The following is a 139,858-nucleotide window of genomic DNA, read 5'->3' as shown; positions in this document are numbered from 1 at the left end:
AGGCACCTCTCCGCAGTGCTTCCTGGAAGGCTTGTGAGGGTAAAATGAATACAGCAAAATACTGTACAAGGAAAACCCAGTGCAGTCTGTAAGGAAACCTATGCCGTGGGCAAAAATTTGTGTTCCAGCAAGACAATGATGCCAAGCATACAGCCAAATCTACACTGGAATGGCCTAAAACAATAATGTTAATGTGGCTGAGCCAGAGCAGAGATTCCAATCCATTGTGTATTTGTGGCTGTACTTGAAGAACTTGAAAAATTCCCAAGCATCCTGACAGAACTTGCAAAGTTTTACAAAGAAATAGAAAAAAATGGCAGTGTTCAGATGTATAACGCTGATAGAGAAATGTGCACACAGACCCAAGGCTGTCATGGTTGCCAAAGGTGCATCTGCTAAATACTAACTAGAAGGAAGTGATACTCATGCGATCTGTTATTCTGTTTTATATTTGTAATTCATTTACACCAATTTGCAGAAATCTGTTTTCACTTTGACATTAAAGAGTCATTTTCTGTTGATCGGTATCAGAAAAGCCAAATTAAATCCACTGTCATTCAGTGTTGTATAACAACAAAACGTGAACATTTACAAGGGGATTTATACTGTTTATAGGCATTGCATTTAAAACATTTGCATCATCTTTTTGTTAACGGTCTAAACTAAAAACATTCAACTACTTCAATCTTTTCCTATAGCCGCTACGCCACAGTCTGATTATATCTGATAGCTGCACATTTGTTTCTTTTTTTATAGCATTATTCAAATAAGCAGAATGTACCTGTATGCAGCTCTGGCCTCTCCAGTGCAGTACACATCTTAATTTTAACCTCTGTTGACACAGTCAGCACTATGAAACCCTCTTAAATTATTTTGCTTCACTGTCAGCATGTAAATTACCAGAAGAGAAACCTCTGCAGACATTACAAGCCACACAGATAGCAACCCGACACGGGATTGAAAACCAGACTACTGGAGTTGTGTGCTAACCACTGTGCCATCATACTGCCTCGGCCATAGAAAATCAGCTTGAGGATTTGGGTGCTCAGCACTGGCTGCTCCTTCAGCTTTGTGTGTTTGATTTTTATTGTAAAAGCTTTATTTTTCAAATATTTAAAAGTATAATAAGTCTGCTCCTCATTCTCAGACTGTTAATGTTCTGGGAAAATCTGTCACTTAATCAAGATGCTATATGCAGCATAACACGAATGAACTGTTCAACTCTTGTCTAAAAATTGCTGCATGGAAATCATCACTCCATTTTTATCAGCTAAACATTCATTGAGTAGTCACATAGTGCATCAGCTAAAATAAATGGCAAAAAAAGAAATTTGAGGCAACAGACAGTGGCTAGAGTTTATTCAATATGTCTTTCCGTATCAAGCTGAGCCTCTGTTAACCTTTCATAATCGTTCAGAGAAAACACCAAAATGGATTCACTGATTTGGTGTGTGCTGAAGCTGAATTTGCTATTATGTATTATGTGGTCACAAGTCTTGTATTATATTTAATGCAAGTCTTGCAAAGTGAATAAACAGGAGAATAAAACATGAAACTGAATGAACATTTATGCAAAGAAAATGATTTTGTATCTTTATTGAAATGTTTAATGTATTGTTGTATTGTATCTAAATTATCGACTCATCTATTTTGTTTATTTTTTGACTTTATAAATGACATTATAGTCATCGTGTCTCAATTCAGGAATACAAAGAGTACCACATCCCATACTTTTATGTTTAATATCACCCAACCTCCTCATTTTCGGAGAACTATGTGATCAATAGTTAATAATACAGTAGATACCGACACACCAAAAATCTCAGGTGCTGGAGTTTATTTTGGAACATCCATCCATTTATCCATTATACAGTATTATTAAATTCTTATCAAATTTAGAAAACGCTTTAGACGGTTCAAAAATTATTATTTTCCCCTGATTTTAATTAGATAAGACATTCTCCATGAGTTTTGAAGGATTCAAAGACAATAAGCACTTTATAAAATATCACAACAGATACTAAGTGAGAGAAGACTAACCTGTAAGTTGATTACAAGATTTGAAGTAACTGTAACTAAACATTTCTTACAAATAAGGAAAGATCCATCCATTTTCTGACTCACTTATCCTGCTTAGGGTCCTGGGAAGTCTATTCTTTCAACACTGGGAACCAGTTCATTGCCAGGCATACTCCCTCATATAGGGACAGTTTAGATTTTAGAACCCCTTGACACTGGAGCTGTCAGGTAACCATTGCACAAAACCCTCTAAATCTAATAAAAATAATTGTTGATGAAAATGATATTGTAGTGATGGGCTGACTGAATGGATTTTTGCTATTTGCATCTTTTATGCCAACATCTTTGTCAACTGATTGGAAGAGCGTTTCTTTTCTTCCTACCTGGGCTTTTTACCGAACATGCACAATAGATATATTGATGATTGTGTTGGTATTGCCTCTTGCTCCTGATCCAGATACATGTGTTAATTCATGATTTTACTAGTTTCTGTCCATCTCTTAGGTTTACAGTTGACTTTTTCATCACAGCTCTGCTATTTCCAGATTTCAGTCTTTCTAACAACTTTCTGGTACTTATGCATATTACAAGCCAATTGACTCACACAGTTAAACTCTCAACTAATAAAAACTAAAAACTCTCAACCTTCTTCACAGTTCCTTACACTATATCGCTTCTGCGGTGATGAGGTTGACTTCTATAATGAAGCACTCAGAATGAGGAGTTTCTTCTTTCATAGAGGACATCCTTCTCCTATTGTGGACAGGATCCTTAATCAATACAGGAGTAGACCTACATCTTGCTGGTTCTCCCATTCCAGCCTAATACTCCATCTCTTCCACAGGTAATCAAACACAAGCTCCAATTTAGTATACAACACCAAGGGGATGGCTGTAGGACATCTAAATCGCCTTATAAGTCAGTCATCATCACAAAAAAGGACACAAATACCATTACAGTGATCCCTCGCTATATCGCGCTTTGACTTTCGCGGCTTCACTCTATCGCAGATTTTAAATGTAAGCTACCCAATCAGAGCATGTATTACATATTAAATAAAACTCCTCAATGATATACAATATGCTTCCCGTGCGGTGCTTCGCATACTTGAAAGCCCAAACAGCCCGTATTGATTTTTGATTGTTTGCTTTACTCGCTCTCTCTCTCTGACATTCTCTGATCCTGACGCACTCCTTTGAAGAGGAATATATGTTTGTATTCTTTTAATTGTGAGACGAAACTGTCATCTCTGTCTTGTCATGGAGCACAGTTTAAAAATTTGACTAAAGGGTGTTATTTCATGTCTAAAGGGCTCTAATAATAGAAAATGTATTTAGAAGGTCGTAAACAGGTTTTCTATGCTCTAACTGCGAAAAAATTCAATTTATAAATAAAGAATCCTGCTTCGCGGAAATTCATTTATCGAGGCAGTCTGGAACGGATTAACCGCGATAAACGAGGGTTGACTGTAATGGTATTAAAATGCCCCGTGTTTGTGTGGATTTTCTCCGGGTACTCTGATTTCCTCCTACAATCCAAACAAATGCAGGTTAGGTGCATTGGCGATCCTAAATTGTTCCTAGTGTGTGCTTGGTGTGTGGGCGTGTGTGTGTGTGTGTGCCCTGCGGTGGGCTGGCGCCCTGCCCAGTGTTTGTTTCCTGTGTTGGCTGGGATTGGCTTCAGCAGACCCCCATGACCCTGTAGTTAGGATATAGCGGATTGGATAATGGATGGATGGATATTAAAATCAAAGGAAGCATTCTGTTTGTAAACTTGTTTGTTTATGTATTTTAATGGTGGTTTTGCTCATTTTAACTTGAGATGAGGAGACTATTTTCTCATTTGCCCTGTTGCTAGAGTGCATTCCCTTTTCTAAGCCTTTTATTGTTTTTTTTTCTAAAAAAATAACTGTTTTCTTTATTTTCCCAAGATTTCATTTGATGTTGAAATAAAAATAAGGGAGCTGAAAGTAGACCACGTACATCAGAGAGGAAGCTGTTGAAAGGGTAAGCAGCTTTAAACTTCTTGGTGTGGTCATTACTGATGAACTGAAGTGGGCACAATACATGTCAGCTATTCTCTAGAAGGCTGCTCAATGTCTTTGCTTCATCAGATGCCTCAGTAAAGGTCAGATTTCTCCATCAGTTCTCACAAAGTTCTACCACACTCTTAAAATAAGAAGCTGCCAGAGAGGAACAATTTTTGGTACCCAAAGACCACATGAATAGCCCCAGAAAGAACCTTAATTTATTTAAATATGTAACTGGCTCCTTATAGTAAACAACCAGGAATAGATGGTGACAGACTTGTGAAGTCATGGGTCATGATTTTAAAATGTCTTTTGCTACATACAATCGCCCAGGTTAAGTTCAGGTTTTCTTCATTTTTTAGTGTCCTGCTAGGTGGTCTAACATCTGTCTATTATAAAAAAAATATTGAGGGAGATGAGACGTGATTGTCTCAGAGACACTTTCCTGTCCCACGAGACGAGTCTTTGTGCCAAGTGATGTAACCACGCCCAGGGCTGGAAGCCCCGTAAGTCAAGAGCTTATGCAAAGAGTTTGGAAAAGTCCTGCGTGGTTATGTCACACACATTAATTGGAGAGACAAAGAAATGATATTCACTCACGGGCAGTTATACATTGCGTTGTAATGATGTAATTCCAAACACTGAATCAAAATTCAATGTGATATTGATGAAAAAGTAAAAGAGAAAAGAGGCCAAATATATGGACATAGGTGATATGACAGAAGTGCGCAGCGCGAAATGCAGATCACGCGTCACGGCAGCAGCAGCAAGCCAGCAGCTGATCGAGCAAAGAGGAGGTAAAAAAAAAACTATGTGTTACCCAATTTATCACTGTTTAATTTATCACTGATTACGTCTCCTTGGGGTGCGTTCAGCCCCCCTCTTCACAACGCGAGTGGCAGTGTAGCAAAGTGGTTGGCTTATAGCACAGACACGTGGGGAGTGAGCAAAGGTAGCAGAGAGCGAAGCCCTCTAGTATCTTAAAAATTTCATTTTTTTTCTGCTAATTAGGAAGTTTTTCAAAGTACAATAACCAACTTCAAATTCAAAGAAACCTGCCAAGAATTAAATGGTGTTTTGTCAAGCTATAGTTGCTTCAAAGAACCCCACTACCCAGTGAAGAACTACAAAGTGCCATTACAGAACCAGGATCTTTAAGAGTGCGGTATGCTCTGGAGTCCTTTCTTATTAGCTAAATTACATCTTGGTGTTGGCATTGCTAACAACCATCAGCCTTCTCTTCAGGACACATATAACACACAGTACTTTAGAAAGGCAAACCGTACTATTGAGGATGTCAGCCATTCTGCACAGTTGCTATTCTCACTTCTTCCATCTGCCAACAGACACAGGTTCATTCACACTTGCCCCAGTCAATTCAGAAAGAGTTTCTTTTTCAAGGCTGTAAGGTTACTGAACAAATACTGTATGTGTTTTTGGACACATATATTATTGCTGTAATGGCAGTACTGTGTACACATGAATGTAAAGTTGAACTTGAAGTACAAGCATGCAGGAAGTATTCACAACTCTGCCTGAAGCATTCTAAGTGCCAAGACATCACGCAAAGGCCCAAGACTTACAGTTTAATATGAGGAGAAGTAAGCCTGTTATACTCTTTTCCTATTTATAGTGTAATTTAAGACACAACTGAAGAATCCCTCATTCATTATCAGACAATTCCTGGCACCACTGCTGTACTTTGGCTGTGGCTAAAGATACACAACTTCACATTTTATGTTGTATCAGCAAAATTGATGGCACTTTAACGGATGTCTGGGGAACAATTTACAATATCAGTTCATGTCATTTTTAGAAACAGCCTTGAGGGATCTTCATATTTTTTTCAGATTTAGTAACCACACATTGCTTCTGTGATGCAAAAATAGGCAATGGCAGGGATTAGACACGTCACCATGATAGTATTGTGACCATAGGAATGTTCTGCCAAAGACAATGGCTAAAAAAGCCAGCAAGTGATGTTCTGAGGGAATTTATGAGGGACTGTCATCAGAAATATAGGCTGAAATCAAACCTAAAATAATACATGGAACATCAATAGCCAAAATGCCTAAAATCTTAGTCTCTCTCTTTGTTCATTCCCTATGTAATGTATATTTGTGAGAAGTTTATAGGGAACTTAATTATTAAATCCAAAGCTTGTATACAGGATAAAGGATCAGCCATTTTCAAAGTGAAAAATTCATGATGTCATTTTTTTTAAACATTGAGGATGCATAACAAGCAAATGGGACCTGTTTCTGTAAATAACATGGTGGTAACTGTGCTGCAAGTCAATTAAAATAGCAATGACATCACAAAATGGTCAGATGAGTAAATTACTGTCGAAAAAGTAAATATTAATAAGAACAGTCAATTAAATAATCATTGAAACATAAATATGAATCTTTGGAGGACAAAACTAAGATTCACAACAGACAGAAAGTGGAATACAAGGGGAAGTATGTGCAACAAGCAAGTAACTACTAAGGTGGAACAAAAATAATAGAATGGCTATTGGGGATAAAAAGGAAATTATGAGAAGTCTCCCACTCTCATCATTCAGATATGAACACGGTTTTGAGCCTCAACCAGTGGCTGAATTCTGAATCCTGTTTTAATAGTGTTATAAATGGGTCCATTATTAACTTTGTATTCATTTTTCTCCTCCATTTACAAAGCTGAGCACTTATTCCTGTGCCTTAGATCCCGAATCTTCCATTAGTTTTTTTAAAGTTATGATTTACTTTTGTTGTTATGAATTATTTTCTGCGGTTTCCAGGGCCATCTTGGTTATTTACAATCACTACTTCCAGTTGTTAGGGCAGCACCGGTGTTGTTAGGGGTGTGTCCTCTGAGGTCATGACCCGTGTTAATTATTTGACAGGTTTTCAAAGGTCATCCATGTCCCTATCTGAGTTTACGGCTTCCAAAAGACCTGTTTGACACTTGATTTTGTGGTTAGTTATCCTCTCTGATTATTATTATTATTATTATTATTTTGGTTTTGACTCTTGTCTATTTTTGGATTCAGTTTTGCTTCTTATTTTGGCTTTGACACTGTGTGGCCCTTTTCTGACCCTTTTCTTCAAAGAAAACCTCATACTGCTGCTATCTTGCGCTCAGTACATTTTTCATGTATTCAGCTATATTGCACCACATTTCTAATTATATGTTTACTGAATTTATTTATTTTTGTTTATAAACCACACTCATATCAACATATTGTATTGTCTAAGCCAGTGTTTTCCAACCTCGATCCTGTGGCTGCAGGTTTTTGTCCCAACCAGCTTCTGTTCTTAATTGGACTCCTGGGCTAATTAAATGACGTGTTACTTCCCAAGTTCTGTGTTTTGGGAACAATATAAAAATTAGAAAACTAAGTTTGGTAAATACAATATATATTGTGGTAAACCAGCCTGGACACCAACACATGTTTATTTTTAAAGTCCTGCACACAACACAATGCCCCTGCACCAAACACCCTTTCAAAGTCTGGGCCTCTTTCCGGTTCTTCTTCCACCACCTCTATTCCTCTTCTCTGAGCTTTGTCTTCTTCCTCCTGACTCCGGTTAATGATCTTTTAATCTTTTAAATCCACCTTGAGGTCCTCTGATGATGAAGTGCCGCATTAGCACCCTGAAGCATTCCGGGTGTTCCTGGTATTCCTTCTGGCAGCACTTCTGGGTGTGGTGGAAGTGCTGACATCCAGGGCTCCTCAATCCTCCGGGCGCCCCCTGGTGGTGGCCACGGGCTCCTTTAGGGTTGAGGTTCCGTGCTCAGTTCCCGTGGCCCCCATACAGACCAGGGTGGCTGCCTTCTTGTGGCCCAGGGAAGGTATAATCCCTCTCCCAGTCCTTCCAGGCATCCTGGCTGGGCATAAGCCCCCAGCCAACTGCCACAATATACACTGCTCACAAAAATTAAGTATGTTAAGTACTAGTATGTTTTTTTGTTGTTAATACCAAGTTTTGTGTTGTTTGATTGTTTTCTGTGCCTTTATTTTAGATTGTTTACTTTTCTGTACTTAGAGCAGTGGTTCTCAACCTGTGGGGTGGGCCCCCCTAGGGGGGCGCGAAGTAACAAAAAGGGGAGGGGGACGCAAAGATGTGAAGAATAGAAAACAAGAATCAAAAATATGAAAACAACATTTGTTGAAACTAAAACAAATTAACTTAAACTACATTCTGATACAGTACTAGAACAATAAATATAGAGTTAGATAAATTGTCGATCAAAGTTAAGTAGGTATAACAAAATATGCATCTACATTTCAAAAAAATGTTAGGAGGGGCGCGATTAAAATTGGGGTCGCAAATACTTAAAGGTTGAGAAACGCTGACTTAGAGCATTGGCCACAAATGACATTATTGGATGGGTGCCACTCCATTACGACTAATAGAGTGCTGATAACACATAACTTCACAGGTGCCATGTTGTATAAAAGTGTGTGGGTTTTTGTGTCTTCTTATTTAAACAAAGGGAAGATCCAAGGTTGAATTACAGTGTTTAGAAAGAAAAGCAAAAAAATCTGGTGTTAGCTGTGACTGATGAGAATATCCTTCTGACAAGAGAAGAATGCTGTTTTTTAATTTTCTGGCAGAACCAATATCTAAAAATAAGAATTGTAATGAAGAGTATACCTTAAAACAAAAATGTGAATTATTTTTTTTAAACATGTTTTGTTCTTTTGTGAGACTTTATTTTTAAGTAAAGATCAGGCATTGTCCACTGGCATCCAAAATGGATGAATGTGCACTGTCAGGCATGAAGCGAAACAGACGCCCATGTCAACAAGTGAGACACAAACAGACATGAAATGTAAATAAAAATGATTTGTAAAAGACCAGGAAAAGACACCAGTTCTAAATGCTAAAAAAAACATAATTTGTTGGAGATCATGACAGCAGCATTGGAAAACAAGAAACAAAAATTATGGGGCTTATTACTGATACTGACTAAGGCTTCCTTCAGTTTACAAGTGTGGTTCTTCCTTCGTTTAGACTTCTTGAAGTTTCTAATGCTTTATGCAATTTTACACACATTTTGTAATTTTATTTTCATTTTGATTATGTTTCAGTTTTGATTAATCAATTTCATTACACACATAAATACTTACTCTTATAAAATCATATTGTGTACCTTACACTAGATATACTGTAGATCAGTGTTTCTCAACCACTATAGTGACCTCAGTTTCTATTGTTTATAATTTTAGTGGGTCACAGTGGGTCATTCAGTGTGTCGCTGCTGTGAAGATAACAATGGAGCCCCCAGACGCCTCCCCATCACACACTATATTCACCAAGGGGGGACCAGAATTTCTCGACCATGCTCTGACAACCTTGCTTCATTCCACCTCCTGGTGGATTGTGAAGACACTGTGAGAGATGCCTGGCAGCTCTGCCCTGCCGGTATGCCCCTGTAATGGAAGGATGGGGGAAGGCAACGATTTTTGGACACTGCTTCCCCCAAAACACCAGATGGCTGCCCTCCTGGAGTGTAACAGTGCCCCAGATTCCCACAGGGTATCCTGGGACTTGGAGTTTGGTTTCTCAGCCCAGTTGGATGCCATGGGTGCTGCCAGGGGGTGCTGTGAAAGGATCTGGGGAGTCATGCTTCCCTTATAGCCCGGAAGTAGTAGGAAGTCACGAGGACGGAAGCCCCAAAGTACTTCCCAGTTGATTAAAGAACTTGGGCTCTCCATCTGACCCAGAAGTGCTAGCAAGTTACATGGGAGGAAGAACAGAAGCACTTCAGGGTCAAGGACTATTTAAAGGACTGTTGGGAAACCAGCAGAGAGCCTGAGGTGGGAGGAGGTGGACAATGCTAGCTGGGAGGTGTGGAGGAGAAAGGAGACAAGAATAGTGTGTATTGTGATTGATGTATTTGCCTGTGTATTGTGGCTGTGATGCTTGAAAGGCACTGTTAAAGAAGAAAATAATGAAAATATCTTCTTGGTAATTTTACCTAAGGTCCTGCATGTTTGTCTGTTGGGTTTAAAGGGGCAATGAGCCACCTAGCGTCCACAAGAATTACATGGGAAAAAGTGGGTCACAAAACCTAAAGAGTTGAGAAACACTGCAGTAGATAGTAATGTGTCTCTCTTACATAACTCCTTGAGTGGCTGCACACTTCTGCTTTAAAGTTTCATGCTGCACTGCTGACGTTAAACAGACTTTGCATTTCCATCTTGTGTATTTCTCTATAATTCTGATTTCAGTAGAAAGCTGTAATTTTCCATAAAAGGCAATACAGTTTTACTAGTTAACCACTGGTAGTTCTCTTTTACTGGCTTCATCTTATCTGATCTGAAATGACAAATGAAATGACAAAGGGGATTCTATGGAGTAAGAATCCCAGAAGCAAAAAATAGAAGGTGGGACAGCAACATCTCCACATGACTTGCAAAATGTTTTTTGTGCATATGGGATGGTAGAAGGGGTTTCCAGGGCTATAGGGATTATTATAGGTTTTAAAAAAAGTCAAACAGAGTATTATTAAATAAATCTTTAAGCTTTGTATAGCTAGATAGTTTACTTCACGTCATACACAACACACCGGCTAACTCTCTTCACATTATTGCCTCATTTTCACTTTCTTTTACTTTTGACTATCAGCCAGTCTTCCAGCCCATAGTTTAATGCTGAGTAACTGCTTTGTTGTGATATCTTGACACTTTTTTCAAGATGTTTCCTGTTCATCACATATAATGTAGTTTTATAAAGAACACATTTTGTTATTACTCAGTTTAACTTTATAGATCCCAAAATTAGCCAGTATTGGATTTATTTGTAAAGTAATTATTACACAAATGGGAAACTGAATATAATGAATGTTGAAAAACAAAAGGAGAAACATTTTATTCAGTGTTGGCTACGTCTGTGTGTCTTTATCAAAAAACAAGGCCTGTCTTGAAAATGTTTATCAAGCACGATAAAGACGTTAAAGAGAGTTATTAATGTTGGGCAGTAGGTGGCACTGCTGAAATGAACATATGAAGGATGGGTGCTGCTGTGAAGAAGCTAGTGCTGTGGTGTTGAATAACAACTTGGTTGAGACTTGTTATAATAAAGAACACAACAAATCCATGTGTTTTTTTAAATAAACTGAGGCGATACTACGAAGTAGAAATGAGCAGTCCTTTTCCTGAGGATGGATGTATCTTCTGTCAAACTGTTGGCGGCTTTTCTTTCTTACTCAGTAGAACTTACCCTCTGTTTGATACATGGGTGGAACTTTTAGAATGCGAGCTACTGGTACCAGTGAGGACAACTGGATGGAACTGAGGGGGCACAAATCTTTCTACACATTACACATTCTACACATTACCAACCTCAAGCAACACAAACACTGAGGTGGAAGGTGCATTTCCTGCACAAGTATATTGCGGTTGTTGAGTGCCAAACTTCATAGTAAACCCTCAGTGACTGGATGAAGCTCTACCTCAGTACATTTCTACATTATTTGTACTTGCTTATGCCTAAAAAAGTTCAAAGATAAAGCTGATGAAATGTTTGGGGACCACTAAGCAGAAAAATCTGTTTGCTCATGTGTCTGGATCAATTTGGACAAGAACACTCACTTGGTAAAGGGAGGCTGCTGAGATTCAGTTGGAGATTTTTGCTGATTCTTGCTTGGCTTTAAAAGTCCAAAAGATTGCATCATCTACATGACACGATACCCAGCAATACTGTCAATTCCAGGATGACTTGCACATGTTTTTTTTTTTTCTGTGTTCATTACATATCTTACAAATGCTCCTAAATGTCTTACCTTATCAGCCATGTAGAAAAGCTGTGGACAACCTGAACATTTTGCATATGTATGTGTGTGTCATTGTGCTACACAAGAACAAGACCAAAGGACTGCTATTGCAGAAACGGCAAGTATGTGCAACATCATAAAAATATTTGGAAACAAATGATGCCTGTTAATATTTCTTCTGTGACTCCTTGTGCTGTATCCATTGTACCCAGCAGATTATGTAGAACATATTTGGGCACTTTTACATTGTCTTCAATGTTTATGAACCTTTCATTCAAATACTTAAATTAAATGCCCTTCTTTAAACCTAAACCTATCACGGTGTCTGATACTTTATCATGCAAGCTGCTGCCCCCTAACTGAACATTGGCTTCTAATATTATTATTGAGCATCAAGAGCAACACAAAGCTTACTCTTCAGTCTTATCCACCACTCTCATTTCAAAAGAGGTTGAGGTACTTGCTAATTTCATTGAAGATGGCTGTTTTTCCTTAACTGTGCTGCTTACTTAACTTTGAATCTATGGATGCCTTTACTAGGTAAACCATGATTGTCACACAAACCTTCTGAAATCTCGTAATCTGTGGAACTTTCTCCATGTATGAGTTACTGCCTCAAACATGGGGCTGAGAATTTAAGTAGCATATTGCTCATTTCACTTCCTCTTATTTAGTCCTGATACACCATATGACTTAGGGCCAGACTTTGCCTACCTACTCTCATCAGTCACAAAGGAAGCAACTGCTGCAGATTTTGCAGCTGATTCTGCATTATGCCCAGAGCTGACTGCTTTACAGGATCTCATTCAGACAAGATGGTATATATCAAACTAGTCTCCTCTGTGTGTTTTTGCCTCATTCTGTAAGCAGGTGTAACCTATTTGTCAAAGATGAGTTTGTTTTCAAAGGTTAGGATCAAATAGTTGTGTCAGTTAAATTGAGATAGCTATAGTGGCCCAAGCACATGAGAGTCCCAAGGAAAAGAGAGACTTTTGGAGCCAGTACTGGTGGCCAAAAATAGATGACCTTATCATTGCCTAAATCAAGTCCTATCACCCTTATCAATCAAAAAATAAAATGGCAAAGGTACATACATCACCTTTAGAACTCATGTCATAGCCACACAGCCCATGTCAGAAAGTGGTGATTGAGGTGCAAAGGTTTTTTGAAATCATATCTGCAGGCAGCCACTTAGCCATTACACTCATAGACTGTTTTTCTTAATAGCCTGAAGTTTCTTTTGCGTTGTTATTTACCACTTCATCTGTTGTTGGCTTCTTAATAACTGAGTTCAGGCAACTGTCAGTACTTGCCATCTAATAATAGTTCCCAATCCACTTTCTCTGTGATAGTTACATTTCTGCAATAAAGAAATATTCATCATTGTCAGTTAATGCTAATGGAGTGATGTTTAAGAAAACATTTCAAACTGTTTATAGCCCCCTCCCTTTAATTCATCTGTGAAAGAATTCTTTCCAGATTTTAGGGCCATACTGGCATTTCACTGTTTCAGCTGGACTCATGATATGAACCATATGTTCCTTTTGCCAACAGCTGGCATATTAGATAATGAGAACCACCCTGGACTGCCTGTTGGTTTTCCCTCAGAGGTTCTGAGCCCCTCAAACCATTTTGTTTGCCCTCAAAGCTTTAGTACAATTCAAATAGATTTATTTTTCTTTATTTCCAGAGAAGTAAGTTGAAGTGATATATGTGAAATAGATTTATTAATGTTGGACAGTAGGTAGCTCTTCGTAAATCAACACAGTGTAGAAAGGTTTATGTCAGAAGAGGAGTTAGTGGCAAGTTGTTGATGGGACATTGGTTAAGAGCTATTGTAATATATGATTATGTGAAAACTCCTCAGGCATCTTCTCTCTTTCCAAGATTCCATTAAACAATCTGGTTAAAAACTGCACTGCCATCTCTCCTAGACACCTCCATGCTCCCATAGGTATGTCATCTGGACCAACAGCCTTTCAATTTTTCATCCTCTTCATAGCTGTCCTTACTTCCTCCTTGCTAATCCATTGCACTTTCTGATTCACTATCTCCACATCATCCAACTTCTTCTCTCTCTCGTTCTCTTTATTCATCAACCTCTCAAAATTACTCTTTTCATCTGCTCAACACACTCTCCTCGCTTGTGAGTACGTTTCCATCTATATCCTTTATCACCCTAACCTGCTGCACATCTTTCCCAGCTCGGTCCCTCTGTCTAGCCAATCAGTACAGGTCCTTTTCTCCCTCCTTAGTGTCCAAACTCTCATACAACTCATCATAAGCCTTTTCTTTAGCCTTCGCCACCTCTCTCTTCACTCTGTGCCTTATCTCCTTATACTCTTGTCTACTTTCTGCATCTCTCTGACCATCCCACTTCTTCTTTGCCATCCTCTAGCTCTGTACAGTATACTCTCCTGTATTTCCTCATTCCACCACCAGGTTTCCTTTTCCTCCTTCCTCTATCCAGATGTCATGCCAAATACTCTTCTTGCTGCCACTCTTACTACATCTGCTGTAGTCTCCCAGCTGTCTGGTAACTCTTCACTGCCACCCAGTGCCTGTCCCACCTCCTCCCTAAACTCAATTTTGCAGACTTCCTTTTTCAGCTTCTACCATTTGATCCTTGGCTCTGCCCTCACTCTCTTCCTTTTCTTGATCTCCAACGTTATCCTACAGACCACCATCCAATGCTGATTAACTACACTTTCCCCTGCCACCACTTTGCAGTCTTCAATCTTCTTCAGATCAACTCTTCTGCATAGGATGTAATCTACCTGTGTGCATTTTCCTCTATTGTTGTACACAACCCTATGTTCTCCCTCTTTTTAAAATACTGTACATATTCACCACAGCCATGTCCATCCTTTTGGTAAAATACACTATCCTTCTTCATTCCTCTCCTTGATGCCACACCTACCCATCACCTCCTCGTCTCCAGTGTTCCCTTCACCAACATGCCCATTGAAATCCATTCTAATCACCACTTTCTGCCCCTTGGGTACACTGTTCATCACTTCATCCAACTCACTCCAAAAATTTTCTTTCTCACCCATTGCACACCCAACCTGCGGGGCATGTGCACTAACAACATTCATCATCACACCTCCAGTTTCCAGCTTCATAATCATTACTCTGCCAGGCACTCTTTTCACCTCCAAAACACTCTTGACATACTGTTCCTTCAGAATAACTCCTACCCCATTTCTCCTCCCATCCACACCATGTTAGAACAATTTGAATCCACCTCCAATCCATCTGGCCTCACTCCCCTTCCATTTAGTCTCTTGCATGCACAATATATCATCCTTTCTTCTCTCCATCATATTTGCTAACTCTTTCCCCTTACTAGTCATACTGCCAACATTCAAAGTTCCTACCCTCAGTTCCACTCTCTTTACTTTCCTCCTCTTCTCCTGCCTCCGGACACGTCTCCCCCCTCTTCTTGTTCTTCTTCAGCCAACAGTAACCCAATTTCCACCAGCACCCTGTTGGCTAACAGTAATAGTGGAGGTCATTGTTAACCTGGGGCTCGACCGATCCGGTATGGAAATTTGTATTGTTGACCGCTTATTGATTTGGAAAAATTTTATACCGGATGTCCTTGCTGTTGTAACCCTGCCAATTTATCCAGGCTTGGGACTGGCATGAAGAAGCACACTGGTTTGTGCATCCCATGTGGCGGGGGATACATTGAATAGCCTGGAGAAAACCACACTTTTTGGTTGTGAACAACAGAGTTGTATGCATTGTGCTTCTGGCTGATTGCCCATTGGTTGATTAATTTTCCACACACCGGAGCCCATTACTCCGACAGCTGCTCTTTAGCACATATTCTTTGCCTTGGAGGCTAATCTTTGTGTTACTCAAACTTAGCCACAGTTGCGTTTAAATGTAATTTAAGCCAAGAATCTCATAATGAACAAGTCCAAGAGCTAGCCATATCACCCTCAACTTAATTGTGGCAAATATTAATGAGCAAAGGGATATGCATATGTATGTCATGTGGTCAAATAACATCCTATCCAAAACCATTTCCTGACTTTTAAGATACATAATGGAAATACTGTATATTGTCACACACAATCTCTTAGTCAGTATCTTTAGGGTTCCATTGAGATGAGCAATACCACACTGAGTGGAGAGGGGGCGCTATCACTAACAACCTCTCCTTTTACACCCACATTTAATAGGGATATTGACTGAAGGACAGCTAACATCACTTCTGTTTGCTCACGAAGTCCTACTCCTTCTTGGAGTCCACTATAAAGATCTGAAGGCTAGCAGAAGAACCGGTTTATTAAGATCCCATGATTGATGGCAACGGATCTCAGAGTCAGAAGCCACTTACTGCACTTTTTGTTTTTTCAAAGCAGAACCCTTTATTTAGCACCAGCGTATGCTCTTTTCTTTCTCTTTTTCAAATCCACCATCATAAAACATGGTTATCAAGCTGGTACACCAACCCTTCATTTTGATATCTCATCTATTTTGTTACAGTGCTCGAATAAATTTGTATTGCAAATGTCCTTTTTTAATGAAAGAACAGCATCATGAGTCAATCATAGGTTTGTCTGCATCTTCTTGACTTTTCTCTTACCAAGTTATGAAGATGCCATAAATATTTGTTTGCTAGCCATGTTTCATCTACTGAATGTCAAGTTTCTGTTCTCTTTGGTACTTTTGTTTTGGGAAAAAAATCACATTTTTTTCTGAGCTTTGTTAATTGTTTTATGGAACTATAATTTGTCGATATTTTTGTTTTGATTCTTCATTTGGACTTTGGCTTTTTAAAATTTAAATGTACTATTATTATTTTGTTAATTTTCATCACCAGTTGGCTTATTTCAACCAACAATTGATATAATACTAATATCCATCACTAACAACATACTTCCCAAAAATCGTGGTCTGTGACATCATAAAACAAGATGCTTTTTAGATTGGCATTGTGGCGTTTGTTATTTTTAAACAAATAAAAATAAAATCTAAAGAGTTTTCTCTTGCACTTTTCAAAATAGCTTTCTTATTTTGACTTTGATTTGGTTTCATGTATTAAGATTCCCTGTTTTGACTACTGCTAGAGTTCAGACTTATCTTCGTCTTCCCATCCTTATTACTTGCCCTTGTGTCCTGTCGAATTTCCAATTCAAAGTCGGAGAGGGAAATTCAAGGCTGTCTCCTGATGCATAGTTAAGAATATTTATGACATTGAGGTTTTTGGTTCAGAGATATATCTGCCCTTCAATGAATGTGCTCAAGCATATCGCTTCTGCTAACTGCTGTTCAAGTGCCTCATTAAAACGTGTACATAGACTGTTATCATAGTGTCTTTTCTTCTCAGCCTTCCCTGCTGTAGTGTGCATATTCTTCTTTACAGATTCATATATATGATAAAAGAATGTCACGGACTTTCTAACCCTGGAATAAAACTTCATTTGTCTGTAATAGAATAGCAGCACAAAAGAATTACCAGTCTTTTTCTACAAATGCAAAATCACAACTGTTAATAAACATCAATATTTCAAATCAAAGCAGGTAGTATACATTCAGATTCCATAGTTTAATCAGTTTAAATGAAAAAATAGAAAGACAAAATCCACAACAGTACTAACAAGAAAACAAAACCAATAAGGAACAATACTGCAAATGTAGCCTTTTACCACCCCATTAGCTTTCTGTGGATTATTTGATTTCATAAATCTATGATAGTAACTAACACTTTAAATAGCTTGAGCCCCTAATAACATTAACACATGTTTGATGAAATGCCTTTTCGTTCCGTTTTGGATAACAACATATGTCAAGGTAACATTTTTTCCGTAGTTCTGATAGTCCAATATCCCAAGACTCACTTAATAACTATTGTAACAAATAGCCAATAGATATCTAAAGAATTACATTTTACATTTTTAAAGAGCCGCACACGTCTCCTAAGGCACAACCTGAATAATATTATCACAGATACACTAAGGCAGCTGATCTGGAGCAATCAACTTACTACTACTTACTACTGTTTAATCAAAAAAGAAAGATTCACTTATACCAATAAGTCAGCAGAAGACCAGTTTAATGAACATTGTATCTATTGGACATTGTGATATTGTTTGATGAAACTGTCTCTCCTGTCAAGAAGCATTTTTAAACTTTTGAAAGTGACATATGTTTGTTTGTAGTGTTTGAATAAAGTTCCTGTCTCTACAACCTCCTCTGTTTCTGTGCAAATCTGTGACTCAAGTGTGACAAAGCATTACTTCAAAATAGAGTTATGATTGAAAACAGGGAGACTGTGACTCCACTTTACTGAAGCATCAGGTTATCTCATCTGCAGGAACGCTTTCGTAGTTTTGTTTTCACCATCGCACTGTGTTTCACTGCTAATAATATGTTTCCTTTGCAGCTTCTCAACTCATGACGACATCATGGTGCTTTTGGCATCAAATTCTGAGATTATTAGGGTAATGGCCTCATAAAAGACCATCATTGCTTAATCAGTTAAACAACTGTGTATTAATAAATATATATGTAAAAAGAAACACATTTTGTTGTTTACTTTTCTTAGTTTAGACAACTCTGTTTTCATCTTTTTGATTCTGGTAAAATGTAATAACATTCTGTGCTACTAAGAGTTCTTGTGTTCCTTTGTTTTCCCTAAGTAGGTTGGTTGATTTATTTCTGCTACTCTTCTAAATTACTGAATATCTGTCTACTCTGCCTTGGCCTATTTTAACCTAATATATCAGTGCAGAGGCTTGCTAAAATGTCTAATGTGTAGTGAGTTTAGCATTAGTCAACTTAACATTATCAGTTATGTTGTTACCTGTAAGGAATCTCACAGGGTATTGGACGTCTCTTTTTTCCATCTTATGGAGAGACTAGCCATAAACCCAGGACCTCTGCGTCAGAAGGACGAGTGCTTCTACTTTGGTTGTCTGAGCACCTTAGGCCTCTGACTACCTAACTGCAAGTGGCAGAGTATCTCTCTGTCTTTCTGCCTTCTCCCTACAGATGTCAATGAAAGTTTTAAGCTCCTGTGGACGGTGACTTAAATTAAACTGCTAATGGCAGAAGTATTACCAGTGGTACTTAATTTGAAATTTTTCGCTTGAAAAAACATCTGGCAATTTGGGGTGTGCTTGAGTAAATATATCTGTTAGTCTATACATCAAATGCATCTATGAGGTTTTTAAAGGTATTTTTTTTTTAGGTTTGGTTTTTTGGAGTTTACATGTCATGTAACAGAATGCATGTTAAATGATCCATTTTTGACTCATGGTTACAATGGTGCTTCAGTGCATCGCATTCCCCAATTGGTGGAATCTTTTGCGTTTCACGGGTCAACCCAGGGGTCAAGCTAATTACCTCTGGCGTTAAATGCCATTGTGCCAGCAACGTGGTGGATAAAACAAGCCTTTATTCCTTTATTTGTAGTCAGTTCAAATTAGAAAATCATGCAGTTAGGTGCTGATCAGTTCTTGTGTTTTTTAAACTCCCTTTTCATTTCCAATTTACAGCTCTCCATTTCCATTTTTTGTTTTGGTCAATGGGTATTCCACTGGCTTTTTGGCTTCTGATTTATTGCTCGTTCCTTTTGATGATTCGCTGGGAAAGCATTCTGAATCTTCCAGCAAAACTCACAATAATCCAGGGTGACAAAGCAAAATCTGATTAAGTCCCACTCTGCTCACAGTAGTTTCTTGAAAGTCTCTCCTTCCAACTTTTGTTCTGCAGTTCCCACACCTTGTTGTTATGACCTAGAGAGTTTCTAAACATGAAAATCCCAAAAATACACTAAATGCCCATTAGAGTGGGAAATACTAGCAAAAACCTGGCTAGTCACACAAAGGGCAATGTTGTTGTATGGAGTTCAAGTGCTATTTTTATTTTTATTTTATGGTTTAATTGTTTAATATGGTTTAATTGTGATTCCCTTGTTTATGTTAATTTTGCTTTTTATCTCTACCCATTCATGCCTTTGTTACACAGTATGTGTTATGTTTTATGAGTGGTCCCCCACGAGGCAGGGCCACCTGACCATCCACGCAAGAGAGCGCCATCTGCCCTATAAATGCGGGGCCAACCCACAGTTCCTTGCAGTTTGTTTGAATAGTATTTTGACTATTCTTGGATTTGTGATTTGGACTTGTTTGCCTTAGATTGCCTTTTCAGGCAATTCTTTTTTGCCTTTTGTGCTCCTCAGAGCTTCTTGTTGTTGCAGTGCATTTTTGTGAAGAATATTTTTTTTATTTATAAAGACAGCTGGGTTTGATGGTTTTAACCTCTAGTGTGCATTTTTGGAAGTATTTTGGGACTTTCTGTTTGAGAAGTACTGAAGTTCACAACAAATGTAGAATCTTTATAAATAAAATATTTATTTTAAGAAAAGGTTCTGTTAATAATGATGATGATGATAATAATAACTTTATTTATATAGCACCTTATCATACATTTACATGGAACTCAAGGTGCTTTCCACAGATTAACAAAAGCAGATATACCACATTTACTTGGATTATTATCATTAATTGGTACTATGATAATTTCTAATAAATGTAAGTATACTAAATATAAAGTCAACCAGATATTACTAAACAAAATGTAACCACCTTTACTCTTATCAGAAAAAGATTTTCTAATTAAAATATTTCTACATTTATACATTAAGGTTGACAAAAGAACAACCAGATCTAATTAATATATATTTATATATAAATAAATACATATAGTATGTACCTACATTTTACCTAGGCAACCCATTTAGTAGAAACAGTTTGATGTTATTAAAGTTTCAGTTGATTTAGGATGTAGATGAAGTTCTTTATTCCTGAATGTGAAGGTTAAGCAGTAAAGCTTTGAAGAGCACAGAAAATATAGTATGGAATACCTGAAAAGACAATGGCAATCCAAGGCAAACAAGTCCCAATCACAAATCCAGAATACAAAGTCAATATCACACCACCATCATGCGCATATTCAATGAACAGCAAGTGACTATGGGTTGTCCCCGCCTTTATAGGGTTGAGGGCAGTCCCTTAACAATGATTGGCAGGTGGCACAACCTTTGGAGAACCACCTATATCACACACAGAACTCAACAGGATACACCTGGACATAAAGAAATTAAATAATAATATTGTTAACTTGGAATATGAACAAAATAAACATAACAGCTTTTGTACCTCAGCTAGTGGGAAAATCCTGGCTGAAATATGACATTCATTAAACTGCTAGAATCATTTTCTATGGTAGTCGGTTGCCTGAACTGTTTCTGTTTTCAAAGATCACTTACAGTATATATGCAGTACTGTACACCTTATTTTACTATTTAAAAACACAGTATACCATTATAATGCTTTACACGGTTATCTGTCAGTTACCTGAAGCCATTTTTCTTATCAGTTGATACTGTATGTGTAAACAGAATCTCGACCTTCACTCTTGGCTTAGTCATTAAGTCTCTCATGGATTCAGAGTGGCATTTTGTAGTCTCAGCCTATTAATTACTGTTTTTATTGGCTTTTGCTACATTGCTCCACTATATGCTGCCTAATGTTTTTCTTTGATATAATTGTTTTTGACTTTAAATTCTGCTTGTTTACAGTTTTGCTAACTTTAATTGCTGAAGTTACATACCTTTTATTGACCATGTTTCCATGTCCTCTGGTCATAAATCTTACCAATCAGAATCCAACCTTTAATAGCAATGCCATTAGTTATCATTTTAGAAAGCAATCCAAAGTTCTTCAAAGTCAAGAAAAGGAAGGTCTTCATTATGAGTATCCAGAGAGTGTAGAAAAGGTTGAAATATCTATGCACACTAAAATCCACCATGTGCTTTTCACAGCCATTAAAGGCAATGTTTCTGTTGAATAATTGAAAATTTGGTAGTAATATGTCTTCTGTAACAGAACTTAAATAATGTTTGCTTTTGTGAATCTGAACATTTATATAGATATGATATAGTAAAAATAAAATAATGGGAAAATACCCAAATATGGACAATACCTATATAATAAAGATAATAATGCCAAGGAAGTCATCATGAGCTTAGCTAACATTCAGAAATTGTGTGTATTTACTGGATTAGGGCAAGTGTCTCGCGCAAAGACCTGATACGTTAACATTAAGTATATGCATGTTTGTACTAAATGATATCAGAGAAGAGTTGTAATTCACATTTTCAACAAATAAACTATGAATTGTTGGCTTTCTATTTAACTAAAAACCAATACACAGGACCCTATAGCATTTCCTGTGAAAATAAACCCTTCAAATTGGAATAGTAATAATATGCTTTATTGGTGTTAATTTGTGATGATTACAAACTGAGTGTAGCACACTTAGAAACCTTTGAGTGAATTGTAAGAATACACAATGTAGTGTAAACTAATGAACAGCAGTTTTGGATGGCATGGTAAAAAGCAGGTGGTGACATCATTGTCTTTTACAATTTTCTAGAACAGTGGTTCTGAACCTTTTAGGGACCCAATTTAATATACATAATACATATATATATTCCGGATAATTAGGCACAGGGCGCCGCTGGCGGTGGCCACGGGTCCCTACAGGGCTGGGCTTCCATGCCCTGTACCCGAGGCCCCTGCGTAACCAGGACGGACGCCCACTCTGTCTGGAGGAGGCACTCGCCTCCTCTTGTCCTCCATAGGCGCCCCGCCGGGCTCCAGCCCCAGCCGCTGACCGCGCGGGATAAACCGGCATCGAGCGCCGCCTGGCGGTGACCACGGGCCCCTACAGGAAGGGCTTCCATGCCCTCAACCCGTGGCCCCAACAGAACCAGGACGGACGCCTCGGGTCTGGAGGAGGCACAAGCCCTCCTCTCGCTCCTCCAGCGCCCCGCCGGGCTCCAGCCCGCCGGCGACTGCATGGGATCAACGGCATCGGGCGCCGCCTGGCGCAACCACGGCCCCTACAGGGTAGGGCTTCCATGCCCTCGACCCGTGGCTCCCAATAGGACCAGGACGACGCCTCAGGTCTGGAGGAGGCACAAGCCCTCCTCATATATATATATATATATATATATATATATATATATATATATATATATATATATATATATATATATACTAATAAAATGCAAAGCCCTCACTGACTCACTCACTCACTGACTGACTCACTCACTCATCACTAATTCTCCAACTTCCCGTCTAGGTAGAAGGCTGAAATTTGGCAGGCTCATTCCTTACAGCTTCCTTACAAAAGTTGTGCAGGTTTCATTTCGAAATTCTATGTGTAATGGTCATAACTGGAACATATTTTTGTCCATATACTGTAATGGACTGAGCTTGATGGCCGTGGGAGGCGGAGTTGCGTGTCGGGTCATCACGCCTCCTACGTAAGTACGTAGAGAACAAGGAAGAGCTCCAAAGAGCGCTGAACAAAAAACGCCATTTCACAATTGAGAAGGCAGCAAAAGATTAGGAAGCGAGTGATGCATACAAGCATATTTATACGTGCAGCTACTGCGGAAACAAAGCACGGTGTGAACCGTAAGTTTAAATTAAGTTTATAGACACACTCCCACTGCCGTTTGTCATGCCTACGACGAATATGGTATTCGCGAGATACAAGTTTAATGAGAAGACACGAGGTATAAACGAGACTTTGGATCACTTTGTAATGTAGTTAAAATTGCTGTAGCAAGAAACTTTTAAGTGCCGGGTCTTAGCTAACATTAAATAAAGCCGTTGACATCGCAAGATCGCACGAGCACAGCTGAGAAGCTTTGATGCATGTACTCCGAGTGGCTCCCATCAACTGACTTTGCAGGACTGGAAAAGATTAAATTAAGTTCATACACACACTACCGCTAAATATTCGCAGGCAATTTCCACAACTTACTACCGGGAATGCCTGTTGAACATCTTACATTCACGAGTTCCGATTTGGGTGGTGAACACTCCGATGATTGAAACCTGTTATCTTTACAACGGTTGACAAACACGGAATATAACTTGAACACAACACGTCCTCCAAATACAAACCTGATGGAAAGAAATAATCATAATCAAATCCTTGATGACAGCAACACTCATAACGGTCACAACACTATTACATTGACAATCATGTTACATTATTTTTAAAATGTTTCCTTTTTTTAGCACAAGCACAGCTGAGAAGCTTCGATGCATGTACTCCATAACGCGTTAAAAAAAAAAAACGCATTTAATCACACTTTGCATTCCAAGCAAAGGGTAACTTTTGTCAGTGCATGATTCCCTGGTACATCAATTACATTGATTCACATATCAGAACTACAAAAATGTAAGAGTCGGAATAAAGAGCGTTGCTAGGACTGATCGAAGGCAAATTTCATTTCAAAAGACTACCCGATGGAAGCCTTGATAAAAGCGTGGTTTTGTGCAAACTGTGCAAAAATGAGTTTGCATACCACAGAGGCACTTCAACCTTACGGTTCCATCTAAATGCAAAACATGTTACAGCGAGCACAGAAACTGTGTATGCTGTTAGCACTAGCGGTACACGTAGAGTACCAACAAAAGGTGTCGGCAGCCCAAACCTCATGAAATGACTGGCTTCAGGACCAAAATTAGTAAGTCAACATCGGTCAAACTTACAAATTCTCTCGCAAAATAGATTGCTTTGGACTGTAGACCACTAACAGTGGTGGCAGATAGGGGGTTAGAAAATGTGCTACAGTTAGTGTATTTCAAGTAAAATTCAACAGCTTTATGACATTGAAAAGCAAGCAAAATTAGATGCATTACAGAAAGCCGACTTTGTGGCAATTACTGGGGATCATTGGACTTCCGTGACCGTTTTAATAACATCTAATTACAAAATGTTCAATGATCACACTGTTTTAGCCTAATGTACAAAATAATTTTGGCTAAGGTTACTCAGAGTTTAAAGGTGAGGCTGGTCAAATTACCTTTTATGTTTCTGCCTGATTTTTTTAAGAAGAAAAACTGCACTTTATGTTGAAAGTTTTGTTATTATTATTTAAAGACAATACCATTCTGAAAATGTACTTAAAGTACTTAAACTACCACTTTATTTTTAAGTCTGCCCAATTTTAGCCAGGGATTATATTTTTGTTTCTGTTTTGAATCGAAATGCAGTTTAAATGCATTTTTTTTTTCAGAAATTAAAAGAGCTTGAGTTTACAATATTCATGACATGTCTATTATATTGATTCTGTCGCCCACTAATACCCTTTTAAATTAAAAAAAACCATTTGCGATTTGGGGCAAATTTTCATGTGTGATTACATTCGATTAATGAAGATTAATTAATTACACAGCCTCTAATTAATTAGATTAATTATATATATATAAAATTATATATATATATATATATATAATGAAAAAAGCTCAAGGAACAAATATAAAGATTTGGGGATGCCACCCCATATACTGTGGAAACAGCAGAAAAAGTTATCATTTAAGACTGAGACACAAACAGACTAAATAAGGGGCTTAAAATTTCTGGTTATATAGAGATGTGACATGAAGGGGTGGGATCACGGCAGGAAGTAAGGTCTCACAGGAGGTGGAAGTAGGCGGAGTGTTAGGCAGGCTTTCCTTCTGCTGGTCTGTTGAAGAGGGAGAAAAGGTATTAGCACCGTTTCACAACCCCAGTTTCTGTGTCTTTCTCCCAGTTAAGCCCTGAGACTGACTCCCAAGTGTGTGTGTGATAATATATACTGTATATATATATATACTGTATATATATATATATATATATATATATATATATATATATATATATATATATATATATATATATATATATACAGTGGGTACGTAAAGTATTCAGACCCTCTTCAGTTTTTCACTCTTTGTTATATTGCAGCCATTTGCTAAAATCATTTAAGTTAATTTAATTTAATTTAAGTTAATGTACACACAGCACCCCATATTGACAAACAAAAAAAAGAATTTTTGAAATTGTTGCAGATTTATTAAAAAAGAAAAACTGAAATATCACATGATCCTAAGCATTCAGACCCTTTGCTGTGACACTCATATATTTAACTCCGGTGCTTTCCATTTCTTCTGATCATCCTTGAGATCACCTTCATTTGAGTCCAGCTGTGTTTGATTATACTGATTGGACTTGATTAGGAAAGCCACACACCTGTCTATATAAGACCTTACAGCTCACAATGCATGTCAGAGCAAATGAGAATCATGAGGTCAAAGGAACTGCCTGAAGAACTCAGAGACAGAATTGTGGCAAGGCACAGATCTGGCCAAGGTTACAAAAAAATTTCTGCTGCACTTAAGGTTCCCAAGAGCACAGTAGCCTCCATAATCCTTAAATGGAAGACGTTTGGGATGACCAGAACCCTTCCTAGAGCTGGCCGTCTGCCCAAACTGAGCTACCGGGGGAGAAGAGCCTTGGTGAGAGAGGTAAAGAAGAACCCAAAGATCACTTTGGCTGAGCTCCAGAGATGCAGTCAGGAGATGGGAGAAAGTTGTAGAAAGTCAACCATCACTGCAGCCCTCCACCAGTCAAGGCTTTATGGCAGAGTGGCCTGTCGGAAGCCTCTCCTCAGTGCAAGACACATGACAGCTCGCATGGAGTTTGCTAAAAGACAACTGAAGGACTCTGGGATGGTGAGAAATAAGATTCTCTGGTCTTATGAGACCAAGATAGAACTTTTTGGCCTTAATTCTAAGCGGTATGTGTGGAGACAACCAGGCACTGCTCATCACTTGTCCAATACAGTCCCCACAGTGAAGCATGGCAGGCAAGGACAAGACGACTGGTTGCAATCGAGGGAAAGATGAATGCAGCCAAGTCCAGGGATATCCTGGACAAAAACCTTCTCCAGAGTGCTAAGGACCTCAGACTGGGCCGAAGGTTTACCTTCCAACAAGACAATGACCCTCAGCACACAGCTAAAATAATGAAGGAGTGGCTTCACAACAACTCTGTGACTGTTCTTGAATGGCCCAGCCAGAGCCCTGACTTAAACCCAATTGAGCATCTCTGGAGAGACCTAAAAATGGCTGTCCACCAACGTTTACCATCCAACCTGACAGAACTGGAGAGGATCTGCAAGGAACAATGGCAGAGGATCCCCATATCCAGGTGTGAAAAACTTGTTCCATCTTTCCCAAGAAGACTCATGGTTGTATTAGCTCAAAAGGGTGCTTCTACTAAATACTGAGAAAAAGGGTCTGAATACTTGGGACCATGTGATATTTCAGTTTTTCTTTTTTAATAAATCTGCAACAATTTCAAAAATTATTTTTTTTGTCTGTCAATATGGGGTGCTGTGTGTACATTAATGAGGGAAAAAATTAATTTAAATGATTTTAGCAAATGGCTGCAATATAACAAAGAGTGAAAAATTGAAGGGGGTCTGAATACTTTATAAGTGTGAATATATATAAGTGATGATTCCTTGTAAGCAATATAATTTACATGTGAATTAGCCAGCATTTCTCCAGAATGGCACATATTAACAAAATAAAATTATATACATATTTAAAATGAAAATGTATTTAGGATATAATATGCATGATATTTATCCAAATATAACTTTATACATGTGTGCATAATGCTGAATGAAATTTAGTGTCCTTTTGAATTTAATTGGTGACCTGGACTTGTTTGATTTTCACCAGTTTATTGTAATTAAGCATTAATGATTGCCGAAAGCAATGTGTTTTAGTTTGCAGGCAGCTGACTCATCTAGAATCTATTGCACAAGGCAAGATGAGCTGTGCTTTAATTGCTTGTATTTTCATATATTTGGAAATTCAATGTAAAATGAGATGATTCTCAGAGTGCCAGTTGGTTTGCTGTGCAAACCTGCTAGAATGTTTCTTGTGAAGCCTCAACATTTGAATTTTTCATTTAAAAAACTGGAACAATTTATTTCTGCAAGTAGAACACTTTTTTCCTAAATATCTTTAGAGTTTAGAAAGCTTCATTCTTTCCCCTTCCACACTGCAGATATTGCACAATGGCTGCTGCTCTTCATGCTCCATAGTAAAAGTAAATCTATACCTCAGAAAATCTGAGTCGTATGTTCTTTTAACATTCTTGTTTGGTTCAGTTTTTTGGGTTGAATATTGTGAGGTTGTTATGGAATTGGAGGATTTTGGAGTAGGTGATGTTATGGGGCATTTGAGGAACTTGTCTATGTTTGTTATCTTTTTTAATGAACCATGCAGTGGGTACTGGGTACTCATCCATGCATGTGGTATATATAGGTTGTCAACTGCTCATACCTGAACTATTATACCAGTTGCTTCAGTTCCTCAGTGTTCATTATCATCCCTTTGGGTGCAGAACTGAAATCTTCTACTAGTGGCCCCATTAAAACATTCAAGTTCTTTTTAACTTAAGCTGATGACCCATCTAGGGCATCCAATGACACACAGCTAGAGAAACACTAACTTCAGAACACATACTGCATGTCTAAATTTATGTTATTACTGTATATTTTTTATTATTTGAATTAATTGAAGCACTAGGATTTCACTGCAATAATTTCAGTCTAGCTCTGATATTAAGGCCAACAACAAACTTCCACAGTGAGACAAATTTGAAGTCCCACTGAATGCTAAAACAAATAGTGTCAGGATTTGGAATTATATTGCATCATCTAACACTTGAATTGGGAGTTCAATGATTCTGTTTCTGTCATTTTTTTACTCAGAATTTTTTGCGGTTTACATGTTTTTCTTTGTTTCTGCAATGTCTTGGATGCCATTGTAGGTCCTTATTGGCACCATTTTGAATTTCTGTCTATATTTTCCCTGCATTTTAGAGATGTGGCCTGAAACGATGTGACCAGTTCATAATTGGCGACAGAATAAAAGGACAGCTAAGGGTTCATTTCCTTATCCAATCTGCAGATACCAAAATTCTATCAAGAAGACTTGCTCTGAATATGCTTGTTTGATTCATTTTGACCAATTGCTTGTTCTTTTGACTTTGATTATGTCTCACGTATTGGCTTCATCTTCTAATTGTGATTTTCAGGTGCTACTCAAAATGTTTATCTGTCAATTCACTGTCAGGACAGATTGATTCCTTATCACTGATGATGTATAATTTATGTTACATAGATGGCAAATATTAAAGGAAGATGTTTTTGCTGTGTTGGTATCTCATCTGCCTCATGCCTGGCTTCACCATTTTGTTATGTGTATTTTAATTTTCTTTCATCTTTTTGTCCTTTTGTGTGTTATGTTTTAAATATTGCTTTGTTTATTTATGTGTTATGCTTTAGTGTTTTTTGTGTTTTAGTGCAGAATTTTAAGGGGCATGGCCACCATGCCTCTCGGTCCGCCCTCTGCTTTTTAACTCCATTTGCAAGTTCAGGCCTCCAAGATCAGCATTAAGTTGGATATTCTTTACATCACTTTATAAGTAATTGATTTTTCTGCCTTTTCTGACTATTTTGCTGTGTTTTGAGGATTAAGGATCTGAATAATGGACTGGTTTGTATTTGCTTTGGGTTGCCTTTTAGGCATATTCTTTTGCAATTCAGCTTCATGATTTCCATATATATTTATTCATTTTTTGAACCAGAGGTTATTATGGTTTTTTCTCTTACTTTTGAATATTCATTGAGGATTGTTTTAAGTTTGAAATGTCCCCTTTGTGTGTCTTCTGATCTTGGAAAAGGAACCTAGATTAAAAATCTAGCTAGAAAATCTGAATCTTCATTTTGGAAATTTAAGCCTTATGTTTGCATTTATTTTGTATAGTTGAGCCAGAAAAGCACAACACATTTTCCTTTTTCCCCCCCCAAGTTCCTTTTCATTGTAATAATTAATTGTTTCAAATTTAATGTACGGAGAAAAGGAACTGGGAAATCAGTGTCCTAATGTGCTTCATTAATAACAGCTGCAGTCACCTATGAAAACTAACTACAGTTGTAATTGTCTTCAGCTCCATGTTACGACATTGCCTTCAGTTCTCCACTCCCAGTGTAGGGGTGTGTATTGTGGAGGTTGTATGTTTTCTGGTTTTGACTTTTTGATTACTTTTTGATTTATGTAAAATTTCCTCCTTTTAGTTTTTTTGTCGTGTTGGAGTTTGGCTAGTAAGACTAACAAAATGCAAATGACATCTAAAAATTTGGGCAGCTTTGCATCCTTTGAGGCATTCATTTTGAATATTAAAACAGATTCCAACACAATTATAGTGCTAGTCTACAGACCACCAGGGCCATATTCATTGTCCATGACTGAATTTAGCAACCTTCTATCTGATTTGGCTATAAATTATAATCACGTAGTACTGATGGGGGATTTTAATGTACACATTGATGTGGAAACTGACACTTTTAGCAAATGTTTTACTTATTTGTTAAATTCAGTAGGATTTTGTCAGATTGTCAAAGGTCCAACTCATAATCATAACCATACATTAGATTTAATTATAACTTACAAAGTTGAAATTCAAAATTTAAATATTACTCCATTAAATTAAGTTATTTCCAATCACTACTTAATTACATTTGATTTAGTCCTGCCCTTGCCAATGCACTTACAGATTAAAACAAAGACAGTGCGAGATCCACATTGTAATTCTGTTTCAAAATTTGTAGATACTTTGAGTAAGTCGAGTGTAATTGTGGAAAACCATTTAGATAGATAGATAGATAGATAGATAGATAGATAGATAGATAGATCAGTTAACGTCAAATGTAAACATGGCAAGCAATTTAGATCAGCTAACATCACATTATAATGTGACCTTGAGAGATGCTCTGGACACAGTGGCTCCCCTAAAAACAAAAGTGATCAAAGCACATAGAAACTCTCCCTGGTTTAATGAAAACACTCGAGCTCTTAAATTAGAGTGTCGAAAACTGGAGTGCAGATGGAGAACAACAAAGCTACATGTCTTTCAAATTGCATGGACAGAGAGTGTTAAAAATATAAAAAGCTCTTTAAAGCTCTCAGAATACTATTCTACAATAATAGATAGCAATAATAAAAATATTCAGGTACTGTTTAGAACAGTGGATAAATTAACAAATGGGAATTCAGATCTACAGTGCAAAATACCAACAGATATTAGCAGTACAGACTTTATGAACTTCTTCAATGAGAAAATTAAAAATATAAGATCCCAGATCTCAGCATCACAGAACAAACCAAATACTAGCTTAGCAGACGCTGTCTCACATTGCATTCAGCACTTTAGTAATTTTAATCCTGTAACTGAGCAGGAAGTCTTAACTTTAATTTCTAAAATGAAACCCACTACTTGTTTCCCTAGATCCAGTGCCAACAAAACTAGTAAAAGTGCAATGGATGTTCTTGCAGCCTATTCTAAACATTATCAATAGTTCATTATTGCATGGCACAGTACCTGATGCACTAAAAGTGTCAGTCATTAAACCATTACTTAAAAAGTCAGACTTAGACCCACACATACTAAATAATTATAGGCCTATTTCAAATTTACCTTTCTCTCTAAAATACTAGAAAAAGTAGTCGCCAGTCAGCTTCAGTCACACCTTACACATTACAATTTATTTGAGAAATTCCAGTCTGGTTTCCGCACTGGTCATAGTACAGAAAGCACTAACGGGTTGTAAATGACATTCTGATATCCTCTGATGAAGGAAACTCCACTGTAATTATGTTGTTGGACTTAAGTGCAGCATTTGACACCATTGACCATTCTATTTTACTGCACAGGCTAGAAAATGATGTTGGGCTTACAGGCACTGTGCTCGCTTGGTTTAGTTCTTATTTATCAAATCGATTCCAATATGTACAGAAATGTGCTGACAGTACTCCATCATTATACACAGAAGTTCAATATGGTGTCCCGCAGGCTCAGTACTGGGACCTTTACTGTTTTCACTTTACATGCTTCCACTGGGATCTCTCATTAGGAAACATAATGTTAATTTTCACTCGTATGCAGATGACACCCAGTTATACCTTTCATTTAAATCAAATGAAGTTTCTCCGATGTTGTCTTTAATTAGTTGTGTTAGTGAATTAAAGGAGTGGATGAATGAGAACTACTTGTCTTTAAATACAGATAAAACAGAGATGTTAATTGTTGGAGGGAATGACGCTGATCACAACAATATTTTGTCATTTAACTCAGTTGGAATCCCCATTAATTTTACTGAATCAGCCTGCAATCTAGGAGTTATCTTTGACTCTAGCATGTCATTTAAAGAGCATATTACAAAGTTGTCCAAAACATGTTTCTTCCATCTTAAAAATGTTAGGAAATTAAGATGCTTTCTAAATAAACAGGATTCTGAGAAATTAATTCATGCATTTATTTCTAGTAGGATTGACTACTGCAATGCGGTGTTCACTGGCTGTTCAAACTGTTCTTTATACAGCCTCCAGTTAATCCAAAATGCTGCTGCAAGAATTATTACAAGAACAAGAAAATATGAACACATAACTCCAGTTCTTAAATCCTTACACTGGCTCCCGGTTAAGTTTAGGGCAGATTTCAAAATCCTCCTTTTAACATATAAAGCATTAAATGGCCATGGTCCAGCTTACTTGTCTGAACTTATCATGACTTACAAACCCAGAGCACATTAAGATCTCAAGATGCCGGTCTGCTTATGATTCCAAGGATTAATAAAATAATAGTGGGAGGTCGAGCTTTTAGTTACAGGGCCCCTAAATTGTGGAATGGTCTGCCTGCTACTATAAGAGATGCCCCTTCCGTCTCAGCTTTTAAATCCCGGCTGAAGACTCACTACTTCAGTTTAGCATATCCTGACTAGAGCTGCTGATTAACTGTACAGACTGCATCTCATGCTTTAACTCCTATCATCATGAAAATGATATCACGTATACATCTCAGTATTTTAATTATTCAGAGAGCTGTAATATTACAAATGTAATGGATTCTGTGTCCTGTTGGAGGAAGAGAAAGCCTGGAAGCACGTAGTGATTCACACACATAGAGGACATTGAAGATCAAATACAAAACAAAGCATTTAACATGCTACTTTAGTTACGATGGGATTTGAGAAACTAGTAAATTAAATGATTTTAAGATGAAGTTTATGATGTTCTACTTTAATGACAAAATAAACTATGCGATTAAAGTGGAAATTTTAAGATTAAAGTTGACATTTCATGCTTTTTCCCACTGTGTGCCTATTTTTTTTCTCTGTACCCTAATAAGCTTTCATATGACACTCAGACGGTGGGCTACGCTTTGCCTTTTTACGCTGACTTTGATATCTTGCAAATTCTTTTTCATTTCGGGCACTGTGCGACTTTGTGAACTAAGCTTTCGAGTTGTCTCCGACACTCTATGTCACTCGATCAACTTCCTTTTGTTGTTTATACCACTTATTAAACCGACAAATAGTACGTTTTTCTTTGTCTCCAAATGGTATTTGCTGAAATTTTTCTATTTTCCCCCAAGCTTTTGTAATTGTCTTTTCACAGAAGACAGAGCTTAAGGGCTATTTATATTGATTTGCCTATTCAAAGAGGCGTAATTCTGGGAGGAGTTGGGGTGGGACAAAAAATCACGCTGACCGGGATTTATGTAGTGGATGAACGTGGAAGTTGCCGTTCGCATAGATTTATGTATCTGAATTTTTTTGTGCGTATGAACATTTCCGTTTTTATCCTTATGCCATGTTATAGTGTGAATTCTATGCACAGTGTTATGCATGAGGCCCCAGGACTCTAAACAAATCCAAATCATATAATGTGATATCATCTACTGTTAAATTCTACTCCGTACTTGTAAAATTTTAATTTTTATACTGTACTAGCAAAATACCCGCGCTTCGCAGCGGCAAAGTACTGCCTTAACATTTTTATTAAGAAGAAAATTAAACCTTTTTAAACTGAGGGAAAATATACCAATAATTATTTGTTAATTAAGGATCTCTTTGTATACCACATTGTGATTTCGGTTGTAATATGACCAAGCTGTGTGCTGAGCTTACTCTTGAGCATGCAACGTACAGTTGGCCATGTGAACAGTAATCTTGTTTCAAATCTCACAGCTTGGATTGCTGCTGTCATAATCGGTTTGAGTTTCATTGTTTGTTTCAATTACGACAGAATTTGTAGGACTTGTGTTGAAGAGACATTCGGCATCTGTCAAGCATTGTAAGTATACAACCGGTTTCATTGGTAACTTCACATCCAGCTTTTGAGAGTTTAAACATTCATAAACATCAAAGTGTTCACTACTGAAATCGTCATCTGTGAATCTAAGATGTTTAAGAGGCATAGGCGGTTGTCGAAAGGTGTAAAATATTTGGCCATTTCAGTACAGTTGAAAGCGACAACCGAACAATTCAGAGGCAGCCATCAACTCACATGCAGATCCGTAGGTGAAAGGCTTAAGCATTTCACTCTTATAGTGCTCCTGTGTAGTCTAATTATGTCCTGTACCGTCATCAGTCCACACCTTGAACCTGTCCCAGTCATTCAATACATAAGACACAATGTTCCTCCGGATATCAACAGTGAGCCTGATATGGCAGTGCAATATGTAACAAAGAGAATGGAAAAGGCAGGTGCCATCTCCGGGCATGGAAACCACTCGGTAAGTGACAGTTCTTTGGTCGATGGTGATCACCTTGATAGACATGTTAATGGGGGTACGGTTGGAATGATAAAGGAAATGGGTACCTGAACAATGTAAACTAAGTCTAAAATACCTACACAATAACTATAATCGTAATAAATGAACAATAAAGCAGCGGAGAAGCCATGGATTAAATTAAAAGGCTGTAGTTATCAGCAGGGAGACGTGAATCCTGTGGCGAAGCAAGGAAGGGAATGTAGAGACTGGAGCGACGGATGGCCTTATATAGGCAGGCAGCCAACAACGTGGGAGGCGTTGGGATGGGGACCCAACGCCGCCTCACACGGTGACCGAGCTGCAGGCTATGGACGTATATATATACGTAAGTAGGATTCAGTTAGCGTTGGGAACCCACGTACCAAATTTCTTGAAGATGGGCCCATAAGTAACAAAGACCGTTGAAAGGTTCAATATGGCGGCCGACAGTGGCATTATACCACTGAAATAAGTATGTACATCGGTTTTGGTTAGTGCAGGGAAGCCACCTATCAAATTTTGTGAAGATGGGGCTATAAATAAGAAAGTTCAACATGGCAAACGTTGTCAACCATTATGACTGTTACGCGTAGAATTTCGAAATGAAACCTGCCCAACTTTTGTAAGTAAGCTGTAAGGAATTAGCCTGCCAAATTTCAGCCTTCTACCTACACGGGAAGTTGGAGAATTAGTGATGAGTGAGTCAGTCAGTCAGTGAGTGAGTGAGTGAGTCAGTGAGGGCTTTGCATTTTATTAGTATATATATATATATATATATATATATATATATATATATATACATATATGTATTATGTATATTAAATTGGGTCCCTAAAAGTTTCAGAACCACTGTTCTAGAAAATTGTAAAAGACAATGATGTCTTCTACCTACACAGGAAGTTGGAGAATTAGTGATGAGTCAGTGAGTAAGTGAGTGAGTGAGTCAGTGAGGGCTTTGCCTTGTATTAGTATAGATATAAATATTCATGGTTGGTATAGATTTTTCAAATAGTTTTAGTGAATTTTGTCCTGCTGTAGTGCTTAATGATAACTTCTGGTAGAAAAAGTAAATTGAAAACCTTCATTTTTTATGATTTCTTTGTGAGTGTATTTTTTAGAACCTTGACATCAGTGTTTAAAAGAGAAATAGGTCTTTGACCTGAAACATTTCTTTTTCAAATGGGATACTTGAGCAAGGAATTCATGCTGAGAGAAGTTGGTTTTGTAACCCCATGCACATATTCATGCAAATTTCCATGTGACTGTCTCTCATCTGGAAGTTTAGTTTCTTGGTAAAAAAAAAACATTGTACATGCTTAAAGGCCATTTGGTGATTAAACAGGCTTTTTCAGGATTTTTGACTCACTCAAAACTTTTCCCTGCCATACTATTTTTCTAAATTCTCAGTAGGGTCAATAGCAGAATAACATGACAATGAAATGCCCATTGCTGCCCATGATATAATAACCTCCATTTTGCCATTAGACATTTAAAATACCTTTGAGAGGAATGTTCTACAACTGAGGGCAAACATTTGCACATGTTAAATATTAATTTAATAAAATTAAATTAACACTTAAATTGTATATATAAAAATAAGATATTGACATTTTAAAGGGTTATTTTAACACTGTAGGAGTAAATTTAATACAGGCACATTTTCTGTGGATGTTCCACTTTAATGATCAAGAAATCCAGAAAACATCTTTGAAATTAAACAGTACTCTACACGCTTGCTGTAGTGTAAATGACTACATAAGATTTAAAAGATTATTTTTTCTGATGATTGTGTCCTGTTATTTTATAGCAATCAGCTTGTCTTTTACAAAAGGGAATTACTGGAACTGCAAAGTAATTCTTCTTGCAAGAAATGTATACTTATTGTATTCAGTACATATTTGTCTACTCTGATTTGTAATTACTTACCTATTCATAGTGTTACAGATCTAGGTTCAATACTTTCAAGATATTGAACTTGAAATAGAAACAGTTAACAGCAGATTATACCCTAACATATAAATGGACAAAACCTGCTAGGCAAATATTGACTGTGTTTTATCTGTGTAAAAGGTCTTTTTTGTGCACTTTTCAAACCTTTCAACACGCTGACCATTCCTGACCACATTCTGCAAAGTCATGGAAGTAGGCGATCATCCTGCAAAGTTTAAATTTTGGATGACAAATCCAGTTTTACTTTTGCACAACTCCAGTGTTTTTTGGTTTCAAATGAGTGTGCTAGTCAGAAAACGTATGTTCATTTAAACTAAGATAAGGAGACCACAGCCTTGTGAAATCACTTCTGTATTTTATGAAGGCTTTTTCCATTATCAAAAACAAGGAATTTGCTTGTTTTTTATTGGTGTGTAAAGTTTGCATGCTATTGCTCTATTAGCTCCCCCTCTGTTATTGATTCGATAGTGACCTTCTCCAGGATATAAAGCAGAGAAGCGAGGCTTCTGCAGCACTGTGAGGTCTATTCTTTCTGTGGATTTAGAGAATGCAGAAACTAAGACATCTTCTCAGACTGAAGAACAAACTTCTGAAGGAATGCTTGGCAGAGTTTCTGGGAACATTTGTTCTGTTAGTAAGTAAACTTTATTTTGCTTTCAGGCTCTGATAAAATTGCAAACCCTAGGGACCTGTTGATATTAAATGCCCTTCACTGAACTTTGAACCGTTATATTTTACATTACAGCTATTGAAGCATTTCAAGAAAATTCAACCTGTTTCTATTCTGATGTTCCAAATGATAATTGTGACAATATCATATATTAAACAAGCAAATTCAGCTGTATTTCTAATAACAATGTTTAATGATAGAATGATTAGTTGGTCATATGTTTTCTTAATGAGAAATACACAGATAAGCAGAATCTGCCTCAGTTTAAACATATCACTTAAACAACAAATGCACAGCAACCACTGTTAGTATTAATATTACATAGTAGTGTTATACTTTCCTTTATTGCTTTAGTATTAATATTACATAGTAGTGTTATACTTTCCTTTATTGCTTTAGTATTAATATTACATAGTAGTGTTATACTTTCCTTTATTGCCTTCAGAATAACAAAATACTGTTTATTAATAAAATAAAAGTTTAATTATACAGTCACTGATTAAGTTCAGTTTTATATTGCATCTTTTTGCCTCTCTGCAAAAGACTGGCATCCAGCTCTGGATACATTGCTGATATAAAGTATGCTACTAGAGAAGCCCTGATGCTCCATGACTTATTGGAGTAAGAGGTGTATTGTAAAATGGAATACAGAGACCTTTTTCATTGAAGTTAGCTTTATGACATTGTGTAATGGCTTCCTGCTCACAGCTCCACAGTCCTGGGTTATACTGTATTGTCAAACAAGAAGAAAAAACTTGCGCATAATGTGCATGTACTGTTAGAGTTTATGTGGACTTACCTTCTGGGCATTTCACTTCTCTGCTTTATCCAAAACACGGGCATGATTGGTTACGTGGCATTGCTGAATTGGCTAGAGATAGTTTAGTTGAGTGTCATGGAGTATGTAAGTCTGCATGGTTTGTTCCCAGTTTGTGACTTGCTGATAACTCTTCTAAGATGGATTCTGGCTTCAGCATACCTATGTCTGAAAAAGTACAATGGCAAATAATATCAAAAACATCCATGAAAAAGTGTCACATTAATTATATCACATAATCCACATGTGAAGTCCTCCAGGCTTATGCTCAAAACATGCAAAACGCATGCATTAATTGTTAAATAGACGCATCTAGAAGATAAAAGTATTATACATTCAGAGAACACCTTAAAATGGCCTTGAAATTTTGAATCGAAGACAGGACTCCTGACCAATAATTTTGGTAGAGGTATGTCTTCAATTCATAAGAACAATCCCATATAAATGGGCTATTCATGCACTTCTCTGATAGTCCAAAAGTATTTATTTAATGACTAGCTACAGTACTTGTTGAAGGCAGGTAACAGAATAATTTTAAAATATTTGCTATCTCTTGCTGGATGCATAACGTCAATGCCTTTTCTCTCTAGTTGTGTGTGTCGTCTGTTACCCGGTGCTCACTCACTTGAGTAAGCTCCCGTTAGGCCTGATTCTCGGACTCTGTCATTATTTTTGAGGCACCTTTCTCACCTCCTGTCTGATTTTATACTTGTTAATAATTATAATTCTTTGCATTTATATAGCGCTTTTTCTCACTACTCAAAGTGCTCAGCAATTGTAGGTTAAGGGTGTTGCTCAAGGGCCCAACAGAGCAGATTGGCATTCGAACTGGCAACCTTCCGATTGCCAGTGCAGATCCCTAGCCTCAGAGCCACCACTCCGCCTTCTACTCTCTCTCTCTCAGGATGCTTCATACACCTTTACTCCTATTCTTGTGTCTAATTCTTGGACTTCTTTCTTATTGTGTCACCAAAGTCAAAATAACCAATCAGATTGCTCACAGGGACACACAGACCCTACTGTTTTATTACATAGTAGATAGATATTCTACTATTTTGTAAGCATATGAGTGGATGACCTGACGTTGATCATTGTGAGATTTTTTCATGAAGGTTTTTGATATTTGGTCCTGCTTATGAACATTTTGAAATTGCTTGCTGCTATCCAGTGTTGGTCTCCATTTTTCCATGAAAATATGAGGTTAAAATTATACTTGGCCATTGCTACAAACCAGACGTGGTAAAAACATTTTAAAAAATGTTATTTTTGGATGGAGTATTCGTTTAAGTTTGGTCAAAGTCTTCCCTTGCTTTGTATTTGTTTATATTGTTAAGATGATGATAACATTGGCATTTTTTCTCTTTGTTATTCAGTGCTGTTTCAAAATGTAATGACTGCTCAGTGTGGCAGCAGTTTTAAGTAAGATGGAATCGGGAGATAGAATGTGATAGTAATAACAAGCCATCGTCAAAGATGGGAGAACGTGATATAAATAACAATGGCCAGGACATGACACAAAATCTTAAGTAGGTAGACATAGAGAAAGGGTCAAGAACCAGAGTATTTTAAGTAGCCCAAGCCAAAACGCCAAAGACGTAAGAAGGGGTAAATTAGAAGAACAGAAATCAATTCATAGCAAGAGAGATTTTTAAAACAATGGCATTAGAGTTTCAAGTAATGAATAAGTTACAAACTCAAGTCAATAAAGTAGTGTTTGATGCTGACCTTTATACTATCGCTGTAATTACGTCATGCGTCACACACTTTCTGACATCTTGTCTAGCATCAGCCTTGCATTAAATAAACATAGGGAATACATATTTCAAAATAAATATCTTCAAAAACAACCTAAATCAAAAAACAGGACAGCTCATTACATTTCTTGACTTCTAAAACCCCCAAAACTGTACCTCCATTATTTTAGGGCCAAGGAAAAGATATCAGAAAGGAAGGCAGAGTGAGACACAAAAAACACAAAAGTGTTAAAGAAAGTTGATATCAAAACAGGTTTGTATTCACTAAGCAAAGGTTCAGTTAAAAAGTCTTTTATTTTGACAGAGGTGCGATTTTAGGTCCATTGATTAGAACACTTGCTTGTTAATGGCATGCTGCCATCTTTTATAGGCTTGGTGAAATGATGCAAGCACGTGATGCCAACGTTGGCCACATGATAGCAGAATGCCTAACAACAAATTAGTTGTGCTCATAAGAAAACAAACAAAATGGAATTATGGTATAAACAAAGATAAATAAAATGATACCATATACAAGTTTCACCAACTAAATATCAAAAATAAGTAATATTGATAACAGAGGCATTCTGATTATGGATATTTTTCTCTCACATGACCATAATGAGTCCACCTATTTATTTTACAACCTGCTTGCAACAGCTTTGAATGGAATACCAGGGTTACCCATGGGTTGTATACCACCTCTTGGCTTAGCCCACACACACGGCATATTTGCAATTCTCAATTTTCCAACTCTGCACATTTTTAAGATGTTGTAGGTAAAAGGAGTGCTGTGAGCAGGCATCACTAAAATTTGTGCCACACCACTGCTTCCCTTAATAAGTGTCCCTTTAAATGCTTTCATCAGGTTAACAGTGTCAACAGTAAGTCTGTCCAATTATTTTCTTCTTTCTTTAACTTATGCTTAATACAAATCTTGAATACTTTTCACTGGAATTGCTCTAGCATGTACAACATAACTATTAGGAAGCCCATATAATTGCAGTAAATCCACCTCTTTAAGAGCTGCTGCATGGATGAACTAAAATTAGTCCGTAATTTTACAGTAAGTTATATGTTGGAAAACAGTTGGCCAGGATTATTTATTTTTCATATTCTTTTGCAATCATGAGTGAGACAGCCATCTATATATCTATTTTATTAGCCTGCTGCTTTCTTTACTAAGTTCTGTTGAACTGGAAGCCTATCCCAGCACAAAACGGGAACCATTTATGGATGGAGTACAGGGCACTCTCACTGGACTAATTTTAAGTTAAAAGAAGTCCAACATGCATGTCTTTAATATATGTGTGAGACTATGCTATCTGGACAAAGTGAATCTTGGAATCATGGAAGTTGTGGAAAATTGGGAAACCTTTCTTTTTAGTTGAAAATTTTTTTGCACTTGTTTTTTTTCAGCTTATGAGAATTTTATGTTTCCAAACTTAACATTTTTCGACCTTTAATTTAATATATAAGTTGGAATTGACTTTCTTTTGTTTGAAATAATTCATTTTTTTTCTTTATTTATAACTGTGCACATTCTGACTTTGAATGCTGCTGCAAGCAGGCAGCGAGTTGCTGTGGGACTTTGCCTGGTTGTTAAGGACCACACTTTTGATATGATCTAATAAATTAAGATGCAACGGCATTATGACACATTTATTTATTTGGCCAACACTTTTATCCAAAAGCCACTTACAACATTTCAGATACAATGACTTCCTCAAGGTCACAGGTAGGATTTGAACCCACAACCTGAGGGCTTAAAATCCAAAGCCTTAACCACCACAACATTGTCTAAAGTATGGATGTAACAAATGAACTAGGTATATAATTTGATATTCTGGTTTTGAATCCTCCTCACTACTTTGTTTAGACCAGGGTGGCCAACTCTGATCCTGGAGAATCACAGGATTGGCAGGTTTTTGTTCCAAACCAGTTGCTTAATTAGAAGCCAATCCTCACCGATAACAAATCTCATTTAATTTCATGGCTTATTAGTGTTTTAACTCTATCTTATCAGTTGATTGTTACATGTATACATGGATCATCCAAAGGATTTGAAACTTAAAACGGATGAGTAATTTTCAGTTCTTCACCTTCTTTTCAGTTTCTTTCTGAGTACTTAATTAAACTAAATAGTGAATGATAAATACACGAGTGGTAATGGAGACATGCTAGATGTAGAATTTCTGGTTTCTTTGTCATTTGCATCTTATTGCTAATAAGGAGCAGTTAAAACAATGCACATAGCTGTTTAAGAATAAAATAAGCAATTAAGGGTTCAAAATCTTAACAAGCAGGATAACTAAAATGAAGCAGAAAAATGTCGCTTGAGCAATAAAAGCTTCATCAGCAATAACTAATTTCTCATGAAGCAATTGGATTTGAACAAAAACCAGCAGCCACTGCGGCCCTCCAGGACCAACATTGCTCAGCCCTGATTTAAAGGGTCTGAGTGTTAAACAGCAAATGAATTACATTAATTACTAGCAAAAACTAGTCATTAATTAAGAAAATGGTTACAATGAAAACCTGCAGCCACTGTGGCCCTCCAGGATCAGAGTCGCTCACCTCTTATCTAGACTGAACTGTAATCTTAGTGGTCTGGCTCTGGTCATTAAGTAGCATTTTTTTGGTGAACATGTTTTGTAATTCTGTTTTGGCTGTTATCACAGTTATTTTATCTTTTGTTTTAGATTTTTTGTAAAATTATTTCATTTCGTTACTGAAGTAAACATGCATCTCCTGATCAGCTTCATAAAACTTGGGGCAGCAGGTTTTAGAAATCAGATGGGCAGTTACTTTGAGCAAGAAGTTCGGTGACTTGTCTGGAAAAGAAGACAGGCAGTGGATGTACATGGTTTGGGTTTTTGAGCTCTTTCATGGTTTTGTGTCGTGAGTTGCAAAACTCTTCTCTGTCAGTGATTAGGTCAGGGATAGAACTTGTGTTCTTGGAGAAGTGAACTCAGTTAAACTTTTAACATCAGCGGTGAAAATCAAAGCTTGTTTATTCCTGAAATGTTAAAGATGAAGACATTTGTTGATGTTTTATCTTAGCATTGCAAATTAGCAGAAAAACTCAGTACTTTAACATACAGCAGGTATTCATCACAGAGCTGCCAAGCACCAGGCGTTGCTGTAGTATTCTCTTACATCCATTGTTTGTCTATGCTGTCATTTTTCATATTGTCACTGTCTCTTACTAATGCATCCCCACTCTCTTCTCTGTTTCCTGGGCGGTTAAAGTCAGATTTAATATGCCTCCTCAATTAAATTAAGATTTCAAAGTGAACAGAATCAGAAGAATCTAAAATACACTGATAATCAACAGAGTTGTTTATAGGCCATGGGTACATAGACATTTAAACATATAAGTTTAGATCCAAGCACCTAGCCTATACCACAGATTTTTACATTTACTTCTAACAAGTGGGCACAAGCTATTAGTGATCAAGTTAATGTTAGCTGACTTCATTCTTGAACCTTTTTTTGAATAGTATATTCTCATTTCACAGGCTTTATATTTACAATTACGGCAAAGCTGAAACATCTTTTATATACAAAATTGTTTTCAAAATGTTTAGAAAAATTCAAAATCCCTCATATTTTGTTTGCCATTACACGTTATTTGTGTTTTTCAGCAGCAACTGTACATTGAACAGTATTAACTGCCAATAAGCATTAAAATGGTGGCAAACACTACTTAAAACACACATAGAAAATAATGTTGTGGTGACATAATAAAAGTGTGATTTTCAATAAATATTAAGAACAATGAAACCATTAATATAAAAAATGATAAAAACAATTCAGAAGAGAAAAAACAGGGTTTATGGGAAAACTGCCATCTTGATGTGTAGATCCCCAAATGTGCCATTCTGGAAAACACTAATGAAATTGACATGAAAGGTGAGGTGCATCCATTTCCTTGTATAGTTGTCAACAAGTCTACAGAATATTCAGTACTGTTTACTGCCAAGCACTTTTCCTGGGTTGTAATTTGGTTCTGTCAGACCTTCTGGATCGGGCATTAGGCTGTGGATTATTGCTGCCTGATCCTTAAGAAATTATAAAATAAAAACATGGACCTTCAGTCTTTGCTAAACCACCAGAAAGGAGGGCTCAGGATTGGTGGTGTCCATGTGGCCCCGCCTCCTGTGGGCTCCACCCACAAGTTACAAGGAAAAGATGTAGAATTAAAGTAACAGGACATAATTAAAAGTTTACTGTGGCAGTACAAATATACAGATATGAAAAATAATAACATAAAATACACATAAATACAGACTATTCCATACAATTTGGGGTTCCACCGATAAAACACAAGAAATGAAGCCTACATGCAGCAATATACAACACATAAGAGTTAAATAATCTTTGCATTAAACAATATTTACAAACATTACATTAAAACAAAAAAAAACACATGAAATTGACACAAAAAATTGAAAACAAGGAAACAAACCAAGGCTTGAAGCACAGCATCAAAAAGTTTTCCAACTGAAACTGTGAAGTATAATCCCCAAGATTATTCTCTTATCAGTGAATTCACTCCAAATTCAGGTATTGATGGTGTCTTCAGATTAGAAAAGTAAAAGATAAAATGAATATGTTAATGAATGACAAATTTAATTCCTTAGTTAATTTTAAACTGGGTCAATTGATCTAAGGGAAAGCACATTCCTATTAGACCTTAACTCATATTTTTTATCTGTTAAATGTTAAGCTCTTTTTTGATGGAGAATAGAGATAACAAAGTTCCTAGCACAATGGGCATCAATGGGGACAGCAAACAAAAAGGAAAAAAGACTTGTCTTCAGTTCAAAAGATTGTTCTCATTTGAGTGGGCTTCCCAGGCTTTTATAAGAGGTAGGGGCTGAGCTGTTCTCCAATTGAAAAAACAGATGAAATGTAACTGATTGTATCTCAAATGTTGTAAGTCACCAAGTATAAAGGCATCAGTCCAATAATAAGTAAAAAATAACAAGTCTTGAAAAAGATTAAAACAAGAGGTTACACTAAATATAACATGCTTTTCAAGTAAAATTCTCAATTTTGACTCCTTTTACGTCAGTTGTATCTTATGTCTCCTTTATGTTTAAAGCTATTTCTTCTAAGAAATTTTAGGAGAAACATTTGTGACAACGTTGATTCATAAGTGAAACATAAATGAGAAACTGTTTTGAGATCAACCTATGAGCACTAAAAGTTTCCCACGGGGCATGCCTTGAAGGAAAAGCAAATCTAAAGTGGGGATTTCATTTTAATTATGACACTGACACCCCCAGACAGGATGGAAAATGAAATGACAAAAGGGTGATTTAATTTCATTTTAAAAGTTTTCACAAATGACTCATATGTGTGGAAAATGCACTTGCAAGTATTACTTCATTTTATTTTGAATTTTTGACACCTCTTTGCGTGTAGACTTTGAAAAATTAATGGAAAAAGAGAGATTGTATTTTGTAATGTTAATTTTCATTTCCTTTTTTGCAGAAAATATCTCCCATACACTGTACTTCTCAGAAGCTTTAGTGTTTCAAAATGAAACATGACGTCACAGTGTGACTTGGCTACCTTGATAGGGAAGTCAGGATGACCAGTAACTGGAATGTCATTAGTAAATCACGGCCTACTCCTCTCTTCTAAATATGCGGACCATGATTTACTTCTCTGAGATATCTGAGGCAATAGATTAAAGAAATACTCCACCCAAAATAGATATTTTTATCTATGATTCATGTAAGAAGACTAATAAGCAACGAATAATCTCAAACCCAAGTGATCTTCCGTGCTGTGTATTACCCCTCATATTTTCAAACTGGCTTTCCAGTTCCTTCAGTGTAGTCTTTGTAGTTGTCTCAACATGTAATTGAAGGTGTGGTAACCAGGGGTCTTACAGTTCCCCAACCCCCGGACACAACAGACACAGAGGCCAAGTCCAGCACAAAACACACCTTTATTTAGCTGTGGGAAACGCTTTTGTCTTGTTCCCCACAGCAGCACACAGTACAAAGCACCAATTAATAAATACCCAATCCTTTTTCTCTCTCTCTCTCTCTCTGTCTCTCTCTCTCTCTCTCTCTAAGTTCTCCACTCCTCCTTCGACAAGCTTCGTCCACCTCCTCACAACTCTGGCTTCTTTTATCAGGCACCCAGAAGTGCTCCAGCTTCTCATTGACTGACTTACGGCAGCACTTCCGGGTGTGACTGAAACGCTGCAACCCAGGGCTCTGACAACGTCTAAGTGCCTTCTGGTGGTGGCCACAGGCCCCAGTAGGGTGGAGTTACCAAACATAATTTTTATATGTAGTGATAGTGTAATGTCGTGATGGCCGAGAAAAATGTTTAATCTGTTGTTTTTGTGAAGAATGGACATGATAAAGTTTCAAATAGAATGAGACCCTATAATGACCAATAGAGGACAAACAGCAAACAATAAGTAAAACTTCCAAGAAAAAATCTCACATCATGTCACATAGTCCACTTGTCAAATCATTCAGTCATATGCTCACAATGCGCAAAACAAATTTATTTTATACTGAAATATTGTTAAATAAATACCTCCAAACAGCGAAAGTAGTTCACAGACAGGGTGCTCCTTCAGATGCAGTTGTGCTTTGAATTGTAGACTGGACTCTTCACCAGTGAATGAAAAGGACAGGTGGGTCTTCAGTTCAAAAGTGTGAAGGGGCTTCCTATTTCTTCTTTTTTTTTTGTATTTTATTGAATTTATTAATATTCCATACTGGCAAGTCAGGTTTAACAATAACAAATAAACCCCACCCATGAAAAAGAGAGCAAGGCCAGCAGAGTAAAACTTTAAACTAGTATAAAATAAGTAAATACTGTACATAAATTAATAAAATAAATAGAATAAGAAAGAGGGGAGAGAATCTGCTTCCTTAATTGAAATGCTTATTCTAAAATGTTATTTTATTAGATCCTGCCAGGTTTTGAAAAAGTTTTGTACCGATCCAATAAGTGAGAATTAAATTTTTTCCAATTTCAACTAGTATATAGCATCATTCACCCACTGACTTAAAGAAGGTGATTTAGGATTCTTTGAATTGAGCAAGATACGTCTATGTGCCAATAGTGAAGTAAAGGCAATTCTAGTTTGCTTGTCCTTCTCCACTTTAAGCCCACCAAACACAGCTGTTTAGTGGATTACCTTGTAATTAATAAGACATGGCAGCACAGCACTTTAACCTAGGCAGAGATGAATAACAAAGTGTTGGTCCCTCAAGTAAAAAAAACGTACTCTCTGAAAATATTGAATAACTCTATACTTCTGTTTCATTTAATTTTTCATAAAACTTCAGGTTAGCTGAAAAACAAACCCAAAAAACAGCTCATTTCATACTTCGTAGCCCAAACAGTCCTGGAACAGGCATAGAAAGAGAAGAGAGAACTCTGGCTAGGTCAATACTAGGCACTGGCGTAAAGACTTCAACACCTTTTTATCCATTAAAGCATGTAGGAACAGAAAACTGAGAAAGAAACTTTAGCGTTCAGTAACTAAATTGGGTATTTAATAGGTTCACAGTTGTAGGGTCGTTATTATCCCACGTATTGAGTACGCTGAAATTCTCCCTTGCATGTGCCTATCAACCTCCTACATGTCACTGCTCTCTGGTGCCATGCTCATTGAGTATAAGAACCATATCTTACCTCAAGTCATCCTTGCCTGAAAAATCTAAGAATTTGAAGAAAGGACAATCAGGTAAAACAAAATGCCACCAAAGTAAGAGTCAATTTGTAATATGTGTGTTGTTCCTCCAGTTAATCAAATTTATAAATTGAACAGTCTTTCTTAATCAACATTGGCACAAAGTAGGTCACAAAATAATCAACTAAAATAATCAAAGGCCTAAAACAATGCTTGAATTACTTTACAGATACTGCTAAACACTTATTTAACATATTCTAACACCAAGTCAATTAATCTTCAGGGATATCAATCTTACGATTCAACTTCACATGCTTTGGTGCAAATGAAAGTGACAACAGGTACATTTGAGAGGCAACAGGAAGACAACCCCCAAAAAGGGAATGGTTTTGCAGCTGGTGGTGAAGATGAAACTTTTTGAGCAGTGAATATATACATATCTCTCTATTATAATAAAAAAATCTTGGGAAGAGAGACGAGACTTTGTGCCAAGAGATTTAACCACACCCGGTGCCAGAATTAAAAGACAAAGAGTAGATGACAAAGTAGAATGTCTTAAAGAATTCAAAAACATTGGCGCGATACACATGCAGAGCAGGTTAGATGCAATGGAAGTACGAAAATTAAAAAATCTCAAAAAAATGATAGTAAAGATTGTATTAGCACAAACAGAAGTTATTACTCGGTGAAATAACGGAACAGCAAAAGAGATCGAACATATTGTTCAGATTTAAACTTTAATTTGGAGACTTGTAGATCATCTAATTTGTGTTGCCATCAGGGAAAAGTAGTGTTTTTTTCCCAATGAAGAAACGTAGCCATGAGAATTAAAAGATTTGTTGTTTGGTGAAAGTGAAATCCCGCGAGAAAAAATTTCAAGCCACGCAAGACAAGACTTTATGCAAAGAGATTTGGAAAAGTCCTACCCACTTCTAAAACATTTACAACCACGCACATGGTTCAATCATTTCTCATTTATGTGAATGCTATTGTCAGACATAGTTCGTGTAGAGAGATAGAAACGTTATTCACTCATGGGCAGTTATATGTTGCGTTGTCATGATGTACTCGTAATTCCAAACATGGAATCAAAATTCAATGCAATATTAACGAAAAGGTAAAAGCGAAAGGAGATCAAATATATGGACATAGGTGATATGACAGAACTATGTAGATATTGTTTGGCTTTAAACTTTAAGTTGGAGAATTGTAGATCGTCAAATTCGTATTGCCATCAGGGGAAAGTAGTGTTTCTTCCCAAAGAAGAGGCCTATTCGCGAGCATTAAAAGTTTGGTTGTTTCGTAAAAGTGAAATCCACATATGCGAGTGGCAGAGACGCGAAGTTGCTGGCGCGTAGCGCAGGCAGGGGGTTGGCGAGCAAAACGAGCAGGAGGCAAAGCCCCTTAGCATATAAAAAAATAAGAACATTAGAACAATCTAGATAAGAACAGGCCACTTAGCCAGTGCCCCAAACAAATTTTTTTCTCAAGGACCCAATAGATTTGATTTAGGTGCCAAATAATAAAACGTGTAAAATATTAATCTTTCAATCTCTTGCCTTTCTAACCTCCATGTGTGTGTGCCCAATTCTTTTTCTTCTCCTATGCATTGCGTCCTTCCTGTCTTGATGAGTTGGTTAACTCTCAGACTATGTCCAGTCATTACGAACAGTGTATTTTACTCATTAAGTGGGCCATCCAGTGTAATTTAATCTTCTTTTAATCTTGATTGAAGCGAGCCAGCGTTTGACACAGGGCTCAGGAAACTGCTCAAGTGATGTACTAAAAAGCCATGTTTACACTGAGCTGTCGAAATAGACACAAAAAACATGATCAGAAAACAAGATGTAGAATATTGAGGAAATCAATGCAATAAAGCTCTTTTGTCAGTAAGACTTCTCACAAACTATTGTAAAATTGTTCTGAAAATTGGCCTTTAATCAGAATTTTTAGCAATTTCCATTCTGTTTGTACAGCCCTGACATCACATGCATTCTTTAACAAGACTTCTTCATACCATTTCATTAAAGTGTCATTCTAATTTTCTCCAATAATGTTAAATCATTTGGTCATGATTCATGTAAGAAGACTAATAAGCAACGAATAATCTCAAACCCAAGTGATCTTCCGTGCTGTGTATTACCCCTCATATTTTCAAACTGGCTTTCCAGTTCCTTCAGTGTAGTCTTTGTAGTTGTCTCAACATGTAATTGAAGGTGTGGTAACCAGGGGTCTTACAGTTCCCCAACCCCCGGACACAACAGACACAGAGGCCAAGTCCAGCACAAAACACACCTTTATTTAGCTGTGGGAAACGCTTTTGTCTTGTTCCCCACAGCAGCACACAGTACAAAGCACCAATTAATAAATACCCAGTCCTTTTTTCTTTCTCTCTCTCTCTCTCTCTAAGTTCTCCACTCCTCCTTCAACAAGCTTCGTCCACCTCCTCCCAACTCTGGCTTCTTTTATCAGGCACCCAGAAGTGCTCCAGCTTCTCATTGACTGACTTACGGCAGCACATCCGGGTGTGACTGAAACGCTGCAACCCAGGGCTCAGACAACGTCTAAGCGCCTTCTGGTGGTGGCCACAGGCCCCAGTAGGGTGGAGTTTCCAAACATAAGCATTTCAACAACAAAGGCTCAGCTGAAGAAAATGAGTGTCCCCTAAAGTGGATGGGATGGAGAAGTACAGTAGATATGAACGTGCAATAGAAGACTGATTGATAGGCTTATTAAAAACACTATGCAGCATTTTAACTACACAATGTTCACAGTGTTATCAGTTTTAACCTGCCATTATCAACTGTGTGTAATATTCAGGAAAAAGAGTTTTTTAGGACAATGATGGCTGCTTTGAAAATGAACTTAAACTGTTTACTTCACACAGTTTTACTCACTCATATGACAAAGGTAAAACTTGAATTCAACAACAAAGCCTTTGCTGTGGAATGTTTTTTCCCTCTTTTTATAGCTAGGAACAACTACCTACATAAATGTTTAAGAGCAAGTGAAATAATAGCGTGAAATTGGATTACTAAATTTATGTTAACTGTTTGTCTCTTAAACGTCTTTGTACATAGTTATTGGGTGACAAGTAATTCATTATTATTTATATTTTCCTTAATCTTATTTTCTGGTTTTTTTTTTTGTTGTTGATGATCTCCTGTTGAAGAATTTATTGGTAACAGAACATATACAGTGCGCATGCCAAAATGACTGAAATTGCAACTAGCAAGTGGCATTCTTTGATACCATTTTAACAAAGTTATTGTCAGCCATCAATCACAGAGCACCCTGGTAAAACGATAATAACGTGTAATACCCTTGCAACCTTAAAATAAAGACTTCATGACATCGCAGTGCATGAGGAAACAGCAGACAGATGGCTGGGCATGCATGTTTAGTGATGGACAGGCCGGCATTTTGCACAGAGTGTGAGTTAAATCAAAAGAGAAGTGGCATGCAAAGATGTGCAAGTACAAGAAGATCCATGACAACCACACCTTAGTGTGCCTGCACCAAATCAGAAGGGACAGCTGAATTCCATGAGGCACAGATATCTTCATAACAGGGGATCTACAGGATGGGCAGATGAATTTCAAATGTTTTGTATGCCTTCCTTGCGTTTTGATGACTGGTTGCACCATATTCAGCCCTTTGTTCACTATTCTGGCACAAGCGTAACCAGCCTCTTGTTGAAATTCACCATTTGGGGTATGTGGCCGCTATGTCAGCCACGCTGTACTTAGAAATACTTTTCCGTGATCATCTCCAAGTCTGATGTCATTTTCGCTGCTTGTCCCTCTCCCCCAGCACGGGTGTGTGAAGTATTTAAACCAGCCTTTATGCGGTTCACTGCGGGAGTCCATACTGACACATATGTTAATGGCACATCTGCTCACCAATAAAAAAATGGCCTTTTGCATCTGTTAATATATAATTAGTTTAAAGTTTCAATCATTTCATTTGCCACTGGTGAACTATATAGAAATGATAATCACCAAAGCCTATTTTTGGTTGCTTTTGTGACCATTTTAATCACAGTCTAGAGCCCTGCATTCAGCCCAAAAAAGCTTGCCGTTCTTATCCACTTAATTCTTATAAAATAATGTCAAGCTTAGTTTTGAAAGTCCCTAAAGTCCAAAAACCTACCATACTACTTCGGTGCTTATTTCATGTGTCTATGGTTCGGTTTGTAAATAAAAACTTCCTAATATTTGTGTGAAATTTACTCTTAAAAAGCTTTTTGACCGTGCCCCAGTGTTCTTTTAAAATAACAGTCTTGATCCATTATACTATTTTTCTTCATAATTTTAAACACTTCAATCATGTTTCCACGTAATCTTCTTTTGCTTAAACTGAAAAGGCACAGCTCTTTTAAACTTTCCTAATAATTCATCCCTTGTAGCCCTGGAATTAGCCTAGTCACCCTTCTCTTGACTTTTTCTAGTGCTACTATGTCCTTTTTGAAATCTGGAGACCAAAACTGCACTCAGTACTCCAGATGAGACCTTATCAGTACATTATAAAGCTTGAGCATAACCTCCTTGGACTTGTGCTCTACACATCGTGCTAATATTCTGTTAGCTTCTTAATGGCTTCTGAACACTGTCTGGCAGTTGATAGAATCAACTATGATCCCTAAATCCTTCTCATAATGTGTACTTTTTGTACTGATTTTCAGACCTCACATTGTGTATTCAAACCTAACATTTTTACTTCCTATGTATAATACTTTAAATTAAAATGCATCTGCCACAAACTTGCCAGAGCCTGTATGCTGTTCAAGTCCTTCTGTAATAATTCAACAGACTCTAGATTATCTGCCAGTCCACCTAGAATGTTCAAAATTAACCAGCTTGTTATTTATAGTCCTATCAAAATCATTTATATATATTAAAATAGCACAGGCCCCAGCACTGAACCCTATGGAACACCACTGTTAATGTCAGGCAGTTCTGATGAGGTTCCTCACCCCATCACCCTCTGCTTCCTGTGTTTAATCCAATTTTACACCCATCTACACATAACACCTTGAACTCTCACTTCTTTTAGTTTAACTTCTCATGTGGCACCTTATCAAATGCTTTCTGAAAGTCAAGATAAATAATATCATGTGCTGTACCTTGACCATATCCTTTTGTTTTTTCCTCTTACAATTCCAGCATGTTGGTAAAACGTGACCTTCCCCTTCTGAACCCATGTTCAGTAAAACTTTTCTTGTCATGTGTTTCTCTATCTTTCCCTTAATAATTCCTTCCTGTGTAAGCTTATTGGCTTATAGCTGCTTGTCCGATCACCTTTTTTATAACAGGATAATATTTGCAATTTTCCATTCCTTTAGATTTTTCCCAGTGCGCAGTAACTTCCTCAAAATTTGCGTCAAGTGTTTATATGTGTACTCAGTAACATCCTTAAGAACTCGAAGGTAAATATTATCTGGTCCTGTTGATTTGCTTGATTTCAACCTATTTAATCTAAACAGCACTTCTACCTCTGTAATTTCCAAATCACTCAGCACCTCCTTAGTAGTCCTTTTTACTGCTGGGAGGTTATCCACATCCTTATATGTGAAGACCTCAGAAAAATACTAGTTTAGAGCATCTGCTATTTCACTGTCTGTATTTTTTAATACTCCTCTACTATTCCCAATGCACTTCACCTCCCTAGTTTAGAGTATCTGCTATTACAGTTTTTCTCGATTGGTTTGGCTCATTTCTTGAAACCGAGATGACATTCTCAAAACCATAAGGTCATTTGGCCAAACAGTCTTACAGTGCTGCCCAACATTATAGCTCACTAGCAAAACAAATATCTTACCCCAAACTCTTCGTCCATGCTTCAAAAGCAGATTCCTTTCCCATATAAAAGGTCAGTACAGTCAGAATAGCACAGATCCTTCTCAATTGCCTTGGCACATGTGCATTCATTTAGTGCTTTTGTCAGAATACCCCGGATGGTTTAGCACAACACCATGGATCCCCTGCAAAAGCACATATCTCTCCCAAAAGAGTTTATCCATGTGTCAAAACTAAATATCCTTCCCATATAAATAGTCAATGCCCCCAAAATGCATTATACCTTTGGCATTGTTTAAGCACTGCAAGTCAAAATGCTTAGACGTTTTGTCACTGAGGCACAGGTCTAGCAACAGAATACCACTATGAATAAAACCAAAAGATTTTACAGTAAAATCAGCCTCCAATAAACCACTCATACTCAAGGAAACTGTAAACATTTTTATTCGTACAAAGAAATGTTAACATTAGAGAACATACTGTGAAAAGAAAACATATACAGGATTCTGTAAATGTGAACAGTTATAAACACAAACAAAAAAAACCAAAAAAACTCTAGCCCACCATACTGTAAATAAAGTCTCAGAACTATAGTACAGTAATATTTTCAGTGGTCGCCATTGTCACCCTCTCTTTCCTGGCCACCATCCTCATCCTCCTGGCCATCGACGCGCTGCTCTCTGTCAGGCCATAAATTCTCATCCACATCGCAACGGATATTTTCTCGTGCGATGCAGCGAGGGAAGAAACGGCGTGAATGTCTCAACCATCCCCTACATTGATCCCCTGTGATGTCCTCACATGCAGCATCCATTGCATGCAGCAGGGCCCTCTGGTCTTGAGCCTGATGCTCATACACCCTCCACCTCCAAGCTGAAAAAACTCCTCAATTGGATTCAGGAAAGGAGAGTAAGGTGGAAGAAACTCCATTAGCATCCGGGGATGGGTGGTGAACCAGGTTCTGATGCGTGGGCCGGTGGAAGTTCACATTATCCCACACAATGACATAATGTGGTAGCTGAGGTCCTTCTACACCTCTCTCATTTTCTGGGATCAGATCAGTATAAAGGTGGTCCAAAAAATTGAGGAGCTTTTGTGTATTGTAGGGCCCTAAACTGGGAATGTGTGTGGCCACACCTCTTTCTGATATAGCGGCACACATTGTTATATTTGCTCCTCGCTGGCCTGGGACATCCACAGTGGCTCGGTGGCCAATGATGTTACGGCCACGCCTTCGACCTTTGGCCAGGTTGAAGCCAGCTTCATCAACGAACACTAGGATGTGAGGGGTTTCGTTGCCTTCTAATGCCATAATTCTCTACAATAGAATAGAAATAAATCTAATCAGTCAAGTAGAGACAGATACTGCAGGGAGGATCTAAAGTACTGTACAAACAGGGAGTGGGAAACTGAAGACAATTTCTAGGAAAAATGCTCTAGTCACACAAAGCTGGATTCTGAAGGTGAAAAGGATGCAAAACAAAAAAACAGTGGTAACCATGTCTTACTGTAATAGTGTTACAATGATAGACAACCAGTAGTTGACTTACATGCACATACTGGTACCGCAGCCCTTTCACTCTGTCAGAGTTTCTCTCAAATGGTACCCTGTAAATCTGTTTCATGGTCATCTGATGTTTCTTCAATACCGGTCTATTGTGGAGATGCTGATAGAGTTTATATTTTGGAACATTACATTGTCTAGCAGGATTGCATTACGAATCTGTCTCAGTGTGATGGCATTATTTGCAATGACCATGTTGCATATTTCTTGTTCTTGTTGTTCATTTAGAAGTTTTCTTCTGCCACCCACTTGAGGCTGTCGTCCAATCCTAGACATACAAGTCAAAGGTCAACACTGTAAATTTGTTACAAAATGAGTTACCAATGTAATTGTACTGCTGTCTTATGGTACTAGAAGTGTGATGCACTGCACAGTGACTGGAATACTATTCACAGTATTTTCTCCATTTTTGTCTTTGTCATTTTTATAGTATCATATAACATCACATGACGATATTACAGTACTCTAGGCCTACACACACACCAACACTGAATAGTTCAATAGCATAGTTCTGTACCTGTTTTCCCTGCGAAAGGTTTGGATGATGGAGGAGACTGTAGACCGAGGCACATTAGGCTGCACTCGGCGACCTGCCTCTGCCATTGTGAGGCGATGGTTTATGATGTGGTCAATAAGGGTGGCCCGGATTTCATCTGGGACATCATGGTGCCTCCGTGCTCCTCGGCCTCTTCCCCCTATTCCTCCACGCATTCTCACTCCTCCTCTTCCTCTTCTTCTTCCTCCTCTTCCTCGAGCAGGAAGTTGCTGTTGTACTTGGCGAGGTGCTTCCATGTTCACACTGCAAATGAAACTGGCCCCGCGCCAAGCTCTGTCTATATACTTTTGGCAGCAGTCATAATCATAGACAACACCTGTCAGGTATCTGAACAACCTGTTTGATTGGTCATCTGAGATGTGGGAAACTGCTCCTTCGTTAGTTCTAATTTCACCTGATTGATTGTCAAGTACTGTCATAACTTTATCAAATGTTCCAAGATATTCTTTCATGGTATTATATCTTTGACTAATTTTGACAGTTGAACAGACAATTGTGCATATGATGACTTACACAATGAAACCATGCTGATATGTTTTGGAGTGAGTGACCATTTCACTGAAAAATCAACTAATCAGTTTAGATCGGCAAGATCTATTTATTTGGAAAATGTGCTAAATGTGGGCTCATTGTGCTAACTGTAGCTACTTGTACATAATCATTTGAAAAGAAGCACAGAGTCACTTGAGACATGTACTAAAGCATTTGCAATTTGATTAAACCAATGAAAAATGACATTCTGTTGTGAACAATTGCAAGGTGGTTTGGAGATTTGTCCATGTTATTTTGAGAATGTCATCTCGGTTTCAGGAAATGAGCCAAACCAATCGAGAAAAACTGTAATACTCCTCTACTATTCCCAATGCACTTCACCTCCTCCTTGACTATTCTTTTACTACTAAAATACCAAAAGAATCTCTGTGGGTCATCTTTCGCTTTATCTGCCATATTCCTCTCTAACTGCCTTTCAGCCTCCCTAATATCCTTCTTAATGGTTGTCCTCATGTTGTTTTTTCCTTTCCTCTTTATTAACCCACTGCAGATTATTTTTTTTTGATTTCCTATTAATTCCAGGTTTAGGTACATACCTGTCCTGCATTACATGTAAAATGTTTTTAAACATTTTCCACTGTTCCTTGATTGTTATCGCACTCAAAAGCTTATCCCAGTCTATCCTCCTTACACTTTGTATCTACTTAAAATTTGCCCTACCAAAGTTAAACTTAACAGTTTTAGTCTTTGCATCCACATTCTTTCAAAACACTGAGTACAGTATTATATTAATCATCATATATCACTTGACCATAGCAGAGCATTCACCTCTACACCATCAATTCTATCCTGATTATTACAAAGTACTAACTCTAGACAGGCTTCACCCTTGCATTGGTGCTTTAACATACGGTGTTAAAAAACAGTCACTGATTACTTCTAAAAACTCCTGCTCTTGTACTCCTCTATTTGCAAGGTTATCCCAGTTAATATTCAGGTAGTTAAGCATGACTTTAACATACTCCTGTAAACTTGCCTTTTTGCCATGGCTGGCTGTTGATCAGAAGATGATCCAATCTATCCATCTCTGTCACTCCCCCTCCTGTGTGTAGGCTGGTGGGAGAGCTGACCAATTCAGGAAAGGCAGACATGGGGGCATGATGGACAAGGGAATTGCCCCCAAGGTGCAGTGGGTTGGCCTCAATGGTGATGTCTTTCCATTGTCTTCTCCTCTTGTTAATGTGTCCATTATTGTTCAAAGTGATGGACTCCTTCATTTATTTTCCGTCTCCAAAGCATGCGGTCCTAAGCAAGTGTCTCAAGCTGCATATGCAAAATGGAGCAGGCCTTGAGAAAATCCTTCAGATAGTCCTTCCAGCATTTCTTTTATCCACATTGAGATTGGGTTCCTTCAGCGAGTTCACCAAACAGGACCATCCGGGGAAGCTAAATCACAACCAGGTGGATAACGTGCCCAGTACAGTGGTGGACATGGTTGAGCAGCATGGTCTTAATGCTAGTTGATGAGCAACATTCCAGAATTTTAGTGTATGAAACCTTGTCCTCTCAAGTGATGCCCAGGATTGTCTGGTAGGTGTCCATATTTGCTTGCAGTAGGGAAACGAGGACTGATATCGCTAAAGGAGTGTTCATATACATACTGTGTGATATACCACAACCTTGGTTTGTGTGCAGTTACACAAGAAACACTTGTGTATACTGCCAAATGCAGAGGAGGCTAGTCGGAGGTGGTTTGCAATTTCTTTAGTCACAGAGGCATTACAAGATATTATACTTCCAAGATAGGAGAAGGATTATCTGTTCTCCAGTCTTGTTACCGATCTTGATGTCCACTGGAGGATCTTTGGTACCATCCCTTTGGTACCAGGTCCGCACTCCATCAGTAGCGTCTAACACATTTCTGGAGAGAAGAGTGACGATAACAAGGTAAATGTTGAAAAGCACCCGCGCCAGGACACAACCTTGCTTGACATCAACAGTGATTTCAAATGGAGCAGATGTTTCCCCACCAAGAGGGACTTTTGCCCTAATTCTATCATAGAAGAGATGAGCATAATGAAGAATTTTGGGGGACATCCAAACTTACGGAGTACTTCCCAAAGTATCTCACAGTTGAAGGTGTTAAATGCTTTCCAGATGTCAATGAAGGCAAAGCTGGTGTTCCCGAGCCTTCTCTAGGAGTTGATGGATGATGAAGATCATGTCAATGGGGCTGTGTTCAGGACAAAAGCCAGCTTAAGACTCTGGAAGTACTTTGTCCACATCTTGATGAAGTTTGAATACAAATACAGTAACAAGTAACTTTTCCCAAGTACTCAGCTGTTTTTGGTCCTATGCAGGTAAAGGAAGAAAATAGTTAGTCAGTCATTTCCCAAACCACTATATCCTAACACAGGGTCACGGGGGTCTGCTGGAGCCAATCCCAGCCAGCACAGGGCACAAGGCAGGAACAAATCCCCGGGCAGGGCGCCAGCCCACACACACACACTGGGGACAATTTAGGATCGCCAATGCACCTAACCTTCATGTCTTTGGACTGTGGGAGGAAACCAGAGCACACCCACGCAGACATGGGGAGAACATGTAAACTCCAAGCGGGGAGGACCTGGGAAGTGAACCCAGGTCTCCTTACTGCGAGGCAGCAGCTCTACCACTGCAACACCGTGCCCCCAGGATAAAAATTTCTTTAAAAATTTTTAGGAGCAAAATGTATTTAATTAACTCTCACAGCTCAGAACATACAACTCTCTGCTCCTCTCCTTTGTTTCCAAGGATGAGTTCAGCACATCACTACCTGTTTTTTTAGTCTGTAAAGGTCAGTTGGCCGAATTGGACAGAAAAAAATAATATATATACTAGCTGTGTAAGCCTGTGCTGTAAAAAGCCCGGGGTCCTAGAAAATATTGAAATTGTCAGAAAAAAATTGAAATGTAGACATGTCAGGTAATTGAAAAGAACTACTCTGGGCATCTGTCTCCTAGGAGGATGCATTTTGCCAACGTACTCAGTTGGCTTGTGCTTTAGCAGCGGGAGGAAAAATAAAAGGGATACTGATTTTCCGATGTTAGTGGCTAAGCGACTTTGTCTTTCTTCTGAGGTTTCATTTTGCTGATGTTCTCTCCTCGCTTGTGTTATTAGCGGCCAAGCAAGTTTCCTGTTTCCTTGGAGGCGGAGCCTTTACCCCGACTCCACCTCTCACTTCTGGGCCGGACAGGTGCACACACTTCCACGCATAGACATTTATGTATAAGATGTACATGTAGTGAAACAGATGAATGGTGACCCAGCTAGGAGGTTAACATAATGGATGGTAGAGAAGGGAAACACAGCAATATTAATATTTCAGAATCATATGCCCAGCTGCGATGCCAAAGGACAAAATGGATGGAGCATCCTGACCACTTTAAGCAAGAAACCACATACTGTGTATGGGATGTTGGGAGACTGCCTCTCACGTGCCGGTCATTCTCCCATACACTTGGTGTCAGCATCCCTTAAGCTGTCCTTCATTGATATCACTTCTCCCATCTTTTTTCAAAGGCAAAACCAGAGAAGAGTCATCTGGGCTGTGAGATAGTTCATAATAATTAATGCCAAGCTAGCTACCACCTAAAGATCCTAAGTGGGATGGTAGAGTTAACTATGACAATGTTTATAGAATGCTTATCTTTGTCAATACTATTATAGAAATAAATAGCTACTAAATCTAATTAATAGCTATAAAAAAGCTAATAGCACCTAGTATTCATCAGAGTTCTGTTCCTAATGGTAGCAATTTGCTGCATGGAAAGGCTTGGCTTCTTATTAATAGTAGCATAACAGTATAAAAATTATTACATTACTATTAAATAGTCTCATTAGCAAAATATTAGGTAAGTAAGTAAGTAAAAATATTAAAAATCTAAACTAGAAAAGAATAACCTACTAGGAAATATGTGCCAGCACATGAAGAAATGATATCAAGGGCAAATATGAGTACTGCTAAAATAAACAATGGCCAAACAAAGGCCAGGCAGCTATGAAAGAGCAAGACAAGAGAGACAGCCAAGGACATATATCTAATATGTATGTGTATGTATTGTGCATGCAATACAACATATTGAGTTCAAGGATGGAACGCGACATTGCAACTCTTCTTTAGCATTTGCAAGTAAATAAATATACTTATCAGGGAATATATTTGTTTATGGGAAATAGATTTATTACACCTCAGAGAGCAAAAGCATTGCCCTCCATCATGGGTATTTATCTCTCTTCAAGAAAATATAATAAAGGTTGAAGATTTATTAATCTGGATTTTTTCATACAAAAGATGTCAACATTTTTGCTGTTCTAAATCAACAAGACAATATGTCCCATACTCTCACCCTGTTGTCTGTATTTAGAAGTGTTGTTTTCTGCCCTGAGTTCACTTCTGCACACTTCCTGCCTAGTTGTCCCATCTGGAGAGCCACTGAATTGTTTTAGATGTCTTGCATGCGACTCCAGGATACTGCAGAAAAAAAGAAAAGAAGCCTCTCTGTGTGCAGCAGGTTAACAGGCCCATAACGATTAGCTAATGTTATCCTCGAACCTTCAGAGGAAATAAAATGTTTGGTCTGTCAGTGGTAGATAGCGTGATGTAATACTGGCACATAATGTTTCTAGCCACTTTTCGTAATCATTTTTTTACATTGTATTACATTGCATTGCCCAGATATTCTCACATTTATTTGCTGAATTTATTTAATGAAATTTGGGGTTGTGGTGAGCTGATGCATTTCTCAGCAGAATGGAAGAAACAGTCATTAGCAGGATGCAAGTGTGTTCCAGGGGTCACTCTTCACACATGCACAGATGCACGAACACACACACACACACACACACACACACACACACACACGCTCTCACACAAACACGCACACACAGTGACTCATACAGAAACAAATTACAATTCAGTTGCTACTACATACAGCAATACACCTTTATAATGCCTCACTGTGATTGTTCTCTTATCTTTAGACAAGGCAGACATTTTTCTTCTTTTATGTAATTCTTGTAGGTTTTTGAAGGGGGTCAGTAAGCTTCTGTAAAGGGTAATTGTCCTGCTTCAGACAAATAATTATCACAGGTATACATTGAATATAATATTTTGATTATTTAATGTGATTGTAATACATTATTGTGGACTGAATTCAAAATTATAAACCAATTTTCATCATCATGTAAAATTTTCTAGCTGTTAATTATAGTTTTTTGTCACAATTAATAATTAAATGACGGAGTGGTAGCACTGCTACCTCGCAGTTAGGAAACCCGGGTTCGCTTCCTGGGTCCTCCCTGCGTGGAGTTTGCATGTTCTCCCCGTGTCTATGTGGGTTTCCTCCGGGTACTCCGGTTTCCTCCCACAGTTCAAAGACATGCAGGTTAGGTCGACTGGCGATTCTAAATTGTCCCTAGTGTGCCCTGCGGTGGGCTGGCGCCCTGCCCGAGGTTTGTTTCCCGCCTTGCGCCCTGTGTTGGCAACCCATTATATCCTAACTACAGGGTCACGGGGTCTGCTGGAGCCAATCCCAGCCAACACAGAGCATAAGGCAGGAAACAAAGCCTGGGCAGGGCACCAGCCCACCGCAGATCAATATTTTATTTTAGTGATAATTTGTTTTAATTCAATATTTTCTAATAATAAATCTATGCTGAAACCAAAACAGTTATTTTTTTAAATAATTATTTACTATATTGAGCATCATTAGTTCATACTGGGGACCTAAATGTGCTGTGTATCTTACTGGATCTGAAGTCAGGGCATACAACATTCCCATGTTTTCTCTGTCAGTGGGACAACAGATCCAAGAATTAACATTAAGATCAGAAAGAATGACCAGCTACAAAAACACTACAGCTTGGTGCCAAAAATAACATCAGAACTTGCTTGGTGGATCCAGTAAAAGTGAAGTTTGTTAAACCCCTAACAAAAGATAGAGCCTGTTTCATGTACTGTATTTGTGCCAAATGTTTCCAGGTTTGTTTCAGGTTTAATTGAAAGTGGTCACTTTTGTCAAGCCTGATATCAGAAATCTTATTACTGATGAAGAATCTGATGAAGTGATCAATGACCTAAAACAACGGGTATGGGTATCAAAGAAGTAATTTCAAAATTTTTAGATAGCAATGAAGATCCAAATTATTGAGAAAATGTGAAAAATGTTTTAGTTAAATTTACGGAGTTGGGTTGCAAAATGCATCTCAAAGTTCACTTAAGTTCACACTTGGAATTTTTTCATCAGGATATCAAGGATAGAAAGAAAGTACCAAGGATGCTGAGGTGTCGGGCTGATGGTGGATTACTACTGGATCAATCATAGGGTTACACAAGAAAAAGTGTATAAATGATGGCCCATCAAATAAAATTTTGGATCAAAAAAACAAAGAAGTGGCAAAAACTGCAAAAGTTAAATGCAAGTCAATAAATATTTATTGTTGCTGCTTTAAATATTTTAATTATTATGACGAAATATTTTCATGTGAAATTGTTTTCATACAATATACACAAATTTGCTAAATTTTAATCACATTTCTTCATTTCTTTTCAATTTTCTATTTAAATATGACGTGATTGAAATATTCTTATTATATTTTGTTATTGTGTTCATGAATGTAAATGCTTTTTTTGTGAGTTTAAAAAAATCATTTTTTATTAGTTTCATTTTTCAGACCTTTATGAAGTGCTATCTATCTATCTATCTGGGATATGGGAGTATCTATCTATCTATCTATCTATCTATCTATCTATCTATCTATCTATCTATCTATCTATCTATCTATCTATCTATCTATCTATCTATCTATCTATCTATCTATCTATCTATCTATCTATCTATCTATCTGTCTGGGATATGGGAGTAAACACATTTAGTAAGTCAGGTAATGGTCCGAAACACAAGACTTTGCTTGTGGCAGACTAAAAGAAAAGGTACAAAAAAGTCTTGGTGCAGTCAAGGAAATTGTATTCAGAGCAATCAAATCTTTAACAATAGAGCTTAGAGAGAAAATGTTTGATTTCTTGGATATTAATATTAAATAAATATTATTCCATGGAGGCACAGTGGTGAAATAGTAGCTCTGCTGTTTCATAACAAGGAGACTGAGGGTTAAGTCCGATTTGCTCCCTACGTGGAGTTTGCATGTTGTCCGTGCGGGTTTTCTCCCACAGCCTAAAGACATGCTCGGTAGGTGGAGTGGCAATATGAAATTTGGCCCTGATATGTGTGTTCATTAACCCTGCAATGTGAGGGCACCCTATCCAGGGACTGTTCCTGCCTTTTGCCTGATGCTTGCTGGGATAGACTTCAAATACCTTGTGACCGTACTCTGGGCAAGCAGGATTAAAAAAATGGATGGATTTTTATTATCAAAAGTGAGCAGTCTCTCCTAAAACAAAACTTTAGGAAAGTGGTAAGTGTAACTCCTATCCTTAAACAATACGGTATTGGTGATGTGGGCTGCCAGAGTATGCATGAGGAAACCTCTCTAAAAGGGAAACATAAAATAACCAGAGCAAAATGTCAAAATGGTGGAAAATATAAACAAGGCAATTAAAATAAGTATTGCTTATACTCCCGTTGATTGTAAGATACTGAGAATGTGAGAGATACTGTACATCTGGCCACCAGAAGTGAATAAGCTATAAAGTGCAAAAAAAGACAATTGATAGGAGGAAAAGATCGAATGCCTGCTGCAGTTGAAATAGTGCAAGAAACGTCTAGTAACACTCTGTATAAGACTCATATCTTATTTGTATGTGATAAAGAAGAGAAAACCCTAGTGAATGCTTATGGGTTGCACTGGGCTATCCAAAGGCACCTGATAAAATTATAAAGGACCTGCAGACACTCAACCAGTTTTTGTATGTCTCATTTATTTGAATGAAATTCCTCCAATGTAAAGGCTATGCCAACCTCAAAATATTTGGATATTTGACATTATAGCTTTACCATCAAGGCTTAATTAAACATTAAAATATTTGTCTTGCTGAAATCATGTCATCTACATACACCCTTTTGGAATTCCAGATGCAATGCAAGAAGGCTGCTGCTTATTTTTTGTTTTAATTGAAATATGCAGTGTACCAACTTGAACTTCCATGTTTGTTTAGTAGTGGCAAAGGATATCTTCAGCTCTTAATACACATTATGATAAACCAATGCTCAGCAAATCTCTCAATCAAAGTAACACAGCCTGGCAAAGACTAAATGATAACTAGTTTCAGCAAGGAGATGTGAAAAGAAGAGAAGAATCAATGCAGTATCAGATTATCCATTAGTGCCTGAAATATGGATCAATAAACAGAGGAATTAGCATTCCAAAGACTCAAGGTTTCTTTTTTCTTTAATCTAACTAACCTGACCCAGATGATTATAAGGAAGCTGGGCGGTATCTACATTTACAAAATTAGTATTATAGATTGCAAATTTTTTGGTACCTTTTTCCATATTGCCTTGTGGTCTTTAAAATGTACATTGACCTCAACAACACTGAGTGGCCTAAAATTGCTGTATGTGGAAACAGCAGCTGTTTTTCAAACATATTTAAATGTGAAATGGCATGTGTGGTCTTAGCAATGCCGAGCAGTGTGATAGTGGCTAGCAGAAAGTGATGGACATTGCTGTGATAACAACACTGCTCACATTGCTGGGGAACACTGCTTTATCCCTCAAAATGTCAGGATACTGCCTTCTGGACTGTTTGTTAACTAAACTCTTGAAAATAAAGGCACCGGAGTGGTTCTCCAGAGTGGTGCCATAGAGGAACTATTTTTGGTTAACAAAAGACCCATCCACATGAAGATTTGTTTATTTAGATCCATAACAGGTTCCATACAGTAAATAATCGTGACTAGATGGTAACAGATTTGTGAAATACCAATGAGTTTATGATTTTGAAAGGACTCTTGCTGCATACGTATTTAACAGGCTAAATCCAGGTTTTCTTAATCTGTTAGTGTCCTGCTAAATAGACTGCCATACATTAAAAATTGCAGAGTTTTTTTCTACATATTAGGAAGTCTTTCAAAGCAGAAAGAGCCAACTTCATAATCAAAGAACCCTTCCCAGAAGAAGATCATGCTTTGTCAAGCAATAGTTCTATGATGAAACACACCAGTGAAGAACCTTCCTTTTCTTTCTTATATGTAATCCTAATTCACCGTAACTAAGTGAATTTATTCAAAATCGAAACTACAATTTCACATTTTATATGTGAGATCTTATTTTCAATTCTTCTTTCAGCAACTTGGTTAAACAAGAAATTTCATAAATTCAGGTACAGTCTGTCATATTTAAGTGCATATAAGTACTGCTTTATAATATTTTATTGGAAAATATTGTTATTACCACCCGTTGTTCCAAAACAGATTTATCATTGTAAATAAATGAGTCAACAATTTAAGTTTCAGCTAATTACAAAATCATGTTTATTCTGTCATTTAAATGCAATATCTTTTTAGTTATTAGTTGATCAAGTAATAAGTCACTTCTTCAAATAATTTAATAATATTTTATAATTCTTTCATTTACATGAATTCAGGAATACCCATTATGCTGAAAAGAAAGTGCAAGTTCACAGACTGCTTGAATAACAAATATCCTTGTTTTATCAGATTTATCAGATTATATCAATTTACTGAGAAAAATAGGTTCAGTGGAAAAATATAAATGAATGTAGATAAATGCAAATAAACTAATTTGAAAATAGTGAAATTATTTTTATTTTACTAAAAGTGAATATATCATGTGTATCATTTTTATAGACAGTTAAGCTATCCAAATAAGAATGGAAGGAATGAAGTCTGTTAATTTAAGAGGCTTGACATATTCAAAATATTTAATGGGTTATTAGTTTGCCAGTGACTGTGATTGTGGCCATCATATCATGATTATAGTGATAAACTGTTACTAAAGATTTATATCATTTTACAAAACCATAAGACAGTATAAAGGCATATTATGGCATCATAGGGAAAGGCATCCTCGAAAGTCCTCATTTTTTGACCCAAATATCTTCATTTCCAGAGAAAGATGTTTGGCAGGCCTAGTCATAGGTCTTGAATCCCTCTCTCTTTTTCAAGTGGTTATCTCATTTGCCAACTTTGTCTTGTAGCAGTGGTCATTCTTACCTTCTGTTTCTCTCCCTCTCACGTACCTCGCTTTATTTTTCACCTGTGAGCCTTTATTTACCCTAACTCTCTTCCTAAGTCAAGATGGACTGAGGTTTGGTCTAAACATCTCTAAAACTTATCTTGATATCATTTCCCAGGATCTCAGGATGCCCAACATTGTGCTTCTTGGGAAGTTTTATGTCCAAATATAAATATACTGTATATTAAAAAATGGGTTTGAGATTTTCACATTTTCCTTTTTGGATAATCAAAATAATAGAAATACAGGCCAGGATCAAAGATGGTAGCAAACTACATCTTTTCAGGAAAACCATAAATTCTGCTAATCAAAATCTAAAATGAAGTTGTTGCTAAACTATACTGTTATTTATTTTTGTATTCCTTATATATTTGTTAAGTTTCTTTAGTGCTAGGATATTGTTGATCTTTTTTTGGAGGACACAAAATGCAGACATGCATCAGTACATACCCCAATCTTTTTCTAGCTATAGTTCAATGTCATCATTTATTCAGTAATTGTTGGCTGGTAACACCAGCAAAAAGCATCATTATCATTATCATCAACAATATCGTATTGCCTATGAAAATTATATTTAATAACAACAAATCCAACAACCATAATAGTTCTAAGAATGAATTAATAAAAACCAGGATGGTCTCAAATTAGATTCTGAAAAATAATAGCAGGAATAACAACAGTAATAATTAAGTACAACAAATCAGAGTGTCCTCTAACGAGAGCCTGACACCTCAACTTGCCTACGGAAAGACTAGGTTAGAGGTCCCTTTTTTGAACCCTAGTTTCTTCACACCCATCCTAAGTAGCCCTTTTAGGGTCAGGTTTTTTGGGGGACTTCTGGGATGCCTGTCTTAAATAGACAACAAAAGGCAGTGTGCTGCCACCCATTAGGGTGGAAGAAAGTTCATTGGCCTCATATCAGTCCCCATGGTTCTCAGTAGCAAAGCAGCAAAATTGCTTTATTATTTATGGATAGGGATCATAGACTTTATATCGGGTCTGTTGGCTAGAATGTCTGCTGGTCTGCATGACCTTTCAGTCTCTCGCACTCTCTTTCTTTCTGTCTCCTCACAGGTGACCCCAGTTATATTATTTCTAGAGTTTCCAATGAATCTACAGATCTCATAGAATCTGGTGCTACACTTTACCCACACTGTTGTGTGAGCAACCACTTTATAGCCAGTATGTCTTTTCCTCTTTCTGTCTGGATGATGGCTAACCCTCTCGTGTGCTTCCCTAGTGTTGTTTTGAAACCTGGAAGACCAGTAAAATAGACAACCCTTCGCAAATTAATAAGTACATCATATAATAAAAATGTACACTGAAAATATTTATTTTTGTGCTTTGACATGGAATTTTTTTGTTTTTAGTTTGTACTGTTTTTTTTCTGCTGATCTAATGCTATTCAAGGAAGAATCAAAGATAGCTGGTACATAATGACATCAAGGGGTCATACATGATCTGATTTTTTTTCATTTGAACACAAAATCACATAACAAATAGGAAGGGGCTGGTCAGTTTTTTTATGTTTGTTGTGTTAGCTAATAATAATTTGCTTGCACTTTTGTACTTTTGCCACCTTCCTTTCTGTGTATACTATTACTTGTTCCTGTTGTTCAGGAATCTTTTGCTTTTGTACCCATTAGGGGATAGTTTATATAGGCAGATACTCATGTATATTGTGCAGGGTTAGAGGCATGAATAGAGTCCTTGTGGGCCTGTCTTACTATTTCCATTTTTTAGCTTCCAGTATTTAGTTATGATCAGAGCTATTAAGAGCACGGGTGTCGAACTCCGGTCCTGGAGGGCCGCAGTGGCTGCAGGTTTTCATTCTAACCATCTTCTTCATTAGTGACCAGTTTTTGCTGCTAATTAACTTATTTTGCCTTAAGTTTAATTAACTTGACTCGGGCCCCTTTGTTGTTGCTTTGTCCTTAATTAGCAGCCAAGTAGTAGTGAGACACAAAACAAGCTGCCACGTGACCAGCTCACCTGTGCCCATCACACAATATCTGTAAATAAAGAAAAGTGAAGGTCTCAGTAAGGCTGATCTGTCAGCTCACCAAAACATTTTGACGGTGCTGTGGCAGAATGAGAGCAGCAACAAGCCATGGAATTAAATAATGAGTGTAATTAACAGCAAGAATCGGCTTCTCATTAAGAAAGTGATTGGAGTGAAATTGGTTGGAGTTTGCAGCCATATTTTACCTACTCATCTGTTGGCTCATTTCATGTCTTTGTTTGGCTGTCATTTAATGAAGAAAATGGAGAGAACTGAATCCTTAAAAACAGAGCTATTAAAATGAAGGGAAAAATAAGTTAATTAGCAGTGAAAACTGCTCACTGATAAGGAAAAGGGTTAGAATGAAAACCTGCAGCCACCGTGGCCCTCCAGGCCTGGAGTTCGACACCCCTGATTTAGAGCATATGACACGTCTTTGGTTTGTTCCACTGTGGTTGCTCAGTAACATGGTGCATTGACTCAGAAAGAGACTGTGAACATTTTGTAATGAAAGATTCAGAAAAATCAAGCTGATGTTGTTACCTGGAGCTAACTGGTTTGTTGTAGAGTTCAAAATGTTATTAAAAAAAATCAATTACCTTATTAATGGAAGCAAGTGTATTAATTGGGAGAAGTTTCTGTAGCAAGAATAACACTGTTTTTATAATGATCTCATGTACCCTGAAATTGCATGTGCTGACCTTTATTCCATTGCTCTGATGATATCACGCATCACATAGCAACCAATAATACGAACATGTCAAAATGGCAGCACCCATGACTACAAGAACCTTTGTAGACATTTTTGGGACAATTTTCTTTTTGATGATTATTAATCAATTTATTTAATTTTTATTAATATTAAAAACTGGCCTCTGGCTCATTACTACTAATCTTAAATTAGTTTTTCAATTGAAGACAAGCTGATGACTCACAGATGCAGACCCGAGCAATCAGCCCGTATCAACTGTCTTTTGGATAAGTTGGGAACTTGAAAGTTGTGACAGAGTGAGGGAAGAGGATCAGAAGAATCTAATAGCTACCTATGTCTATAACAACTGAGAATGTAAAGTGAGGTATATTAAATGCTCCTGTTCACCGCCATCTTATCGCAAGAGCAACTTGTCTAAAGATAGAAATAATATGTGGCAAGGATAAAAGTAATGTAGGACGTTCTCAGAGCAGGTCTGTCTCCATAAATGTGGAATGTTCAAACTCTTTTAAATAAGTTGGATAAAGTTTTACACGTCATGGTGAGTTCAGGTACTGTGGCATTTGCTTATCGCAGAGAACCAGATTAAACTTTTTATTTCACCTGCTATTTTAATGCTTGGTAATTTTCACTTTCTATGATCAAATGGAGTGAAAAAGGCCAGAAGGGTCTAGAAATGAATGAATGAGTAATGGTACATGTAGTTTTCTTAAGGATAAAACAAAGACTCTTAGAAGTATGGTAGGTTGGGTTTGCAGTGGGTGTCATACAACTAACAACAATCACTGTGTTTGATACTCCCATTCTACCTGTAGATGTCATAAAGTATATCCCAAAAGACACAGACCATAATAATCACTAACTAAATGTAAAGCCATTGACAAAAGCATTACTGAACAATTATATACAACAGCATAAATGCAAGCAAGTCACAGTTAAGACTAAAATGTGTTATTGAACTGACTGACAGAACTCTTCCATGTTACTTTCTAGGGAGAAAAGTTACATCATCCAGATTAATGTTTATTACCTCAGGAACAGAAATGATTCACTAGCATTCTAAAGAATGAACTATTCTGGCTGTACAATGCTGTTGACTTAACCAGTGGGACAAACAAACTTCTATCAGTATGTTGGATTTGTGAACACAACAAGCTGGACTTGCTATGTTCAAATGTCAGTGCCTTTAAATATAACCTGCTGTAAAACTGAGCAGGTCTGACTATGTCTTACTTCCACCTACAAGCCTGTGATTGACTGTGATGTATCAAAACCAGAAGTTGTTAAGTTCTTATTTGTGTCTGAGGGAATTGTATTTATATATATAAATTTGTGTGTGTGTATGTGTGTGTTTTTCTTTATTTTTCTTGGGATTCTGTAAAGTCTTAATTTCTCCTTCAGAACAAACTAACAATTTCTATCCATCTAGGATGAGATGGATGAGAAGAAATGACAACAAGCTGCTTTCATTAAAACAAACCTCTGGTGCCTGATATACAGTACTTATTTGAAAGTGAACATTTTTAATAAAATGCTTTACAATTAGAACAAAAAAGCTGTATAGCGATAACAAAACAACTTATTGCAAGACCTTTGTTTCAGAAATATGATAAAAATTTGATGTTAAGAAATTAAAGCAATATGATAAAAATTTGATGTTAAGAAAATATGGCTTTAATTGTTTAATCTCACTAGGCTTTTTGTTTTCTCCTTTAAGCTGTTTGGATGTTCTGCTGCTGCTCAAGTGAAAACAAGTCATGAGACTAAAGGCCAGTATTTATCTGTCAATATGGCCTTTGCTATGGGAGTCATTTTTGCCGTGTACATCTCACGAGGAGTTTCAGGTACGGCATATGTAAACTCATATTTTCCTTTATTGACATTATATCTCTTTTCTGAACCTTCTCTCTCTGTTAAAGGGTTGTGAGGAGTGCAAGGCTATCTAGCAATTATTTTAGGGTTCTGTCCAGTTTACCATGTATTCATTCAAAAAATTTAGTTTTAAATGAAAACAATTGGTGTCCACGTTGGTGTTTTAACAGCATTTACAAAAGAATCCCTGAAACACCCAAAAATGCTTATGGCGGTGACTTTCACCTACACTGGACACACGCATAGTGACAGCAAACTCCTTAAAGTACTGTGCAGTGAAAAATTCAGAGCTTCATGAAAATCAGATTCTTGTGTGCTTTATGCACTTTCAAAACTATCAGCGTGCATCAGACTCTGATAGTGTATTTACAGCATAGAAAAACAAAGAAATTCTTTAAGGAACTGCAGTGAATTACTACCGTCATGTTAAGTCACTGATTACAGTTAAAAGTCGCAGTCTTCAGAACTGCATGGTGTCTTGTCATTAAATTAAAACCAAGCAAATATTAATTCAACGCTTAAAAAAGTTTGTAGCCCTATGTTCATTCACAATTGATTATAAGCAATCCACAGCAATCAGAAGGCATATTCTACCTAACAACATTTGTAAAACTAACTCAATAGAGTACATAAATACCATAAATAAGTGCATGTGTATGTCTATATTATTGCATTAATGCATTGTGCTTTGGAGTCACTCTGTCCTGTAATATTGTCAGCTTGGCTGTATTCTACATCCATTCACTTTGTTAAAGTCTTGTTATTAATTTTGTTACAGAATTTGCTCCTCCTTACTGAACATGTTCAGTTTAAGTAATAAATGTTGAAAACATGCTGTCAACTGAATTATTTATAATCCAATTTTAACAGGACTCTGAATTTTTTTTCACTACAACCGCAATGCTACCAGCCACTAGATTTATTGCTAAACTGTACTGCCCAGTAAGCAATTTTTACACATTTATGCAACATTCAAACTATAAAGCGCAGTTTAGATGCATATAGGTCAGCAGCACAACAAACGCTTTGGAAGCAACTCTTTTACGTCTGCTATTTTGTAAAATGTTTTTCTTCTGTGAAGGGTGACCTCCAGTCAGGGAAAGAACCATTGTAATGAGCAGGATTAAATCAGGGCTGTGAAATAAATACAAAGTATGTTAGAGTATTGTTTTTGGAAAACCTTGACCATGCCCATCCACTAAGGCTGCATTTTGTGACAACTTGGAACTCCTAAGTTTATACCCCGACTCATAAAATAAAAAGAAAATGTGCCCCTATTTCTACTTGTAACTTGGGGCTTGCTGTCAAGTCTGAGTTTGTCCGACTTCAGATTATAATGTCAATCTGAAATGGTGACATACACCACGAATAGTATGTACAGTAACACATTTTAGGTGTAATTTGTTTATTAGAAAAATTTATTTTAAATGAATCACCTCAATTAATAATACTGAATATTGAAAAGGTATAAGTTAACATTTTCAGAATGAACAGTAATGAACTAAACAATGTTAGCATGATATGCGCTACTATTAGTACATTGCACCTTCCAAGCATAAATAATACTAACTAGCCAACCCGCGGTGTACCATATGCCGCATAATCAGGCGTTTTTTTAATGATTTTTAAGCACAGGGAGAAAATTAACATTTGAAAAATCGGTAATGTAATAATTCAGCAAGAAAAGCAACATTGTAACAATGCACGGAACGAACCAACACACAATCGTCCGTGACTGAAAACTGGCGGACCGTCCTCGTGCCTTCTCCTGCCAGACAGAGGGATGGGGGTGCACGGCGCGGAGTGTGGAATGCTAAACACTTCTGGAAAGACACGGTTGTCTAAAACAGGTTGGTGTGAGAATACAACAGTAAGTGAATGAAAAGATGGAACTCTGGAGAGAGCAAAATACAACACAAAGCCGCGGCATAACAAACGCTGCATAATTATTTATTGATGGTTGAACACTTCTGGAAAGACACAGGTGTCTAAAAAGGGAGGGTTTGAGCATACAACAGAAAGTGAATGAAAAGATGGAACTGTAGACTTTTCATTGCTCTGTGCGGTTTTGGCTGGCTTTCTATATATAATCCACCAAGACACCTGACCACGGTAGTAGCGAGGTGGGAGGGGGGTGTGAACAAAGGGCAGGAGCATCTAAGAAGACGCATGTTTGTCGTGGATGCGAATTGCTGTATGTAGCGTGTAAAACAGTTTGCTATGGTGGACGCGGTTGTGCGTCATAACCGAAAACTCGGTTTTTAAAGACTGTCTACTTCATTGTGTTTTAACCTCAGTTGTAAAGGAATGTTTTAAGGACCCCATGGGATACCCCTCGGTTTTGGTTGCTGTTCTATATATAATCCATGAGTGGGAGTGTATGAGTCACACTTAGTGGGAATTCCACGGCTTGCAGCCCGAATGGGGTTCAACGGCTTACCCACGCCTGTCTGCGCTGGGTAGACACATGGTCAATCTCATGCATAATTATTTATTGAATGCTAAACACTTCTGGAAAGACACGGATGTCTAAAACAGGTTGGTGTGAGAATACAACAGTAAGTGAATGAAAAGATGGAACTCTGGAGAGAGCAAAATACAACACAATAGTGAACCCGCGGCATAACAAATGCCACGTGGCTCAGACGTGCATGTGGACTCTCACCACAGATGAATGGGACTAACTGGGTGGTCGGTGAGTTTTTTCGTCCGGGCAAATGGGCAGGCAGTGTGAATGCCTAGAGAGCGAGGGTAGATGCCGGCCGGTGAAAAAGGAGTGTTGGTGGGCAGGAAAATGTCTTCCGTGTTCCCGCAGGAGCATCTAAGAAGACGCATGCTTGTCCCGAATGCGAATAGCCGTATGTAGTGTGTGAAACAGTTTGCTATGGTGCATGCGGTCGTGCGTTGTAACCGAAAAGTCGGTTTTTAAAGACTTCTTACTTCATTGTGCTTTAACCTCAGTTGTAAAGGATTGCTTTAAGGATCCCATGGGATACCCCTCGCAAACCGTTTCACACGCTGCATATGGCGATTCACCTCCGCGAGAAACATGCCTCTATGAACAGTCAACGTAGCTCGGAGGTGCATGACATGCACATGACATTAACCTGACCTGCACTGCATGTGGCCTCTATGACAGACGAATATAAGTGACGGCGTGCTTTCCATGGTTGTCTTGCCTTAGTGAATTATATATATAGATGGTCTTGGAGTTGGTGGGTGTGCCTCCTTCCTGCGTGCGCCATAGGTGTCTCACTTGTCGGCGGCTTAGTGAATCCACGCCCCTTCCGGCGTGCTTTCCATGGTTGTCTTGTCTTAGTGAATTATATATATAGATTATTGTGGCCAAGTAAATAAGCATCGTTTTTAAACATGACAATATTCTTTTTGTATCTTTCTTGCTCATCTCTTTCTTCTTTGACCTGGACTATAAAACTACAGCATTAGTGTTTGTTGCTGAAAGTCCAGCTTTCATGGAATCAGTGCTTTTTTATGATGGTACGTGTGGCTACGGTGTACCAGCACATTGGCTGCGACAACTGGTCATGGAATCGACTACATACTAAATGATTCTATAATCAATTGTGTGCTGTCCAAATCTGTGTATTATTATCCGTTGCTGTGCATTCTACATTAACTGGTTCCGGAGTGTACTACATTTATACATATAAGGGACATCTGTAGAAAATTACAGTTATCCAAAGAAATGCAATTCATAGATTCTGTCAGTACCTCATTGAAAAATAGTCTGAAAACTGCAGGCTATGTTGAATGATCCTAGTTATATTCCAGTTTCATCATGTAAGTACGAATGTGGGTTTTCGCAAATGAATCTAATTGTTACTCAACTCAGAGCCTTGTTACTGACGAGCACTGTCTCCACATTTCTCTTCATTTGATTAGTTGGCCATCCTATCACACTCTTTGATCCTGTGAGTTACGTTAAGTCATGGCTGTTTAGATGCCAATGATCAGCTATAGACACTCAAAGCAAAGAATGAATTAGGAAGACTGCATTTGATGTTGATGCAAAAAGATTTTTCTTTAAAACTCAATCAAATTAAGCACTGACTTCTTTGCAGGACTACATAATACATTTTTTGTAGAATGTAGAGCTTATAATTAACTTGTAGCTGATATTTTTCGATTTTGGAAATATGTTTGTAATTGTTAACTGTCAAACACAATATTATGCTGTACAGTGCACTTAACAATTTATCAATTTCAAATTTTAAATGTTTTGTTTTTTCACCAAATAAATAAAACATGTAGTTCTTGACTTTCGGCTTCTATATACCTTCACAGTACTTCAAACGTGATCCAAATGCAATGTTTGTGTACTGCCACCTTTCTGTTTACAAAATAAGCACTGCATGGGAGTATCCACGTTTACTTTCCCATTTGGGTAGTGCAAACACGTGGAGATTGCAAATTACTCAATTGCGACTTCCGACTTCTCAGCTCCATCATTTGACGAATGCAGCATTAATCGCTGATGCTACATTTTCAGATGTATTTGGCTCTCATTTTTAAAAATCTTCATTGTCCGGTGTTGTAAACAGACACTAATGTAGGCATTTTTTCATGAAAATGTATTAGCTTGGACAGGGCCTAGGGAAAGAAAATAAAAATTCCACGCAACCAGTGATAATTGAGCACTGATAATTAAACTTAAGCCCCTGTGCTACTCCTGCACACAATAGTTTATTTTATGCCTTGTTTAAGCTTAGGGTGACTATGGGTCACTGTCCTCTGGAGATTCTGATGACGTTAATTTCACTAAATATAACTTGCTTTACTGGAATCTCTCTCTTGTGTGGCTAATTCAGACCCTATTATTTAACTGAGTCTTTATTCTAAATGGTGGTGAAAGCTTCTTCTCAGATGTCTGGCCTCTACTTAGAGGATGTTTTACACTATTACATGACTCTGCTTCTGTGCTGCCATATTAGTATTGCAATTGTTTCTAAATTCTGATCTTTTTTTCTGAGGCAATTACAAAAGAAATTCACAGGGCAAATAATAGTGAACACTACTTACTTAAATGTCTATATCCTTTACCCACATAGCATTCTCAAACCCAGTTAATCCAATTCAGGGCTGCATGGGAACAGAGCCAATAGCACTTGGCACAAGACAGAAATCATTTCAGGAATGGGGTGCAAGTCATTTGCAGTGTCCACTCATGCATATATTTTACAACATGTTTGCCATTAAAAGCACACGACACATGCATCACATACATAGTAAGCACTCAAAATTGTGGAAGTCATGCAAACAATAAATGATATAGCAGTGCCAATGAAGAACAAACATAAAAGATGGTGGAGCCCTCAGATTTTTGCACAAAATGTTGACAAAATAACATCACAGTAAAAAAAAATAAAAGACCATTATCTGTGTAAACCTGTCACTCATCTACAAAATGCTGGCTTCATCACATCTCTGCCCGTGAGCCTTTATTGCAGCATACCAGATCACTCTAAATATAGTGAACACTGGAAGTTTGTGATTTATACATACTGTAAACGTTATTCACAGGATTGATTTGTGATCAACACCAGTGTCACTTACAGGATTGTCGGCTGGCTGAAAGGTTCTGGTGCTGTCAAAACAGAGTGATCTCTGGTAAATGGAGATTCAGTGCATCCCTGAGTTACATTGTAACATTGAGAAGGCCAGATACCTAGAACTACTCCTAAGCCACCTGTCATCCTCCGTTAGACTTGGCAGAATTACTTCCTGCTGTAGAGGAGCTCTCCATCTTAGATGAATGAAAACACTAACAAACAAAATAGTTAAATACCAAGTGTTATTATCAGCAAGGACTGTCTTCTAATTATCAAACTGGTTTGAATGAAAACCTGCAGCCACACAGGACTATGAGTGAAGATGCCAGCTCTTGTGAGCTGATAGTCAAGCTCATCCCAAAGGACGTTATTTTTTATGCAAGAACAAGGAAACAAAGTACTAAGGATATTGCAAAAATAAAAGAACAGTCAGAGAAACAGACAAAGGTCAAAACCATGAAGTTAGAATATTCCATCATCAAAACATAATATAACAAAGCTTGAAGGTCAAAACATTCATAAGCAAAAACTCCTAACTTCCAGTTAGAGCCTTTCTCTAAACAAGTACCACTGCAGGTAAAGATCTGATTTATTTTCATCCAAAAGCCAAGAAGTCAGGAAATCCTCACTGCCAACTAACTCTGTATTTGCAAAATATTATAAACCATTGCCATTGATCACATCACTGGCCAAAAATATTGTCATCAACATCAAAAGATGTGCGATGTTAGCCCAAAATAGTGCCTCAATTAAGTCTTCAAAATATGAATCATTAAGTTAAAATGAAATACAATGCACATATCCTCACATTGGTTACCACCTTATAATGAACCTTATTTATCCACCATGACTTTTGTGTGAGTTTTCAGACATCAATGTAAATTATGTTCTAATATGCTCATTCAGAGCTCTGCCCAGTTTTGTGTAATTTTTGTGCCCATGTTGACTGCTGGCACTATACTCTTGCTATGTATGGAGAAAAAGAAAGTCCAACAACTCCAATTGTATCTGTAATGAATGATAAACCTGTCTCTCCTTCTGTTGCTTTTTCCTCTTAGGAGCACACCTAAACCCAGCAGTTTCCCTCAGTTTTTGCATGATTGGCCGGTTTCCTTGGACCAAAGTGCCTATTTATATATTTTTTCAGATATTTGGTGCATATATGGCTTCTGCTACTGTATTTGCCCTATATTATGGTGAGTATTTCTATGTTTATACATCTTAAAGAAACCACTGTTAAAACTAGCAAATCAAATTTTCTGAAAGGCTTTGTATTCCTTCCTAAAAGTCATCATTTTAATAAAAAAAAAAGGTGATGGTAAAAAATCTAATCAGTGAAGCAAAACATAATACATTTTTACATTACACAAGTTTTAGGTGAGGTCAGGTCAGGTTTGGGAACATAAACTGGTACAGTGTGTTGCCGCTCCCACCACATCACAAAACAGCTCGGGACCCTTGTTGACAACCCCCAGGCAAACAAGTGGTCCAGTTCCACCCTCCGGAAATGACCATCTGTCTGTCACAGTCAGGTGTTACGTGGGCATCCACTTGGACTGGTCCTGCGAGCCGAATCATCCTTGGGGAATCTTGCCACATTTCCATTGTTAGAAAAATAGATGCAACTTATTGAGTTCACCATTGACTCCATTTAATTCTTAGATGGTGTGTCTTCTGATTGGAGGTTACATGTTCTCCATGTGTTTGCTTGCATTTCCAGCAGGGTCATATAAAAAGGCTGGGGTGATTAACTGTAGTAAAATTACCAATTTGTAAGTCAACATGGTTGCATGCATGATTGTGCTCCCCATCAGACTCGGCATTCAAAAGAATGGACTAACTGATACATTTGTTATTGTACAACAATTCCAGGGTTAAGGCAGCCCTGATAAAAAGATACTTTACATTCTCAGAATTATCTGGTTAATTAGAAAAGACTATGAAATACAAAAATGTAGATTGTATATTTACTGCACGAAAGAAGGAATTGCCGGATAGCAAAAGGTTCTACCACTCTTGGATCAGAATGGAAATTATTTATATTGAAGAATTGACTATTTTAAGTACGAAAGAACATAATTTCTAAAACTATAAATAAAAGAAAGAGGAAACCAAAGTTTTAAAATTGTATAAGATCAAATAATAATGTATTTTTTTGTTATTAATAGATGCTATAATGAATTACAGTGGTGGTAATCTGACAGTTACTGGATCCCAAGAAACTGCCTCCATCTTTGCCACCTATCCATCTGACTACCTGTCTCACGCAAACGCATTTTTTGATCAGGTAATATTTTCAAAATTTTGTTTTTAATTTTAATTTTGTGATTAAAGGAAAACATGTAGGAGACCATTCCTCATAGTTTTCTGAATAATTAATGTTGGTTGTGCACCACTGGAATAAAATGTTTGCCATATCTTCTATAAGAACTTACGTGAACACTGCTGTCCCCCAGTCTGCAGCCTCACATGTCTGCTTGTCCAGCCTCCTCATGTTCTTATCTGTCATACTGCCTACCCAACACATGGCAGCAAAGAAGAGGACACTGGCAACAAATGTCTGATAGACCAAAGACAACATTTCACTATATATGCTAAATGATCTGAATTTTTTTGAGGAAAAAGAGCCTTCTCTGCACCTTCCTGTAGAGGACATCTGTGTTCACAGAGTAGTCCAGTCTGTCATCAATGTGGACAGCTAGCTATTTATAAGTCTTCACCCCCCTCAAAGTCCTCCCCTTGGATGTTAACAGGCTGAAGGGGGAGCTTAGACCTGCGGAAATCCACGATCATCTCTTTGTTCTTCATTGTCTTCAGAACCAGACAGTTCTAATTGCTCCAGTCACTGAAAGCTCCAATCAGATCAGTCAACACGCTACAATAGCTGTATCATCAGAGTACTTCTGAATGTGCCAAAAGTCTGACTTATATTTAAAGTATTGATTGTGTTTTTAATTTAAGCTAGTAAAAAAAATTAGAAATGCTCTAATTTAACTTTTCTGCATATACATGATTTTGTATATAGATGAGAAGTATAAATTTGTAATTTCAATAAAATTTATGAATTTTAGTCTAAGGGAATTACTGTATGGGAGAGATAATCTCAAAAGGAAGGGTAATGTAATTTATGGTGACAAAGTATTACATACAATTCATTAATAGTGAGAAGTCAAGCAAAATAACACCCTAGTATTGCATAAAATTCATAATAAAAATTAGTAAGATAAAATTTTCATTTGATTGATCCGTTAGAGCTTGTACCATGGGGCTTTTGGTATGTAAAAGCTACATACAGACTAACATCTGTGAAGAAGTCATTCTTTCTGTTTGCTAGACAAGATAATTAGAAGATAATGAGACATCTCCTCCATCTTATCTGATGCTAAGGTGCACCAACCTTCCCAAAGTGGTCATCAAGCACAGTGGCCAAAAAGTCATTACTTGCATGTAATGTTTTATGCTCATGTGGCTCCAGGAAACCATGGACCATAATCTAATTTAAATTGTTTTACAACCAGTCATATTTCTTTTAATCTATGAAATCAGTTAAGGCTTTCATTTTACCAAAGATAAAACCTTTCAATTTATTTCCAATAAAATCTGTTTGTGAAACATGACAAAATCAATAAAATTATCAACATTAGCACACAAGTCCTTGCTTCTGAGATTAATTCACAAATAGCAAATGAATCAGAATATATTATTTTAATAAGCAACCACGAAGAAACGATATGTGTTAACTAAATCAGAAAGTATAGACCCTGAAAAAGCTGACAGTCATATTTTCTACATATAGTATGCAATTGTAAGATTTATTTCCTAAGTATCAGAACACTGTAATATTTTATATGTATATAATAAGAGACTGTGATAACCATTAAAAGTATATAATTTACTCAATGTAATTGATCTTAAAAGATAAGACAGAAACACTATATTGTTATAGAGTTGTAAAGGTGCAGTCAGGATGGGTTTTATACAGTGTAGTTTATTGCTTTTATATTCTAGAATTTTAAAGAGGAAACATAAACATTTCATAACAATAATGTATACTAAGTAATGTACCATAGCTATCAACATTTTTTAAATGCAAATTAGAATAAGCATCTACTTGTAAAATTGTAACCAACAGGAATTCAGAGTACAGAGTGGAGTGGAGTAGGGTATACATTTGAAGACAGGCAGCCTACGAAGGCACCTTCAATCTAAAGAGTGGAGGTGGACAATAGTAAATATTGAGTATATTACTCTTATTATTACTGCAAAAATATATCAAGAAAGTTTGTTCAAATTGGGCAATGACAGCTTAACTTAGAAGAATAATCAACAGACTGGCACACACAGAAATGTGAATTAGCCAGATATATTGAAAATTGGGGTTACTGGTAAATGAGTGGATATGAAAGAATAGATAAGGGTTAAGTGAAGTCAATGCTTTTCACCAGACTATTGGTAACACTTTAGGTTTTGGAAAAATGCATCTATTATTTATTTACTAGTATGTAACTAAACCTTAACAAGCAGTTCTTTTGGTCTTTATAACACTATAACTATAACACTTATAACTTTATAAGTATTAGTAAAATGTTTATTCATCTCTGCAATGTGACCTGCTCACAAAACTTCACTTTGGAGTGGTCTGAGGTGCTTACCTGAGGCACACTTTTCTTGACATTACATATTTAGTATAAGACCTGTGAATCTTTCATATTAACATGTAGTTTTACCATCATGTCGATATGTCACGCTGCGCAGAGATGAACACACTATCTACTGATGTTTTCTAAGTGTTCTGAAGACCAAAAGATGCCTTTGGTAAGGTCTTGTTACATAACCGTAAATGAGTAATAGATACATTTTTGCAGTACCTAAACTAAAGTGTTACCAGACAATTCATTTAGGTGAACAAAAAAGAAAAGAGGTTGTACATTATTCAGTATATTTCAATGTACAGCACTAAAGTATAAGCCTGTCCATAATGACATCTGTATTAATAGAATAGCATAAGACTGTAAGAGAAAGTAAAATGGAAGAAATATCAGACTTATTTTATGCCAAAATGGTAAATGTAGTAGGGAAAAGAAAACTAGAAGATCTATATATTTTAGGGAAATCCCATAGACCTATAGAATAGGTAAAACTGATGCAATTCTTTATTTTAAAATATGCTATTAAAACACATATTGTGATCATTTTGGCCATCATATAAATGATATATTGCACCAAGCCACTGATCCTTTGTCCATTATATATTATGTATCCACTGATTACAGTATAGTTTATGAATGTGCATGACACAGCCTAGGGCAGGGGTCCTCAATCACGGTCCTGGAGAGCCGCAATGGCTGCAGATTTTTGCTCCAACCCAGTTGCTTAATAAAAAGCACTTATTGCTAAAGTAACACTTCTGCTTCACTTCAGTGATTTTGAGCCCTTATTGCTTAATTTTGTCTTAAACAGCTATTTTAATTGCTCCTTATTATCAATAACATGCAAATGACAAGAGAGAGCAGCATTTCTCCATTTAGCTTATTTACATTTACACCTGTGTGTATTTATCTGCACTATTGGGTTTAATTAAATACTTGGAAGAAAAATGAAGAGAAAAAAGTGAAGGACTGAGAATTACTCGTCCATTTTAGCCTTCAAATCATTTGCATGATAGAAAGGGAAAGAAAATCTAGGATATGAGAATGACCTGACATAGCAGAGTTAATTTAATTTCATAGCTTGTTAGTGCTTTATTGGCAAGAATTGCTTTCTAATTAAGCAACCAGGTCAGAACAAAAACCTGCAGCCACTGCGGCTCTCCAGGACTGGGATTGAGGACCCCTGGCCTAGGGGGATCCACTGCTTTCTCCTTTTTAATCTTGTAAGAATTTATGCAAATATCCAAGAGGGGTTAAAACCCTGATGCAACCCTGATAACTTGCAACTCATAGAAACAAGAGTAAATTAAATATAAATGTTGGAATGAATTTTCAAGGCCAGGTTCAACCCTATTGTCATATGTACACACAAAATAATGTAAGTGTGGTTTAAAACAGGTCCACAGAGACATTCAGAACTTGAATAAATTATTTATTTAGAAACAATAGTTGAAGAGTAACCAATGAATTTGTTTGGATTCCATTTTGCTTCCCTATGCTCAGTACTTATGCAATATGCCCAGTCTAACCATGCACTTTTTTCTCTTGACCAGATTGTAGGAACAGCTGTTTTGCTGCTCTGTATTCTGCCAATTGAAGATGCCCACAATAGCCCTGCTCCGAAAGGCTTTGAACCAGTACTTGTTGGCTTTCTGGTGCTAGGAATAAGTATGTCGATGAGCTCAAACTGTGGTGCTGCCATCAATCCAGCCCGTGACCTGGGCCCAAGGCTCTTCACATGGTCTGCAGGCTGGGGGACAGCAGTGTTCACGTAAGTTCGTATAGAAGACATAATAGTTTCATTTCTTTATAATTTAAGATTGCCTTATTTGTACATTCACTCCATTAATGTAACCTGCAAATCCCAGATCTGCATTGAGAAAAAATAAAGTTTGATTGTGTTATTGACACAATGGTAGAAAGAGCTGCCAGTTAGACTTCTTCACCATTAAATTTTGTGGATACCTTAAGAGTTTGAAAGTGCATTCATGTTTGTGTTTTTATAGGCTACAATCTTTAATTTGTTTTTTGACGAGCAGTTTGCTTCTCCCTCTGATTAGACCTAAAGTTCCTAATAGATTTTCTGGTTTCAAATCCAATAATATTTCACTTCCTGGTCCTTTTACTTCTTAGTCTTCTTAGCTGGCCAGTAGAAGAGCATCATCATAATTGAACAAAACTACATATGGCAAAACTAAAGATCCAAACAGAATTAAGAAATTTTATGATCGGGAAATTACATCTTTCTGAGGAGAAAAAAATGTATAATCAAAGAAAAGGCTGGTATCTTAAGCATGTTTATCAGACGACCAAAGTACCAAAACCAGGATGCTAATCAAAGTACAAGTCATAAACAAGAGATTAATACTCCTTCCCTGATTAATTCCTTGAAGTAGATTGAATTCCTTGTTATGATATTTTTGTTTGCAAAATTCAGAGAAACTATTGAGTGAGTTGCTATCTTTAATAGGGAAAGTGTGAGGAGATCACAGGTCATAAACCACATGACTGGCAACAGAGATTGGTGCTAAAAACACTATGGTGTGCACCCATGCACTCAACTCACAAAATGGTGGTGCTCATAGAAAAGTGACAAACAAAATGGAGGCATGTTGAAGTCACAAAAATAAAGGAAAATATAACTAATAATTAAAATACTATTCTAACACTTCCAAAAATTACACACATAAAAAAATAAGGATTTTTTTTGACAATTAAGGGTCACATAGCTCCAGCAGACCCCCGTAACCCTGTAGTTAGGATATAGCGGTTTGGATAATGGATGGATGGATGGATTATCATTTTAAGTTTAAGAACTGTCTGTATTATAATCAAGGTGTCGTTTTGTTCATCCTAGAAAGGACAAAAAAGGCTTTTGACCAAGAGATGATGACACAAATAGGGCTTAAAGAAAAGGGTGCTGAAAAAGGCACCCGATGGTCATACCAAAATAATAACAAATAAAACCAAAATGTAAAGTGAAAGTCACAGTTAAAACTCAAGAGCAAATATTCCTTTATTTATTTTCTAATAAAAAAACTCACAAATATTCACCAAAGAGTTTAGTATTCAATGCAATTTCCCCTTGGGATTAATAAAGTATCTATCTATCTATCTATCTATCTATCTATCTATCTATCTATCTATCTATCTATCTATCTATCTATCAATATCATGACTGCCATGATGTCATTGGTCACATGACCTATGTGCCATATGCCTAACAACAGCCATAACAACCATAAATAAGGCTATGCCCACTTGAAAAATCCACAAAACAATGGAGAATATAAAACATTTCAAAACAAAATTAAAATCTAATAATTTTATGGAACATTATGAAAAATAAATGTAGAAATTTACAAAATGAATTGCAGCTGTCAGGAACTTAAGTGACCTGTTTTGCTCATGCAATATTTTATTTTATTTTTGCGAGTTGTTTTCTTTCAGTCTTGATAAATTATTTGGGACCATGACTTTGGTTGCAGGTCATATGCTTTGGAGATGTCTAATCACGATGCCTATAATTAGGAGGTCTTTGCACCTCTTACTGGAGGTTTGGTTGCAAATTCACTTCTGACTTAAGAAAAGTTATGGAGTACAAGTTTTGAATTAATTTTTGATAACTCAACATGCTATAGTGAATTTAAGTTTGTAATCAACCTGGGATTTGACATTGAAAAGCCATCAGATTTGTTAAATTATGTACGGCCAAACAAAGCTCCAGACTGCTATAAGCACTGGATGTGCAAAAAGCGGACATCGACAGGCTGGAAAGTACAGATACCAGGGAGCAAAATGATTTAATTTGTCCCCTGTGACCAAGAATGTGTCAAGTGCCTAAGGACATGGCACACCCTGAAAATTCTGAAATGAAACAAGTGTTTAGCTGACACTGACTGTCCCCTCTGCTGTTAAACTACCATTTCATTTTCTAACGCACTTAATCCAAATCAAGGTTGCAGGTGGTACTGGAGCCCATACCAACTAGCATAGGGTGCAAGGCAGAAACAAACCCTGGACATCGTGGGGTGACCACATACATACATACAAAGCCACACACCAAATACACTCTAGGGCTAATTTACCTAACCTGTATGTCTTTGGACAGTGAGAGGAAACTGAAGCACCCACAGGAAAGTCATCCAGACATTGTGAGAACATGCAAACTGCACACATAGAAAACCTGTGACGCAAATGCTGGTCTCCTTACTGTGAAGCAGCAGCAGCACTACCTCTGTGCTACCATGCACCTGTTGTTAGATTCACTGTAAAAAAATCAAACTGCAGTAAAAGAAAAAGTTGTTCAATATGCTTGGAGTACTGTTTATCTTTAACTACATTATTTTTGTCTTATTTCTTTCTACAGGGCCTTTGAGAACTGGTGGTGGATCCCTATTGTTGCTCCTATGTTAGGGGGAGTGATTGGTGCTTATATTTATCTGCTGTTCATTGAATTTCATCATGAAGATTCAGACAACATGGTACAGCAAAGCAAATCTTTGACGAATCAAGGGGATATTACATCACTTGCAAATAAAGGCTCCAAAAGTGGATCATTTGAGAACATTGCAGTTGATGGGGAGATGCAGATGCTTAGAATAGACCATGATAGCAAAGAAGAAAAGCCTGAGGAAAGGGGCTACCACATCAGTAGCCGGCTTTAAAACATAGTTGTTTAGTTCAATTTAGTTTATTTATAGATAGAACTTTTCAGTGAAGATGTGCTCAGAGGGCTTATTCACATGTACAAATAGAAAAGAGTACCAAAAGCATTTACAGAAATACAGCATTTTCATACGTGAAGATACGTATCATTTTATATGAACAGTAAAACAGAGATACATAAATGTACCCTAAAATTCCATGATTTTTATTGTAACAGAAGATCTTGCCAGTGGATGGGGAAGAGGAAAACAAACCTTCAATTAACAACATTCTTGGACAAATACAACTTCTGAAGGGTCAATGGTCTGTTGAGAAAAGCAAGGTCACAATTCAGCTGACCTAAGCCATCTGGCTATCCTTCTGCATCCTTCAATATCATTTGGGGTCCATAACTATACTCTAGTATAACCCAATGGGCTGGTGTTTTGATTGTCACTGTTGGCACTAATGGTTCTCATCCAGTCTGATGTTCTCTTCCATAGCCAGGATGTACAGCTTGATCAACATATCAGTGCCAGTAAGTGAAACAGCAGGACACCAAAGAAGAACAAGATAATGTGAAAGAAGAAGCACCAATGGCTAAAGATGTTGGACTACTTTATTAAAGAAAAACAACTGAGAGCCATTTTAGCAGCATGTGTCACCTAATCCAGGTGTTTTATGGTAAAGGAACTGGTCTTCAACCTACATTAAAATGCTTTCCCTGTTCTCTCTACCTGAAAGTTGTTTGTACAATGTAGTACATCCATTACTTAAAAATAACTTCTGCACAGGATGCTGGGGTATTACTGTAAGATGGCAAGGATCAGATAACAGAAACATTCTCTTTCACTCAAAATAATTTATGAATGCAGCTGCCAGGTACTGAAATGAAAATTGCCACACAGAAAACTCTGTCTTGTTATTTTATTGAGTAATCAGGAAATTGAGACAGCTGATAGAGAAGGATTAAGAAAAACAGAAAGGATTGCATGTGGTGTTTATTGATTTGGAGAAGACTTATGATAGAGTGTCACGTCACAAGATCTGGAAGTGCATGAGAGAGAAAGGAGTACCACAGAAGTATGTGAGGATTGTTCAGGATATAAATGAGGAAGTGAGGACTGTGGTCAAAGCAGCATTGGAGTAACAGACAAGCTTCCAGATAGAGTTGGTGTGCACCAAGGATTCTCTTTGAGTCCTTAAGTTTTTGATCTGGTTATGTACATATTGATGTGTGGGATACAAGACTACACCCCTGGTGCATGTTTTTTACTGATGATATTGTGTTTTGTAGCATCAGAAAAGAGAAAATGTAGAGGAAGATGAAAAAATGGAGAAGGGCTTTGGAAGATAGAGGATTGAAAATAAATAGGAAGAAGACAGAACGTATAAGGTTTAATGATCAGGATTCAGAGGTTAGCCTACAGGGAGAGTTATTGAAAAGAGTGGATAAATTTAAATATCTAGGATCAGTGGTAGCTTAAGATTAAAAACTAGATGCAGAGATAACCCATACAGTGCAGCGGGAATGGAACAACTGGAAGATGGTAACTGGAGTATTCTCTGATCAAAAAATTAAGGCGAAGGTTAAAGCTAAGGTTTTTAAGACAGTGGTGAGACCAGCATTGATGTATAGAGCTGAGACAGGGACGATAAAAGAAACACTTGAGAAGCTGTTAGATGTGGGAGAAATGAGAATGTTGAGGTGGATGTTCTGGTTGCCAAAAAAAGACAGAAAAAGAAATGAGACAGTAAGAGGTACAACAAAAGTTGGAGAGGTATCTAAGAAAAAGTACAGGAAAATAGATTGAAGTGGTTATGGACATGTTGTGAGAAGAGACAATGGATATGCAGGAAAAGAGTGATGGGAATTGAAGTATAGGGGAAGGGAAAATGAGGAAGGCCAAAGCAGAGGTGGATGGATAAAGTAAAAGAAGATCTGAAGGAAAAAGATTTCACTGAGGAGGTGGTATAGGACCTAACTGTTTGAAGAAGGTTGATCAAGCACATCAACCTCACATGGAAGTGGGAAAAGATGAAGAAGAATGAAGGAAACTGAAATTGGGGGTGATTTTCTCTCTCTTTTTCTCACCCCTTGTTCTGTTTGCTATGTTAACTTCTCTTGAGAACTGTACATGAAGGATGGAGCTGCAAACATGAAAAACTAAGTTGAAGTTGATGCAACCTGCCTGACGACATCAGAAAACAAGCCATGTTTTCACAATACATACTTGTAATCTATTACACACAATAATCTAATAAATTATTGTGAGAGTTGAAAAAAAAAAAAGGGCAACAAAAAAAAAATCATACTCAAAGTCAAAATCAGGAGAGCATATCTGGGAATCAAACCAAACAGAAGAGTCAAAAAGCAAAATTACAGTGTCTGAAACAAAACCTAAACTATCTTGGGATTTTTGCCAATAAACTGTCTATAAAGACCTTCTGAAGTATTTATTCCATCCACTGCAAATTCTTAAGAATCTGGATGTGGCCATTTTATGTGTCTCATCAACCTAATTGTTTAACTGGCCTTTTTTTCTTATTCTTCTCTCACAAAAGTGCTTTTGGATGATATGTGCATTTTAAAGAAATTTTGGAATGTATTTTCTTAGTCATAGTTTTAAACACTTAGTTTTCTGTTATCATTTTATTCTCATTCACCTTACTTCTGCAATTTGCTCCTTAAACTGAATCTAAATGCTAACAATTAGTGATGAGCAGACACAGATGCAAATAACAATGAATTATTAAAGCAGATCTGCTACTTCAATGTAACATTCATTTATGAACTAATTAAGTGTTTTTCATCCAGCAGTGTGTGACAAGTTGTCATTGTTTATAATGGTAGTGGGTCATGACGGATCATGAAGTTGTTCATGGTGGGTGGATGCACTTGCTCCACAAAACACCCCCAATGATTGCACTCAACTCACGAAGGAGGAAACCCACCCCAGCTCTGTTGATCGAGCTTGATTCACCAAGGGGGTCATAAAGACACTTAAATGGGAAAAAGTGCACCACAAACCCCAAAAAAGGTTGAGAAACACTGCTAAGTAGTAATAAAAGGCGAAGTCGTCCTGAAGTTCAGTCCTGCAGGCCTCCATAACTGCTGACGTTCATCTTAACAACCTTCTGCTTTTAACTGGACTCCTGTCTTTAATACACAAGCTGTTATTTCCCAGTTTCTGCATTTTTTATTGCAATCCAGAAATTACAAAATAGCTTTGTTAAATTTTTAGGGTAATGTATCAAGCATTTGTGTGTGAGAGATTATTGTTCATTTTCATGCTTTTTAAAATTTTGCTGTTTTTCATGTTGTGCTCATTAAAACCTTTTTTCTTAATCAGCTTGCAAGTGAATTCTATACTGGAGTAGCTGCTTCTCTTTAGTATCCAGTGTCATTTGCCCCTGTGTCTGTATTGCTCACCACTTACTGTCAGCATTTGCATATAATTAAGGGAGTAAACTGCACAGGAAAAAGTGAATGAAAAAGAATATGGTAAATGAAAGTTAATATTTAAAGATACAAATTTCTGCATTGTGTTTATATGTAAATATGCTGTCATATTTTTCCGAATGCAAAATAAGAGAAAAAATCAATGTAATCATTTAGACATAAGACTGGACCATTTATTTGTAAAACTGGTTGGAATGAAACTCTGATGCCACAGTAGTACCCCAAGACTGAACTTTGGAACGCTTGCTATAAAGAAAGCCAATGACATCATGTGTCGTGTCACTGGTGGTCACATCATACCTCCCTCTATCTATATGTTGACTCTGAGAGACAGAGAGTCTCAACAGTGGATCATTCAGTTTGTGTTGTATTGTAAGTATTGCATTTCATTTGTCCTTTCTGAATTTGATGATTTCATTCTCTAGTATTGACTTCTGCTCTCATTGGATGACCGGGACCTGTTAGTCTTAAATTACCTAATAGACATACCTGTTTGTCTTCCTTTTTTGCCTTTTACCATTTTATGTCATTTTTTTGAACTTTATATAGATTTCTGTATTTATAAAGATACATGTTTAGAGTTGTCTAAACAATCCAGATGTTTATGGTTCCCCTCTCCCTTGCAATGCATTTTTGTGAATTTTAGGACAATAGAAAAGTATTTTGGCTGTTTAAAGTCAGCTCTCCATTTTGGGTCTGTATAGGCTAAAGTATGCAAGTAGGAGTTGGGGACTGGCTGGCTTGGTTTTAAATCTTATATGAGCAGGCTGGTTAATGTCCTGGCCTGCTTTTTGGAGCATTCAGAAGGCCTGACACCTTTTTTGCCATGTTTGTGACTACTTTATACAAAAGAAAATACACTTAACATAAGCTAAAAACAAGAAATTTGTTAGTCAACCAGGCAAAGGCTTTGGTTTGCATAGTAGAAAACTCACAAATGAGTTCATAGGCTCAGGCACACAGAGTCAAAGGTGCTACTTGATGCCCAGCCATGCTAACAATATTGGCAGTCAGTAGGATAATCCCTGGAATTTGGACCATCCTTTTATAATAGACTTAAGCAAAATAAAACAACAAGCACTTGTGGGCCTTTCACAGGATCTAGTGTAGCCATACCTGTATGGCAACTAACAGTTCTACCAGTGTTACCAGGGTAAACTCACCTTTTCTATATTTTTTATAAGTTTATTTATTCATTTATTCAGTTTATTGCTGCTTTCACTTAGAGTACAATATTTTGCACAATACTGGTTCTGTAATGGCCAATAATGTTACAAAATTGTAAGATGATGAACACCCTATAATGGGCTGTGTCTTTTACTACACATTTATTAAACACCACATTTCTGAGGTCCACTTTGTAGCTTTTCCTAATTTCAAATTTAAATTCTATTCTTTATGTGTGAATAAAGTTTAAATATGGTATGTAATTTCTTTCATATTGTATAGAGCTGACAGCTTTGAAAAACATTAGTTGTCTGTTTATTTTAATAAATTTATTTCAATGTAAACCATGAATGTTTAAATTTCATTTTTGGCTTCTTGTTGACATGTGTATAATCAAATCAGTTTTTTTGCATTACATGTTATGTACAGGAATTTGTCTTGGCACTTTTGGAAACTCCAGAATATAAAGTGTGTGAAGATTTCTACAATTGATACAATAGATAGATAGATAGATAGATAGATAGATAGATAGATAGATACTTTATTAATCCCCAAGGGGAAATTCACATACTACAGCAGCATCATACTGATAAAAACAATATTCATTAAAGAGTGATAAAAAAGCAGTGCAAGTTAAAAAATGCAAGATGGAGAGTGCGAGGCAGGTGTGACAGTCAATAATCTTGTGGAGTGTTAACGTTTACTCCCCCGGGTGGAATTGAAGAGTCGCATAGTGTGGGGGAGGAACGATCTCCTCGGTCTGTCAGTGGAGCAGGACAGTGACAAAAGTCTGTCACTGAAGCTACTCCTCTGCCTGGAGATGATCCTGTTAAGTGGATGCAGTGGATTCTTCACGATTGACAGGAGCCTGCTCAGCGCCCGTCGCTCTGCCACAGATGTCAAACTGTCCAGCTCCGTGCCTACAATAGAGCCTGCCTTCCTCACCAGTTTGTCCAGGTGTGAGGCGTCCCTCTTCTTTATGCTACCTCCCCAGCACACCACCACGTAGAAGAGGGCACTCGCCACAAAATGATATGCAAGAAATAGTAATAAAAACAAAATTCTCAGTATATTTCCAGATTCAAGCTGTTTCAGTCTGGCAATGTCCATATATGTCTCATTTTAAATAAAACCTTAAGCTTTAGGATAATTATCTTCATTGAAGATAATTGTCCAATGAAACCACAAAAATCTATTTTTTCTTAACATGAAGTTATTAACTGAGATGCAGAAGCTAAAAATTATTCCAAAAATTGCATTGCTGAGCAAAGTTTTGTATCAGATTAATGATGCTGAATGGTTTGTCAGCTCTGGTCACTGACACTTCTACAGTTGGCAATTCAGAAAAAATTGATTTATCAAATTCAGAAGTTACAACCCGAGTGCAGCAAATTTACATTTATGAGAAAATATTTGTGAGCACTTAGAATTTGATTGATTCTTGATCGAATGGCTGGGTTTAGTGGCTAAGGCTTTGACCTTTAAACCCAAAGACTACCAGTTCCAATGTCTCCTTGAACTAATTGTAAGACTGTTAGCACACAGATAACCTGGATGAACTCCAATTAAAAAGAGGATATAAACAATTACTGATATCAGAACTTATAATTACCTTAGATTAAAGCATTAGCTAAATATACAAAAATATGGCTCCTAAGTATTATCTGATCAACGGCTAGGTAATCCTTCTATATAAAAGCGGTCGGGATTGTCCTTCCGTCCTGTGAGTGCTACGCAGGCGTGGAGTTTCACACGCGCCCCGTACATTTTGCAATGCACGATGGGATTTGTAGTTTCGTTTTTCTAGGTAAAAGAAGATTTTCTACTCCAGACTGTGCAATATCTTCTTCTTTCCTTGCTTTTGTGCACAATGCGCTGGAAAAATAGACAAAATTATGTCTCTGGAAATAATTAATGTTGATGGAGTACAAATGCTTCACCGCGTAGTAAATATCAGGGGGGTTCAAAAGGGCGACCTCAATATAGAAAAAAAGTTTAAATTTCATCACAAAAATAACAGAAACTACGAGTATTAAAGTAATACTGCTCAAATGCAATATAAAAAAATTAATGAGTTTGTATAAAATATCAAATTGATCTACATATTGAATTGCCTTAAGAAGTGGTCAACTTAAAAGTCGGTCGCCTTAAAAGGCGGGTCAGCCTAGTACTAATATAATGGCCCATAGGAAAGAAAAGTCAAAAATGAGATCTCCTTAATATATTTTTGGTTTCTCCTCGACAACAATGAGTTTAGAACAAAATAAAATGGAGACATTATCTTTTCTTTCATGATTCTCAGATTTTTCTCCTGTGTTAAAATACCCTGGTATTCTTGCAAAGGTCTCCTCTTGTATTTCAGCAGAGATACCAGAAAAGTCACATAATATGCATAGATCTTTCCAGTAGTTTCTTGACTTTGTTTGCAGTCTAAAGGTATTTGCATTGTGTGCTCAGTAATCTACAGTGAAATATATGGACAGTAGTAATAAAACACTTTACTATGATTACGTAGCTGTAGTCTTTTCTGAATAATACTATCATTTGTTCTGAGTTATATTGCTGTCCTCCAGTCTGATCAAACTCATTCTGGAAAACTAGTCAGGCAGTGTGGCATAGTTTTTAGGACTTTGAGCTTTAAACCCTGAGGTTGAAATCCCACTACTGACGCCACTTCAAGTCACTTTATCTGCCTGTGCTGCAATAAAATTAAACAAGACTAGAAAGAGAACTCACAAAATATCACATTGTGATATAGTGGGTCCGTGGCTAGAATAGTAGTGGCCAATTTTAAATAAATAATTGTGCCCTGAGAAGATGCAGGCTCCAATCGGGTGTGGGTGTGCATGAGTGCATTTCATTCCACGGTTAATTAGGGAACTGGCTGACTGTGCCACATACACATGCGGAGGTGGGCAGCTCAGTCAGATGCCTCAGTTATGCCACGGAGGGAGCGCCCATACTCAATTAGGAAGCAGAGGATAAAGGAGCCCTCATGAGACTGAAAAAGATAGTAAAAATGAGAACAAGAAGGAAGGAAAGGAGTGGAGCTTGAAGACAGGAACTGAGAGAAACAGGCAGGAGGAAGTAGGCGGATGGGAAGGTGAGCCCCAGGAAGGAGTGTGTGGCCAGTGCTCAGGACGGAGCTGAGGGGTTGCTCCTGTTGTGTGACCATGTAGCAGGAGTGGCCATTATGCTCATGGAATGCTCTCGCCAGGAGGAGCCAGCAATGGGCAACGTTGGGAGGACAGCACACTCTTGTTAGGAGAGGCTGGGTTTTGACACTGTGTGATTGGTGGCGGGGACACAGGCTGGGATAAAAGGCTGTCTCCACTTGTTGGATGGATAGCTCTCCGTGCTATGAGGCCTGATCAGAGTAAAACAGAGAGACGTCAGTTTTAAAAGGAAGGCACCAGGGTTCAGAATTATAAAGGATAGTTAATTGCCTGTTGTTTTAACCATCTTTTATTGGATTATTAATTTATTATGGATTTTGAACATTGCACTGTCTTGGACACTGTTTACTTTTCATTGTTTTAATAAAAGCACCAAGGCACGTTTGTACCTACCGCTTGCTATGTGCATGTGTATCCTCATTTGCTAGGCTCATCCTTCAAGTATATTATAGGTGGTGGCAGGTTCAAGAGGCTCCTTTGACCAACTGGGAGTGTGGTGCTAACCATAACTGGTAACACACATGCTTTTCAAACCAAATTCTCAATTTTGACTCCTTTTCGATCAGTTGTATGACTGTTCAACTGCTTGTTAACTCAGATATCTAATCTGCCAATCACATGGCAGCAACTCAGTGCATTGAGGAATGTAGATATTGACAAGATGACCTGCTGAGCATCAGGATAGGGTAGAAAGGTGATTTAAGTGACTTTGAACGTGGTATGGTTGTTGGTGCCAGACAGGCTGGTCTGAATATTTCAGAAACTGCTGATCTACTGGGATTTTCACATGTAACTCTCTCTAGGATTTACAGAAAATGGTCTTAAAAAGGGAAAATATCTAGTGAGTAGCAGTTCTCTGGATGAAAATGCCTTATTTATGCCAGAGGTCAGAGAAGAATGGCCAGACTGGATCAAACAGAAAGGCAACAGTTACTTAAATAACCACTTGTTATAACTGAGATATGCAGGAGAGCATCTCTCAATGCACAATACGTTGAACCTTGAAGCAGATGGACTATAGCAGCAGGAGACCACACTGGGTGCCAGTCTTATCTGCTAAGAACAGGCAACTGAGGCTACAATTCACACAGGTTCACCAACAGAAGAAACCTCTGTAATCCACCAAAACCCAAAATAAAAAAGAGGTCCAAATTAAAGATCTTTAATAAAATGATAACATAAAACAAGGAAGGTGTGTTTAGAAGGAGAACCTAAAGTATCAAATGAAGCACAAGATTATGCAAGCCTAGGCTTCTCCACATGGTCCGGCTGTTTTGGGTGTTCTGGCAGGCCCAAACACTTAGCACTAAAATCTCAACCACTCACCCTAGGCTTCTCCACATGGTCCGGCTGTTTTGGGTGTTCTGGCAGGCCCAAACACTTAGCACTAAAATCTCAACCACTCACTTGCTGTTCTAGCGCTCTCTTTAATCACACTCCCATCTTCTTTGTCAGATGAGCCCTTGTGCTACTTCCCCCCTTCTGTCCCTGAAACCAAAGGGTCACTGACATGCAGTAGCCTTTAAATCCCACCCTAGGGATATTTCAGGGAGCTACATTCTGGCTTAGGTTTTCTAAGGGTCCTGGTTACCGCGGGTAACAATGCATCCCTAAGGTCCAGTTCTTAATTAAAGGGCCAGGCTGCCTTTCCTCTCCAGTATCCAGCAGTTAAGCCTATTTCTTTGGGTGCTACTGGAGCAGCTACTCCAAATCCCCATGCTTGCTGACCCATGGGCTCTGCACCTTACCAGTCTTTTCTGTACGTTAATAACGTTTAATTTCAAAATGTACATTTTTAACAATATCCTAAAGGGAACATTGCAGACTTTTCCTTCCCACAATCCAGAGTAAAAGAAAAAAAAATCCAAGCCTCTATCACCAGCTCTTCATCATAAGTTTGCTTGTTAGTGATGCTGTCCCATTATTTGTGCAGCAAGACTGCTGTTTGAGTCCTTGGCCCTGAGCTCAGTCTCTTTAAAGTGAGCCTGCCTGCCTGGTGTTTAATGCTGCCGAGACTGGATATGTGCGGTTATTAAGAACTTGGATTAATTGGGTTCAGGTTGACACAAACCTAAAAGATGTTGTCATGGGAGATGCTGTTAATTGGTGTTTTTGCTGTTCTCTCCTTCAGCGCCACTGATTTATGATTAGGCTGAATTTAGTGACTGATTCACTGCTGATTATTCATGCAGGTCTACGACAACATGAAGATCCAGTATTTGAAAAGGTATACACTTATGTGTCTTTAAACCTGATCAATTACTCAAAAGATACAAAAGTACAGCTTTATTTCATTTGAATTTCTCATTTTTTCTTCAGCATAAGTGTTAAGTCTACCTGAATATAAAATTGACCCCTTCAAGCAATTATTTTTTAGGATGTTTATTTCAAATATACAGTATACTGTATTCATATATGCACAACAGGGAGCTCTGCGCTGAATGAGTGGCCTCAGGTACTGCAGCAGGGACAACTTGCTGCTTCTGCTTGTTAGTCTGTGGGAACTGTAAAAGCCTTCTGCCATTGCCTCAGGATAAATTCCTCTACCCTTTAAACATGGATTAATAATTTCTTGGGCAGTCTTTCAGGAAATGTGCCACACTGCTCTTTAATGAATCTTCACGCCTCCGGCACTTGGAGGGACTATGATTACCATGTGAACTCTCTTTTGGAGGTGTAAACCCTGCCAGCCATGCCTCCTGTTGTTGTTTTTTATAGAACATTAGAACAAACTGGACAAAAACAGACAATTTCGCTCAACCAAGCTCTCCAGTCCTATCCATTTAATTTGTGCAAAGTAGCATTAAGTCTAGTTTTGAAAGTCTGTAAAATCCTACTGCCTACCACACTACTTGGTAACTTATTCCATTAGTCTATAGTTCCCTGTGAAAAGAAAAACTTCCTTATATTTGTGTGAAATTTACCCTTAACAAGTTTCCAACTGTGTCCCTGTGTTCTTGTTGAACTCAGTTTAAACTAACAGTCTCGATCCAATGGATTATTTCCTTTCATAATTTTAAAAACTTCAGTCATGTGTCCTCTTAATCTTCTTTTGCTTAAACTGTAAAGGCTCAGCTCTTTTAATCTTTCCTCATAATTCAACCCCTGTAGACCTGGAATCAGTCTAGTCGCTCTTCTCTGGACCTTTTCTAGCGCTGCTATGTCCTTTTTGTAGCCTGGAGACCAAAACTGCACACAGTACTCAAGATGAGGCCTCACCAGTGCATTATAAAGATTGAGCAGAAGCTCCTTGGACTTGTACTCCACACATCGTGCTATACAACCCAACATTATTTTCGCCTTCTTAATGGCTTCTGAACATTGTCTGGAGGTTAATAGTGTCAAGTCCACTATGACTCCTAAGTCCTTCTCATAAAGTGTACTTTCAATTTTCAGTCCGCTCATTGTGTATTCAAACCTATCATTTTTACTTCCTATGTGTAATACTTTACATTTATTTACATTAAATTTTATCTGCCACAAATCTGCCCAAAGCCTGTATCCTGTCCAAGTTCCTCTATAATGATTCAATATTGTGTAACAATACTAATGCCTACTGCCTCTGGTAAGCCCTTGCCAGCCAAGCAATCTACAGTACTTCTTTTATATAGCACAATGGTTTCAAATAGAAAATATTAAAATGTAACTATTTACAAGACATTTCATTTTGTGTTTTCCATTGCTTGTTATGAAGTCTGCACTTGTGAAAATTACTAGGCTCATAAGTTGAAGACTATTAGTTGAAGAGTAAAAATCTCCCATTATTACAAGGAAAATGTCAATAAAGCTCTCTCTAAGTGAACGGTAGCACTTTACTTTCAGTACTGCAAAATGCATTTATTAATCATTTACACAAACACTTCTTTGGGGCTTCATAACACTTACAATACATCAGTAACGTGTTTATTCATCTCTAAAATGTGACCTACTAACAAAACTTCACTTTGGAGTGATCAGAGGTGGTTTAGCTGAGACGCATTTTTCTCCTGATATTACATATTTAGTATAAGACCTGTAAATCCTTCATATTAACAAGTAGTTTCACCATCATGTCGATATGCCACACTACACAGAAATTAATAATCTATCTACTGATGTTTTATAAGTATATTATGAAGACCAAAAGAAGCATCTGGTAAAGTTTTGTTACATAAGAGTAAATGAGTGTGTAATAGATGCACTTTTGCAATACCTAAACTAAAGTGTGAACACATATGAACACAAGTAATATATCACATATCAATTTAATGTACATAAATGATCTCTAAAAAAAATTTCATTTGAATTCAATGCTGCAAAGAAACGTCATTATGTCAGTGCTAACCTGAAACGCTGATAAGCAGTGCAGAGAAGTTAAAAGGCTGATCACAAGAAATGCCTGTGAGTGAACTATTCACATGACTTGGAGACTAGTTGTTTACCTAAGACAAATGCTTCTTTGGATTGACTCTAATCTCATTTTCCTCCAGCCATAAACATTCACTTTTGATTTCACTGCTCTGACACTCAGTTATTATTTGATACATTGGCCAGTTTTTACTACCTTCACACGAAGCACATCTATAAACCCAGAACACAACGTCAAATTGATAATCCTGCTGACAGATAAATATAAAAATTGCACTCACATACAAATGAACACTCAAGCACATTTCTATCGGAGCAGAGATTTCTGATTTATTGTTTAACCCTGTTTTTACTGTTTGAACTTTTTTTAATACAGTACACCAAAGTAGCCACTTCCTGTTGTATTTTATCATGGGAAACATGTTAGGTAAACATAATTGTTTATCCTTAAAGCAGCACAATTTTATTTTATTATGTTCTGGAAGTAAAATGGTAATATTTCTATTGAAAAAACTTTATGGTAATGTTTTAAGCATCAAAGATCAAATGCTGCAAATATTGGCGTCTTTTTCAGTTGTTCATTTCGCAGGCACCCATCAACCACTGAGTGAAGCTGTTAGTATAATGTCTCCCTCACCAAGACATCATTCACTGTGGTCAGAGCATACACTGAGACAACAGACAAGGCACCCAGAGAGTGCATTAATCTGAGTCTCATAATATGCTCTTTGAAAGGGTTGACATTGGACACCATCAAAAAGAGCTGACCCACCACAGCAACAGCTACACCCTGTATATGAAAGCCATCAGAGTGATCCAAACCTATAAAAAGTGGACCCACCAACAGAGATCTGGCCGGTTTCTGGTCAGTGCACCTCAGAGAGTGCCACTACTGAAATGCAGAGTTTATGAAACTCCTCCAACAGTAGAGGAAGATGATCATCATGCCAGAGAGACAAGACATTGCACACCCCTACCTAGGTGGGCTGCCTCAAATTGGGACCCAGGTACTGTCGTGTAGTAGGCAATACCTCAACACCACACCAGCTCTGATCCCCAACAGGCCTGACCCCATTGTTTCTCCAGCGGTTTCGACTTTTCCAGGGATGAGGTTCCTGAGGGCATTCCCCCATCCCCTTCATAATGTGAGCAGCCTTCTTGTAGGTGGCTGCAGCAGAGCTACTCCCTCAGAGAGCAGAGAGAAGTCTTGTCTGCCGTTTCGGAGCTGTGTGAATTTTTTACCGTGGCTGGGGTGACAATCCTGCCAGCCAACCCCACTTGTAGGGCTTGATACAGTTTAACGTCATAGGATCCACGATCACTTGCTCACATACCATTGAGGAGTCTGGTTTTACACCTAAGAATTCTACCATCGACCACTTCCTGGCACAAAGGTTCTCATTGAGCTTAAACGTGAATATTTGCTGAGTTTCTTTGCAGCCTTTATAAATTTTCATGAAGCGTTCAACTCAGTTGATTGAGTTGCCATGTAGGAAATCCTGAGACTTTGTGGGACCCTCCCTGATGCTGCTAGATATCATGGCACGCCTGTACTCTGGTATTGTGAGTGCTGTGCAGAGTGGAGGCAGAACCTCTGCATTTTTTCCAGTTGATTCTGGGGTTTGTCAGCGGTGTGTTCTTTCTCCTACTCTGTTCAGTGCTTGCATAGACTGAGCATTGGGCAGGGTCATGGGGTCCAGCAGCTGTGGGACATCTGCTGGTGAAGAAAGATTCACTGATCTTGATTTTGCCAACAATGCTGTGATCTTCATAGTGTCAATGGAGGCTGTGATCGGGGCTCTTGACAGACTGAGTTAGAAGTCTGAGTGCCTGGACTTGTGAATGTCCTGGATAAAAACCTAAAGATAAAGATAAAGATCCTGGTCTTTAATGACCTCTTGGGCACAACCATCAACAGTGTCTATTTGCAGAGAGAGCGTCAACCTCATTGAGAGGTTTACTTATCTTGGAAGTGACAATCAAGTCTCTGGTGACTGCTTCTATGAAGTCAGTAGATGGATTGGGAGAGAACAAGGGGTCATGAGGTCACTGGAAATGGGTGTGTGGTGCTCCCAATATCTTTGCAAAGGGAAGATGGCCCAAGTCTTTAGAGTCCTGGTGCTTTTTGCTATATGGTTGTGAGATGCTATCCGGTCTTTTTGGAGAGTCCTTGTCTGCCACTGGTAGACAAGAGGTTGCTCATGGAGTCCTGAATGAGGCACATTATTTGCATTGTGAGGCAACGTCAATTATGGCACTTCGGCTATTTGGTGCAATTCCCCGAGGGTGATTCAGCTCACAGGATCCTCATTGTTGAGGACCCAAGCGGCTGGACCAGGCCAGGGAGACACCCACATAACACCTGGCAGCAACAGATAGATGGTTATTTCCCGAGGGTGCAACTGGACCACATGTTTGCCTGAGGAGTTGCTAACCAGGATCCGAGCTGTTTCGTCATATGGTGGGTGTGGCAACACACTGTACCAGTGTATGCTGCCCAACCTGACCTGACCTGACATATAGTGATAAGCCAAATAATTGTTGTGAAATTGAACTCAAAGTGAAACTTTGTGTCTTGCTTTCAAACAATGTGTGCCCTTTTACGTTCATTGACACAAGAAATAAAAATTTAGTTCCTCCCTGGAAGCCTTTGCATTAATTAATTCTGCATGCTCCTGCCTGTGATTTAGCATATAAATAAGAATGTCTAGTGTGTGGATGGGTGAATAATTGCAGGTAGAGTCCAAAGAGTGTTGAGGTGCCAAAGGGGTCACCCCTTTTAATTCTCCAGTAAAACAACTCAAAATCAGTGCTCAAGGGCACAAAATCAAAACAAAATAAGAAGCCTTCCTGGCTTTGAGAAAAGGTTTTGGCTCTTGAGAGCAGGTCTGTCACTGTCCTTTCACCAAGTCCGGGTTCACAATGAAATGTAGACATTGGATCTTTATATTGGACGGCACGGTGGCGCAGTGGTAGTGCTGCTGCCTCGCAGTTTGGAGACCTAGGTTCGCTTACAGGGTCCTCCCTGCGTGGACTTTGCATGTTCTCCCCATGTCTGCGCTGGTTTCCTCTGGGTACTCTGGTTTCCTCCCACAGTCCAAAGACATGTAGATTAGGTGCATTGGCAATCCTATATTGTCCCTAGTGTGTGCTTGGTGTGTGTGTGTGCACGCCCTGCAGTGGGGTGGCGCCCTGCCCGGGATTTGTTTCCTGCCTTGTGCCCTGTGTTGTCTGGGATTGGCTCCAGCAGACCACCGTGACCATGTAGTTAGGATATAGCAGGTTGGATAATGGATGGTGTGACAGTAGGAGGCACTATCGCTCCCTTGGACCCTCAGGTACCGCACCAAACACCAGGTAAAAGTCCAATAATTCTTATTTTTATTGTAATAATTATGTGCACCAAGCACCCTCCTCTCCACACTACTCATTAATTAATCACAGAATACAATAAACAATCCTCCAACTCCCAGACACTTAGCCACCCTTCCTCCCAGCTCAGCTAATCGTCTGGGAGTTCCCATGGTCCTTTTATATCTCCTGACCTGGAAGTGAATCCACCCTACAGTCCATGAGATTCCTTATCACTTCCGGGTCAGATACAAAGTCCTCTTCTTCACCCTCATTCCTACTGTTCATGTGACCAGGATGTACTTCCGGGTTATAGGGCACGTAGCATTCCCCAAGCCTCCCTATAGCGGCTCCTGGTGGTCTCCATGATATCCAGCAGGGCTGTTTATAAAAACTACAAGGTCCATGAGGCTCTGCTGAAATTCGGGGAACCTCCAAGCCACTGGGAGGGCTCCATCTGGCGGCTTGGAGGTGTGGTCCAGAATATATAGCCGGCCATCCTTCACAATGGATGGATGGATCTTTATAGCCCTTTGGCTGGAAGGGGTGGGGTTATTTTCCCTCAAGGGGCATCTTCATGCCACAGAGCAGGAAAAAAAAGACAAGTGTGTTTGCAACAGCACCCAATCTTGCCCTGATGGGATATTGCGTACTTGTGATGAGCTGGGAGGGTGCTCCTCTGATGTGCATTTGTGAACAGTGCTAAAAAACAGCTTTGGAAGCATTTCATGTCTCTTGTAGACATTTTCTTGATCCACCAGATATTTTCTGGTAGCATGATCCCCACATTGTTAATTATAATGACAATCTAGACAATTGCAAATGAATGGGTGACAGAAAGAAACTCAAAGCTCCATGGTCCTTGATGCTTGCATATTCTCAATGTCTTTTGCAGGAACCAAAGAAAGGTTATTTATGAATAACAGTGGAGTGGTTTCCATATACTATAGTAAGTTATTCTGTGGAGAAAAATCTTACAGATTTGAATTTGGTGTTAGACTGTGGGCTTTGCTTTGTAAAAATAAAATGTGTTTTACTCATTGCCATTAATGCAAGGCATTTAGTTCCTGTCTGGAAGCATTTTAATGCTTTCATCATGTGGGCGCTTGTCATTTAGCATTTAAATAAAGATATCTAGGGGAAAAATAGTGCATAAAGTGTGCATATCCTAAGCTAGGATAAGGCAGTTTCTTGGTAACTGGGGTGGGGATTGGGAGCAGTGACTTTCTGGTTACTGTGTTGTCCTGTGTACGTGGTGGGATTTCATGTAAAACATTTTGCAGCATGTCACATTTTTAAAAAATGCACTGCACTCCTCCATGGTGATGTGAACAAAAGGTATAAAGAGAACTGACTTGACCCGCATGCTAGAGATTACATGCATTACACAGCCATGGAAAAGAACACAGGTAAACACAGATGTGCGTATGAAACTTTAGGAGAAAAGATATTTTGTTTTCTACACCAAAAAATCTTTTAAAGCCCCGAAAAAACTATCCATCCATCCATCCATTTTCTAACCCGCTGAATCCGAATACAGGGTCACGGGGGTCTGCTGGAGCCAATCCCAGCCAACACAGGGCACAAGGCAGGAACCAATCCTGGGCAGGGTGCCAACCCACCGCAGGACACACACAAACACACCAAGCACACACTAGGGCCAATTTAGAATCGCCAGTCCACCTAACCTGCATGTCTTTGGACTGTGGGAGGAAACCGGAGCGCCCGGAGGAAACCCACGCAGACATGGGGTGAACATGCAAACTCCACGCAGGGAGGACCCGGGAAGCGAACCTGGGTCTCCTAACTGCGAGGCAGCAGCGCTACCACTGCACCACCGTGCCGCCCGAAAAAACTATTTTTTAGTAATTTCTGTGCTTAATTAAAAAATCACCTGCAAAATGAATTTTAGAATTGAAATCTGCCTGTTTCACTCATTCTTATTCACATCAAAGGAAAATAATGAACCAACTCTTTCCATCCCAGGAGGTCACTCCAAACATTTCACATTTTTTTGCCCTGACCTCACTTTTGCCCTTGTTTCTCCAAGTTTGAGAACCTCAGGACTGAAATTACAACCATCTCATCCAGTGAAATTTAGTCATTTTTATACATTATGGAACAAAATTTCATTATTTTAAGAAATAATTCCCCAAATACTGGGATTTTAATTTTTTTTAATTTAATATCCATCCATCCATTATCTAACCCGCTATATCCTAACTACAGGGTCACGGGGGTGTGCTGGAGCCAAACCCAGCCAACACAGGGCACAAGGCAGGAAACAAACACTGAGCAGCGTGACAGCCCACCACAGTTTTTTATTTAATATGCTTTAGGAATTACATCTTTACTTTGGAATATTCAGACACATACACATCAAGAAAATATGACCTATGATCTACCGTGGGCACTGAACAACTTATTTGTTTTATAGTTATATAAGTTGTATGGTACAGTAAATTACAGTAGCTTTTGCTTCTGGCTGCTTTAAGTATTATATACAGAGTGAACTATATATTTTATTTAAACGGTATAATAATTTGCTACTGTTGATAAAAAGACACAATAGCAACAATAATATTTAATACATTCCAAACTTATTCATCAATAATACAGGGAGTGTTTATTGCGTAACTGTCAAAAAAGAGCTGAGAAACACAAATAATGAAAATGACATATTGGCCCACTATGTTTACTTCTCTGTAAAGGCCCCTGTGAAAAGAATGTGTGGCTTTTGGGGCTTCAGCTTTTAACTATTCTAATGCCAATTCTTGATACTTTCACACTCACTTATGTCATATATTGGTTAAAATAAATTTTGTTGTGATGTTTACACTACTTTCAACCTGCTTGAATGAATTCATTTTTGGATAAATGGGTTAAGCCCCTGACATGCAATAGACTAAACTCGCAAAATATACAGTAAGAATCCATCGCACTGGTTGCCATTTTTTTATTCTTCTGTGAGTCCTCATTCTATTTGACCACAAGCAGTTTGCTGTCCTATTGTGTGCTAGTATCTGTTACTCTATAATCTACAATCTTGCTTGTACTGACACTACTTTGATGACTTATTGTCTCCATTGTTGGAGGAGTTTGGTAGCATAGAGTGGCTGCTCACCACATTTTGACAAGTGTTAACTGCTGTAAAAGTTGACAGACATGAACACAATGTTATATGAAAAAGACAATGCAGCATTATGAATCTTAGATTTTTTCCCCTTCCCCTTTTATTTTTACACTTATTTTATGTAATACAAATGTTTTTCTGGAGTTGATTAACTTTTTTGATCTTAAGCTAGCATGTCAGTTAGCCACATAAGGGAGGACTCGTGGTAGATTCAGCAATTTCAAATCGATTAAAAGTTAGCATTAGGCAGGTTGTGGATATCGGTATATCAGACAATTTCTACCTTCAATGTACTGCAGAAATGCCAGTGACTAGAATTGAAGAGTTGTGTATTGTTAAAAGGTGCTATTTTGATGCTTCACAGTGTCTACAATAGATTTGTTAATATTCTCAATAATTAATCCAAATTTAGTGCCTGTCTTAGCACAGCCAGCAATGTAACTAGTAAGGTGGAAAATTTCTTTTGAAAGCAGAAAGCTACAGTTGACATAGTGCCCCCCTAAAAATTGTTAAGAAATCCTCCAGCACTAAAATACCTCACAGAGTGTTAGCTCTTAAGAAAAAATTCTGTAGGGCTGAGGGTAAATGGAGAAAAACTGAACTGAAACTACACCATGAAATATTAAAGGCACATATAGCAGAGTACAATTGAGTAGTCTGTCTTGACAGGCAGTCCTATCTTTCTAAAATTATTAATGATCATGCAAGGAACCCAAGAGTTTTATTTTCTACTATCGATCGTCTTCTAAATCCAGTTCATCCAAAGAAATGCCTTCTGAATACTTTTTTTTAAAACACAAAATAAATGATGCTAGAAGTAACATAATACAGCCCCGCAAAATGAATTCTGTTGAACCTCAGGAATGGTATGTTTAGGGAATGAATTTCATTCACTGAAATGGGTGTACATAAACTCCATAGACTAATTTCTTAGCTTAAACATTCCACTTGTGTCCATGGCGCAGTCCGAAAAAGATTTTTCATGGAAATCTCACATACACTTATTGATGTTGTACTTGACATAGTGAACTCATCATTAGATACAGGAATCTTCCCAGATTGTCTAAAGCGCTGCTCAATAAAGATAATGTAGACTCCTCTATGCTTGACAATTTGAGGTGTATTTCTAACCTGCCTTTTTCATATGTAAAATTATAGGAAATTAGTTTTTCTGTAGTTAAACGGCTATTTAAACATACACTCTATTCTAGTGATAGTTTTTAGAACAAATCAAAGTATAGAAACTGCACTGGATAAAGTAGTAAATGACTTATGGATTAATGCTAACAAAGGCCATGTGCCTGTTCTTGTTTTAGTAGACCCGAGTGCAACATATGGCACCATAGACCACAGTCTCCTTCTCCTTTTGGCTGCTCCCTTTAGAGGTCGCCACAGCAGATCATCTTTTTCCATATCTTTCTGTCCTCTACATCTTGCTCCATTACACCCACCACCTTCATGTCCTTTCTCACCACATCCATAAACCTTCCCTTAGGCCTTCCTCTATTCTTCTTGCCTGGCAGTTCCTTAACATCCTTCTCCAAATATATTCAGCATCAATTCCTCTGCACATGTCCAAACCAACGGAAACTCGTCTATCTGACTTTGTCTCCCAACCATCCAACCTGAGCTGACCCTCTAATGTACTCATTTGTAATCCTGTCCATCCTCATCACACCCAATGCAAATCTTAGCATCCTTAACTCTGTCACCTCCAGCTCTGTCTCCTGTTTTTTGGTCAGTGCCACTGTCTCCAACCAATATAACATAGCTGGTCTCACTACTGTCCTGTAGACCTTCCCTTTCACTCTTACTGATACCCCCTTGTCACAAATCACTCCTGACATTCTTCCCCACTCATTCCACCCTCCCTGCACTGTCTTTTTCACCTCTCTTCCACTATCCCTGTTACTCTGTACTGTTGATCCTAAGTATTTAAACTCATCCACCTTCACCAACTCTACTCCTTGCATCCTCACCATTCTACTGATTTCCCTCTCATTCACACACATGTATTCTGTCTTGTTCCTACTGACCTTCATTCCTCTCCTCTCTAGAGCATATCTCCACCTCTCCAGAGTCTCCTCGTCCTGCTCCCTACTCTCATTACAGATCACAATGTCTTCCACAAATATCACAGCCCATGGAGACTCCTATCCAAATACTCTGTCAGCCTGTCCATCACGATTACAAATAAGAAATAGTTCAGAGTCAATCCCTGATGTAATCCCACACCATAGGCCACGGTATGCTCCTATGCTCCATACAAAATGAACTACCATAGCTAAGCAGACAACGCACATCTTTGCTTATCTATAGCACCTCATAACCCTGACACTCTGGATTGTCTGATCCAACGTCTGTCTTGTATTTCAGAATGAATGAGTAGTAATTTCCTCAATCTAAAACAGGAAAAAATGAAATCTTAGTCATCAATAAAAGTTAAATAGTGAGGGTATTAGAAATAAACTTGACCCCTTAACAGTAAAAGTCAAGGTGGAAATAAAGAATTTCGGTATAATATTGAACTCTGACCTAAACTTTAAATTACATATTAACCATATTACTAGAATGACATTTTTCCATTTAAGGAAAAATGCAAAACTGCGATCTCGTATAGCACTTAAGATGCTGAAAAATGTATTTGTGCTTTTGTTTTTGGTGGCTAGATTACTATAAAGCCCTCCTAACTAGTCTACCTAAGGAAGACGTCAATTCGCTGCAGTTAGTTCAGAATACAGCAGCAAGAACCTTAACTAGAAAAAGAAAATCTGAGCACACCACGCCAGTTTTAGTGTTGTTACATTGGTCACCCATGTCCTTCAGATCTGACTTTAAAATTCTACTAATATTGTATAAAGCCTTCAATAATCTTGCTCCTTCCTGTATATTGGAGGGCCTGTCCCCTTACACTCCAAAGTTGTAACATTAGATCTTCTAATAGCGATCTACTTATTATTCCAAGGGCCAAGCATTAAAGAAGTGGTGAGGCGGCCTTTTGCTATAATGAGCCAAAAATCTGGAATCCTTAACCAATAGATAAAAACCAGGCTAATACTGTGGAACATTTTAAGAAACTTAAAAAATTTGCTTTTTTAATTTTGCTTTTTCATGCCTTCAATTTAGTTCTACTCTTAATAACCTAAATATACAGAGAATGATCATTTTCTTCAGTGAATCTGCAATCATTATTAATCTTCTATGCCACCACCACCTGATCAAAGTTCTGTGCTGCCGCCTGTGACATCTGAATGAAGGCAGATATCGCAGCTTGTCACAGATCACTGCATTGAATACTTTAAGACAGGGGTGCCCACACTTTTTCAGCTTGCGAGCTACTTTTAAAATGACCAGGTCAAAATGATCTACCTACATTAAAAATGCTACATACATACATACATACACACACATATATATATATACTCAGCAAAAAAAGAAACGTCCTCTCAGCAAAAAAAGAAACGTCCTCTGACTTTCAACTGTTTTTACTTTCAGTAAACTTAATGTGAAAATATCTGTATGAACACTAAAAGAGTCAACACCATAAGACATAAACTAAAAATGTTTCACAATGTGTCCCTGAATGAAGGGAGGCTCAAAATCAAAAGTACCAGTCAGTATCTGGTGTGGCCACCAGCTGCTTGAAGTACTGCAGTGCATCTCCTCCTCATGGACTGGACCAGATTTGTCAGTTCTTGTGAGATGTTACCCCACTCTTCCACCAAGGCACCTGCAAGTTCCTGGACATTTCTGGGGGGAATGGCCCTAGCCCTCACCCTGCGATCCAACAGGTCCCAGACGTGCTCAATGGGATTGAGATCCGGGCTCTTCCACTGCGAGGATGATCAGCTGTCCTTCCTGTCTCCCTGTAGTGATGTCTTAGGCGTCTCACAGTGCGGACATGGCAATTTATTGCCCTAGCTACATCAGCAGTCCTCATGCCTCCCTGCAGCATGCCTAATGCACGTTCACGCAGATGAGCAGGGACCCTGGGCATCTTTCTTTGGGTGTTTTTCACAGTCGGTAGACAAGTCTCTTTAGTGTCCTGCGTTTTAGAACTGTGACCTTAAATGCCTACTTTCTGTAAGCTGTTAAGGTCTTAACGACCATTCCACAGGTGCATGTTAATTAATTGATTATGGTTAATTGAACATGCATGGAAAGCATTGTTTAAACCCTTTACAATGAAGATCTGTAAAGTTATTTGGATTTTTAAAACATTATTGTTGTAAATATTGTGAGTAATAAACGTGTTGTGGTGAAAATCAACATGTCCGCCTGTCTGTGTCCGGGCCAGGTTCACAATATATATATATATATATATATATATATATATATATATATATATATATATATATATATATATATATATATATATATATAGTATATACGGAAAGTATTCAGACCCCTTCAATTTTTCACTCTTTGTTATATTGCAGCCATTTGCTAAAATCATTTAAATAAATTTTTTTCCTCATTAATGTACACACAGCAACCCATATTGACAGACAAAAAAAATAATTTTTGAAATTGTTGCAGATTTATTAAAATAGAAAATCTGAAATATCACATGGTCCTAAGTATTCAGACCCTTTGCTGTGACACATTATTTAACTCTTTTGCTTTCCATTTCTTCTAAACATCCTTGAGATCACCTTCATTTGAGTCCAGCTGTGTTTGATTATATTGATTGGACTTGATTAGGAAAGCCACACACCAGTCTATATAAGACCTTACAGCTCACAATGCATGTCAGAGCAAATGAGAATCATGAGGTCAAAGGAACTGCCTGAAGAGCTCAGAGACAGAATTGTGGCAAGGCACAGATCTGGCCAAGGTTACAAAAAAAATTCTGCTGCACTTAAGGTTCCCAAGAGCACAGTAGCCTCCATAATCCTTAAATGGAAGACGTTTGGGACGACCAGAATCCTTCCTAGAGCTGGCCGTCCGGTCTACCATCACTGCAGCCCTTCACCAGTCAGGGCTTTATGGCAGAGTGGCCTGTCGGAAGCCTCTCCTCAGTGCAAGACACATGACAGCCCACATGGAGTTTGCTAAAAGACACCTGAAGGACTCTGAGATGGTGAGAAATAAGATTCTCTGGTCTGATGAGACCAAGATAGAACTTTTTGGCCTTAATTCTAAGCGGTATGTGTGGAGACAACCAGGCACTGCTCATCACTTGTCCAATACAGTCCCCATAGTGAAGCATGGTGGTGGCAGCATCATGTTGTGGGGGTGTTTTTCAGCTGCAGGGACAGGACGACTGGTTGCAATCGAGGGAAAGATGAATGCGGCCAAGTACAGGGATATCCCGGACAAAAACCTCCAGAGTGCTAAGGATCTCAGACTGGGCCGAAGGTTTACCTTCCAACAAGACAATGACCCTCAGCACACAGCTAAAATAGCGAAGGAGTGGCTTCACAACAACTCTGTGACTGTTCTTGAATGGCCCAGCCAGAGCCCTGACTTAAACCCAATTGAGCATCTCTGGAGAGACCTAAAAATGGCTGTCCACCAATGTTTACCATCCAACCTGACAGAACTGGAGAGGATCCAGGTGTGAAAAACTTGTTGCATCTTTCCCAAGAAGACTCATGGCGCTATTAGCTCAAAAGGGTGCTTCTACTAAATACTGAGCAAAGGGTCTTAATACTTAGGACCATGTGATATTTCAGTTTTTCTTTTTTAATAAATCTGCAACAATTTCAAAAATTCTTTTTTTGTCTGTCAATATGGGTTGCTGGGTGTACATTAATGAGGGAAAAAATTAATTTAAATGATTTTAGCAAATGGCTGCAATATAACAAAGAGTGAAAAATTGAAGGGGTCTGAATACTTTCCGTACCCACTGTATATATATATATATATATATATATATATATATATATATATATATATATATATATATATATATATATATATATATATATATATACTACTTATACTTTATACATAAAATGTATGTTGTTGTACCTTGCATAACTGAATAACCTTTATGGCACAATAACAATCCAATACATTTATGGTCACTACAGTATTTAGATTTAATAATCGTCATGTGGGAAAAGGCCGACTCACATAAATAAGTAGAGCCGAATAATACAGTCAGGGAGCTTTTGAATTCAGCCGAGTGAAAAATGACGGCTGTCCGATTAACTACGATTTTAGTTCCCTTTCTTTTCTCTTTCTCAGATTGCTTTTTGGAAGGACATCAGTTTCGTAGTTTTTATGAACAGTTCGAAAGTGCCTTTCCACATTTTCCTTCTTTGGAATAGCAATGACAGATTGACAGATCAGACAAACGCACTTCGATTGTGACATTGTGAGAAAAAAATCCTCTTCCAATTCCACATCCAGCCCATACCCTCCCCAAACTATTTTTTTTAAAATCCCTTCTTTAGTCGATATAAATTGGAAAGCTAACTTGATCACAGCCTGGATTTTTGCACTAGCTCACTTGTGTGTTAGAAGAAAAGAGATCTCAAACTGGCCGCACTGTATGTCAATCAAGTGGCAAATGCCATAGGGAAGATATACGATAGACTAACATTTAAAAAAATGTTTTTTTTAAATGCAACGCGATCTACCTGCACTACCTTTGCGATCTACAATCAATGCATTGGGCACCCCTGCTCTTAGATGATTCCTAAGAAAAGAAAAACAATAAATAACAACTTACCAACATTAGGTAGAATGCCCAATGGCGACTGGGTGGTCATTTGGCCTGGAACTCCTACAAGTTTTTTGTTTTTTTTTAACCAGCTTAACTGGAGCTTTTAACTACTTCTTTGACATGTTGAATAGCACTTTGACATGTTGTAAAGCATCCTTTGTATGAAAATGTGCTATACAAATAAATGTTGTTTTTGTTGTATAAGAGTTGAATTTGTACCCTGGTCCAATGTGCGCCCAGCATGAGTCTCATAACCTTCTGAGCTTATGCTTGAAAGCTGATGCTGTTATTTTATAATTCACTATGATAAATGTATTTCTTGTTATTTTATATAACCCCTTAAGAGAAAATGTTATATTTATGGCATAACCATTCTTCTATAGTACTAAATTTCCTGTTTTTAGTACCCAGCTGGAACATAAACAAATTAGGCCATTGTTCTTTAGTTTTTGGGAAACAAGATGTACGTGGAGAAACTCACATATCTCCTAAAATAAAAATAAGAATGAAAATAATACATTCAAAAAGTCACATACATCCTAAACAAACAGGACTATCGATCAAATTGTGGTCATCTAAGGTATCAACATCTGCCATGTCCCGTTAGCAACTCGGTATAACCAATCATGTTAAACATTTTCTGATTATGTGATGAATTCCTTTTAAAGAATAGTGACTTAATCAATGAATTGTATAAATATAGTGCAGATGACACTTTTTTCTTTGTAGCATGTGGCTAACGTGTGGCTAACATGTAATGCACTTGTTACTTCTTGCGAGATTTAGATAAAGAATAATGATTGACGCTTTCTCCTGCCTGTGGTTTATTGCTTACAATTGGGGCATTCCAGTGTGTTTCAAATTTTCTTCCATGTTGCCATTTTGTTGCTTGTTTTGGGATGCCTCTGCTACCATTTGGGGGTTTGATTTTTATCATGATTCTTTTGTTTTATACCACAATGTCTGATTGATAGCACATGACCATTGGACCAGTGGCGCATGACATCATCACAGCACCATTATTTATAAAGGTTACACTCTTTTAGCAGCTTACAAGCATCTAAATATATCATACATCTTTGCGGAGTGTTCAGCTAGCTCAAATCATACTAGGGAGTTAGGATCTTCTGTGTTGTTTCTACTACTGCTGTTGGTTTTGGGCCTGGTATTCCAATATTATTTTTGACTTCTGTGGCTTTTGGCTTTTAGGCTTTTATTTTCTTGCATCTCTTGGTTAGTTCCTAAATTCTGTTCTTATGGCATTCTTTTTTCACCAATTGGAATATAATAGGTGTACAGTGGAGTAGAACTTAAGTCATGTAGACACAGTCTCTTTATTTTTAGACCTTAAACCTTCGGGTTCTCAGTTGCCAACTACCTGTTTAATCTCAAAGGTGTCCAGCATTTGAGATTTGGTACAGTCTGAGACCTGAGAATGTCCCTTTGTAGCGGAAAACTCCTGTGTTTTGGAAATAAAGTACAGTATCTTTAAGATTGATTTCAAATGGGGCTTTAAGATCATCTACTTTATAAATCAAAAAGTTTGCACGGCTCATTTTCAGGCACAGCAATAAATCATAGTGTTATGTCCTAGAAATCATTCGTAACATTTAATTAAAAGTTGGATATTCTCAGATTGTCTACAATTAATAATGTTACTGACACCAGATGCCAGGAGACCTTTGTTAACTGTATTGCTCACAGAACAGAACCACCCAGTTAACACATCTATGCACTGCAGCCTCATGAAACATGCTGTGAGTCACACACAGAGCAAAATAAAAGTCTGATACAATACACTAGTCAATCTACTGGCATGCTTTTCCAAGAGTCATATATTATAAAGGCATCAGCTAATTTCCAGGGCAGGGAACGGGTATCCAGAGAAGTGGAGGTGCTCTTTTGGGAAAACTATTTCTTCTTACAGAATTTTTGTTGCGGTGTGATTTCTACTGACTATTCACTGACTGTTGGGAGCTGCACTCATTGCCAGCAACAGCCAAGCTGACCCAATGCTAATGAACTTTTCCGTGCTGACATTCACTTCAGTGCACGCACATATTTACTCATTCACAGCTCACTCTACATGAAGACAGACATTGAGTCGTGATGCAAGATGCAATCTAAATAATGTACACCATGCAGTAGTAAGCTAGCAAATAGAACATATCTGACTGATATGTAGGCACTGAACATCAATCTAATAAAACTCAAATAAAGAATAGATTTTTTTTTCTTTCATTTTTTTTTTACCTCAAAGGCAACATTTGAGTTTGGCTAAATGAAACCCTCTGGAGACCTCAGCTGACGTATGTTTTATCTGATTAATACAGACATATTGAACTGACTATACCCACCTCTCCAGTAGAACTTTCATGTAAACGAACTGATTACATGGGGCACAGAGGAGCAAATGTAATCAGATGACACAGAAAACAGTCGCTTTCATATCATAACACTGTAGTGAATCTGGTCTTTGAACCCGTAACATACATTTTTACTCATTTTCATATTAACTTATTGCCAGCCACATGATTGTTGGTGACTTGTCACATCATCGTCCACATGCCATTGAAGATGGTGGTGTAACAACAATTCTGTACTAACTTTGGGATAAATCTAGATAATATCCATCCCGCTACATCCTAACTATAGGATCACGGGGGTCTGCTGGAGCCAACCCCAGCCAAAACGGCAGGAAATAAACCTCGGGCAGGACACCACACACACCAAGGACAATTTAGGATCACCAATACACCTAACCGCATGTCTTTGGACTGTGGGAGGAAACCCACGCGGACACGGGGAGAACATGCAAACTCCACGCAGGGAGGACCCAGGAAGCGAACCCAGGTCTCCTAACTGCGAGGCAACAGCGCTACCACTGCGCCACCATGCCGCCCTTCTAGATAATGTGCTTCTGTAATTAACTTTTAATTATAGATTTTAAGATTCTGGATTAGGTTCTGATTTAGCACTATGTATTCTTACATTTTATTGATTTTTTTCTGATGTAGTCATTAGAATTGTTATTATTTTGACCGAATGTCTGACCTCTGACCATGTCTTTGTCTTCTTTGTTAAGTCCAGCTTTTCAGCTGCCAGTTTAAATTCTTGTTTTCACCTCTAAGGACAGCTTAACCCTTAAGGTGTTACAAAACATTACCTTGTTGATAGAATTACGTTGTCATTCTAAAATAATATGGCAGTCTGCACTGATGGGGAATTTTTAAGACAACTTACTTTTAATACATTTTCTTTACAGAATTTTGATATTTTTGGGAAGAACATACAGCTACATCTTGATAAAAAAAAAGATATCTCGCGATCTCATTCTTTTGGTCACTATCCATAGCTCATGACCATAGGTGAGGGTAGGAACGTAGATCAACTGGTAAATTGAGAGCTTTGCCTTATGGCTCAGCTCCTTTTTCACCACGACAGACCAATGCAGAGCCCGCATTACTACGGACACAGCACCGATCCACCTGTTGATCTCACGCTCCATTCTTCCCTCACTCGTGAACAAGACCCTGAGATACTTGAACTCCTCCACGGAGCAGGATCTTCCTCCAATCCTGAGAGGGCACTCCACCCTTTTCCGGGTTAGGGTTAGCAATGTCCATGGTACCAATGACTGGATATCCGCCGTAACTGTGTCCATGCATAGGATGAAGAGCAGGGTGATAGTGCCAAGCCTTGGTGGATGCTTACTTGGATTGGGAAGGGTGGTGACCAGGCCCTTCTCAAAGTCCAGGAATGTGATATGGATGGTCCTATTTTTCTTCTGTGCAAGAATAATTTTAGGGTAACATAGCATAAAGTGTTAATAAATGTGGGAAACCAAATAAAGGTCAAGTGAACAACAAAATGTACACTGAAATATAAGATTTGGTTTAGGAAAAATACTGAGATGGTCAAGTAAATAAAGAATGTACCAGAAGAAAGGTTGATGTAATATACAAAATGTACTGAAGGATGACTAAGAGATGACTAAGAAATCAACTGATGTCCTATAAACTAGAATGGACAATTGTTGTATGCACAGAAATTTCAAGGGTGGTGTCTCATCTCAAAAGGTATAAGAAGAACCAGAACATAATATAATAGACTTTTATTCTTTATAAATATTTGGGTGTAAACCAACGAACCAACCAGAGTAAAATGTATGCATTGATTGACACTGTATGTAAATTCAACAGTTTATAAAATGAACCTCTATGCTTTGTTTCTCTGACCATTCTGATCATTCTGGCCAGGTTGTAACAGATTGCTTTTGAAGAATGCTCCCTCCAAGGCATTTTGCCGAGGAGTAATTAATTAAAAGATACAATGAACAGCTTTTCTCCTGTCTGATTATTAAATTATCCTATTAGAGGATGTATTTCTTTAATAAGATGTTAACTTCGACCACAGTTTTTGGCGCCCAACGTTAAGTCGATCTGTAACCCGGAGGGAACTCCCTGCAGAATCTCAAAAGATGCGAAGCGGACGATGCGAAATTGGAACGGACTTGTTCCCATCTGCCTGGGACTCCCCTCCGGAGGACGCGATCGCCGGGCCTGAAACGGTAGGAGGAGGCCTGTTCATTCATTCTTTTGGGGATAAGGGGTTGGGTTAGATGTCATGTCGTTAGGAGTGTTTTTTTTTTCTTAAGAGTTATGATACTTAGTACTGTATAGTTAAGAGACTTTTGCCGACTAGACAGTATTAAAGAATAGTGCCGAGATCACTCCTCGTCGCGTGGCGGACTATTTTGGGTTGCCGCCTGGAGGAAGTGACCCACTATTGTCTGGGGGAGTTGCCCAGATCTCTCTGGATTTGGCGAAAGGTCTCAGTAGATAGTAATGCTGTTAAATGGATATAGAAGTTCTGGGTTCAAGTCCCAGGCACGTAGTAAGGGGGATAGTGCCCCCCGCCTCAGTAAAAAGGAGGTTATAAAGTCCTCCCTAAGGTAATAAGGTTGCAACCAGTGGGAGGGAGAATCCTACAGGAAGATAGGGCTAAAGGTAGAATAAAATAATCGTATAATAAACGATTTACCCTATGCGGTATGTGGAAAATGTTAACTAGTAAGAACAAGGGATATGTAAGGTTTATGTAAACTTATTCTGTGAAAATAAATGAGTCCGTGTTTTTTTGTGCCAGGCATAGTGTGTAAGTAAATAGACGTCTTAGTGCGTAGCGAAAGAAAATAAAGGTGTAACTATTGTGACTGAGATTGAATGTGTGGGGTTGTAGGGTTGATAAATCAAAGGCTGATAATAAAAATGTACAACAGAAGACGGGTCTTGAAATTAGGAAACAAGAGTAATAGCCGGTGGCCGAACGTAGGTTTAGGAAGGAAGATTTTGTACAGTAAAATGTGACTTTCTTTGGTGTTTTTGACGGCAACAGCAAGTGTTCCGAACGTGAGAGAAAGTGGAGTGACGATGAAGTAGGAAGGAGGGCAAGAAGGAAGATCCTATTAACATATTGTAATGATGGTGGATTGGTGAAGAAATATTTTTTAAAATAGTAAATCTGAATGCGCTGCGAAGTTGCGCATGCAAAGAGTGCGGCTAGAAAAATGTATGGTGGACGTGTGAATGGGACTTCTTTGTCTAAAATGTACTAGTGTTCAGAGTGTCTGCTAAAAATATATCGTGCACACAAATTCAGAAATATCTAATACATTTCCAGAGCGCTGAGTTACTTTGGGTAAAAATGAGTTTTGAAGGGGCGGCACGGTGGCGCAGTGGTAGCGCTGCTGTTTCTCAGTTAGGAGACCTAACTCCTCCCTGCGTGGAGTTTGCATGTTATCCCCGGGTCTGCATGGGTTTCCTCCCACATTTAGGTGCATTGGCGATTCTAAACGGTCCCTTGTGTGTGTGTGTGTGTTTCAGGAGACCACCGTGACCCTGTGTTAGGATATAGTGGGTTGCATAATGGATGGATGCGAGTTTTGAAAATGTGTAATATTAGATAAAGTGAGAACGTCTCCACATTGCTTATTAAAATGTTTATACCGGTATGTATAAAACATCTTAATCTTCAGACCCTGATCAAGTCTTATTGGAAAAATGATCATTGATAATTTTAAAATGTGAAGGAGACCATTTCTTTCAAGGATACAATGCTGCTGGTGTTTGTATGTGCGTGAAGGTGCATATTTGTTATGGACATTGTTTTAAATGCTTTCCATGAGCTGTTAGGTGACTGATGTAGGGATGATACTGTGGCGCAGTGATTGGCATTGTTGCCCCAGTTAAATAAATGTAAGTAACGAGAGGATAAGTGCATGTAAATGTTTTAAATGGTAGATGCTAAATAATAATAAAACTTAAGTATAATAAACAGTTTAAGTTTGAGTATGTTGTGCAGTGTGAAAAATCTTCATGACTGAAGTGCATTTCAAAGAATTCAAGTGATTTTGGGAATATGTTTGGTAATACATTGTGTGAAAATATGTGGTGTTTTAAATGATGAGGAAATGGACAAAGATGTACATAAATGTTTTAAATTTAAACTTAAAAAGTAAATATGATTAGGTCCAATGAAATGTTTATTAAAGATTTAGTATAAATGTGCCTTTTTCCTTTGAGTACTGGCCATACTCAAATGGAAGAAAGATCTTTTAGTAAAAGACATTCTCCAGGATAGCAAGAAAGCTGGTTATGAGCAGTGTCTAGGTAATGTTCTGTACTAAGATATGCTGTACAAAAGGGGGGTTAACTAACAAAAAAGGTAGACTGTGCTTTTTCTGCAGATCATCGCTCTGGAGAAGCTGCAAGAAGCATCTCGGATGACATCAATGAAAAAAGCATGCATGGACTATAGCCTTAACAAGAGGTCTTGGGTGAAAGAAATCAGTATTATTAAGCATAGCTACATTTTATATATCAATATAATATATTTTATATATATCAATATTTTCTTTAAAGTACTGTATGTAATGTTGTAATGCACCAACTACCCTGAGAGCATTTTTTTAAAAAGAAAAGATTTTAAATTATAAGGCATTTGATAAAGTGAGATGTTGATTTCTTTTTCCCATCACACCTTTGTCAAGTAATTTGAATATATATCTTAAATGTGAATTGGAATGCTCATGTTTGAATGACTACATAGCTGATAATAGGGTTTAGTTTTATTTTCTACAATTTGATGCTCAAATGAAACATTCTGGACACTTACATTTCTATCTGTGTCAATTTACTTAGTAAAATATTAGGTTAAAGAAAAATAGCTGGGGAATGAATATAGAAACTGTTTAGGTTTAAGATTAAAAGCTGAGAGGAAATAATAGATGTATTTTAAGATAATTGTAACTTTTGAAAATAACCTGTTAGCCTTAGATTAAGTGAAATACAAATTTCTTTTCTAAATGAAAAATCGCAAGACTGCACATAATTGAACAATATTCTGTAAGTAGAGCAAGTGGAAAAGGGAATGTGGAGCTTAATTGTTTTAGTATTTTATCATATTTCTAGAAATAATTAGGTCCACACTGTGGATTTCTTACTTTTGCTTCCTATGCTGGCTGAGAGATGTTCTCTGGAGGACACTGGTATTATATTACATTCGTGATGAAAAGGGGACCGAAAATGCCTGTCTAGGCTCCAGTTCAAGACTGGAAAAAGAAAGTACTCGAAAATTTTCTTCAGGAACCTCCGCAGAACACAACTATTTAACTAATAACCTCCACACTGCTCTACTTTCTCTTTTCTTTGGTTTAACTTGCTGCTCCTGGATATATTTGTGTTCTCTATAGGAGAACTATAACATTTGGCTCTTATGAACTTGTAATATTGTAGTGACTAAGGAGGGTGAGACACAAAACAAGTGCTGGAAATGTGGTACTCCAAAGATGCTGAGTTTACTGAACAAGAACTGAACAGAACAGCAACTTCCTCAGCCCGCTGTTTAGGGTCGCTAGGCATACCTATAAAACAACAAAATATCACTATTTGTTTGGTCTTTGCCCGTTTTTCGTACACTGTTGACTTTTGAGACTTCCTTTCTCTCTCCTCATCCATACACACATCCCCACACCCCCTTCCTTCCTGTCTCATTACTCCACCTGCACACACACCTTCTGTCTTTCTACGTAGTTGTAAAAACGCAGAGCCTGCCCTAAACAGAGTAAACAGAAAACATTAATTACAGTATTTACAATATTAATGGGACCGGTTTTCAGGGTTCTTGCTGACCGACAGATACCCTACTGCTCCACATTCCCTTTAAGAGGGGAAAGATTGATATTTAGTTTGCAAAGTTATATGTATAACAGCACAGGTTATGTGCCAATAGTTTGAAAATTTTGAGATGATTGAATGCTTTTCTTTTGGTATGTATATATAAAGGCTGACTTTGTTTTATTATATTGTGGTGATTTACTTGTTATGATGAATATGCTTTTGAGTGGGGTCCACAACAATGGCAAAACTAGATACAACTATAGAGATTTTTGTTTATTGAGGAATCTATTTTTTGAATATAATGGCTACAAAGAGTAGAAACTTCTGCATTGTGCTTACCAGCTACAGAATTCATTTCTGACCATTTAAAACAAATTGACTAACAAACGAGCAGAGACTGGATAAAATGAATGATATACCGCTAGTTATTTTTGATAAGGGGTACCCCCAATGAAACAGGCCTTGTATTTCATGAGACACTATTTTTGGGATCCACAGGTAAGTTAAAAGTTACAGATGAAGTATTGCAATGCTGAATAATACGGAATAAAACTTTTAAGGCTTTGCGTCTGCAGGTAAAAGCTGTTTTTCCTAGCACATTTTTTATGACAGCGCTTGAATTTGAACCTGGAGACTGAGCTGTGCTAAAGGTCTGCAGACAAATGAATCATCTGACTCCCAAGGAGAAAGCAGCCATACCAGAGAGCAGATCAAGCTGTGGACCAGACCGTACTTCTGGACAAGATACTCAATTTCCAGTCCAAGGGATCACGGGTTCCTGCTGCTAACAAGTCAACTGTGCTGGTGACCATTGACCTCAAAAGATAACTGGGTCCAGAATCGTAGAGGGCAGCCTAGCATGCATGACATCCACACCAGAGCCTCGTTCATTAGACAAAGAGTCCCAGGATATTGATATCCTTCTCTTTGGGGTATTGGACCCCAAGATCTGATTCACACTTTTACTGTGCAGGGTCCTATGTTCTTTGCCAGAGCCCACTTTAACTGTGCTTGATATGCCTTACGATTTGTCCAGTCATTTTCAATTTATGACAGTTGAAAATTAAGTACTTGAATTCTTGTTGCCTTAGGAGTTGGAACCACAACCTAATATTTTTCTGCAGCAATGACTTTTAAGGAAGCTATGAACCATGGAGTTATGGATGGTATAGAAGGAAAGGCTAATTATCTGCAAGCACAGCAAAGCAAATTAACTCCTTTTCATGAGCAATATGTATTGAATATTTGTAACTATTGTATTAATGGAAATGCTGCACAATTATTAAATTGTTTAACCTGTATAGCAATTGGGATAGTATAACTGAACAAAATGTGATTAGCATATCATGTTAAGCACTTAGAGTAAAGAGTAAATATTGTTAGATGTTAGTCTGCGGTGGGCTGGCGCCCTGCCCAGGGTTTGTTTCCTGCCTTACGCCCTGTGTTGGCTGGGATTGGCTCCAGCAGACCCCCGTGACCCTGTAGTTAGGATATAGCAGGTTGGATAATGGCTGGATGGATGGATAGATGTTTCTAGAACATCTGAGTCTATTGATACTTAAAAGTTTGTATGTAATTTGGACTTACCAGTTAAACGTCAGTCCAATTAAAACTTTCTTGGTTATTGGTTTTAAGAATTGAGTGACGTTTAACAAAGAGAATTTGTTAACTATGAAGAATGGTAGTAAACTTGAGGGACAGTCAAGTGTTTTGGGAATAGAGACATGGGACAAAATGTCTAAATCTATTGCTAGAAGGTGAATATAAAGTTTAAATTTCCTTTTTTCATGAAGGATGTGAATTTTATTGTGTAAATAGTAATTGATACAGAAAGATGGAACAAATTTGAATATTAATGTATTAGGAACTTTGCATTAGGATTGGAAGGAACATTAGGACACAAATTTTATTTTACTGGGTTTTTAAAGATTTAAATGTGCTAAATTAGATGCAGGGTATAGTGTAAACCTTTATAAAGTTTGCAGAACATGTTATAAGGGAAAAGAAGTTTGTGAGATAGTGCTAAGCGTTTTTACGAACTGGGTTAATTAGCACTACATAGACAGTAATAGTTGGTGGTAATACAGGACAAATACTTGTGGCTTTGTGGGCCTAAGTAATATAGAAGTTTGCAAAACGAAGTTAGCAAAACAAAGTAATTCAGCACAACAGTGATGGTGTGTCTTCTGCATGGAGTGGTGCGTGAGCAGTTTGTGAAATTGGAAGGCCCAGATACAAACCCAAGGATCCCAGCTGGTGGCAGAAGACTTTAACTTAATCGATAAGCTTGGGTACACCCCTTGCAATTTTAAACATGAGCCAATGGCTTGCATTAATGAAAGTAGTGCTGACATCTTCTGTAGGGAGGATTGACACCTACTTTTATAGCAAGGTAGCTGTTTTTTTTTGCAGCAAAGGTGATCATCTAATTTAAGGCCACAGCAGGATGTAAATTGGGGCAACTTGGTGAATGAGAGCTCGTGGATGTGAGCATGGTTGTTTGTATAAGGATTCTCTCTAGTACACATCATTGGCACCATAAACTAGGGACTTTGGTAAAGTAAATACTTGGGTTGTCTGTATCACCACCAACATTGATGAAAAATATAGGACTTGGTACACTTCTGGGAACCGAAGGAAATTGGTGATGTTTTTATCATTCTACATGGAAGTTATGAGGTTATGGGACACAAATCTTGAGATTTAAAGGGAAAACAGGAAATGCCAGTATACTCCGAAGAAAAATAACTTTGATACATGTTATTTGATTTGATTTTCTATGTTCACTATTAAATTAATGATTTATGTGCTTTATCTTCAGATATTAATGATTTGCACTGATTTCTGTTACTCCCCAAATGCAGCTAGCCAGGAATCATTTACTTCCTTTTAGTGTCTATGGGGGGACATATTCAGTATACATATGTTTAATACAGATTAGTGAGACTGTATGTAGTAGGGGGCAATGTGGAAGAATAATTTTATGGTAACATTCATCTTAAAGATATGGTCACTATTATTAAATGATTTATGTGCTTTATCTTTAGATATTAATGATTTGCACTGATTTCTGTTACTCCCCAAATGCAGCTAGCCAGGAATCATTTACTTCCTTTTAGTGTCTATGGGGGGACATATACAGTATACATATGTTTAATACAGATTAGTGAGACTGTATGTCGTAGGGGGCAATGTGGAAGAATAATTTTATGGTAACAACATTCATCTTAAAGATATGGCATAAAGGGTTAATAAATGTGGGAAACAAAATAAAGGTCAAGTGAACAACAATGTACAATGAAATATACCTTTTAAGATTTGGTTTAGGAAAAATACTGAGATGGTCAATAATGTACCAGAAAAAGGTAGATGTAATATACAAAATGTACTGAAGGATGACTAAGAAATCAGCAGATGTCCAATACACAAGAATGGATAATTGTTACATGCACGGAAATTTCAAGGGTGGTAATACTTTTATTTATAAATATTTGGATGTAAACCAATGAACCAACCAGAGTAAAATGTGTGCATTGATTGACACTGTAAATTCAAGTTTATAAAATAAATCTCTCCTTTGTTTCTCCGACCATTCTGATCATTCTAACCATGCTGTAATGGACTGCTTTTGAAGAATGCTCCCTCCAAGGCATTTTGCCGAGGAGTAATTAAAAGATACAATGAACAGCTTGTCTCCTGTCTGATTACTGAATTACCCTATTAGGAGATATTTCTTTAATAAAATGTTTAATATCAACCACCCTTCCAATGTCATTCTATGAGTAGGCAGGTAGTGTGGATGGTGTCAATGGTTCCACATCCTTTCATGAAGCCACATTGGTTGTGGCTAATGAAAAAGATTTTGGAGGCAATGGTCGAGGATGCGCTCGAATCATTGAGTGGTATAGGAGGCATATGGGATGGTAAGTTCGTAGACTTTGCCCTTTCCTTGCTAAATCAATACTGTAGTGCTGGTTGTCCAGGCTTCAGGCACCATCTCACTTGTACACCCGAGTAAATTCCAGACTTCAGTTGGGATGTTGTCCGAGCAAGTAGCCTTTCCATTTTGGATTCAATCAAATCGCTGCCTCTTGTCTCTGCAGTGGTGATCGGGCAAATGGGGCCGAAGACTAGATTGCCAGGCAGAATAGGCAGGTAGGGGAACTCTTGGTTACCGATCTTCGTGAAGTATTCATTCCATCTGCGCAGTATTTCTAGTAGTTCTCGTAGGAGTCGCTGGTTCCCGTCCTTGATACTCCACAAACTTTTCCAATATCCTGGGTCAATCGGTGGCAGGCTGGCAGGCTCTCTTTTACGCATCTGGGCATGTCAAGGTCTAAGTACAGGGCATTGCATTGCTTAGCTTTTGTTTTGGCCACTGCCCGATTCACTGAAGTCTTGAGTTCCCTGCATCGGTACTCTTGGCTGAGGCGGGTTCTCTGGCAGGTTTTATACGCCACTTTATTCTCCTTTAGGATTGCTTGGACTTCTTTATTCCACCACCACGTCTGCTTGTCAAATTTTTTAGCACCCTTCATTTTCGTCAGTGATGTCGTGGATTTGCGCTTGTCAAATTTTTTAGCAGCCTTCATTTTTGTCAGTGATATCGTGGATTTACTAGACCAAACCTTGCCACATAGAATCTGGTGGAAGTTTTGGATCGACAATGAGCATCTGGAGAGCGCTCGGGAATTGCTTATGTTCTAGTAGCTTCCGCCATTTGATTCACTCTATGCCAACTGAATCCGGTTTGGGCATCCGCTCAGTCTGTAGTTTAATGTCCAAGATGAGAATGCAGTACTGCAATGCAATGCTGTTCGATGGGATTACCTTTACATCCACAGTCAACTTCAGGTCTCGTCTTCAAATTAGCCAATAATCAATTTGTGGAGCGACCGCCACAGATTTTCTTGTGCGTTTGTGTGATCCAAGATGTGATGGCTGTTGTGATTCCCTTCTTCCTATCCTTGTCCTCCATGCATCGCAGTTACGTGGTTATTTAAGTTGCCGCCGATGAGGATGTGTTATTCTATGCCGACAGCTTGTAGATGGTTGTCAAGGGAATCCCAGAAAGTTTTTTTCCTCTTGGCATCCTGGTCTGTGATGCGTATGCTTAGATTATTTGCAAGGTTGTTGATCTGGATTCAGTCTTGGTTGATATTAGCCTGTCTGTTGTTTGGGTGACTTCAACTATATCATCTCTCAGATGTTCATTGACGATTATACCTACTCCATTTCTATTTAGCCATTGTAGTAAAGCTTGTAGCCTCCACCAATTTCTATTAGTTTGGCTCCCTTCCATTTCATTTCTTGGATGCAGGCAATGTCCACTCCCCTGCATTTGAGGACGTCTGCCAGTTCACGCGTACGACCAGTGAGCGTACTGATGTTGGCTAAATGTAAGTGTTGGACTAGCTTCTTTGGCCCACTTCACCCACCAGTGGGTAGCCCCCGTGACGACTTTACGCCGCTTAGGTAAGGGTGACACTTTAGAGTTGCAGAATAAGTTTTGAGAAGACATTAAGGCTATGAGATGCGACTAGAAAATATCGATCAATGCGTCACTTCTCCTGATGCTGGACCTGCATTGTTAGCCAAGATCTTTGGACCTTGTTGCCCGGCCAGCACCACTTGGAGGTGATGGTAGGATTTGGCCGACCAGTTGGATCCGTCCCATTTGGATGAAATATGTTTAGAAAATAGGTGGATATTCTGGTGGAAGGTAAATAAAACAATGGCTTTGCATATAACACTGCTGTTCTCACCATTTTTAATGTTCCCTGACCATTTTAAAAATATAGATCCTTGCCTTTGTAAAATACAGAAAAGAAACTTCCTCAAATCACGAAAGGAGTCAATATTACCCTTCACTTTCTGCTGCTAAAATTTTTTTTGTAAGACAGAATTGTTCCTCTATAGTCTGTCCTCTCTGACCTACACATTGTGGACAGAAGGGTTTGAGTTTTTGTTGCTATTTCCTTATGTACTGTTCCTTAAAAGCTTTCACACACTAAGTAAATGAAACTGACAGCAGCTTTTGGCAAGGGTGCCATTTTTGCCATGGAGTTAAACAGTCATTAGGAAAAGTCTTGCATTCTCCAATTGAAATAACAAGCAGCCTATTGTTCACATGTCCTTATTTACACGTCAGACGGCCAATGTGCCATATTTTCAAACAGAATGGAAAAAAAAATGCTGCTTATCAGCAAAGAACTGAGGAATTTACATTTTATAGCCAGGTAATTAGTCCCTATATCTCTGCCCACCTAGTGCTGCCACAAGAACAGGCAGCTCTGCCAGTGATGTAACTACTGAACACTCCGGTGGACCGGATTGAACAAATGAGGGGGAGTGAGAAGCCATGGAGAAAGTGTTTAAAGTCCTCAGGGTGAAGAACCAGCTTTTTAAGGAATGTCTTGCTGAACTTTTGGGTGATTATGTGCTGATAGTGAGTATTGCCTTCTTATTTATTCTGTTTTGAATTTACAAACATATCTGAGTGATTCAGCTTCTGGGAAGTCATCGGATTTTGCTATTGCAAATTAGTGCAGTGAATTATAGTAAGGACATGTCTACTATGGTTCAAGCCTTACATCTGAGAGGCTGTTACTGATTCCTTATTCATTACAATGTTTCTGTAAATTGTCTAATGACCTCATATATAAAAATGGCATATATTGAGCACACCTACACTCTCATGTGCAGGATTTGTGAGGATCATGTATGGGTGGGCAATTTCACATCTCAGTAGTGACCAGGTAGGTAAGCAATCTGTGTTTGATGGTGGAACAATAAGCTGCATTTATTATTTCTTTATCATGCTTCAATTAACTTCAGCTCTGCAGATAAGCAAGAACTGTACAGTAAGACCCATCTCACAGCTGGAGTTGCACACTTTTGAAGCATTTCATCTATTATCAACATCAAAAATGTTTTTAAAACCTAGTGTTTTGGTAAAATATGATCCTTTCCAAAGGTTGAGTGCAATCAGAAAGTGACCTTGTACAAGTCAGTGCAATAACTATAAATGTTTGTTATATGCAATAAACCATAGAGCAGTCAGCTTCAACTACATTTCTTCTATTCATACGACTTCTTTGTGGTTGGCCTTTTTTCCACCTCTACACTCTATTTGGCTGTTTTATACTGTGTGCACCTTCATTTGGCTACTGTTAATGAACAGACAGTTGGTACAATTAGTCATTTTTTTGTCATTGCAGATTTTTGGCTGTGGAGCAGTGGCTCAGGTTACCACAAGCTATGATACAAAGGGGCAGTTTCTTTCCATCAACCTGGCATTTGCTATTGGCATCACTTTTGGTGTTCACATCGCTCATGGAATTTCAGGTACACAATGGGGGCTTCACTTGCAAATCTGGGTTGTCATGTTAAAAAAATGCCAAATAGAAACCATTTCAAGGAGACAAATCCTTAACACAAGCCTAAGAGATATTAGCTTTGGCTGGCAAAAAATGTGTTTAGATAGGTGAGGGAGAGGAAATTGTTATGGGTAGAATTTAAGAAAAGGCTGTAACTTTACTCTAGTCTGTTTGTAAATGAAGAGAAATAAACTATATATGCCCATAACAATTTCCACTCCCACACCCATATATACTGTATGAGAGCTTATTTTACGCATCCATGTATTGAATATTGAAACTTGCTATTTCAATGTTATGGCCACATGGTGTTGGTTCTTGTGCTAACTACATTGGCACAAAGCTTGAAGCAAAACTGCATGTTATGCCAATTAATACTTCATAATACTTTTTTGGAAATATATTTGTATTAGTTTTTCTTTCATATCCTACATACAACATGGAAATGGAAAGAGACAAAAAACAAACACTGGGTAGAAAAAAGAAACGTTACTCAGCTCAAAGTAAATCAGAAAAAGTACTGAGAAAAAGCAAAACAACATGAATTGGTAATTTCAGATGTGTGCCAAGTTACTGCTGTAAGTAAAAACTTTTGTCAGAATAGCTGGCAGGTCAGAGTAAATGTAAGAAAGCAAAAAGGAGTTTTCATATTTAATAGTTCCCTAGGTAAGTTACATGGTCAAACGGTCTAAGAAAAAATTCTAATAGTGGAAACCCTTTCTAAAATCAATGACAAAATATGTTTTTCCACAGTATAATAAAGTTTTGTTTTTTGATCCCCCAGATCATTTGTAATACTATAATGACTTATTTGATTTAACAAATTTGGAAAGTATGTCTGGACCAGGGGACATTTACCGCTGTAACATTGAAGGGTTCAGCGCAATTCTAAAAAATTGAGATGAGAAATGCAAAGTGTGGCTAATGGGACTTAAGGACTTGTTCATGTGTAGCTTGACTCTCTCGGCAGTCTTTATCTCAGGTGCCTTCTTAAGGTATAGGAAGACCATGACGTACAGTGTGTGCATAGAACCATATTAACATTATAATGGTTTTCATTTTTTCTTTCATTTGCCAATATTTGTAAGTGTAATTAGACCTTCTTAGCTATCTATGCACCTCAAACTTGCAATTTATAATGCAATCTTAGGTGGCCATTGCAATTTAAAAAAAATAAAGCAGCTGACTAAAATGGCATATTCTTTGTTACCACTGGGTATTATCTATGTCAGTCTAACTTTTTGTATGTATGTGTTTTCGGTGGCCAGATTTTATTCCAGTTGAGAAAAACAAATCAACATTAAAGTGAGTGGAGGGAGCCAGTGTGATTTTTCAACGTTTTTAAATTGTTTGCTTAAGATTTGTTCTTTCCTGATTGCTATATTTAAGTAAACATTTGGTCAAAAACATAGTTAAGTCATCTTGAATGATACAATTTTAGATTAGATAAACTTTATCAATCCAAGGTGGAAATTTCAGAAGGGAAAAGTGTACAGTAGCAGAAACATAAAAAACAAGGTTACAGATTAACAAGAAAAATAATACAACTAAGCAATCAATCAATAAATAAATATTATGCACAAACTTCAAAATGAACTTTATGAGTACATCAGAAGGAAGCACTGAGTTGCCTGATAACAGAGGGTAGAAAAGACCCCCAGAGTCTTAGCACACTGTGGTGGAATGAGCCTGTGGCTAAAAGTGCTCCAAGAGAGTGCCTCCTAAAGGAGATGGAGAGGAGTTTTCATAATGGCATCCACTTTTACCATCATCCTCTTTTCCTGAGCAGCTTCCAGTGTGTCTAGGGTTCGCCCTGTGATGGAGCAGGCTTTCCTGATAATTTTATTCAGGCATTGTGCATTTTTTCAGCTCAAGTTGCTTCTCAAGGAGACTGCAGCATAGGACACCAACACTGGCTACCATGGACTGACAGAACATATCTAGTAGTTTGCTGCTACTACTTTCAAAACCAGTTTTCTGCATAAAGCTGTTTTATGCCAGAAAGCGACCAGCTTATATCATCCTTAATTACAATCAGGTCTTTTGAGCTGGGCACTACCAAAGACTGCATTTCACATTGTTTAATCATTGATTAATGACTTATTTCTCAAACTTAAGGTACCATTAGAATAACAATCTGTTCAGTAGCACTAAATGTAAGGAATAAACCAGCACTGGGCAGGGTGCTCTTACATTAAAGGGCACACAAAGTGCACAAATTGATCATAAGATGCCAATTTAAAGTTACCAATCAACACTTAACAATACACCTTTGTGATGTAAGAGTAAATCTGAGTACTCAGGGGAACCCAAGCAGACCTAGAAAGAACTTGTAAGCTCCACACACCTCTGGCCAACCACACAACCTCAGAGTCTTGGGCTCAAGTGCCAGTTTATGTACTGTCTAGCTGCTATTTGTTTTCTTCTGCTGTCTGCATGGGGTGTACTCTGAGTACTCAACTTTATTTCCACATCCCATAGTAAGGAGTGTTAAGCTGATTATGATTACTGAACTTTACTAGCCTGTGTGAATATGCCCTGAGATGGAATGGTATCCGGTCCAGAATTGGTTCCTGTCTTGAACCCAAAGCTGCCAGGATAGGCCCATTCCTGTAACCCTAAACTGGATAAACAGAGTTGAAAACGGGTGCATGGATGGAGCCCTGAGGCAGCAGTACTAACCACTACTCCATTACATCCTTTATGTCACTTTATTAAGTCTGTAATTAGGTTGTTCATATTTCATCATTCTCTATCCAATCCACTTCAGATATTTTCAAATTCAGGTCACAGTAATTATGTTAAAACATAATTGATGATCGTGACAACTTTATTGTCCTTGTACTCCTTATTAGAAATGTACTTCTTTTATATTCACTTCACTTTGTCATTTTTATTGAATACATTGCAAAGATTATAGTGTTTTTTATTGTCTATTTAAGGGAGCAAAGTTAAAATTTTATTTTTATTATTTTTATTCCATAATTACAATTACAGCTAGCTGTCCAATGTGATTTGCTTTTCTCTAATCACTTTCACACATATAACCGAGGATATCACAGGTTTAACTACTCTGGGAATTAAGTGTGATTCATTCATTTACACATGTTAAGTTCCTGCGTTGACAGCATTCACACATGACAGTCCCATGTTGAGGCACACTAGTCTGCATCTGGTCTCAGCTTGTTGACAGAAGACTGTCATGAAAGAAGGAAGCGTGTGTAGTTTGAAGTCAATTGAAAAGCCATCACGGAGTTCATGCACATGAAGTGAGCTGTAACAGGAGAAACTATTACTGTTTGTCTTGTGAGAGGCTGAGAGAATCTTTACGTAGGCAATATACTATCTTCATATTTTATAAGATGACTAAATCTTGAGAAGGGATGGGATTGAAACCTTGAGTTGACCTGAAGGCCAGTGAACAGTCAGAATTGAGTGAGTTGAACTAATGCACTGTATGACCTGTGGTCATCGCATGTGTCTCATTGTTTTTTGCCTCGCATTAGTCAAAGTATTATGTCATTTGAGAGGGTGAAATGTACTGGGAATAAAGGGACCAAAACCTGAGAGAAGTGAGAAAAAGCAGTACAAACCCAGCAGGAGAAATTAAAAGTGTGTGATAGGCAGAAATTTGAAAGGGACAGAAAGGTATTGACACCATACAGACCATGGTGTGGTTCATGATTTTTGGATAGTAGAATGTGCAGAATGCCTAAGAGACTTATTTGCATCAGGACTGTGTGAGCAGTACAGTCAACCTCACATGATGAGGGCCTTATGTGATTCCAGAAGCTGGGTGACAAGGTCTCATAATGGATGCCCTTTGAGTACCGGTTGTCAGTACGACTTAGGACAGGTTCTTCCAGAGTACTGGGTGCTCTTCCTCTAGAAGGTTTTCGGATACATAAAATCATGAAAGTCATAACAATAGCAAGAGTTTTCTAGAGCAGGGGACCCCAGGGGAGCCCAACCACTAGTCCACGACCCAGTCCATCTGACAGCCGGGCAGCGAGACTCACTCTGTGAAGGGCTACAGAAAAAAGGCGGCCCCCTTCACTCAGGACATTTTTCAGAATGCTAGGTGGGTGGGGCTTTGCAGCAGTGCAAACAGGGGAGAGAGACCGAGGTGAGAGAGTATTACAACAAAGTATTTTTATATTTCTGACAGTTTCCCCGTATGACTCAAGTCTATAGAAATCTCGTTACTACGAAGTACATTCAGTGGCAGATACTTTCATAGTTCTGTGGTCACAGCTCAGTTGTGCACATTTGCACAACGATCCCCAAACAGAAACATTGGAAAAAAATGTTCTTTCTTCGAACTTTCCTCGTACTGTTTTTTTGCTGTTTTTGTTTTCGATGGTTTTCAGTGATACCTTTTGCTTATTGCGCGTCAACATTTAAAAAACATCCATTGCAATTTAACTCATTGTCACCGTTCTATAGAAACGGCAGACACGAAAAAATGATAACAGTGTTAATGTTTGTGATGAGCAATCTGTTGGAATGACAAATGCAATGCATATGTGTTTGTTATATGCAAAAAAGAAGACAAATCTCAGGTTGCAAACGTATGCGAACTACGGTGAAAAAGCCGTTTTTATGTGGTTTAGTGACGCTCCTTCAAGAAATATTCCTATTAATGCGGCACTCATTCAAGAAGTGTGGTTTTTAAACTCTCTTGGGACCTCTGTCAATGGGCCAAAACACAGTGAGTGTGCTGTTTCCCTGCCCTGGCAATGGACAAACAATCTTACACAGATGCTGCAATCGCGCTTCGAGATGCACTTCAGTGTGACGTTCCCGTTGGGTGGGGGGATCCCAAAATAGTTCAGAAACCTCACAAGATGAAGAAGAGGATTATCCGGCTTCTGATTGATAACTGTGCTGCCCACAACATACTTCCACATTCAGATAATGTTTGTGTTGAATTCCTCCCGCCCAATTGCTGCCATTGGGTTTTGGCATCATTCGCACCCTGAAAGTGTATTTTCGCAAGGAAATGCTGAGAAAAATTCTTGTCAGCATAACTTGTAGGCAGGAGGAGATTAAAATTAACACGAAAGAAACTATTGAAGCTGCTTCCATTTGCAACATTCTATCTTTGTGAGGCAGCGTTTTCTGCAGTGACGGCAACCAAAACGAGATTACGGAATAAACTGAACATAAGCAACACACTTCGCGTGTCACTGTGTTCCATCGTCCTCAGATGGGATCTTCTGGTTGGAGGAAAACAAGTTCAGGGTTCAAACTGATTCTGCATTATGATAAGCTGTATAATTTCTATTACGATATTATAACTTAATAATAATAGAAATGTAATGTAAATTGTGTATAAAACTGTCTTACGAACCCGCCCCTAAAAATCCCCATGTCCCTGGAAAAATTTGTTTCTATTAAAGTGGTCCTTGGTGTCAAAAAGGTTGAGGACCACTGCTCTAGAGGGGTCAGAAGCATTCTTTAACCTTTAGATTAGCAACATTCAAGGCTTTTGCTAGGTCAATACAATAGTTCAGTATACACTAAGACATTTGATGAATATTTGTGTCTTCTTCAATGGAGCTGATGAAGGCTGGGACATCAGGCATCCCATGAGAGCTCCGTGGGGTAAGTGGCAAATAGTTTCATTGATGGGTGCTCCTTGGAGTCCTATGTCGTGCCCAGTGTTGCTAGGAAAGGCTTTAGTCCCTGGTGACCGCAAATTGGATTGAGCAGGTTTGAGAATGTCACATTATGATAAGTCAGTTGACTGCCAGCCCAAAACTGGTGCTGATTGGATAGGCTGATGAGTTCATGGAGGTGTCTAGACTATTATGTGGTCCTATTTCATTCTCACCCACCGAAAATTAACCATTTTAATTGGTTTTTAGATTCATAAAGTAGTAGGCTGCAAAATTATGACTTTTTAGGGTAATTCACCTTTTGGTAAGTTGGGAATAGTAAAAATGTAATGGCAGTAGGAATTCAGTCCAGATCTGTGCTCTTTCTTCTTTCTATAACATGCTTGAAAAGCTTCAGTTTTTTTTTTACACCTGGCAGGAAGTGGGACTTAGATGCTCTGTAGATAAAACAATCTATAATTTACTCACTGTGCGGAAATGATTTTATAAGAATCACTCAGGAAGCAATTATTTTACCCCACCTTCTTTTAAGAGTTATAAATGTCATGTATTTGCTGTAAATGATTAGCAACTTAAATTTAAGTATTGTAATGACATAGTAGGCAACACCCTTCCTTCTTTAAAGAGTAATTAATATATATTCACATGTATTTACTGTAAATGATTAAAACCTTATATTAAAGTATTCTAATGTAAAAGTAAATAGCAACCCTCCCTCAACCGGAGCTAAAAACAGGGCTCATACAAAAAATAACCTTTTGTTCAAAGTGCATTGATTTGATTTCCACCAATGAGTTGATCTTCAGTTAATTCAGACAGCCCACCTTCTGCATTTCCCAATGCAAGGACTGGTATATGATTGCTTATGGCCAGGAATCAGAGGAGCTTTACTATAACCTTAAGATAGTGTAACTTGTGATCCACATTTTAATGGGAATTGAACCCACAGTATCACAATGGCTCTGCATTTTACCTCGCATAAACAAGCACAATGTCATGAGAATTCAGAACTAGGCTCAGTTTACAAGACAACATAAATCCACTTTCAGCAATGACTATTTGCTAAGATGAGGAGCAGAATGGAGGGGTCTTAATTACTTCGTATAATCAGGTTGCTCAGACTGCTCAGGTTGGAAGGTGGGCAATAATACATTTTGAGTTGACACCTTTTCACATAATTGACTATACAACAGCGCAGTAGGGGCTTGTGACTAGAGAGTGGGGCAGATGGACATATCTATTTGTAAGGTTTTATTTTCATATTTTTAGATCTGCATTATGCTCTCATAATCATCTCTTCGATCAGGAAAGACAAATTATTATTATTATTACTATTATTATCTGTGATTTCTCAAAGGTGCTTTGAATAGATAGATAGATAGATAGATAGATAGATAGATAGATAGATAGATAGATAGATAGATAGATAGATACTGCTAATCAAAAATTAACTTTGACTTACTGGCATATTAAAGGCAAATTTTTAAACTCAAACACATAAGCTGATAAGAATATAAGAACAAAACATGTGACATGAACAGTAATATAGTGGAGGGATCTTCCCCAAAGAGAAAAAAAAAGTTAAAATGTACCAAACCATAAAAAAAACTAGCTTTGCAAACAAAGGTACTAATTTTCTTTATTTGACAGGCAAAATTGGAAATAACAGAAAGCTACTAATGATCCTGTTGCAACGTCTAACCAGTCACTTCAAAGCATCAGTCTTCTGTGTATTTTGATAGAAGCTCTAACAAACTCTTCTATGTCTATACCTTTTGCTATTAGTTTTTCCATGAGCCAAAATCACCAAATTATTTTTCCTGTCATGGGGTCAGGACATGTGACAATGAAGGTAATGAACTCTCACATGCAGCTAAGGATGCGTATACCCATCACCATTGCAGTTACATACATACAGTATATTGCATGAAGTTTGGGAAATGTTTCCGTATAGACCTGTATACGTTGGCACACAGTTGAAAGGCTTACATAATTGTCATGGGAGAATTTTATTTAGCAGCTTTGCTTTTGCTAGTGGAATGTTGCAGACTATTGGTTGACGCATTCATGTCAGTGAGGAGGGAGTGAAGAATGTCAAATCCACAAAAGAATTTGACAAAAGAAGAAGACAATTTACAACTCTCATCAGTTCAAGATCTTTCTTTGAAAATCTATTTTCTATTTCTTCAATAACTCTGTCTGTCCTGAATGTTCAGAGGAGATTTCCTCAAAGACTGGCTGGGAGTGCTTAAAGAATTCAAGTCAGTTTGACCAAGAGTGGAGAGAACAATGCTGTCTGTAAGCAGTTTGGTCATGGTTCTCTTTCTGTGTGCAGCAGGGGGTATCTGTTGATATTTCAAAATCATCCCAAGAACCACCTCCTCAGAGATCTTTCAGTGCTTCCAGAGAAGCAGGGATGACCTCCCCAAAAGTCGCACATCTATAGACTGGTCTTGCAGCATGGAATGTTTAAAAATTCCTTGAAAACATTCTTGAAACCTAAACCTCAAAAAATGATGCTTCCTCAACTGTACTAGAAGCCCTGCTGCCTCTTTGCAAATAGCCATCGTAGCCCACTGTTTTCAGAAACCTCAGACAAAATGTTCATGAAAGCCTTTTGATTCGCAAAAAGGCATTGTGTCACATAATAGTGACTTGTCCACCAGATTTACAGTAACCTTTTACACAAGGAGGTATTATAATACCAGGTTACCTATGAATGGAGTACCCCAGAGAGGTCAAAGAAGTTTTTTGCACATGGCTCATCCTAAACTACATGAACCACTGCGAAGTGCAGTCGATAGTTATAGCAGTGCACATATGTGCTGACCCTGCTTGTGTTGCAACAATGCCTGCTCCTCACCCTTATTCCCACCCATAACTGATGTCCCATTATAACATTGGCTGATTATATTATCAGGACTGTAACTATCAGTGGACAGGTGTTAGATTATTTCAGTAGATATATATTCAGAATTTAGCTGAGTCAAGTCCAGCAAACCAATTTAATGTTCCTCTGGAACAGAGCTGCACACAAACTGTAAAACTATTGATCAGATTCTCTATGTTACTTTAATCTGAGTCCTGTTGCTCAAATAAATTAATAAAATACTGTTGACTTAGGTTGTGGAGGGAATATTATATCATCTGAACTTCATTTGAGCTCTAGGACACATTATGTCATTGTTAAAGGTGCTAAGATGTTGAAACGCAATTTTCCTTTTATACCATTCACTCACATTAAACACACTATACCATCTCTTGTACTGTTTTCCAATATATGAGCACAATGTGAAAAACAAAATGTAGAAATGCAGTACTCTGTTTATATATAATACTTTACCTTATACATAGTATTTAATAGATAGATAGATAGATAGATAAGAACTTTATTTATCCCGAGGGAAATTCTTTTGTCATATACATGCTCAGTGCAACACGAGGAATAAAGATAAGGTAAATAAAGAGTTAAAAAGATCAGTAATAATAGTGCAAACAGAATAACTAAATAAACAGAATAACAAAATAACTCTAAACAAAATATCAAATAATTTTTTCCATAATAATAATACTAAAAATGCTCCAACTGTGTGGCACACTACTGCGCATGGGTATTTTATGCATCCATTTTCTAAACCATCTGTTTATCAATGCAGGGCCCTAGATAACTGAAATAAATTCCAGCACAAGGTATGGGACCATCCTGAACAAAATGGCAATTGATTAGACATGTTCACTCACACACCCATAATTACTTCAAATTTTATTATTGTAGAGAAACCAGTTAAACCAAATAGTACATTTTTGTGACGAGAAGGAAGAAACCAAAGTTCCCAAAGAAAGTCCGTACACATACAGGACAAATCTACCAACAGCACACTGACAGGCCGTTAATCCAACCCTGCTCCTTTGATGCAGCAGCTCTGAACTTTGATCCAGCATTGCCAATTAGTGTGCCAACAGCATGAGTATAGGAAACAGAACAATATAATTTAAGCATGTGTTATTTGCTTTAAAAATATGAAAATACGTTTTTTTGAAATCCTAACACTGAAAAAGTGCTACCAACTATAAAGCAGAATGGCTTTTGTTCTGAAATTGTTATTCACTGTACCAACAGTTTATGTGACCCAGAGCACCTCCACTACCTGTCTGCTATATATATGGCTAAAATGCCTCAGCAAGTGAAATAAGTATGCCTTTTTACAAAACGATAGGACTATGTTTGTGCATATTCTGAATTAGGACGACTCTAAGTTGAACTTGAATGTGTGCGTGTTGGTGTGTACATGAGTGTGCCCTAAGTCCAGGTTTGCTTCCAGCATTCCACCTGATTATATCAAGATAGACTCCAACCTTTTATGACCCAGATCTGGATTTTTGGATGGATGGATATATTCTACATACTGACACAGTCATAAAGGTATGCAAAAAGGACAGATTTAAACTCATTACCACTTTGTTCACTGTTGTTATATTTAGTTAGATGTATTCATTGTGAAAAATGACCATGCATAGCAGAACCTGCAATATTGATCTAGTGCAATGATTAGATTCCTTATTTAAAATTTAAGAATCATTTACTGTTCATTTACTATATTCAAAATGGGAATGGGAAAACTTCATGCAGCTTTCTTGCAGTTTTTTACTCATATTCACCTTTACCATCCAAGACATAGCAAAATAGCATATACGTGAAATATTTCACAAATAAAGGATTTCGCTAATCAACAATATAAACTCAAATGGGTGTATACAGTACATATACAAACACATCAAAAATTTCTACTGTAAATGTTCCAAACCAATACTCCATTCATCCATCTTTTATCAATCTGTCCTACTCCTTTTATGGTTTTTGTGATAACCGCAACAATAATGGTTAAAACAAAAAAATGTAAGCAACTTGACAGAAGTCCTGCATGTTGAAAAACTAAGAATGGTTGATGATAAAGGAACTAGAACTTTAGGGATAACTGGAAACAGAATGAAGCAGACAACATTTTTCTAGGTTGTAGATAGACTTTAAAAATAGTTTTAAGAGTTGAAAATACAACTGTTGTACATTCCTGTCCTGACCCCAAGGCCCATGCCCTTTCATACAGACACCCATGTTAGCTGCAGCTCTGTGCATATACTGTATTTATTCTAGATAGTCAAGGTCATTTGGAAGTATGCAATGCTTGACATCATCAGATCAAAGGTGAAAGGGTCAACGTTATGCACTTTCTGGTTTCTACAAGTTTGTAGTAAAAAGTCAAGCAAAATGACAATGCATATTGTAATCTTTTTAGTTAGCCAATAAAAAGTGTAATTTTGCTTGACTTTTCACTACATTCATAATGGCTAACACAGTACAACACCCTAGTACTACAAGTTTTTCTTCAGTGCCGAGTTTGATAAGCCTTTTCAGGTTTACTTGCTTGCACCTTTTTCCTTCCAATTGGAACATTTTTCTGCTCAAAGGCTGATCTTTGATGACTTATGAGACTTAAAAGAGATTTTTATTTATGTTTCATCTAAGGATAAACAATGTCACAGATGTTTCTCCTAAACTTAATTTGAAGAAATAGCTTTAGACATAAAGGAGGCACAAGATACAACTGAGGTAAAAGGAGTCAAAATTGAGAATTTGGGCTGAAAAACGGGTCATATTTTGTGAGATCTCTTTCTAGAGTTATTATAATCTCTTTCAAGACTTCATATTTTTACTTACTATTATTTTACTTATTATTGGATCAATGCCTTTACCCAATATCTGAGATAAAGTCACTTAGTTCTTTTGCTTTCCCAGTTGGAGCAAAGGCAGACAAAATGACTTTCTTACACAGTGCCAGTAGTAGGATATGAACCCACAACTTTAGGATTTGAAGTCCAAAGTTTTGACTACTATTGCACACTGTCTGCCATTTCTTCTAGAATGAGTTTGATCTGATTGGGGCACAGCAATTTAAATTAGAGCAACTATTACAGGTAATATTGTTCAGAAGCAAGGACTATAGTTTGGTAATCACAGATTAAAGTGTTTATTTCTACAAACTCCTGTCCATACATTTCACCAGATATTACTGAGCACACAATGCAAATACTTTTAAATTGTAAAAAAACGTACATTATTGAAGAATCCATTATGTGGCTTTGCTGAGATCTCTGCTGAAACTCAAGAGGATACATTTGTGAGAACAGCATTTTTTCTTTTTTTTCTCCATTTGTCACATGTCTCCAATTTATTTCTTTCTATCTGATCTCATTGTTGTTCAGGCGAAACCAAAAAGATATTAAAATATCTTTTTTGATTTTTCATTCCTATGGACTGTCTTGCTCAAATTGAATCCTTTGTCTTACTCATTTGTTGTATGAATTGACCCATTCCTTCTATAGAAGGATCTTTGCACTCACAGCAGTGTCAAACTTTGAACTTCTAAAACAAACTGAATCTGGCTTTTGCATTTACATTTACATCTTAGAGCAAAACTGAGATGGTTCATCTATAACACAGTTTCTGGACACGACAATACTTATTGTCTTACAGTGAAAACTGCAAAAATAGGTTGTATTTCAGCAATAAGAGAATTGTCTCAGAGATGATAACAGTAAGGGGATACAATATACAAAGAAGGAAATAACTCTCAGTTCATATTTTTAGTCTAAAGTCACTGCGTAACTAAGGGGAATATTAAAGAAATGATAAACTATTTGCAATTTACACAGAGACAAGTGAATCCTAAAAAGACTGAAATTAATTAAATCTCAGATAGTTTATAACGTTCATTCAGGAGTACTCATGGAAACTAGTCATTAAAATACTATAATGAGAAAGGACAACAGTGGGAGTGGGTGGGAAATCCCATGAGCCCCCAAGGTCATAGTTCTTGGAGTGGGGGAGGGGCCCAATGTACTAGCTGTGATACTGAAGGACAAGAAGGAGGGAATAAAGTGTTGGGAACATTCTGGTACCGTGTTTAATGCAAAATAATATCGGGAAAAAGAAAGCAAAAGTTCCAAGGGTATTATTGTGGATGTTGTGCTTCCTTGAGTGCCTCTCTTTTCAGGCTATGTGGTGGCTTCTGTGTTGTGGAGCTCGGTGCTCTTCATTCTCTGGTTCACAATGAATGCCAACTTATGGCAACATAGTTCTTTAGAGAGCCAGAAGTGACATCAGTGGGCTTTGTCCTTCAGGCTATTGACGGAAGGAGGTAGCGTGTTAGTGATCGTTTGTGTGCAACAAATACATGAACTCTTAATTCATTATGGAGAATTTCTTAAAGGCTACAAATTAGCCAGCATCATTCCATTAAATAAAAAGGTGATTGAACCAAACCTGTCAACTTGAGGCCATTTGGCTTGATGTGTATTACTGGTAAAATGAAGTAAACAGTTAAGGATTTTATGAGTAAGCAAAAAAAGAAAAAAATGTCTTGATCAGTGGGTGCATAAGATATTATTTAACAAGACCTTCGAAATACTTCTGAAATAAATACTAAAAGAAGCATGTGAGGAACATTTTCAAAATTATTGATGCTAACTGTTCCCTCAGAAACCGTTGCTCTTGCCACTGCTGTTTTTAATTTATGTGAATGATTTGGATGATCATGTTGCTATCAAAGTGGTTAGACTTACACAGTAACCTAGAGGCATTGGCAGATACCTTTGAATCAGCAAAATCATTACCAGTGGACCTGATCAAAAATAATATTTGGACATATATGTGGCAGATGAAAGTTAAACATAAGCTTTTTGGACATGAGATTAAAATATTACATAAAATGGCACAGATTGGGGAGAGTCTGTAAGCTAAACACGCACATAATGAGTAATGTTGAACTTACAATACTACTGTCCACAGAAGTGAATAAGTAGAATAATAGGATGTTGGCAACCTTGAGCACAAAGCAAGGCAGGATATTCTTGATCTTTACAATGGCCTTGTTTGTAGTATTCTAGAAGAAATGCAGAGATAATTTACGATTTATTCAAAGCCTGCAGGGTATGAACTATAAGAAAAGATTAAGGATTAGAATATGTTCAGTTTGATTTGGGGATGATTAAGAGGATGCATGGAATAAGAATTTAATTTAATGAAATGCAATTAATATGATAGA

General features: G+C 37.8%; 2 protein-coding genes across 3 annotated transcripts in view; both read left to right on the top strand.

Moving 5' to 3' along the window:
* Positions 1 to 36,493: 36,493 nt before the first annotated feature.
* LOC120527898 (aquaporin-10-like) lies at positions 36,494 to 86,660 on the top strand. The gene is made up of 6 exons (XM_039751835.1): positions 36,494 to 36,941; positions 70,243 to 70,369; positions 77,026 to 77,163; positions 78,136 to 78,254; positions 82,170 to 82,387; positions 84,986 to 86,660. The coding sequence occupies exons 1-6, from the start codon at positions 36,855 to 36,857 to the stop codon at positions 85,281 to 85,283; spliced, it is 987 nt and encodes a 328-aa protein (XP_039607769.1). The 5' UTR covers positions 36,494 to 36,854; the 3' UTR covers positions 85,284 to 86,660.
* A 38,364-nt stretch (positions 86,661 to 125,024) lies between these two features.
* Positions 125,025 to 139,858, top strand: part of LOC120527886 (aquaporin-3-like) — a 38,535-nt gene continuing 23,701 nt past the window's right edge. The window contains exons 1-2 of one of the 2 annotated variants that reach the window (XM_039751822.1): positions 125,025 to 125,204; positions 125,977 to 126,103. In XM_039751822.1, the coding sequence (XP_039607756.1) occupies positions 125,118 to 125,204; positions 125,977 to 126,103 (214 nt within the window). In that variant the 5' untranslated portion in view covers positions 125,025 to 125,117. The remainder of the gene's footprint in view (positions 125,205 to 125,976; positions 126,104 to 139,858) is intronic. The other variant, XM_039751813.1, reaches the window with a different exon arrangement.

Source organism: Polypterus senegalus, chromosome 1 (genome assembly GCF_016835505.1).
Source record: "Polypterus senegalus isolate Bchr_013 chromosome 1, ASM1683550v1, whole genome shotgun sequence".
In the NCBI taxonomy this organism is placed as follows: Eukaryota; Metazoa; Chordata; class Cladistia; order Polypteriformes; family Polypteridae; genus Polypterus; species Polypterus senegalus.
The sequence above is the reverse complement of the archived record's forward strand: the minus strand, read 5'-3'. Positions and strand labels throughout refer to the sequence as shown.

Excerpts from the sequence above, each read along its gene's own strand:
- LOC120527898 (XM_039751835.1), top strand. The coding sequence starts at position 36,855 with ATGCAGAAACTAAGACATCTTCTCAGACTGAAGAACAAACTTCTGAAG. Across the intron at positions 36,942-70,242 it reads TGGGAACATTTGTTCTGTTA|CTGTTTGGATGTTCTGCTGC; the intron begins GTAAGTAAACTT and ends TTCTCCTTTAAG. Across the intron at positions 70,370-77,025 it reads CATCTCACGAGGAGTTTCAG|GAGCACACCTAAACCCAGCA; the intron begins GTACGGCATATG and ends TTTTCCTCTTAG.